The sequence below is a fragment of the Sus scrofa genome, chromosome 13 (assembly GCF_054392235.1).
Source record: "Sus scrofa isolate SSC_HxYL_T2T_F1_AM1 chromosome 13, Sscrofa_HxYL_maternal_Yorkshire_Landrace_v2.0, whole genome shotgun sequence".
Classification (NCBI taxonomy): Eukaryota; Metazoa; Chordata; class Mammalia; order Artiodactyla; family Suidae; genus Sus; species Sus scrofa.
The window spans coordinates 38,224,057-38,368,235 of NC_139395.1; the positions used below are offsets into that span (position 1 = coordinate 38,224,057).

The 144,179-nt window shown below is 43.0% G+C and overlaps 2 protein-coding genes across 13 annotated transcripts in view; both read right to left on the minus strand.

Moving 5' to 3' along the window:
* Positions 1 to 422: 422 nt before the first annotated feature.
* Positions 423 to 87,081, minus strand: SCN10A (sodium voltage-gated channel alpha subunit 10). Of its 2 annotated transcripts, XM_084987746.1 has the most exons (27): positions 86,729 to 87,081; positions 84,311 to 84,438; positions 80,088 to 80,168; positions 61,249 to 61,377; positions 60,660 to 60,751; positions 58,111 to 58,332; positions 57,647 to 57,710; positions 52,960 to 53,101; positions 52,619 to 52,816; positions 51,736 to 51,903; positions 47,962 to 48,255; positions 44,517 to 44,625; positions 42,132 to 42,370; positions 38,695 to 38,868; positions 29,049 to 29,408; positions 26,371 to 26,817; positions 24,912 to 25,046; positions 23,166 to 23,289; positions 22,029 to 22,183; positions 18,680 to 18,853; positions 14,682 to 14,804; positions 12,492 to 12,776; positions 11,708 to 11,761; positions 10,755 to 10,896; positions 10,411 to 10,511; positions 4,830 to 5,100; positions 423 to 2,139 (listed from the first exon to the last, which is right to left on the minus strand). In XM_084987746.1, exons 1-27 carry the CDS (start codon positions 86,996 to 86,998, stop codon positions 932 to 934), a joined length of 5,889 nt encoding a protein of 1,962 aa, XP_084843872.1. In that variant the 5' UTR covers positions 86,999 to 87,081; the 3' UTR covers positions 423 to 931. The 2 variants fall into 2 exon arrangements, with proteins under 2 accessions (XP_084843872.1, XP_084843873.1); XM_084987747.1 differs by lacking the exons at positions 80,088 to 80,168; positions 84,311 to 84,438 and having other exon boundaries at positions 86,729 to 86,941.
* A 32,545-nt stretch (positions 87,082 to 119,626) lies between these two features.
* SCN11A (sodium voltage-gated channel alpha subunit 11) overlaps positions 119,627 to 144,179 on the minus strand; it is an 89,721-nt gene continuing 65,168 nt past the window's right edge. For all 11 annotated transcript variants that reach the window (XM_084990702.1, XM_084990698.1, XM_084990694.1 and 8 more), the window contains 5 exons: positions 143,007 to 143,060; positions 140,341 to 140,482; positions 138,066 to 138,166; positions 124,103 to 124,373; positions 119,627 to 121,296 (listed from right to left, as the gene is read on the minus strand). In XM_084990702.1, coding sequence (XP_084846828.1) covers positions 120,266 to 121,296; positions 124,103 to 124,373; positions 138,066 to 138,166; positions 140,341 to 140,482; positions 143,007 to 143,060 — 1,599 coding nt within the window. In that variant the 3' untranslated portion in view covers positions 119,627 to 120,265. The remainder of the gene's footprint in view (positions 121,297 to 124,102; positions 124,374 to 138,065; positions 138,167 to 140,340; positions 140,483 to 143,006; positions 143,061 to 144,179) is intronic.

Consider the following 144,179-nt stretch of genomic DNA (forward strand, 5'->3'; position numbering starts at 1 on the left):
CCTGGCCCGAGGGGAATATGTAAACTTTCCTGTAAGATGTGAAACAGGCTCTGGATTATATTCAAAAACTGTCTTTTGTCTACACAGCTTAAAGGTCTGGCTGTTGCCACTTCAGAAGAGTGTTTTTGTCATCTAAATTGGGAATGGGCACCATTGTATTCTACAACAGGAAATGCAAGGGCTGCAGAGAGAATCCATTCTGCCCCTGGCCACTGTGGGGAAAGAGGATCAGAGGGGAAAGAGTTTGGCCCAGGTCAGCCAGGTGAGCATTGGAAGAGTTTGGATTAGAACAAGCTCCCAGGCCAGTGCTGCTTCTTGCCCACCCAGCCTTAAGCACAAACTGCAAAACATCAGGAACTGTGAAAGTGAAGAATTGATTTATGACACTTTTAAAAAATGATGCCTTAAGATATAACACTGGCTTTGACATATATTTAAAATATTAATTTTAATAGATATCTCAAAGGCTTTTCATGACATATACCACAGGTGCTACCCTGGGCCAGAGCAATTGTCATCTCTCAACATGCAGCCATGCAAAATCCTAAATAACACTTCCAATCTCTATGTGCTGTTTCATGAAGGACAACCTTGGATCTTCAGCAACATTCATACCATGTATCTTTGGAAGTTCTGGTCCTGAGATGTTTGTGTTGGTAAATACAAGCTCTGGTCACCATCAAAATAAAAGGACTAGGGATATTTCCTGGAAAGTAAGGGAACCCATCATCTGATATTGAAATTTAAAAGGGAAGTCACAGTGGAGATGCCCTTGGCCTCTTTGGCTTCTCCAAAGGTGCACACCAACTGCATTCCTTGCCTAGTCCTGACAGTGTGACCAGTGGCATGCATTGGTGAGGTGGTGGTGGTAAGTCGTCACGGAGCAGGAGGACATATCAGAACTGGACATGCCCATGCTGGAGTGTCCTCATTAGGGTCCAGGGGCTTCCTTATTGGCAGCCTCATTTTCATGTTGCATTGAACTTGATGTGCTTAAGTTGACTTGATCACTGAGGCCTCTAGTGACGCTGTCGTAGGATGGTGGGAAAGATGTGGCAGAGGCCGTTTCAGATTTGTCTGGGAGCATGTGGTTTTCATTTGCCATGAATGTAACAAAGCCCTCATCTGGCACTGGTACGGCCTCTTCCTCAGCCCTGGGCACACCTGAGGGACTGGAGATTGTCATGGAGCGTTGGAGCACATAGCTCCGATAGGCCTTTTGGATGACAGTGGCTGAAATGTCTTCTTGCTTCCACCGGAGGGTAGTTGCTATTGGTTCATAAGACGCTTTTGAAAGATTAGTTGCCATGAATTTCTCCTCCATATTTGCCTTCAGAGAATCCAACTCCCCAGATTCTCCCAAAACATTCTTGGTGAAGGCAAACAGGATGTCCAAACAGTGGATCTTATCTCCAGGGACCAAGGGCAGGTCCATCTGGATTAATATATTCCGATTCGGTTTGGGGATTCTCAGGGGGCCAGTGAGGGTGTCTGCAAAGTCTGAGAGGGCAGAGAAGGTAATGAACTGGGTGGCCTCGGGGTCAAACTTCTCCCAAGTCTCATAGAACATGTCAAAGTCGTCCTCACTCAGGGGCTCCGTGCTCTCCTCTGTGGCCACATTGAAGTTTTCCAGAATCACTGCGATGTACATGTTGACCACGATGAGGAAGGAGATGATGATGTAGGTGGTGAAGAAGAGGATGCCCACCAGTGGGTTTCCACAGTCCCCTCTGGTACTGCTGCTGTTGGGCAGGTGAGGGTCGCAGTAGGGCGGCCCCGTGTTGAGGATGGGGCTCAGGAGGCCGTCCCAGCCCGCCGACGTGGTGATCTGGAAGAGGCACAGCATGCTGTTGGCGAAGGTCTGGAAGTTGAACATGTCGTCGATGCCAGCCTCCCACTTGACGTAGGCGAAGTTGGCCATGCCGAAGATGGAGTAGATGAACATGACGAGGAAGAGCAGCAGCCCGATGTTGAAGAGGGCGGGCAGGGACATCATGAGGGCAAAGAGCAGTGTGCGGATGCCCTTGGCCCCGCGGATCAGCCTGAGGATGCGGCCGATTCGGGCCAGGCGGATGACTCGGAGGAGTGTTGGGGAGAAGAAAACTCCAAGTGATGTAAGAATTTCAGCAAACACCAGGCCTTTAAAAGTGAGGGGAAGTGATCTAATTAGTACTTCTAATCACAAGCCCTGACAGGCTGTCATTGCACCTCATCATCTCTGCCCCATATGGATCTCCATGTGAGCATCCGTATTCAAGGACTCTGTGCCTGGCATAGTGGTTGGCATAAAGTAGGGGCTCAGTAAGTGTCCATTGCATAAATCCTTTCTCCCTGAAGTAAGTCTCATTCTTCCTACTGTGTTCTTATCTTTCCCTCCATCTGTACATCTTCTTAGTCAACCTCCATGGTCAAAATCCTACCTTCTGCAGCCTAGTTCAGCTGGAAGTGATTGCACCCTACTTGGCACACACACACACACACACACACACAGTCCTATGTTTCTGTCTGTGACACAGATCTGGCTGTTTCCTGAGAATTCAGCCTTTGGGCCATGCCTTTTCTTCCACTCTGGTCCTATGTTCTGTGAGGGCCCAGACCCCCTGTGATACATCTCCATATCTCCCACTGCGAAGATTGACTCAGTTCCTGGCACATGGTCCCATGGATAATTGTACAGAGCCTAGTATTAATTATAAGGGGCCTGAGGAGTTGGGCAACAGGCTGACAGCTAAAGCAGAATGGCTTTAAGTGACCAGCTGTCTGCTTAATGGCGTTTATTTGTTTCTTTCATTTCCAGCTGTGTTTGAACTCTGTCTTGGGGCCTAGAGATGGGATTTTTTAGGGTCAATTATAGCTCCTCAACCCCAACCATGAATAAGACTGTATATGTCTCCCTATGTGATATCTAACTTGAAGATCTATGAAGCTTGGTCTTGGGGATCTGCAGAGGCCTGTTAAGACCACCAAAAATTAGGCGAAGCTTCCAGGTCCGACAGGATCCACAAATACTCGGGACAAACGACAGGGGGTATGGTCAGAAGCTCTCTCTCAGCCAGGGTGCCCTTGACCCTTTTCCCTTACTTGTCTTTTGTCATGTGAATATGGGTGGTTATAATACTGTGTTGGAAGGAAAAGGGAGAATTGATCAATAATTATAATTTTATATTATGAAATCTTTACTACAGCCCCTCTCTTAAAGTCCAGTTTAGCTGGGGCATTTTCCCATAGTGTGAGACACATTATATGTCTATATAATCAAGTGAAATTCTATCAGCCAACTGGTCTACCTCTTCACACTTGTACTGAGATAGTACACGTTTCACTGGTGGGAAGGAAGAAAGGCGGAGAGAGAAGGCGGGCAGAAGCATGGCTGGTGGGTTCTTGCAGTGTTTTCAAGCTTGCTCTATGAGTAATTTCTGACAGTGAAGGGTGTTGCTATATAGGTCATAGGAACTTGTAGTTAAGGAATCCCCATGATAGAATGGAGTACTTTGAGTATATTTTATTGCTACAGGACTGATATTGGAAGTCACATAAGCAAGCTTCCTTCCCTAACATAAAATCAAAAATGGCCTTTAGAGTTTCTCAGTTTGGAGGGCAAACAAACAAAACAAAACAGACTTCCCACCAAAAAAACCTTGGGAGCAATAGAAAAATAAAACAAAACAAAAATCAAAAATAAAATTAAAATCCCCAAACTCAACCCAAGGCTGTGTTTCAGCACCAGGATAGGGGGATTGATTAAATGATGCCAAGTTGTATTTAGATGCTATTAACTCTTGAGGATAAATCGATGGAAAATTAAATCTATGGCTATGCCCTGACATGAAAAGTAAGCAGGTCAGGATATATTTATAATGCAAAGTAAAGCTGGTGTGCTGGGATTTGGCCTTTATAGGGCCAAACTTTGGCTAAACCACACAAAGGCCAGGGACAATCTCTTGGTTGTTTGTGGGAGGTTGTTTATGAAAAAGGACATTAGCCTGGTCTAAAATCAGTTCCACCATTTACAAACTCTATGACTTTGCATAACTTTCTTAATCTCTGAGGTGCAATCAATATTAAATGTATAAAATGAGTATAATCACACTCTTACAGGGCTGCTGTGAAGCTCCATGGAGGCCAGCCCAGTGCTCAGAACTCAGCAAGCACTCAATTACAGTGGGTGCTCCATTCCCCTCTTTAGCCTCTGAAATCCATTCGTTTTTCTCTGAACACTGTTAGCCCCCACATACTGAGCTCGTCATTCAACAGCACCCAGACTAGGTCATAACAGCACTGATCTCTTGGAATTGGCCCCTTGACTTTTCTATCACTCATATTCCCTAAGTGGACAGTTACACAGAGATTTAATTCCAGACCCTTGACTTAAGAATCTCCTTTGAACAATCTCCTTCTAGTCTTTCCTCACTCTTCTGGCAACCACCTCCTTTTCCAGAAAGTATATTATGACTCACCTCACACCATACCACCCACTCTGTTTTGAAGGCCATAAAGATAAGACCCACCAGAAACGCCATCCTCTTAGGTTCTCTGGTGAGTGATTATTCCCTGTCAGCCCCCTGAATTTTGGCAATGTCTCTGCACACAGTAGGTGCCTGAATACATTTCATGGCAGCAGGGAAAAGGCCAGTGGAGCCTCTGCATTTCACTGAGAGGCCAGGGGCCTTTTAAAGCCACTGCTCTTACAAAGCAGCAAATACTGAGCTCCTACAACACATAATGTAGGTTTTTAAATGTTTGTCAGTTGTCCCCTAGGTTTTGAAAGAGCGGCCAAAACAACCCCAAGCAGAGCCTGGGTGTCCCCACCACACGTGATGTCCACTTACTCAAAACAGAGAGGACGACGACAATGAAGTCAAACACATTCCAGCCATTGATGAAGTAGTAATGCCTCAAAGCAAACATCTTTGTGACACACTCGCCCGTGAAGACAGCCACAAAGAACTGGTTGATTTTGTTCAGGATTTTTGTCTTTTCTTCGCTCTGCTCATCAGTCTCCACCATCATGGTGATCATGTTGAGGCAGATGAGGACCATGATGATAATGTCGAAAGTTTTCTTGGTCACGATATCAAAGACAAAGCCCTGGTACTTGTTCTGAGAAAACAAGAGAGGGTACGTCAGGCCTTCACGCCAGCGTAAACTAAGCATCTAGAGAGGCTATGTTCTTCACAGACAAGTTTTGAAAGTCTGTCTCTTTTGTCTCCCTCACACTCCACATCTAAACAGAAGCTGAGTCCTGTCGTTATTGCTTTTAAAATCTCGCTCTTAGTTGATTCTACCTCATTGCCTCAGTTGAAGTTCTCATTGCTTCTCCTGGCTCCATGAAGTCACCAGGCATTTTGTCCTTGTCCATGCTCTTCCCTCAACTTGCAATGCCCTTCCAGTCCCTTCTCTTGGCCATCTAAATCTCAATGGCCTTGCATGATCCATCCCTTCTAAGCCCCACTTCCTCCAAGGAGACTTCCTTTATCACATTATACCACATGGCTCCATCCCTTCTTTGGGCTCCCACAGCCATTAGGGTCAGTCCTGAATTCTAGTGTTTTGGGTACACTTTTTTTTTTTTTTGTACTAGTCAATGAGCTCTTTGAGGATGGGGCCAAGTCTTATTTAACTGTGTTCCTGTAGTACCCTGCATAGAGCAAGAGTTCAAGAACTGCTTGAAAAATTACTTACTTGAGGGTAAATTCAAGTGTAGCTGTACAACTTATTCCTATAAATGTTCTTTTTACTGCTAGGGCTGTGCAGATACCTAAGTAAGGCATGGTGTCAGGTCTAGGTCGTTTGCATTCTCAGAGGGAAGCAGAGCAGCCCCAACAACCAAGAGACCATTTTTTGGGGGAGCTATTTTTAGGGTGCTTATTAATTTTAAAAAATTTTTTCATTTTTTGTCTGTTTAGGGCCACATTCGCAGCATATGGAGGTTCCCAGGTTAGGGGTCAAATCGGAGCTGCAGCTGCCAACCTATGCCACAGCAACAGCAATAGGGCATCTGAGCCATGTCCACAGCCTACACCATAGCTCATGGCATTGCCAGATACTTAACCCACTGAGCAAGGCCAGGGATTGAACCCACATCCTCATGGATACTAGCCGGGTTTGTTACTGCTGAGGAACAACAAGAACTCCAGTTTTTACGGTGTTTAAAATTTTTTCCGTATGGCCCTCTAGTCTCTCCTGTGCTGTTAACATCTTACTGCCCTGTGAATTCTCGATTCCAGCCTCATCCTCCACCCCCACCTTCTCTTGGCCACTTCTGAGCTCTGTGGAACTTACCTGCCTTGATCTGCAAACCTCTCCTCCTGCTCAAAGGCTGATCGATCATTCTCCTCACCCCACAGACCCCATGGCTGGGGGTATGCCTGAGGTCTCTCTTGTTCCTCATTGTCACCCCCAGACCTTTGCTTGTGTCTTGTGAAACCCTTTTTCCTCTCACATCTGCGTCATTGAGTTAGCTCACTTTCATCTCCTCTTCATTGCTGCCACTCATCAACTTCCTGGTCCCTCTGCTTCATTACTGATGAGTGAGGCTCCTCACCACACTTGGCTACTCTTAGCTATTTTCTCTTGGTTCCTTTGCTAAATCTCTAATGATCTAGTTTTTCCTAACTTAAAGAAAAATCTTCCTAAACCTCCCATTTCCCTCCAGCTCCCACCCTACTTCTCTCCCCACTTTCACAGTTAAATTTCTTGAAAGAGTTTTGTAATCACTGTTTCCCATTCATTCCTAAACCTACTCCAACAGAGCTTTTGTCCTTGTCCTGACACTGATGTGGTTCTTGTTAAGATCACTCGTAACCCCCATGATGCAAAATCCCAGGACACTTGTTTGGCACTGCTCACCACCCCCTCCATCTGGAAACGCTCCTTTCTTGATTGCCATTAAGCCTAACTTCCCTGGCTCTTTTCTATCCTTTCTTGTTGCTCTTTTTTGAGTTTTCTTTACTCAACCTTTACATGTAAAGAGCTCCTCAAGACTCAGCCCTAGGATTCCTTTGCTCTTCACCCTGTTCTTTCTCCCTTGGCAATCTCTCCAGCCTGTGAATTAATATGTGTGTGATTTTTTTGAATTGTTTTCCTGTGTCATTGGACTATCATCTCTGTGAAGGCAGGAACTTTGTCCATCTTACTCATTACTGCATAGTACCTGGCATGCAATAGATACTCAATAGGCAGATGAATGAATGGATGACAGAATGGATAGCTCTGGATTACCCACACCTCAAATAAAATTATAAAGCCACTCCACTAGGTGGATTAAATATAATTCTGTACAAAAGGCTTCTTGAACATGTACTATGTGCAGTGCTCTGCATGAGGGGCTGTGAGGGAGAGAGGAACCTGTTATGAATCTCACCAGGATGCTCCCAGGAGCTGCAAAGCAGGCAGAGGGAGAAGGGCTGTGACAGAAGCTGGTTCCTACTTTCTGATTCATGGTGGGGATGGTTTGCTACCCTGCAGGGTTAGAGCAAAGAATCAGACCCAAGTGGGCCTGGCTCCAGGCATAACTGCTGGCTCATGTCTTTTCTGGAATGGGGGAGGGACTGCTGAGCCACTAATAGCTTTCATTCCCTCATTGAAAATGATGAAAAAAACAGAGTCGCATTCATGGCCATATGATTTCTAATTAAACAGAGCAAGCTCCTAATTTGCCCTGGATATTCAGCTACTGGGGAATGGAGCAGCTTGCTGGCCACTCTTGGCTTAGCCTGTGGGCAGGGATCACTTCTTTGCATCCCTCAGTGCTCTCAGAGATGATGAAGTGGGTGACTGATGATGTAATATTCTGGAGCCCATAATTTTCCTATAAAGTGGATTATGTGAAACCTGCTTTTAGTGATTTCTATAGTAGACAATGTTATAGCATAAAACTTACCAGTCTTGTGGAAGACTTAGTCTTTGCTGTGGATGAAGCATAAGATTTAGAATTTGGGCTTCACCTGCGGCAAGAAGTAATGTGTATACACATGTGTTGGTGGTCCCTATGCCATCCAAGGCTGCCCTTGCCATGAACTGGCACCTATGCACCTTTGGAGCAGAGTCCTGTGCCAGTGCTCAGCTTATCTAACCAGATAAACCTGTAGGACTCCCTCAGGGAAGATGGGCATTCCAGCACCAGTAATTTGTTGAAAAGGAGGCTGGATCTGGGAAGGTGAGTCTTAGGTGCGAGTGGGAATTTCTTTTTTCACTTGGGTGTCTTTCTTGGCTCTGGACTTTGTGGAGGGCAGATGATCAGCCTTGTCCTACTGGGTGGTGGGTGCCAAGATGCTGCCTGCCACATGGATGCTAGCCAGGAGCTAGGACGGGCCAAGGCTTGTGGGCCCTGGAGAGCAGCCAGATGTAGTTGCTGCTTGGACCCTGTCCTGCTAGTTTCCCTTTTGGCATCCCTAAGCCTCAAAGTCTTGTTTAAATGTTCCAGCCTTGCCTCAGCTATGCAGAGAGGAACAAAGGAAAGAATGTTTGCCATGCTTGGACCAGAATATTAAGGAGAGAGGCATGTTCTCCCACTAAAGCCAGTACAATGCTGATAGTTAATTAATAATAGACCCACTCCCATCCAAAAAGATGGCTAATCTCAGGAACACAGCCGGGCTATGAGGTCTCATTTCCCTTATCCATGTGAAAGACCTCCTCCAGTGCCAATCTTGAAGGACCTTGGTTAGGGCTTAATTAGGAATCATAATGATGTTGTTGTAGGTCTTCCTGCCCAACCACTGACTTCCATTCCTATTTCAGAGCCTGGAATTTCAACATTCAGTTCCTACCTTTGTATTAAGATAGTGTCCTTTCCGGAGTTCCCATGGTGGCACAGCGGAAACGAATCCGACTAGGAACCATGAGGTTGTGGGTTTGATCCCTGGCCTCACTCAGTGGGTTAAGGATCTGGCATTGCCGTGAGCTATTGTGTGTGGTCACAGACATGGCTCAGATACTGCTTTGCCACAGCAGTGGTGTAGGCCAGCAAATGTATCTTCGATTTGACCCCTAGCCTGGGAACCTCCATATGCCGCAGGTGTGGCCCTAAAAAGCAAACAAACAAAAAACAGATGGTATCCTTTCCTAGGGTCCCTTTTGGAAATGCAGCTCACCCTATCCAAGGAAATCAGCCTCCTGGAGAGGAGGAAGCTATGGTTGCCTATGGGATTGGCTGATGAGGGGGGAGAAGCTGAGATGTTATAGAGATTGAGCAAGTGTGAAGGGAAAGGTACAAAAACTGTCATGATTTTGCCAAGGGTTGTACCTAGCATAGCACTCCTTGGTGTCTGGTCCAAATGTGGATTCAATACTAGTCCAGCTACCAGTAAAAGCCAGCAGGGACTTAGCTGCTTGTTTCTTAGGTCTTAGGACCCTCCTTCCATAACCCCTCCTTGGCTCTGAGTGGCTGGGCCAACCTTTCACCTACATCTTCTGGTTCTGAATCTGCTCCTGTCCACTGCACACTGGAGGGATATCCCAGAGCCTCAGGGACTCTCCCTTCAGGCTAACTCAACCCAGTTACCTTGAGTTTGTGGGGGATTTGGAAGGAAACCTCTGCTTCTTCAGAGGTCTGCACATTCCATCAGTCCCCATTTGTAACACGTCTTATCAGAGCTGAGAATAGTAATAAATTTGTGACCACTGTTTCCAAGTAAAGTGTGTGAAAGGTCATAGCATTTTCCCCCTCCTGTGAATGTTTTCAAGATTTTGTGCTCATTAAGTTTTTAGTTTTAGTTTATGCAAACCCCATGCCTTGATTTAGAAATCCTAATGCTTTGGCCAATAGAATGTATGTCTCCCCCGTTCATTTAGGGAAAGGCCTGTATCTTTGTTGAAGGTCCTTAGGCTTTACGTAGGGAAGGACAAATGGGGTTGTGCTATGGTTCTTTGTGAATAAAGGAATCAAAGGGGAGCATGGCTTTAAGGGTCAGTCAGTCCTTAATCACTAGAGTGGGATAATTTTTGGTTCCTATTACATCACCTGACCACAACCATGACTGGGTCCACAATCCTAAGAGGGCTGGGTTTGGCCATTTCCTCTCTGCCTACCTGTCCACATGGGGTGGAATGTGGGGTGAAGCTGGCAATCCATTGCAACCTATATCATGATGTGTAACCACAAATTTTTTCATTGTGGGGTTCTAACCATCCTTACTATTATTTAGCCTAATCTTCTCCCAGTCCTGTGCTATACCACTCAGCCAGTTGTGCAACTCAGTACTTCCCTATACAGTAGGAGATATTTCACTCCAGAAGACCAGAGTTGCTGCTTGCAGACTTTTCTTCCTTGGGCCTGGGAACCCTCATTATATCATCCCCAAACTCTCCTCCACTAAGAGCACTAGCCAGACTCCTACTGGCACAGGTATGGGCTGTTGGGTTGGATTTTTAAGACACGCTCTGCCAGAGGAGAGCTCTGGAGCTCACCAGAGGCCGTGGGATAGGCTTCTGGGGTTTCTTGGAGCCCAGCTTCTTCATGGCATTGTAGTACTTCTTCTGCTCCTCTGTCATGAAGATGTCCTGGCCCCCTAAGTGCAGAGAGACAGGGAAACACGCACAACTGTCATTGCTCCCTGAGGGCAGCCATCACTCCTTCAGACCTCAAACAGGGGTGAAGGCTGCCATCAGGGGGCAAAGGTCAGTGTTGGTACCAAAGGCCAAGATTGGGCTCCTAGTCAGGCAAGAGGACTGTGCTTAGCGGTGGCTTCAGTCACGAGGCTGGGAGTGGGAAGTCTAAGATTTGCCCTACCACAGAAACACTTCAGCCCCACTTATCTTTTTTTTCTGCTGGTTGAAGTTGTCAATTATGACTCCAACGAAGAGATTGAGTGTGAAGAAGCCACCGAAAATGATGAAGATGACGAAGTACATGTACATGTACACATTGTCCTCCCACTTGGGCTGCATGTTCACCTGTGAGCAAACAAGGAGGGGCATGGTAGGATGGGGTGTCTGAGCTTGTGTTCACCTCCACAGAACCCTGAGACAAGGATCTGGGTGCAGGTGGCTTATGTAGTAGGTGATCCCAGGAAGCAGGAGTGAGGGAGGGGTGGGGAGACAAGAACAGGATAAAGGCAGTGCCATCACATGGGCAACTGGCACTCCATCCTCTAAGGACCATAGAACACACCTCAAAATTGTGCCTCCAAAGGAAGGAAGCGAGAACATTTATCTACAGACCCCTAAAGCTTATCTCTGAGGTTTGCCCCTGCAGACGTACAGTCCTCCACCCTTGGGGGGAGGGGTTACTGAGCAAGCTCTGAGGCCCCAAGGAAAGGTAAATCTCAGAATCAGAAAACTCACGTGGGCTGAGGGCATGTGGGGCAGGGCATCAGTAATGTCTGCCCCAGTGGGAAAGGGTCTCTCCCCAACAGTACCCATCTCCTCCACTTGGCTGCCATGATGGTGCCTGAAATTACATTGTTCCAGCCACTGCCCTCGCCCTTGCCTTTGCCCAGGGATTGCCCTCACACACAGTTCTTCAGAGGTTTCCTGATAATTTCCTTAATGGTAAGTGGAAAAAGAACTTGAGAAGTCTAGAAGACTAGGTCAGGTTAAACATCTATCGGAGAACCAGCTGCCACTGCTCCAGGGAAGGACAGTGGAAGGCTGCTGGGTGACTGCCTCTCCCAGCACCAAGGCCACCTTCACTCCATTTCAAATAGACTAATGTGGGAGGGATGCACAGAGTGGGAGGCGGTAGGCACCGCAGGCTAAGACTCACCTCCCGGGAATCGACAGCTGCATACATGATGTCCATCCAGCCTTTAAAGGTTGCCTAGAAACAAGGAGCAGTGGCCACTCAGTGTCTGCGCATCCATCTACACTGGCCTCTGTTTTGATTCACTTATTTATCCGTTTTTCTCATAGAGCATTGGGCCGCCTGGAGCCAGTTCTGACATGCCTCTGATTTCAGTGCCTGGCACACCGTAGCTACTCAGGCACTAGTTTTTGAACGAATGCACGAGCAAATGATGGAATGGAGGAAGTTGTGGGTAACTGCATGACAAAATGTATATAAGCAATTGCATCAACATGGAATGAACACGTGGATGAAGGCAAGGGGTGCATGAATGATTGTATGCCTGGAAGTATGAATGTTATTGACTGTCATCATCACAAGCATTATTGATCATTATATTACACCTGGAACATAGTTTACTACCCTCTAGGAGGTGATTTGCAGTAGAAGACTGAATATATGGCTATACCATGTCTATTTTCTACAAGCAGTGAATTCTAAGTCATCACCTGATATAGTCCCATGACAGGTGGGACCCCTTAATTCTATTCTTTTAGCACACATTGGTCTAATTGCACCACTGTGAGACCACACTCATCAGTAGGACCTTCCAGCCTCACCGTGTAGTCTGTAGGAATGGGGAATAAGCTCAGTTTACAGAGTGCTACCCCTTGCAAAATCTCCATGTAGCATCTTCTGGGAGACTGCAGACCCCCCATGTTATCGAGCAGCCAAAGGAAGAAACGTGGTTGATTTCAGGACTCACCACCTGCAGAAGTGCAAGGTAACCCATTGCAACATTATCAAAGTTGACCTTCACATTGACCCAAAATAAGCTTCCAGTGTAGTTTTGACGTTCACAGTCAGATATGTTATTCACGGTAGTCCAAGGCACAAGAAGAAAGCCTTCAGTTGTGTTGTTGATGCATTTCTGAAATTTTCCTGCAAAGAAGTTCACGCCCATGATGCTGAAGATGAGCCAGAAGATGAGGCAGACAAGGAGGACGTTCATGATGGACGGGATGGCGCCCACCAGGGCATCCACCACCACCTGGAGGGAAAGGCAGAAAGACCTGGAGCCCCACAAATTCCTCACCCTCTTTGCCAAATCCCACTTCTTTCTACATTCACTCAGGCTGCTTCATGAGCCAGTGGCCTTTGAAGTAAGAGTTGTGGGTTAACTAGAGCCATATTTCAGACTCATAAGACAGAGACATGGGCAGCTGGAGATAGGTTTATACCTTCTTTCTAAATTTCACTCAGGGTAGGTTTCAGTATCTCTCCTCCAGATTGAGAAGATAGACAAATTCACACGTACACAGATGCTCATTTAGGGGTGTAAGCATGTGTGTTGTGCTTAAGCCTTGCTTTATTTTCCCTAAATACAACACACAACATAAGAGTTTATAGTGTGCTTTGGTCAAGAATCAGTGAACACCCGAATTCATATTCACAAACTTGCTTATTTGTAAATCAGCAACCTGGATATAAAGTAAAATAAAGATCAAAGTATCTCAGTGATAAACTCCTAGTGTTTGTAAAGGTACAAGTTAATTTTTTTCCCGTACCTGTGGCATGTGGAAGTTCCCAGGCCAGGGACTGAATCCAAGAGGCAGCTGTGACCTGAGCCACTGCAGAGAACATTCTGGATCCTTAACCCTCTGTGCCACAGTGGGAACTCCAACGAGTTAATTTTAAAATCTTACTTTTGTGGAGTTCCCGTCGTGGCTCAGTGGTTAACGAGTCCGACTAGGAACCATGAGGTTGCGGGTTCAATTCCTTGCCTTGCTCAGTGGATTAAGGATCTGGCGTTGCTGTGAGCTGTGGTGTAGGCTGCAGACGCGGATCGGATCCCGTGTTGCTGTGGCTCTGGAGTAGGCTGGTGGCTACAGCTCCAATTAGACCCCTAACCTGGGAACCTCCATATGCCACGGGTGCAGCCCTAGAAAAGGCAAAAAGATAAAAATAAATAAATAAAATCTTACTTTTGTTTTGAAGATATGATATTTTCTTTGAGGCAATGATAGAGGAAGAAAGCAAACCTTGCTTTCTGTACCAGGAAATTTTGTAATTAGGAGGAAGGGGAGGAGGGGAAATTAGCAGCCCTTGCGGTCCCAGAATATTAGGGCCAGGCTTGTGAGCATTCCATCCTGAGGAAGACAGTGAAGCTGATCTCAAAGGATGAGGAGAGGGATGGATGAAAGGGGAGAATCCATAGGACCTGAGGACTTCGCTGGATTGGGGAGAAGATACATTACAGTGGGAGAGGATTGAGCTGATGATGTCATTACACACAAATGGAGTGTCAGAAGAAAGCCTTTTTTTTTTTTTTTTTTGCTTTTTAGGGCTACACCCGCAGCATATGGAATTTCCCAGGCTAGGGGTCAAATCAGAGCTACAGCTGCCAGCCTATGCCACAACCACAGTAATGCCAGATCCAAGCCATGTCTGTGACCTACACCATAGCTCATGGCAACGCTGGATCCTTAACCCACTGAGCAAGGCCAGGGATTGAACCCGCAGCCTATTGGTTCCTAGTCAGATTTGTTTCTGCTTTGCCACAACGTGAACTCCAGAAGCAAGCCTCCTTTGTCATGGAAACATGAAGCTCAGGATGTTCTGGAGGTGTTGGCAGTAAGGACAAAAGGCAGGGTGGGGAGACTGAGGTGAGAGATGCTTAGGAAACCATGAAACAGGATCACCTCTCTAAGAGCAGGAGAGAGTGAGGTCTGAGTCCTGGTGGGTGTGATTGTTAAGGTGAGAAGGGAAGAGGGCTCACAGAGGGACTTGATGGACCAGGCGAGTTGGGACATTGCCAACGTCAGAACAGGAAGTGGGGACCCAGAGCCCATCTGCAGGGGTGCGGCCTGGAGCTCAGGGTCAGCAGTATGGAGGGTGTAAAGGGGAGAAGGGTACCAAATATCAAAGACCAGAGCAGCTTGGAGATAGGTCTTACCCGCATGCCTTCAAATCGAGACAGAGCCCGCAGTGGCCTCAGGGCACGGAGGGTTCGAAGGGCTTTGATGGATGCCATATCAGAATACTGTAGCAACTTTGCTATAAGGCTTGTCAGTGAGATCTGAGTGCAGGCAGAGAGAAAGAGCATCACCCTAGGTAGGGTTCCAGAAAGTTGGTCCTGGTAGAAAGAGATGGGAACTCCCTCCCACCTCTTACTTTGTCGACGTGGCTCCCACCTTATTCTGAACTTCAGTGAGAGGTGTAGCAAGAGTTCAATTTCTTCTCTTTCATTAAACATTTCATTAATCATTTATCTGAAGCTTTGGGCAAGAATATTTCAGTCTCCCACATCACCACCCCCTGGTATGCAGATGGTCAAGCTCCCAGTGGAGTTCCCCTTCCCCTTCTCCTCTAGGACACCAGCCAGGCCCCAACAGCCATGAAAATTTGATCGACTTTCGGAGACTTGGAGAGATGCTGATCCTTCATGGGGGTTATGCTGAAAGTCTATTTTGAGGAATATAAAGTGAGTCTTAATTGTTTTTGCTCAGAAAAGTGGAAAGGAAAGAGTCCTGGGCAGGGTGGAATCTTGTTCCCTCTCAACCATAATTTTTTGGGACTTTGGATCAGTGCCTTGCTACTTCAGGTGGCATTCCCACCTTTGTAAAATGAGAACCCCAGGACCCTCACAGCTCTGCAGCTCCTCAGGAAGAGTGACTGGCATGGGGCCATGAGATCCCACTTTGACAGGCAGTTGAAATGTAATTACCGAGTTGGGAGTCCATGTTATAGGTCGGTCAATTTTGTCTTTTTTTTAGTGTTGGACCAAGGACCTCAAAGGACACAAATTGACATGGAAAAATGGTCACATCTTCCAGGAACTTCAAAGGTGCCAGGGAGATTCCATGTATGTTGGCTTGAGCTTGCCAGAGGCTGTGACCTGATCCTGGGAGATTCCAACTGTGCCCTGATTGGTGGGCTGAACTCAGGCTCCGCTTACCTTGACAGCTAGGTGGGGATGTACATCAGAACTTCTGAAAGGGCAGGGTTTACACTTGGGTGCTAGAGCCTCAAATAAAGCCCTTTCTCTGAATGGTGACTTCCTTCACCAGGACAAAAAGGTGGAATGGAAAGGAGCTCCTTCCTTCATCCAGGCAAGGCTCCAAACACCAGTAGGTGGCACCCAGCTGCCTGGCTGACTGGGAGCAGGAGGTCTGGGGACAGTTCCATGCTAGACCCTGTTCAGTCTTTTGTTCAGCCTCTGGGAAGTCTGCCTCCTATACAAACTCTGCAGTTGGGGCAGTCAGGAGCTGGGGCCTGTCCATCAAAGCCCTCCCACCCAAGCCCAGCTCTACTTCCACTGCTCAGGCACTAGCCTCCCCAGTATTGCATCCATCCCATCATTTCTCCACTGCAAATTTGATTATGATCATGTTTCTCTCTTACTCCCAACCTTCGCTAATGCTAGCATTCTCAGGATAAGCTCCAGACTCCCTACTCTGTATTATATAGCTACAGCCTGTATTTCCAGTCATATTTCGCCCATATATCCTATCCAAATAAAATCGTTGCATAAATGTACCTGTCTGTACCTTTGCCCAAGATCATCCTTTAATTGAGATTGGACACCACCAGTCCTTCTTTCACCTTGTTGCCCCTGCCCATCTTAAACCCCACATCTAACGCCACCTCTTATATGAAACCTTCACAACTATCCAATCCCCAGAATGGAAGAAGGCTCATGTCTCTGTGTTCCTAGGACACTAATTATTTCCAGCAGTGCTCACCACATTCTCTTCCTCATCATATGTTTATTTCTTGCTGTGTGTCTTATCTGCTGGAAGATTAAAGTATAAACTCCTGGAGATAGGGAATTTTTATTTCTTGGCTTCTGTCTCTCCAGAGCACTTCATAAAACAATCCAATATTCAGTTGTTATAAATAAACACTGGATAAATTGAATCATGTTGGGATGGATTGATGGAAGGAAGGAAGGGAATAAAGGAGAAATCTTGATGAAAGTTGAAGGATGTTTGGATAAAATAACGGATTAAATGATCTAAGCATGGATACGATAGTTGAAGGAAAGGATGGAAAAAAAGAAACCAAAGGAGAAATGACAAAATACAGAGGCATGGATAGTGGATGAATGGGATGGATTGGGGAAGATGGATGGCTGGGTAAAATGACTGATGGATGAATGAAAATATAGAGAGACGGATAGAATAAAGGAATGGAAGAGATCACAGAATGGACAAAAGGTTGACTGGATGGATGAATGGATGAATGGAAGAAAAAGGACAGATGAGTGGAAGAAAGGAAGGATAGATAGATAAGTGAAAGGAAGAATAAAAAGATGGAAAAATGAGTGAATAGAAGACTGCTTGAATGAGTGAACAGAAGGTCAGATGACTGGATAGTTCAATAGAAAGACAAATAGGAAGATAGAAGGGTTAAAGACCAATGATGGGTGGAAGGAAGGTTAAGATAAATAGATGAGTAGAAGGGAAGGGGGAAAGAAGAATGAGCATGGATGGATGGAAGGAGATGATATGAATAGATGTTAGGAAGGAAGGAAAACGTCAGGGTGAATGGTTGGAGAGACGGGAGAGGGATGTATAGAAGGAAGGGTGGAGGGTCAGAAGGAAGAATTAGTAGGAGGAGGGATACATGGATGAGTGGGTGACCATTTCAGGTGATCAGGGCTGAAACTAGCGAGACCTACTTAGGTGGGAATTACTATGCCCCGAACAGGGGTGGGCAGCTAGAATAAAACATTTTCCCTTCATTTATGAGTAATTACTTGATATTCACAAAATTATCACCTGTGATTCAGATTTCAGGCCTCACAGCTAATCCTTGTGTTGCAGTGGCCTGATGCTGCTAGTTCACTGGTGTCAGGAAAGAAGAGAATTGGGTGCACAGACCTGCTGTGGAGGACCTGCCAACACAGGAGGCTGGACAGAATGTTCTGAACTGGACCCCATCCAGCTTCAGGAGGCAAGCACCAAATACAGACACATTTCCTAACACCTCTGATGTGCAGACCTTGGCACTGGTGGCTGTGGGAATGTGGGAGGCAGAGACAAACATAGCACGTGCCTCCCCTTGCCTGCAGGGACCCTCAGCCACGCAGCAGGGAAGAAATAGCTCAGGCAGCCATCCTGCCAAGCCAAGACTGTCAGGGCCTGGACAGATAGAGGACTGTGTGGTTAAGAGGAGGGGGAGGTCACTCCTGGCTTTGGGGCTAGGAGGACTCTTAAGAGAAATTTATTGGGGATGGTATCCCCAGAGTTTTGAGGAATCTCAAGTTTAAGGTGTGGGAGGTACACGGTAAATCCCCTAATGCAGGGCTAGTGGCCACAGGTTAGTCTGAATATAGAGTTCCAGCTCATCACCCCTCCAAAGGCAACCTCTGCCCCTTTTAATGCCACTGGGGAAATACCAGTGGTATAAGCTCAGTGGTTCTCAAGCCTGTTTGCACACTGGTCATGCCCAGGAGCTTTCGCAAAATACTGAAGCCTGTACTCCATCTAGGACCAATAAGACCCGAATCTCTGGAAAGAGCAGTGTTTGTTCATTGTGTTCTTGAGAGCTCCTCAGGTGATTCTAAAGTGCAGCCAGGGCTGGGGACCATTGAGTTGGGGGAGGGTCGATTCTCTAAGCTGGACAATTCTCAGCATCCATAGGTCCAGAAGCTGTGTCAGTGGATGCAAGGTCATGTGCCATCTTGCTTTGGATGTAAAATACAGAGGTCAGTAAGCAGTCTTTCTGGATGGAGACCTAGGAACTGAGGGTCACTGTTGTGTTGGAATCATGTACTGCCCAGATCTTACCTGGACCATGGATATGCAGGGCTATTCTCAGACCCCTTGCTAAGAATTCTCTTTGGAGTAGCCCCTGAAGGTCAGACCTCTGAGCTTCCTTTGCACTGGATACAGTCATCAGCCAGAGGAGAGGACCCCAAAGCCCATACGTGCCCACTGGGCCACTCACGTTCACGATGAGGAAGTCCAGCCAGCACCAGGCATTGGTGAAATAACTGTTCAAGCCATAGGCCACCCACTTGAGCAGCATCTCAAACACAAAGATAAACGTGAACACCCTGTCAGTGTACTCCAGCAAGGCCTTCACTGTGGGCTTCTGGTCAAGGTAAAAATCTTCAAAGGCCTGTAAGGAAGGGAACAAAGTGGTAGGTGGACAGCCTGGACCCAGAGCCCTAGGGCCTAGGGACAGGGAGGGGCCCAGTCTTCCCTGCCTGCAGTCGCTAGAAGAGCTTTGCTAACCAGCTTGCCCACATCATTTTGTTTTGTTCTCTGCTCTGGGGAGGAATGGTGGGGGTAGTGGAGGAGGCTCTGGAAGATATAAACCAGGACTTCCTCGGAGCCAGTGGGGACACACAGCCCTGCTTACTTTGCAGGGGAGCTGAACACAAGTGAGAAAGGAAACCTTCTCAAATTGGATTTTGGAAGTAAACCAAAGGAATTGCTAACAGTGACTTGGTTTAAAAATAAAAGCATCAAAGGATGTTCATGAAAATAAAAGTAAGACTCCTACATCTCACTGGTAATCAAGGAAATGCAAATGAAGAAAAGATGCCGTTTCTCTTTTATCAGATTGATGAAGATGAAAAGGCACTGGTGTGGGGGGAACCCCCAGTGTCAGTGTGGTTGTAAAGAAGCAGCTGGGGGAAGTGGCTGGGGGAAGTGAGAACTAGTTCAGTCTTTTGGGAAGCCAATTTGGTAATATGATTCAAAGGTTTTAGAAACCCAGCAATTCTGCCTTCAAGAGTGTGTCCTTAAGGACCCTAGATATTACTGGTGCCCCACCCAGATCCTGTTTAAGGGGCCAATGAGACCATCACTGCTGTGAACATTGGCTGCTAACAGCTGGCCAATGCTTCCATTGCCCGAGGACACTTCCTTGGGCTGAAGGGAACTGCCTCCACCTTAGGAGGTTATATGGCCCCTCTGGAGGCAGCCGCAGCCAGTGCCTGACTGTCCCCTTGCCTCAAGATGGGACAGTTCTGTGATGCCCTTTATGCTTTAGATCTTCTGTGGGACCAGGCTGAGGCTGGGATTCATGTGAACCCAAGTCTTTTCTCAGCTTCTTTCCCTGTCCTACTTCTTTCACATGCTCCAAACTTAGAGGGAATGGCCTCCACAAACTGCATCAGAATTCCTGCCTCCAGTTCTGCTTCTAAGGCTGGACCTAAAACTGGAAATAAGCCAACATCTCTGAAGGAGTGTATATAAGAATATTCAGTGCTTATTAGAAGTGAGCATGGGGATTAGTTACACTGAAGCCATTTAATGAGTTGGGAGGAGCACAGTACAAAGAAAATTTACTGAGAAATTACAGAATGCACCAATGTGGTTTCCATTTGTAATATTTATGTATTACATGCATAAGAAAGATGGGAAGGAAGTGCACCAAAATGTTTTCAAAGTGAGATTCTCTTTGAGTGATAGGAAAATTGGTGATATTTTTTCTTTGCATTTCCCCATAATTTCCAAGGTGTTTTTTTTTTTTTTTCACTTTGTCAGATAAAAACTCATGTTATTTTTTTCAAACATACTCGAAGTAAAAGCATAAGGCAGACTAAATTTGGTGCCAGCCTGTTTCGTCCCTTGGGGAAGGAGATGGGGAGGGAGGGAGAGCAATGGGGTGGGGCCAGCAGCTGGTGCCCCGTGTGAGCTCCCAGGCAGGAGGGGAGGGTGGGAGAGCAGCTGGGCATGTGGAGAAGGGGAGGAGGGAGAGAAGGGAAGGGGTAAGGGGCAGTGGAGAGGAGAAAAGAGGAAAGAAAGCCCGTGGGAGCCAATGAGGTAATGAAAAAAGCATCTGTCCACAGCCAATGTGGTTACATTCTCATCAAATGATGGAGGTTAAAATTTTCAGCATAGAGGGAAGAGTAGGTGTGGTGAAAGCACTTCCCAGCCTCCTCTTGTTCTGCAGTGTGGCCTCTGCACTCAGGACTCTGCTGAGAGTGCTATTTTAGGGGGACAATTGCCACCCTGTGCCAGGGCAGTGGGCAGCGTCAGACACTGCCACCCCCTCTCCACTCAGCCAAGGTGGCAGGCCAGCCTGCTCCGTGAAACTCTTGGAGCTTTGTGCCTAGTTTTCCTCTCACCTCTCAGATCATACCTTCTCATCTGCCTTTGCTCCTCCCTAAGGCTGGGATGACACCCTGAGCAGTTCTGGCTCCCTTCCTGGGAAATCTGGCACTTAAGTGGGTGCCCACATAGTCTATAGACTCTTTTCAGGGAGTAAACCCAGGGAGCAAGAAAAGTGGTAAGAGTCGGGGTCATGAATCAAGAGGTAGGGCTCTGGTCCTCCCTTTAACTAATTAGCCGGGATCTGGGCAGCTCCCCACATGTCTTTGGGCTGAGGCTTCCTCATCCATAAAATGTGGACAGCTGGGGATGATGAGCCCCTTCCTGGGTCCATGTGTACCTTAGTTCATTGGGAAGACTGGCTGAGATTGTGTAGTGAGCCTAAGCACTACAGAAACATCTGCAGAGAGAAACATTCTTTCTTGTTCTACAAAGCTGGGCATTCAGCAAGGGGCTTAAGTGTCTTAGCTCAGAATCTCTATGCCTGTAAGGCCTTGTTATTCAAAGTGTGGTCTATGGACCAGCAACATCAACATCAGGTGGGGGCTGTTGGAAATGCAAATCCTCAGGGCCCACCCCAGACTTTCTGAATCAGAGTCTGCCTTTTTTGGGGAGGTGGGGGTCGAACCCACAGCATGTGGAAGTTCCTGGACGAAGGATTGAGTCCATGCCATAACAGTGACCCAAGCCTCTGCAGTGACAAGGCCAGATCCTTAATCTGCTGCACTACAAGGGAACTCCCAGAATCTGCATTAACACACTCCCCAGGTGATTAAATTTTGAGAAGTGCTGTTGTAATGGTTTGTGGTAAGCTCCAAACCAGTAATAGAGGTATTTGCAAGCAGCTTGATACGGCAAGGGAGATCAGAAGGTGGAAAGTCAAGGACTTTGGGATCGAATGAGGGCAAAGTTAGGTTTTGCTACTGACAAACTGGGTAACCTTGGACAAGTCCTATAAACCCTTTGAATGTCAGTTTCCCCACCTGCAAAGTGGAATGTACACATTCAGTGCTTAAAATTCGTGCAGGCAGGTGTAGCAGGCCAGATATGGGCACCTCCAAGCCCTCCTGCTGAGGGAGCCCACGTGTGGGGCTGTGGTTCGCCTTTCAGCTGCAGATGAGGAGACTTTTGGCCCAGGGATCAGGGGAGTCCACTACTGCAGCCTCAGGGTCTTTGGATGGTGTGAGACCCCATCTGGAGGGCGTTGGGGTGGGGACCCCACCTCTCCTCACCAGTGCTCCGCTGCTGAGCAGGATCATGAAGATGATGAAGCTCTCAAACCAGCTGTGCTCCACGATGCGGTGGCAGGTCTTGCGCACTTGCCAGCTCACGGCCCATGGCAACTTGGAGCTGTTCACTCTGCAGCAGGGACAGTGGCGAATGCAGCCTATGGGGAGAGAGGACTGATGGTGAGTGATGTTCCTCCGATAAAGGAGGAGCATTTGGGCCCCAGCCCTGCAGGGAAACCGCTTTGCTGGGAAACCCACTTGCCACTCCTTTGGAGGAGAATTCTTTCCTGGACTAGGAGAGAGTTGGGGTCCCTTTCAGGCAGCCTCTCCCACCTGCCCTTTAGGTGCCCCTCTCCACTCCGGCTCTTGCACAATCTCACGTCCTCCCAACCATCTTCCTCCCCATAGAGGATACCATAGTCTCCGTCCAGGAGACTTATCAAGCCTTGGACCTGGGCCTGGGCCTGGGGGTATCTGAGGGGCAAGGCCATGAGCCTGTGCTGAACTGGGAGGTCACCACATGGCGGGAATGGGGCCTGGGCAGCCTAGCCCAGGGTCATGTGAAACTGGAAAGTATTTTTTCAAATATTTTCAAGCATTTTTTCAAAGCTTTTCCATAATTATTTACATATTCATTGTTATTCATTTATTGTACAAATGTCTACTGAGAACACAATGGGCCTCGCTGTTCTAAACATTAAGAGCAATGATGAGAAAGATGCAGGTTCTACCTTTTAAGAGTCTCATAGACTGGAAGGACACAGATGTGTCAGGGCCCTTCTCTGGGCCCTTTGGGGCCCAAGTCAAGAGTTTATGGTGGTGGCCACCTTTTCCCTTTCAACTTCCAGAGGGATAGTTTACATAACTCGGTGAGTGTTTTTGAGGGTCAGAAGGGAGGCAGAGCATCTGTTATCCGGGTCTGATGCAATGTAAGTTGCATATCCCACCGCTAGGCTGCTCCCCATTGACATCTGTGTTTGACGCCGGGCCCTCAAGCCTGGGAGTGAGGAGCAAGGGGTCCTGCTTCTCAGTCTCCCATGGACCCCAGGCCAGGACCCCAGGCACAGAGAGGCCCAGATCCGTGTTTGTTGAGCTAGATTCTGGCCCTAATGAACATCAATCTAGATTCTGCCACTCTACCTTCTGTGAAGCAGTCATCTGGTTCGTCGAGGTCATCTGCCAGCTCGGGGATCTTCCTCAGGATCTCCTCAGGATCCAGGCAGTCCACAGTGCTGCCTTCCGAGGAGCTTGTGTCATCCATGCCCTGGAGGGCAGAAAACCCAGCAGTAAACTCAGCTCTCTGAGGGGCCCAGTGAATCTGCACACGGTCACCACAGGTCCGACTGGCCCAGGGCTCTGAAATGTTCTAAGATGTGGCGAGAGCACCCTTGGGGCTGGACCACCATGGCGTCCCTTGTGTTTCAATGCCTCACCAGCTGAGCCCCAGAACAGCGTTGCTCTCTGTGGAGGCCCGGAGGTTCAGCTGTGTGAGGCTTTAAACCTCTAGGCCCCTGATGGAGTGCTGGCGGTGGCCCGAGACACCGTAATTACACCCACAAAGACTCTCAGCCTTCACGGGGCTTGAATATTTAATCACGGAGCAATGCTTCAGGGGCCCTGCTGCCCTCCTGGCAGCTTCAGCCCTATAATGTCTCCAGATGAATTCAATTAGGAGCTGAAGCTGCTCTCGTATTAGTAAACCTGATCGCTTGGCTAATGGACCCAAATGGTGGGGTGGGTCCCCATCTGTCACTGTCAGGCTCCTCCCTGCTTGGCCAGGGTCATGGACAAAACAAAAATAATCCCAGCAGTGGTGTACTGAAAACAATGAGTAGAGAGAACTAGCCGGGGAGTCCTCAGAATGCCCAGCAGGAACCTATTGTCCACGTGTAGAAGATGGCAGCCAGCACCCAGCTGGACCCAAGAGGCTGGTGTTCACCCAGGGCCCTCAGATCCCCTCTCAAGCCCACCGTCTGTCTCACCCCGCTGGGTTAGCCTTGCCTTGCCTGGGTTAGCCAGGCACTGGCTCTCCTCAAACTGATGGGCTTGGTAACTTTGGGATGAATTATGTCTTCCTTATTTTTGCTTTCCCAGTGCCTGGCACCATCAGCACTCAGTGGCTAGGTGTCAAGTTAAATTCTTGAATTTAATACAGTACTATTACAGATGCTGAGTCTTTAGAGATACCTCTTTCAGTGTAGCTTGTTTTCTTTAAAAATTTGTAATGAAATCATCAAGTATATTTTTACCTCTTATACGCCATTCCTAAATCTTCCTGCTCAGTCTATGTGAGGCTGTCAGTAGAGCACTCTGTACAGACAGCCTCGCCCCAGCACCAGTCTGGTTTTGGCCAGAGAAGATGGTGTGGACAAAAGAAAGCGGGGGTGGGAGGGTGGGGGCTGGTCACAGGGAAGACTCCCTCACCCACAGGAACTCTGGCTTTTATCTGCTGGCTCTGAAAGATACTTAACTTGCTCTGTGGATTGTCTTTTGTTTCCTTTTTTCTTGGCTGTCATTTTCTGGGCACTTATTTCCATTTCAGGCAGAAGCTAAACACTTGACAAGCAGCATCTCATTTAAGCTTCCAAAGAATCCTACCAAGTAGGCATTATGGCTTAGTTTCACAGATGGAGACATGGAGGCTAAGAGGGGTTAAGGAAATGGCCCTTGGCCTTCCAGTTTATGGAACCTCACTCTTCCCACTGAAATCATGCTGATTCACCCAGAGGTTAGGAAGGACTTGAAAAATTCTCAGCATGAGACACGATGTTATGTGGTTGAGTGCAGTCTGAAATACCCACGCCTGGCCCCGTCAACCAGCCCCACCATACCACTGGTCAGGGTCCAGGAGGCTGTTCTGCATCTCTAGGAAGCTCACATACCTACCTCTGCAGGGCCCTGAGCAGCAGCCTTGGCTTTCCACTTCTCACCTAGGTATGGAGCCAGGTCCTCAGAGGATGTTCCAGGACCTGGGCTCCTGGATGAGGAGTCCTCAGACCTCCCAACTTGCTGCAGCTGCTCCTGTTGGTGAGAGAGGGTCCCAACTTGTATACATGGGCTCCCCCTCAGCTGACCATTTCTAAGTTTGAAGAGATCTTGTACAGCACAGTCTGCCAGAGCCAAGGACCTAATATATACAACTAACATAATACGGTCAGACAGATCTGTGTGTAACTCTTGATGTCATTACTTACAAAAAGTGTGACCTTAGGCAAAGTTATTTAACTTCTCTGATCTTCCTTTTTACCCCATCTACAAACTTAGAGAAGGCAAGATCTACTTCATTTGGTTATTTCAATGACTAAATATGTTCATCCTTGCAAAACACTTCACACACAGTACCTGGCTCCATAGAGGTTAGCCATGACCATTACTACTTGTCCAAGGGTTAGAGTGGTAGTGAACTTGGCCCTCCAGACACCCCAAAGACCCCCCAAAGTAACTGAAAATGACTCTGAGTGGAGACAACCATCACAGAGTTCATGTCCTTTACTCTGGGGCTGGTGATGCTCTGCCCTTGGCTGTCACCCAGACAAAGGCATGTAAAATATGGCAGCTGATAACAGCAGCTGCTGGAACACAAGCGAAGTGACAGCTGCAGGGGAAGGAGGCTAGGGAAGAGCTACAGTTCAAAGTACAGCTGTCTGAGGCCACTTAGTGGCCTGGCCAGCGGTGCTCCATGTCCCCAGGTCCCACACTGAACCATGCCTTCACAAATTGTGCAGATGTTCATGCCTTGAGTTGTTGAGAAGAAGTTAACAAGGGTTGATTTATCAGCATAAGGTAGAAAGGAACTGTGTGAAGCATTTAAAAATATATGTTACCAGAAAATGTGCTTTAAATTTTTTGGTGCCAAAAGGAACAAGTGTCATTTCCCTGTGACATCCCTTGTCAGAAAAAGCTGGATGAATGAGTCACATAATGATCATGACTCTTTAGGCTGCTGGTGAAGATGAGCCTTGCTCTTGGACAACATCCCGTTCTTAGCATCTCATGCACAGAGACTGGGTTGGGTGTAGCAAATGGGGCAGCTGTGTTAAAGACAGTTTCAAGCACCTCCAAGTGGCCTGGGTCTCAGGCACTGTCCCTGCTCCCTGCTTGCCTGGGGAATTCTGACTCTGTCTTCCAGGTTCTGCTTAAATGCCACTTTTTCCAAAAAGCTTGGCACAGCCTGTGCTTCCTTACATCAAGGGCTCCTATGCCTTGCTTGCCTGGGGCTCTTCAAGGCTGTGCCAACCCTGATGTTGGAAAACCTCTTTATCAAAATTTCCCTACTTCCCCTCAGCCATTCCAGCCCTAAGGCCCATCCCTGCTTCCCGTGGCTGTCCTGTGGGAGAACTCTCACCTGCCCTTGGGGGATCACTTCTTGCTGCGTGCTCCGAGCATCCTCCTCAGCGTCATCCTCCAAGTCATCGAGGTCAGATTCGCCCTCGGCAATGGGGACAGAGACCCATATGTTAGGATTGGTGATGAAGTCACTGTGATCATCCCTGGGGCCTCTGGGAGCCGGGAGCCCTCCAGGCTTCACCACAGCTGTGTCAGCAGCAATGTGGTTCTTGGCTTTGGGGGTGGAGAGTGGGAGTTTCACTACTAGCTGAGGCTCTGCCTTGGGCTGGGGGAGCAAGCAGGGCTGGTTGAGGAAGCTGCAAAGGGCCTCCTTGGTGCGCTGGCCAAACAACTGAATCCGTGCTAGGGCCAGCTGCAAGTTGTTCACCTCCCCATCATCCTCCTGGGTTGTGAGGTTGTCAGCACTGAAGGAATTCAGCAGCAGGGCGATGAATAGGTTAAGCACCTGAAAAAAGGAATGGAAGGAAAGATCACTCAGTCAACAAGCAGAGCCCCTCCATGGCCCACCAGGTTGGCAGCTGGATGGCAGGACAGCCACACCTGGGCCTCTCTCTGCCTACCCAAGAGGCTTTCCCTCTTGGAGCTACGGACATCCTGACAGCAACTGAGGGGAGCCATGGGGGCGTCCCAAGTGACCTGCTTCAAGTGCACAAGACTTGTAAGTACATTCTCTACCATAAAGGAGGATCACCCCTGCTGAACAAAGGGACATTTAGAGACAACAGAGAGGAACAGGCCCAGGCCTGCCCCTGGACCACCCTTATCAGCCATACCCTGGGTTCTGTTGCTCACTCTGGGATCCTGGGCCTATCTCCTCGCTGCTTCCAACTCCAGGTCCTTCACCTGTAAGGAGGAAGTGGAAACTCCCTACCTTTCAGAGAGGTTGTTAAGAGGAAATGACATGAGGGACATAAAAGTGCTTAGAGAGGCAAACTTCCTGTCTTGGGTCAGGGGCACCAGTGCCTCTGCAGGGATGGGGAGCTTAGCTTGGGAGAAAGGAGCTTTGCCCCTACTCAGGAATGCAGGCAGAAGGCACCTGTGGCTCAGGAGCCCTAGCAGGAAAAACTCTGAAGAGTCTATATTTGTTGTTTCATACCCTCTCTTGATTTAGGTTTCTCTTATCTGTAAAACTCTTATGGGAAAAGAATCTAGGTTTGTTGACTTCCAGGGCAAAAAGAAATGGGCTCCTGGGAGTTCCTTTGTGGTGTATTGGGTTAAGAATCTGTCATTGTCACTGCAGCTACTAGTGTTGCTGCAGTGGTGCAGGTTCATTCCCTGGCCTGGGAACTTTCATATGCAGCCAAAGAAAGGGGAAGGGGCTCTTGCAAGACATGGAAGCAAACCAAGCATCCATCAACAGACAATTGACTTAACACACACACACACACACACACACACACACACACACACACACACACACACAAAATGGAACACTAATCAGCCATAAAAAAGAAGGAAATATTGCCATTTTGCAGCAATATGGATAGACCTAGATATTATAATGCTTAGTGAAGTGAGTCAGACAGAAAGAAAATTACTATTGGATATCACTTATATGTGGAATCTAAAAAATAATACAAATGAATTTACACACAAAACAGATACAGACTCACAGACTTAGAAAATAAACTTATGTTACCCCTTTACCAAAGGGGAAAGAGGGGGAGGGATAAATTAGGAGTTTGGGATTAACATATTTACACTACTATATATAAAATAGATAAACAACAAGGACTTACTGTTTAGTACAGGGAAGTAAGTATACTCAATATCTTGAAATAACCTATAATGGAATATAATCTGCAAAAAACCCCCAAATCACTATGCTGTATATCAGAAACTAACACAATATTATAAATCAACTATACTTCAATTTAAAAAAATAAGAAAGAGACTCCTAGAAATCACACCCTCCACTAGCCCTACCTCACTTCTCCAGGCCAGAGCTGGGAGGGCAAGGGTGCCCAGAACTTGAGGGAGTGGAGACAAGCCAAGGGTGAGGAGCCAGGCTGGGACAGAGAAGGGGTGCTGGGACCAATTGGAAGAAAGGCCTCCAGAGGGGCTCCTCCCATGGGAGTGGATTTTGTTATTGTCATGATGGCGTTGGATGTTGTCCATGACCCAGCTCCTCTCCCTCCTCTTGTCCCACTGTGCCTCCTTCTTGCTCCTAGTTAGAACCCGTGTAGCTTGAAGACATCAACTAACTCTTACTCACCTGGAAAAAAAACAAAAAACAAAGAAACAAAAAAACACCTTCTGAGACCCCGTAGAGTGGAGAAGGGAAATTTTCCTTCAACAGCTAACAGCTACTATTTATTGACTTCCTGCCATGGCCCAGACATTGCACTAGGCAATTTGCATATGTCATTCACGTAATTTAATTCTCCCAGTAAGCCTATGAGTAAACACTATTTTCTTGATTATAAGGAAATTAAAGCTCAGGAGATTGTCTCTTGCACTGGGTCACCCAGCTTTATCAGAGGTGGAGCTGGGATTCTAAACCAGATCTTTCCTGTTCTGTCATATGTGCTTATTCCAGCTGCTTCTCAATGGACAGTTCTTATGATGATGTGTCCCACATGACCCTGAAAAGTTTGAAGACTTTTCAGTCAGGGAGGTATGGTGTCAAAGCTTTCCAGTATAACCTGAAGTCTCCTGCATTTCCCGTGCACTCACCACCAGGTTTCCCAGCACCATCACTGTCAAGAAAAGGATGAGGCATATGGACTTCTGGCCGACTTCCATGCAGGCCCACATGTTCTCAATCCACTCTCCGCAGAGAATCCGGAAGACGATGAGGAAGGAGTGGAAGAAGTCATGCATGTGCCAGCGTGGCCAGTCCTCTTTGGGTGCTGAGATTTTGTGACGGTTGGTATTATAGCTTTCCCCCAGGAGCTGCTTGCCAACCAGAGCGAAGACAAAGACAATGATAGCCAGAATGATGGTGAGGTTCCCCAGAGCCCCCACTGAGTTGCCAATGATCTTGATGAGCATGTTTAAGGTCGGCCAGGACTTGGCCAGCTTGAAGACCCGCAGCTGCAGAGAAACAGAGATTGTATTAGGTCCTGGGGGCTGCTTCCATCACCTTTCAGCTCAAGGCTTGACCAGAGACCAAAGGTCTGGAAGAAACACAAGACAGCTCATTCCATTAGCAGGGATTGATATCCCAGGAAGCTACCATCAGAGACATTTCTTCCTATGTCACCAGTTACTCAAAAGTATGACCAGCCCTCTATGGTCCCTACATATGAATGTGCTCCACAAACTGTGGATCAGTTCTAGGGGGGTGGAGTGGGTATGATGGAGATCACAAATGTGTGAGAAGAGCCCACTTTTGACCTGAAGAGAGGCCAGCCTTCTGCAGGCAGAGCAATTTGAGGTACTAGTTAACCATCACCTTAGGGCATTTCTCACCTTGAGGCAATGGACAACATCTGTTGCCCACACCAGCTCTGAAATGGCAGTATGCATGATTTTATGAACCTAGGATTCATATGTTTATTTAATTGACTAACCAATCTACCTACTTTGTTGAAAGCTAGCCACACATGCACATGGCACTGTGCCAGCCTGTGAGGTATATGGAGAAAAGTATGCAGGCTCCTGCCTGCATAGAACTAAGGGTTTAATTACAGAGGCAAGGCAAAGACCAATGAAGTCCTCATTGTAGATCCATTTGTGCTAAGTTCCACAGGAGAGCAAAAGCACCATGCATATAGATGTTCAAATGTTTAAAAAATAAAAAAATTTTGTGTGGTTCTTTAATTTGTTAGAAAGAAATGGGTGAATGCAGCTGTCACAGGGTATTTACGAAGCTCTTACTAAGAGCCAAGCTCTGGCCGAGGTGCTAGGATGCTATGCTGGACAGAGAAGCATCAGTGTCATCACCCAATACAGCAGTAAGTCCCAAGGGGCAGGGGTTAACCCTCTTATTCAGGAAGTTCCATATTCATTTTTCTTTGCCATAGGGGGGAGTGTCTAAGTTCATTCTATATCTAATCTGTAACTTACTTTAATAAGGATGATTTAGTTTTAGAGCAGAATGCAACATAAGTCTATCTGTCCTCGACTGGAAAGGTCACCACTTGGTGATGAAATAGACCTTGAACTTGTGAAGAATATCAGAAGACAGAGTAAAATGGTAAACTATATTGGGTACCCCTGGGTTCCTTTTTCCAACAAAAAGTTAATAAAATGCTAGATAATAAAATCTTAAGCACACTGATGATCTTTCAATAAAGTAAGTAATTATTTTTGGTGAGGGGGCTGCACCTATGGCATATGAAAGTTCCCAGGCCAGGGACTGAATCTGAGCTGCAGCTATAACCTATGTACAGCTACAGCAACATCAGATCCTTAACCCACTGTGCTGGACCAGGAATTGAGCCTGCATCTCAGCAGTGACCTGAGTTGCTGCAAAGACAACACCAGATACTTGACCCACTGTGCCACAGTGGGAACTCCAAAGTAAGTAATTCTTTAGCCAAAAATTAAATAACGGTGGGAATTTGGGGATAAAAACAGATTGCTGAAGCCAGCTGTTTCTCTGAAGACATCTGCAAAACTCAGTGAGTCTGGGCATAAGTTGTAATGGTCTCATGGGGCATAGCAAGCAGGAAACACATCCCAGGGCTCCCTAAGGTAGAGAGTATAACAGGAATTTCTCCCCTTATGAAGGCTAGATCCCATAAGCAATATCTCTCAGGACAAGGCAAACTTAATGGCAAATTTTAGATGAAACTGAGAGAAGTGTAACTGTCAGAAGGCACTCACTAAAAGAGATTCTAAATGCTGTACTTCAAGCGGAAAGAAAGTGACCCCAAGAGGAAAGTATTATATGCAAGAATAGATGAAGAGAAAGGAAGTGATAAGTATGAGAGTGAATCTAAGTAAATACTGAGTGGACACAGCAATAAAAATCTCATGGGGTAGGGCAAAGACTGGCTATATGGTCACCCTTCACATATCCTCCTCTCAGACACAAAGGAAGACTGTTTTCCAGCTTTACTTACATACAGTCGAGGTAATATGACTGGGTTCCAGCTGACACAATGGAGATGGAGACAGAAGTAAGGTACACCACCTTCAGGCAGAGCCATAAAACACTATGCACTTTCTCTTCCCCTCCCATGGCCACTTTAGAGGCCACCCATTGAAGATGACATCATACCATCCCGGATCCTTGGGTCACTGCTTGGAGCAGACACACCAGGAGAGCTTCTCAACCAGCCCTGAATACTCTGTGAACATAAACCTCTATTATGTTAACTTGCAGATTTAGAGACTGTTGCTGCCACCAGCTGTACTTCTCCTGAGAAATGCAGAAATGGGTGCACTGAATATAGCCATTGCCATTTCAACAACACAGAATGTGTGGCACTGGCTTAGTGACCATGTGATGGACAACAAGGAAACTGATAGAAGAAAGCTTGGAAAGTGGCAATCTGTGTTGTGGGGGTGAAATGATTGCCTGTAATAATTCTGGGGCAGATCATGAGCCAGAAGCCCTAGGGAAAGGGTCTATAAAACTGAACGTTAGTTTTGTGTGTCAGTTGTAATTGGTCAAGATGTTACAAGAAAGAGATGAGCTCAGGGAATATTTGGCTTATTGATAAGAAATAAAAGGAAATAGAATCCAGAAGTTTAGAGTCTTCAAGTTTTAGGGGAATTATACTGCTTTAGATCTCGAAGAGTAAGCAATGGGATTAAGCCTTTATGTGTAGAAGAACAGTTGAATTTTTCAATGAAATGAGGCACATCTTAGCAAAGATCATATTAATGGCATAGCTAACATTTGAAAGAGAGAAAAGAGAGAGAGAGAGGGAGACAGGTATGGGGACCAGAAAGCAAAGAAACAAAGCAGAATTGAGAACTCTGTCAAAGAAAGCACTTAGTGTATAGTGCACAGAGATGTCTGAATCCATCTAAGTTTTAAAGGAATTGTATTGCAAAAGAAACCATGAGCCCTGACTGAAAAGCCTTTGACTGTTTAAATCTGGCCATCTTTCTACAAGCAGGAGGCGAGCTTTGAAGGCTGTATATGCCTTCTTCAGATATGGCACAGTCACTTCTAGGAGCAGTCCCTCAGAGAGCTGACTGACTTGCATCAGACTATGAGATGAGCGAGGAATAAACTTTTACTGGGTTAAGCTACTGAATTTTCTGTATTGTTTGTACAAACCAGGAATTATTTATAAATAATTAAGCCATATAGCTTTTAAAAAACAAGATAAAATTAAGATATTTAACACAATAATAAGTTGGAGAAGAGAACTGGAATAAAAATGGTCCTGGGAAGTAAAGATTTTAGCTAATTTTTTATCCAGCACAAATGAACATCTCCTCAGAAAAGAAACTCATAGACTTGGAGAAAAGACTTGTGGCTGCCTGATGGGAGGGGGAGGGAGTGGGAGGGATCGGGAGCTTGGGCTTATCAGACACAACTTAGAATAGACTTACAAGGAGATCCTGCTGAGTAGCATTGAGAAATTTGTCTAGATACTCATGTTGCAACAGAAGAAAGGGTGGGGGAAAAAATGTAATTGTAATGTATACATGTAAGGATAACTTGATCCTCTTGCTGTACAGTGGGAAAATAAAAAAATAAATAAATTTTAAAAAAGAAGATTTTAGCTAATTTTTTACTTTGATTAAGTTAACAATACATGCTGTCTTTTTTAAGGTAATCATTCAAAGAATAAAAAGAGTATTTTGTTTCCAGACCAATAAAAAAGGAAATGGAACAAGGAAAAACAAACAGTCCAAAAAAAAATCAAGAAAAAGAGAACAAAAATACTAGATCAGAGGAAACAAATAGGAAAACTAGAATATGATGACAGACACATATCCAAATATATTGGTATTCACAATAAAATAAGTGGACTAAATTCTTTGGTTAATAGACAAAGAATGGATTGTCAGAACTGAATAAGAATCCAAAGTCTGACTGTGTACTACTTAAAGAGACATGTAAAAATCCTAAAGAAACACAAAGACTGGAAGTAAAAGGATGGATAGAGGTATACCAGGCAAATTCCATACTAAAAGAAAACAGAGTTGTTTAATTACTATCAGTCAAAAGAGATTTTTAAGGCCAAAAGCATTTCTAGGGATAAAGAAAGTCAATTCTCACTGATAAAAGTTTCATTCCACTGGGAAGATATACTAACTTAAAATACGTGTGCATTTAATAACATAGGCTCAAGATAGAACCATAAGGAGAAACAGACCATGCTTTAATCATAGTGGGAGATATTTTTATACACTACCATCTCAGTAATGGCTAAAACAAGAAGATAAAAATAAGCAGGGATATAGGATATTTGAACCACACAATGAACTTTCTCTACCCAGTGGTTATACATGCAGAGTATTGTACCCTACAGTTGCAGAAGACATGTTCTTTGCAAGAGCATAAAGAAATTTTTCAGTATACTGAGCCAAAAGGAGATTATCAATAAACTTCAAAGCATTAAAATCATACAGCGTATGTTCTCTCAATATAGTACAATAAAGCTGGAACTCAATGGCATAAAGATAACTAGAAATACATACATTTCAAAATTAAGAACCGTGTATCCAATTAACTTTTGAGTCAAAGAATAAATCAAACTTGAAATTAGGAAATATTTAGAACTAAACAATAAAGAAAATTCTACATATTAAAGCAGTTCTTAGAAGGAAATTAAAGTCTTCAACAAATATATTAGAAAGGAAAATAGGTTGGAAACTCCATCTTAAGAAGTTAGAAAAGAATAAAATATGTAGAACAGAGGATGCAATTAAGATAAAATGCAAGATTAATTGAAGTAAAAACATCAATGAAGTAGAGAGGATCAACAAGCTAAAAGTTGGTTCTTTAAAAAGCTTAATTAAATTGATGATCTTTGGCAAGATAAGTAAAAATAGATAAGAGAAAGCATAAGTCACTATTTTTAAAGGAAAAAAAGGGTAACTTAAGTACTGGTGATATAGAGCATTAAAAGATAGAGGCATTGAATGCACAATGCTATGCCAATATACTTGAAAATTTAACTGAAGAAAAATTTTTAGAAAAATATAACTTAGCAAAACTAACTTGAGAAATAGAAAATCTGACTAATTTCACTACCCATAAGAAAATTAAATCAGTAATGAAAAATCTTGACCTCCAGATGGCTTAACTAGCGAATTCTACCAACTTAACAAGAAACAAATAATACAAATCTTACCCAGAGATTGAATGTAGAGGAAGAAGAGTATCCCTCACCTCTTGTATGGAGATTAGCATAACCTTGATGCCTAGATACTAAAACCTAGCAAGGACAATGCAAGTAAGGAAAATTACAGGCCAAATATTACTCATCAATAGGAATACAAAATTAAAAAAAAATTTAGCAAACCGAATCTTCCAATGTATAAAAAAATATATCACGATCAAGTTGGGTTTATCCCAGGAATGCAAAATTGATTTAACATCAGAAAATCAATTAGTATAATTCACCACTTTAACAGATTAGGAAAAAAATCATGTGATTATCTTAATCACATGGAACAACTGTCTGATAAAATTAAACATCCATTCATGATTAATATTCTTAACAAAAGAGAACTTCCTCTGCCGATAAAGGTTTTTTAAAAAATCTTTTTAAAAAAGCTGCCACAAATATCAGACTTGCTGAAATACTGAAAGCATTTTCTTTGAGATAGGAAAACAGCAAAACTGCTATTAACACTTCTCAACAGTGTACTGGATGTCCTAACCAGCACAGTAATGTAATAAAAAGAACCAAATGGTATAAGGATTAAAAAAGAAGAAACAAAACTCATCACTTACATATGATATGATTGTGTTAACAAATTTAAAAGATTACAGAGATAAGTCATGAGAATAAGAGAGCTATCTGGATACAAAAATGTTAAATAGCAAAATGCTAGCGAAAACAACAACAAACAAAACAACACCCAGAAAAGAATATTTAAAAATAAATTTCATTTGGAGTTCCCATCATGGCTCAGTGGTTAACAAATCTGACTAGGAACCATGAGGTTTCGGGTTCGATCTCTGGCCTCGCTCAGTGGGTTAAGGTTCTGGGGTTGTCGTGAGCTGTGGTGTAGGTCACAGATGCGGCTCGGATCCTGCATTGCTGTGACAATGGTGTAGGCCGGTGGCTACAGCTCCGATTGGACCCCTAGCCTGGGAACCTCCATATGCCATGGGTACGGCCCTAGAAAAGACAAAAAACAAACAAACAAACAAAAATAAATAAAATAAAATAAAAATAAATTTCACTTAGAGTTCTTTTGGAGTGCAGTGGATTAGGATTTGGCACTGTCCCTACAGTGGCTGTTGTGACTCAGGTTCGATTCCCAGGGCGGGAACTTACACATGCTGTGGGTGTGGCCAAAAAAAATTTCATTTGGGATAGCATAATGAACTAGGGAATAACAAAAGATATGGAGAAAATTATAGAACTCTATGGAAAAATTATAAAATTACTGAAAGGCTGAAATACATGGAGAGTATGCCCTTTTCATGGATCAGAAGACTATATAATATAAAGGTTACATTTCTTCTCAAACTCATCTATAGATTATTGCAGTCCTTTAAGGAAAAAGAAATTTGTATGTATACAGGGTATGTAACTTGGCACATTGGTTCTAAAATGAATACGAAGTGCAGGGGCCACAATATTCCTGAAGAAATAAAACAAAGTGGGCAACTTGCCTCACAGACAGATGTATTGGAGGCAATTGCAGTGATAAAGACAGTGCAGTACTTGTACGAGAAGAGATCAACGGATTAATGGAGCAAGGCTTAAAATGGTAGGAAGAGAAGTGATGCGACTTTGAGAGGAAGGAAAAAGCACGAATGACGACACAGAATTTTTCTATCTTCCTTCTTTCCTTTTTTTCTTTCATCTTTCCTTCCTTCCTTCACTCAACAGGTGTTTATTCAATTCCTAGTGTGTACTAGCCCTTGGAATAGAATGGTAAACAAGAAAACTCTGCTTTGTGCCTCACAGAATACCAGGGTAATTGTAAAGTGTGAAAAATAGGTTAATTTGATGAGGGAATCCAACTTTAGATAAAGTGGTTGGGGAGACCTTTCTGAGGAGGTGATGTGTGAGTTAAGCCAAGAAAGATGAGAATGAATGAACAGGAAGTAAAGACTAGGGGAAAAGTATTCCAGGCAGAGGGGATAATTATGCAAAGGCCCCATGTCAGAAACAGTTCTGTTATGTGTGATGAAGAGAAAGGAGGCCTCTCTGGCTGGAGCAAAGCGGGCAAGAAGAGAATGTCTGGAGAGGTAAGCAGGGCCTGATCATGCAGAACTTTGTAGACCATCTCAAGGATTTGGGATTTCATTCCCAGAGCAATGGGAAGCCACAGATGAGTTACCTGTAAGAAATGTACCTTACTAATGTAAAGCGATAATAATGGGGGAAACAGTGTGACTATGTGCACGTATGTGTGTGTGGGGGGGTGTATGGGAACTCTGTACTATCTGCTCAATTTTTCTGAAAAAATATAAAACTGTTTTAAAAAATAAAACCTACTTAAAAATATGAAACTGATGACCTGTGTGAATTTTCCATAGTAATGTCCACAGTTCAGGTGCATGCATGGCAGAGGGAAATATTTGGCTTCAACTCCAGGGAAGGGTTTTACGAAACACAAACATATGAAGGAGCAGAGAGGAAAAATAGTTGAGTTTGTTTTCAAGGGCATAATAATACTGATGGGCCATCATCAATGGATGGTGGGAGGGGTGGGAGAGGAGGACTAAAAGCCCCTAAGAAAGTGTGAGGTTGGTGCAATGGTTCGGGAATTGCGAGTTTATCAGCATGTTAGGATTGCATCAAGGGGCAGGCAGCTAGAGAATTCTGCAGACCCACGCTAAGGAGTAAACCTGGTTATTTTTGCTTGTTTGAGACTGTAGGCTTAATGGAATCAGAACAAAAGGAGCATGAAGATCTTAAAACACCAAGTTTGTATTTCCCCAAATATACCAAATATGTTCCTATGCTATTAGGAAACCAACTTCAGATCCTCCTTCTCTTATTAATTCTTATTAATTCATAGGGAGTATGGAATCTCACTCTCTTGATAACTGTGCTTGGACGTCTTATGTTCACCATTAGCATAAGTGCCTGCCTCTTGCCATTTTCTAGATACTTAGAGACATCTATCCTTCTAAAAATGTGACTCAATGCTAATCTTCTCCAGTTTCCAGGTTATGAATAAAGAGCCCTGTAGGCTCTGCCCTTCTCCATAGGATAGTGAAAGAACCGTCATCAGGCAGAGGTCATCAACCAGGACATGCTTCAATTGGCCTTTAGAGTGTTTTTTTTTTTTAAAACTGGATTAGTAGTATTTTAAGTATCACACACAAAAAAATCTGGATTCCTGGCTTCTCATGAAAAAGTAGAAACTGTGACAATAAAGGACAGGGTCACCTCTTTGGCATAAGTCACATGGATTTCTGTGTAAATGCCTCTCCCTGGAGCTGTCCTCTAGATGGTCTGGGAAACTGGAAGACCTCAGTAGCCCCAGACCCACCTCCTGGACATCTGGCAAATCTGGCAGATGTGGCTCTACTCTTATGAGCAGGTGGCTTGTGGTCAAAGGGGCACCAGCAACAGGAATAGGTGAACCCCTCCTGTAGAAAGCACCCCAGAACTGGATGGGGAGAATAGCCTGGACATGTGAATAGTAGGAGGCAGTTTCTGAGGTGCATGAAACTTTGGGACTGTGATTTGGAGACCCGGGAATCAGAGGATGAGCTCTTGGGGATGGGAGGAGTTGGGACTTTGGACTTAGGCAGCCTGGCTTTGAGATGCAGGTCCGAGGCTCTGTGAGGCAGGTCTCTCCCCTCAGCAGTGGGGAGACTCTGGGCTACCATTTAAGCACCCTGTCTCAGTTTTCCCCATCTGTCTGTGGGGATAGTAAAAGCAGCTCTCTTAGGGTGTTGTAAGTGTGAAATGAGGTATTATGTCAAGGGTTCAGCTCTGTACCTCATACATGGTCAGACCTCAAGAAACAGCAGCTTCTCTGATTATTGCTGTTACTGTTATCTGATAAGAGAACAGGGGGGTTCTGGGAAGCCCCGTCTTTGTGCAGATGAGGGGACTCAGGCTCGGAGAGAAGAAGGTACATCCCTACTTTGGAAAACACCAAGTCTCCAGCTCCCAGGAACCAGGCCCTCCCTCCTCCCCCAGGAACCAGAGAGGAAGAAGGAGCTGGTTGGTGGGGTCCCCAAAGGATGAAGTCTGTTCCCAGTGGGGTGATTCCCTGGATGTCTTAGAGGAGGGGTCCCCAAATCGCCAAGAGAGCTCATTACCAGGCGGAAGGTCCGCAGTACCGTCAGGCTGCCCTTCCTGGCCATGCCCAGCTCTATCAGGCTCACGGTGACAATGATGCAGTCAAAGATGTTCCACCTGTTCTGAAAGTAATAGTAGGGGTCGAAGGCTATGATCTTGAAGACCATCTCAGCAGTGAAAAACACAGTAAAGACCTGTGGACAGAAACAGGATTCATCTCAGAGAGTCTGTCGGTCAGGCGAGGGGGCAAAGACAAATAGAGCAGGGAGAAATGTCTTGTTTATAAAGTGGCAAATCCCTTTACCTTGTTTTTACTCAGTTCCTATATTATCTGTGGGCTCCTGAAGGACTGGGGACAGGAACACTCAATGTGGCAGCACAGAGAAATCTCTGGACCAGTGCTCAGGGAATATGCATTAGTGTTTCCATGCTTCGGTGAACGGTGTTGGACATGGAGTAAGTGGATAATCATTAGGATATAATCATGATACAATTATGTAAAGGAAAAGTCAATCTGGTTCAGTAGTTTAAAAGCAAGGATCGATTGTGGAGCGACCCAGACACAGATAGATAAACATTGCACTCAGCCATTTCCTAACTTGTATAAGGTTGAAGAAGGAGGAGTTCCCGTCATGGAGCAGTGGTTAACGAATCCGACTAGGAACCATGAGCTTGCAGGGTTTGATCCCTGGCCTTACTCAGTGGGTTAAGGATCTGGCATTGCTGTGAGCTGTGGTGTAGGTCACAGACGCAGCTTGGATCCCACGTTGCTGTGGCTCTGGTATGGGCCAGTGGCTACAACCCAGATTAGACCCCTAGCCTGGGAATTCCATGTGCCCCAGGAGCGGCCCTAGAAAAGGCAAAAAAGACCAAAGGAAAAAAAAAAAAAGGTTGAGGAAGGAGTTCATCCTCTATCTCAATTCCTTCCTCTGTATAATGGGCCTAAGATGAAATAATCTGCAATTCTTTGTAAAGGTCCTGGCAGAGAATACTTCATTAATCAAAAATAGCTGTTAGCAGGAACAATAATAATACACCATCTCTAAGATTCTTTCAGCCCTGAGTCTCTTTAATGGTTTTAAATAGGAAAGAATTCTGACATTGAGAGAGGTCAGGGCCGGGCTCAGGTCACACAATATCCAGCAAAGAAGGGAGACAGGCATGGAAGAAGCCCAGCAGAGTCAGGTGCTTTTCTCTCATTTGCTCTCATCGGAGCCTCTCACCAGCCTGGGAAGCAGACGTGATTGCATCCCTTTACAAAGGAGGAAATGTCCAAGAGTTTGACTTGCCTGATGCCACAAGACTGCAACTGTGTGATGCAAAGAACATCTACTGACTACCCTTTGTAAGCAGGTCTGTTTGGTGGGGTAGAGGGTAGGGATGAGGTCCTGTGCCCTAGAGAGACCTGGGTCACCTCTGACCCTTCATCAGCTGTGCCACCTTGGGCAAGATACTTAATCTCTCTGAGTCTTAATGAGCTCTTATGTGAGAGTGTTATCACCTGGTAGCGCCGTGATGCTGAGGTAAGATTCATAAACACCTGACTCATTGTAAATATCACAATGAAAGAAAGTGCCTGATTGTCCTTTTTTAGAAATGGCACTGGGCTCAGTCACAGCCATAAAACCCTTTGGTTTTTCTTGCCTCAAGGTCTCCAACTGTAAAATGAGTTGTGGGCTCAGAGGTCTGTCCATAAGACCCTATGGGGTCTACGAAGACTTCTTGGCAACAGGCTCTCCCTCCTCTTTCCATTTCACCTCTTGCCACATAGAATGTGACCTCTTAGCCCAGGTGCTGCTAAAATGTAAGGCATGCTGGCTCCACAGTGTCCCAGAACTTGTTGGCATCCTTTTCACATCCCTGGATTCTGGGAAAGGGGGAGATTTCTGGACAAGAGTAGTCACATTTCTTCTGGGACCCCTCCTTTTACCTAGTCTGCAGCCTACCAGGAGTTAGAAGAGCTGGATGGCTCTGGTGGACCTACTTAGCCCTCCTGCAGTGGGACAGACACCAGTAAGGACATGGAGGCAGGACCTCGACCTTCCTAGCCTCTGCTTTTCTTGTGTGCATATTCACATGTGCCTGCGCACAAGTGTGCAAGCACACACACACACTCCCTCTCTTGTCTACCTTGGGCAGTTCTCATGCACTCACAAACATACATACACATGTACACTAACATACACAATCTCTCCCTCACACACTAGCAGGTCCTGTGAGGGAGTTTAGCATCCAGGAGTTGAGAAGTGTGAGCTTTGGATCCAGTTGACCTGGGTTCAAATCTCAATGCTGCTACTTACTCACCTCTATGACTTCAGGCAAATTACTTAACATCCTCTGTTTTTCCATTTGTGAAAGGCCATAATAATAGTACCTACCATATAGGGTTTTGTGAAAATTACATAAGATAACCCATGAGAAGCATGTGAGGCCATGTCCGATGGTGGTCAAAGTTGGCTATTGTTACTGTTTCTGCGGGGGCACAGGCTGAGGATCGTTCCCCTCTTAGTCTGACAATTTACTCCATGTGTATTGAAATCTGGTATGGACTTTATCTTGTTGAAAGACAATAATACTAAAGAATGTTGGAAGAGGAGTTCCTGTTGTAGCTTAGTGGGTTAAGGACCCGACACTGTCTCTGTGAGGATGTGGGTGTGAACCCTGGCCTCATTCAGTGATTTAAGGATTGGCATTGCTGTGAGCTGTAGTGTAGGTCACAGACATGGCTCAGACTCCGTGTTGCTGTGGCCGTGGTGTAGGCCGGAAGCTGTAGCTTCCCTAGCTGGGGAACTTCCATATGCCACAGATGTGGCCATACAAAGAAAAAAAGAAAAAAAGAAAGAAACAATAACCTTCTCTAATATTTATTTTTAAAATGATGGAGGAAAATTTAAGGGAGAGTCCTATCTAAACCAGATGGAAAAAAAGTTCTCACTCCCTGATGCTTTTGTGACAACAGTAATCCTGTTCCTCTTCCTTCCCTCTTGTTACTATCCCCTCTCCCCCACACTTTCTGCCCTTAAATGACAGCACTGATAAAACTCAGCCATTGTGTTTTCCAGGCTTAAAAGCAATAAACCTGTAAGGAAACTTGAAAATCCATAGATTGTCTTTAGATGGGAAAGTGGCATTTATCATTTTTTTCAAGGTAGAGACTGCTGCAATCCAGAGAATTCAGGTGGCTGTCCTAAGTTCTGTAAAGGGGGAGCTGGCAGCCCCTAGGTCAGGGCTCTCTCGGTGCACTTCCACCCATGTTCATTCATCACAAAGCAATTTCCATCAGCTCAGCCTGGTCCTCCAGACTTGACTTTCTGTACTCAGTGTCCACACATCTTCCATGTGGCTCCTCTGCCCTCAGCCTGCTAGATCAATAGTCCAGTGAATGACAGCATGCCGTCACCCCACCCTAATCCCCCCAGCCAGGACAGCATGGGTGGTGGCTCGCCAGGGCACTCACAATGTTGCCGATCTGGAGCATGGCTTCAAAAGTGGGGCTCATGCCGTGGTGCTCCATGGCCATGAAGATGGTGTTTACCACGATACACAGAGTGATGGTGAGCTCGGCAAAGGGGTCCGTCACAATACTCCAGAGGAGCTTCTTGAGCTTCACCCATGTGGGGCAGCACTTCCAGATCAGATACTTCTGAGCCCAGTTGGTCAAGCAGCGTGGGCATCTCGGCTTAGACTCCTCGAGCTCTGTATCACCGGTGGAGCCAATGATAGTTGTTAGCCAGGCATGGACTTAGCCCACCTCCCCATGGCCATCCCCTAGACCTTGTCATTACTAATAACATTACTAGTAACTCTCACCTCCATCTCAGCACTCCCTCTCCCTCTCTCTGATTATCACTTTCTCCTTTTTGAGCTCCTGTAGCCTAGCAAGTGCAACCCAGTCTCTGTCCCCACTCAGTCCTCCAAACCATGGCCCCTACACTTTTTAACTGCCCATTGTATATCATATCTTTAATTCCTAATTACCCAGCTTAGATTTCATGTTCACCCCTCTTTACACTCCTTGCAGACACCCTCAGTTCCCTGGCCCTCTCCCCTGTCCATTGTACTTGTCTGGCAAAACCCCAACTCTGAATAAACCCAACACACAGTTGACCCTGTACCTGCACCCAGCCAGCTGAACCCAGTTAGAAAAAACACATAACTATGCTGACTGGTCCCATCTTGTCACTGCCCAGGAATCCTGCTGTTTCTCCATTTCAGTCCTTCAAACTTCCAGACCAGCATGTCTTACTACCTCCCTCCAACCTCTTCCTCCTCCTCTCTAATCCTCACTCTCTGCTGATGAGTAATTTATTAAATAGTGATCCATGAGGAAAAATAATACAAGAGTATGTACACACTGTTGTTACTGGAATAGGTACACATTTCTCAAAACACAAACTCAAGTATGCAAGAAATATAACTTAAGGATTTTCCCCCTGTAACTGAATTTAATTTATATTTCAAGTCTCCAGCCAGGGGACTTTGTTTTGGTCAATTCACTGTCTGCTACTATTTCTCATCTGAAGTTGTGTCTGAGTTTCAGGAAGCTCAAGGCTGGTGGAGGACTGAGCTGGTCCTGAGTCACTGTCAAGTGTGCTTTACTTGAGTCATCAACGTTCCTATCTGGTCACTGGTGGGAGAGTCATGGAGATGGCTGTTCCTTCTTTGGTTCTCACTCATCCTTCTGCAGCCTTCAACGAGAGCAAGGTCATCATACAGATACTCTCCTGTGGTTCTGGGGCCACAGTGCACCCTCTGGGGCCACCTCAGACCTTCTCTATCCAGGTACATTACCAGCCCATTATACCCTACAGTTTCTCTCTCACGCTGGGTCTCTCTAAGACTTGCCACCTCCAGCTTCACCTAGAAAGTACAGCACAGATTGGCCCTGTTTCAAATCCTTAAAACAATTTTTTTGGTGTCTATTGTCCACCATGCCCTCTGCTGCAATTTGAATTCAGCCCAGGGCTGGGAGGAAAGAACCAAGGGCCCCTTTTCAGGGACACACCAACATCCAAGCTCCCTTCTCCAGCGTAGGACATTTTAAATTTGCCTGGAGGATATAAATAACTGGATATGACTAAGGCCATATTTTCCATACCCTGAGGCAAAACCAAGGCTGATAAGAAGGGAGGTCCTAGAGTCAGGGTGAGAAGGATGGGGCCATGCTCTTTAGGAAATGGGGTGCCAGGGGGTCATTCCCTCCCTCCACCCTTGGCTTGGTATAAGCAAATGGAACTTAGATCCATCCCTGGGATCCCCAGCTGACTGATGGAATCCTGAATTGACAAGGATTTAAACTGACTGATTAATTTATTTAAATTGCCCTCTAATGCTCAGCGCAATAGGGGCACCTAGAGACAGAAATTACATTATAACTGTGAGAGTTACAGCCTTGAAATATATCAAAATACTTTTTCCATGTCTGAAAATTAAAGACTGTTAATGGAGTTCTTTTGTGGTGCAGTAGGTTAAGGATCTGGTGCTGTCACTGCAGCAGCTTGGGTTGCTGTGTGACGTACGTTTGATCCCTGGCCCAGGAACTTCCATATGCTATGGACTTGCCACCACCCTGACCTCTCCTCTACCCAAAAAAGACTTAAATTTCTTGCATATCTGAGGGCATTTCATTCATTGGATTCTATTGTTTTTGAAAATTTATCCACATTTTAGGAGCCACATTGATAAAGGGTAATGGGGAAAAGGGTATTAAAAAATAGAAGTATTTATGATCCCAGGATACAGAGATGGTACCCTTTGACACAGATTTTGGGCAGCCCATCTTTTGCTCATAGGGGGACTCACCATGGCGCAGTGAATGGAAGTTCAAATGAGCAATACTTACCCTCAAGGACAGAGGTCATGATACTGACAACGCTCATTGCCCTTTGGACCCGGAAAGTTTCATTCAAGTATTCTGCTGTTAAGAAAGTCTTCTGTCCTGCATCAAGTGCCTGCTGGGACACAAAAAGAGTCAGGATGCTCCCACAAAGCAAAGACAGTGGCAAAGACAGATCACTCAGCCTCTTATTGGCCTGTCTCGGGTGGCTGCAAGCTGCCCAGTGAAGCTATGATCCTCTGTAGTCATGTTTGGAGTAAAGGGGCTGCTGCATGAACTTGGGGTTAGAGCTCAGGAAATGGGGAGCAGGACACAGGAGCAACTAGAGCCTGAATTTGTGGCTAACAGATGACCTGGGCTCACCTAAGGTTTTGTAAACTCCTGTCCTAGGACAGGTACCTGGGCACCAAGGTGGGGATAGGGCTGCCTCAAGGGTGTCTGAGGTTTCAACCCAAGGGAAGTGGGAGCTGCAGGGGCAAGGTTTCAGGAAGTCATTATGAGACTTCTGAGCTGTGCATATGACATTTATCCAGAATTCCTACTCCATGATAGGTTTCCTTGAACTCCCTCCTAAGAGGCCCATTTTTCTCCCTAACATACAACCCAACAACCCAGTTCTTTTTTTTTTTTAGGGCTGCACCTGTGGCATATGGAGGCTCCCAGGCTAGGGGTTGAATCAGAGCTGTAGCTGCTGGCCTACACCACAGCCACAGCAGCACTGGATTCTTAACCCACTGAGTGAGGCCAGGGATCAAACCTGCGTCCTCATGGATGTTAGACAGATTTGTTTCCGCTGAGCCACTACAGGAACTCCACAACCCAGTTCTAATTCCACATGGTCTCTTTTTTCCCTGAGAATATTTCTGTCTTGATGGTCCACTTCTTTTCTTCTTCTCCTTTTTTTTTTTTTTTTTTTTTTTGCTTTTCAAGGCCATGCCCTCAGCATATGGAAATTCCCAGGCTAGGGGTTGAATTAGAGCTACAGCTGCCAGCCCATACCACAGCCACAGCAACACTGGATCCTTAATGCTCTGAGCAAGGCCAGGGTTTGAACCCGCATCCTCATGGATACTAGTCAGGTTCCTAACCCACTGAGCCTTGATGGGAACTCCTCTAGAAACCTTTTAATGAGGAGGTTTTTTGTTTTTGCTTTTGCCACACCTGTGGCATGTGGAAGTTCCTGAGCCAGGGATTGAACCCATGCCACAGCAATGACAATACCAAATCCTAACTGCTAAGTCACCAGAGAACTCCCTTGGTAAGGTTTTTATAAGGGGAGACATGGAGACCTGAAGAAGTTAAGGGACTTGCTTAAGGTGATTCAGTTGGTAAGTGGCATAGCTGTGACTGAAATTTATGTCCAGGTGACATGGAAGGGCTTAAAGTGTTGATCTTGCGCTAGCCAGATAATTTCACTAACATGAATCAAGCCTGGAATATCCAGGAAAGTGGTCATCTAGGGAGCAATGACAAGGTTTCTTGAATGAGGCATTTTCAAGAGTGTTAAAGTACTTCTAAGAGGGTCCGACAGCCTTGACCTGCAGATTCTGGGTTGATGATTCTCCAGAATCATCTGTGAAGACTAGTGGAGACCTATACTCCACCGTCTCTGCCCTGCTCTATCCCTGAGGAGGGCGACCTGGACAAACTGCATCACCCTCACTTCCTGGTTCTGGTCAGTGGGAGGCACAGACAGGAAATCAGAGGCTGGGAGGAGAGCAGAGCTGGCTGTGTGTTAGCTGGCTTCTTCCTTGCTGGGCTGTGGCTGAGTAGAGGCTATGATCCTCCACCTCTATCAGGCCACCTCTCACATACAGGGGCAGTTCTTGCTAGGCTGTGGTCCTTCCCCTCACCCTTTCAGCCTAGGCTTGGAACAGCCTCCCACCAAGGTTAGTCTCTCGCTGCCTCACTGTCCCTTCTTAGTTCCAGAGCCTAATGAATACCTCCATAAATACTTCCATAAACTCTCCCCACTTGCCCACTGCATCAGCTCACCTGCTTCTTGCTGGGACCCTGAATCCCATGCATTTAGTCAGAGGTGCTATGGTAACTCTGTAAGACTTACCCAAGTCACTAGAGACATATAATTGTCAGCTCACAAGTCTGTTTGCAAACCACTGTGTGTCTGGGGCCAGCCAGAAGGCAACAACAACAACAACAACAACAAAAACAAAACAAAACAAAACAAAAAAAACCACTAGAAGCATCATTATTGAAGCTGGAGGGAGAGCTTGAATTAAATCACAGCTCCAATCCAATGAAGAGTCCCTGGTTTGCCATTACATTCTGTGATTATTCTATTAAGAGTACTGGCCAATTAGTCACTGTTGCCTAATTTGTGCATTTTGGCAAGTTACTGCTTCTTTGAGTAAAGCCAGGGATACTTTGCTTCTGCTAATACCTGTCCAGGGCACCCAGGATTACTCTGAGTTTTAATTGTCAAGCCCACAGTAGCTTGCACAGAGTTACACGCAAGAAGAGAAGAACTTTAATTTTTTTCATACTCATCCAGGGAGAAAACAAGCCTATCTCTAAAGCAGTGATAGTGAATAGGGACAGAGAAACTCTGGGGAAAAAAATGAGGTCAACCAGCAAATATTCTATACCACTGTACTGATAGGGATGGAGTAGGCACAGGTAGTTGTAGAAGTCGCAATAAGGGACCATAAATAGAGGGGGAACCTAAGGGGCTTTGGGAGATCACTGTAAGTTAGTAACTGCTCAAGAGGACCATCAGAACAAGGCAGGCTTGCCTGACTAGTGGAGGTGAGAGATATGCCCTAGGTCATTGGGTGGGGGATGGGGTGAGGCCTGCATTCAGATTCAGACCAAGGACAGGAGTTTGAAGACTGCCCTTCTGCTGATTTGAATACACACCTTACGGGATGCTAAAGAGGAGCTACTGCTTGAAGAAAGAGGAAGAGGGGGTCTTTTCTGACTCCCACTCCCCTTGGATGATAAATCTATAGCCCTACAGATCTGGATTGGGGGGTGGAGGCAGAGCTTCTGTGCTTGCCTGTCTGCTTGACTATCTTAATAAATCTATTTCTTGTCTATCACTTTGTCTCTGGCTGAATTACTTCTGTGTGGAGGCATGAAGAACCTGAATCTCAATGAGTCTAGATACTGGGTGAGTGATTCTAATTTAAAATTGTGGGTTGAAGTCCCAATCTGGGTTTTGGCTGGGTTTGAGCCCCAATATGTGTTCTGGCTAGATTCAGGCCATTAGTGCTCTCAGTTTTAGTACTGCAGAGTAAACCACAAAAACTGATCTCAGGTAAACCCAATCTCTCTCTTGGTCTCGCCTGCCCTTTCAGTAAAGTAGAAGTAGCTGGGAGGTGTTGGGCAGAGTGATGTCTAAAGGATCCTTCCATGGGTGACACTCAGGGCTTCTTGGCCTGAAGCTCTTGTTGGAGAGCAGCCCCAGAATTTGGAACAGTCACAAACTCACCGAGACCTCGTTGGCTCCAGGGGCAAGCTCGCCAGTGGGTAACGTAGGGTGTCCATCTTCTCCACGCCCTGAGCCAGGGTTGAGGGTTTGAGGCAGTGGACTCCTAGCAAGGGGGCTTTGCTGGCCTGCACCCCTACCCAGAAGCAGAGAGCCCCGACGGCTTTCATGGTCTCCAGGAAAGATTCCATCATCTGTGACACCATCAGGGAATGAGATGTCTCGGCCAGGGGCCTGGAAATGGAACACGCTGCCATGGCTAGCCCGGCGTCTCCCAGAGGTGAGGCCTAGGAAAGACTGGACATTGCCCCAAGAGAGCTGAGAAGGAAGTTAGGCTGGAAGATCATCATGTAGGCAGATCTGGAATTCAACACTTCTCTTCACCCACTCTCATTGCCCTGCCCTTAACCTTGTGACCTTGAAGTGGAAAATTAAAGAAAAAGACCTATGGGACATTCTAGGTATATGTAGGGAGATAACAGGGGAAGAGAATACTCTTGACACAGACTGGGAAAAGGCCAAAAGCAGTAAGAAACTGCAAGGGGTTCATGATCATTAAGTAGGTCGTCCTGGCCAAGAATGTGTCAGAGAACAATCTTGTGACCCAGATGGGTCAGTAGTTTGCCAGTCTTTGGCCATGGGGCTGGATGAAGCTGTCTTAAGTTCCTTTCTTCAATGCAAAGTTGTGGCTCAGGAGACTATTATATGTATCAGCACAGGAACAAGATTGGTAAAGGGTTGATGGATGAATGAGTGCTCTTTATTGTCTGAAAATTTGGTTTGACAATTCATTAGATAAACCTATATGGGTATGAGCATTTGTGTTGCAAAGGAGGAGACAAGAGCTTTGTAATATAATGAGCTTCCAGGATCCCTTGAGGCAAACTTTGAACAGCCAACAATGGGGAGATTGGAGGGAGAGCCGCAGCCTAATTTCCTGGAAGAATAGTGCCATTCCTCCAAATCAATAAACATTTCCCATCAAAATCTTCCTCCAAGGGAACCGTGTGGCTTACAGTTGCCAGAAGAAAGGAGCTAATTCATAGGCCCAGAGCCCCTGGATGCTGGGTTGGCTGGTTCCCATGACTGCCTTGGGAACCTGACCAAACAAGTTGTCAATTCTGAACTCAGGTCAGAGAAGTGTTTTCAAAATCTAAACATTAACTTCCTATCAAACTCTGATCATATTGCTGAATTTGTCCCTCTTCTCCTTTTATTACAGCTCCAATTTGACCCCTAGCCTGGTAGCCTCCATATGCTGTGGGTGCGGCCCTAAAAAGATAATAAATAAATAAATAAATAAATAAATTTCTTGCCTATCACTTTGTCTTTTGCTGAATTCCGTCTGCACTGAAGCACAAAGAACCTGAACCTCAAACCGGGTGAGTGATTCTAATATAAAAACCATGGGTTCAAGTCCCAATCTGGGTTTAGGCTGAGTTCAAGTCATAAGTGTCAGTTTCAATCTGAATCTAAGTACTGGACTTGTCTTAAAATGCATCCTCCAAGCAGACTGACTGGTCTCCTGTCTGCTCCCCGAAATTCCTGCTGTCTCTCTCTTAAGTGCTACCATTAATGTCTCTTTCATTACTATTGGTCAGAAAGTGGTTTTTTTATTAAAATTGTCTATGGTCTATTTATTACAGTAACACACCTGGGAAAGCAGGAAGGAGACTGCCTTATTGAATGGGCTTCAATCAATCAGTTGGCATTAAAGAAGTACCCAAACTGAAATAAAGTTTTAACTAAAGAGCAACCCCCCCTTGGCTAAGAAGGCAGCTGGAAGCCTTTCCAGCTATGCTCATCACTATACCACCCTTCTTGTAATAATGTAACAACTGTGTGCCCTATGTCCAAGCCAGCAGCCCTGCTAATCATGTACCCAACCTTGCTTATCAGTTCCACTTCTGTAACCTTGCTTGCTCAGTTTCTTAGGGAGGAATACGTCTGCTTGGGGATGGGGGGAGGTCCGGGATGCTTACATGGGAAAATCAAGACCTTGTAGTGTACAAAAGTTACTGAGACCAAAGACCTGGTGCTCAGACTCTGGAGGTGACTCCTCTGAGCCCGCACCGGTGCTGAATAAATCTTACTTTTCCATATCTCCGAGTGCTGTTTGTCTCCTTCCACTGCCACGGTTTTTGCAGATTCTGCAACAAAACTATTCCTTCCTATCTTTTCACATACATGTTCTTTCTGCCTGGAAATGTTCCTTCCCAAATCCTCACAGTCCTGAATTATTGGAGGACCTTCTACTCACTATTTACTACTCACTTCAATTATTCCCTCCACCGGAAGCCTTTCCTGATACACCCCCACCCAAATAAGAGTACATGTTTCCTCTTCTAGACCCAAACACCGTATGTGTGTCCCTAATATAATGCTCAACACATAATTCTTTTTATACCTGCCTCTTCCACCCAAATGGAAGTCCTTGGGAAGTGGACAGTGTTTTAGTCAACTCTTTATACCAAGCACCTAGTGTTGTTGAATTAATAAGACATGGTTCTGCTTTTTCCCTGCCTGGGAACCTGCCTGGGGAGACAAGCACATACATACATCAGAAAATTATTGGACATCTAAGTGCTACTCTTTGTGGGGCTAACTGAATGGGAGAAATTAAAGCCCAATTCATTGTCACTGACATTTCTATGGAAGCTGTGATTCATCTGGTTCAATGATTACCAAAGCCCTGGTCAAATCCCCTGTGAAACAGCTTCTAAACTGTTTCCTGTTCATGCCAGGTCTGCTCAAAAGAGGCAGAGCAAGGAAGGGAAGGGCACAGACTCTGATAAATGCTGAGGTATGGGCGTCACTGAGGCCAGTGTGCATGGGAGTGTCTGTGAACACACACACACACATCAGTCTGGGGAGAGACTGTATTCCAAAAAGGAGAACAGTCTTCAGAGGAGCACAAGGAAAAGAAATTGAGAGGGAAGTGAGGGTCAGTAGGCCTGAAAAACAGCCATGATGTTCCCCTTCCCCAAATGATTAGTGCGGGACCTACTTTACCCCCTCGGGCCTGTGGAAAGGGTATAAATGGGGTACACAGGACTTTGATGGGAGAGGGAGCTGGTGGAAGGAAACTTGGTGAGTCCAGGGAATCTTGGAGTGCGAGGTAGAGGGCTATGGTTGGGAGAACTGCTACAGGGTCTGAAGTGAAGTACTGCAGTTCTTTCCAGGTTGGCTCGTGTCTCAAGATGGGTGCTGGGATTTCCTGCACCAGTAGTAGGTGCGAATTAGAACTGCAGGCACTGAGGTGTGAGGTCAGAAAGAAGCTTGTAAATGATTTCAGCACCACAAACAAGGACCCCTCTTCAGCTCCAGAACTGCAGATTAGAGTGTCAGAAGGAAGCTGACCCTGACGTCCAGATACCTCAGGGTCAGCATGTTCAAGGTTACTGCATGCCCTACAAATCGAGGTTCTTCCTACAGTGCTCCTGTCTTAGAATCACCACCCATCTAACTGCCCAATCCAGAAAGCTGGGAGGCATTTTGGACTTTTCCCTTCTTTTTCAACATTCCATAGTCTCAGTCTTATTGTTTTCCCCTGGACTTCATGAAAGTTTTTATAATCCACCCTTTTCCCCATTCGTAAATTGTCCCTGTCTTAGTTTAGGCCATTTGCAGGGGGCAGGGGTCTGGATTACCAAGACATCCTCCTAGTCTCTGTGCCTCCAGCTACTTTTCTGCTAAAAACCTCTCCCCACTTCAACATACTGTCCACCGCAGATGCAAAGGTGGGTCATCTTTAAGGCATAAACCTGAGCCCCTTACCATTCTGTGCTGGTTATAAGGCTCAGATTGGGGTGACTTGTCATCTGTGGAGCCCTCTGACACCCTTGGCTTCATTCTGTACCTTCTCTCACTGGCAGTTTTGGAGGCCAAAGATGATCCATTGTGGGAGCAGAGAGAGGCTGTGTCAACCCCCAGTGCTTCTAGGACCTGAAGGGAGAGAAGAGCAGCTGTAGCCAAGAGTATTTGGTTGAGCTTAGCATAAATGTGTGTCCCCTAGACATGGAGTGTCACAGAGGGGAGGATATTTAAAACAGAGGAGGTCAGGATTAGGACGTGGGTGGTGGTGGGATTGAGACATGGCAGGAAGAGCCACATCTGGGTCACCTCCCTCATTCATACCCTGTAGTAGGCCCTGACCAGATCTCTTCTACAAGGTCAGTACACTCATCTCCAGCTGCTTGAGTGTTAGCTACTAATAGGCTATGGCTGTGGAATCCTACAGAAAATTTCCTTTGACTGTACATTTGGCCTGGGCAAGTATGGGGGTATAAAGGGCCAGCCCTCTTGCCTCTTAGGTAGGTAGTTATCCCTGCCTAACTCTGTGGTACAATTCATGCCCTGGAGCTCCCCATGGGATCAGGCTGAAGACAGTCCTTGGCTGAAGTCACATTCTTATTGAATTCTTCCCCTGTCCCATCCTGCTTCCTTCACTCTCCTGAGAGCACCCCTCAATAAATCACTCACGTAGGCTCTTCATTCAGGTCCTTTTTTGAGAAAATCTAATCTAAGATGGTCCCTGAGATAAAATGAATCTTCCCATGGTTCCCTAAAATGATGGCCCTAATCTAAGAGGCTGGTCCAGACATCTGCCCAAAAACATATAGCCTGCAACAGACTTCACAAAGAACCACCCTTCAAGGACCTTCTGCTCCTTCTGGCACATCTCAAATGTCTCCTGGTACATTTTCTCCTTGGCTTCAATTTCAGCAATGGTGGCCTTGTTCTGCTCCTCATATGCCATGGTGACCACAGCCAAGATCAAGTTGACCAGGTAGAAGGACCCCAGGAAGATAACAAGCACGAAAAAAACCATATAGAATTTCCCAGAAGCCCTCAGGGTCTGCAGATTTAAGAGAAAGAAGAAAGACATGTAACCAGAGAACACGGGCACCTGATGTGGTCAGGGTCCTCCAGGAAAAACGTCGTCACGCAGCCAACCCCAGGCCTCCAACTGAGCCCATATGGGGACATGCAAATCAATACCTGCTGGTAGAGGCGTTCCCAGGAATCCTGTGTCATGAGACGGAACAGTGAGAGGAAGGCCCAAGCAAAGGAATCAAAGCTGGTGTAGTTAAAATCTGGGTTGTCAGATGTTTTAAGGCAGAAATAACCTTCAGGGCAGTGGCTGCAGCAAAAACAGAGAATGTTGTCAACTGTACAGCCTCCTGCTTATTGGAGGCAAGGCAGTTCAAGGCTGTGGGAAAACCACAGGGTCTGAAGTCAAAGATTGGAGTTCAAGGCCTCACCTTCCTCTTATTAGCAGTGTGACCTTGAACATTCAGTCTCTTTAGGTCTCAATTTCTCTTGCCCATTAAATGGGGATGTTAATATTAGGAAACTGTTGATGGAAACCACCTGCTCTGGCCAGGCGTGATAATAACTGCTTATGTGAGTTGTCCTGATAAGGAACACGGAGGAGGTGGGCTGCTGCCAAAACCAACTGGAAAAATTTGGGAGGGGCCAAAAGGAGGGAGGAGAAGCCAGCACACAATAGTCCTGCTAACCTCCCAGAAATTCTCAGGCTTACTGAGGGATGTGTGCACACAGCCAGGAAGAGTCCTGGGTAGGACCAGATATGGGCACGAGCAAAATGATTGGCTAGAGAAAACCTGGAAACTAACTCCACCTCCACAAACCTGGAGACTGTGAGCCATGAGAAAGAGCACTTCTCCTGGATTCCTCTACCCTGCTGCTCTGAGCTCAAGCCCCCTTTTCTATAAAGTCTTTTGCTTTGCTAGTACCTGTGTCTCTTCAGACAGTTCATTTCCAAGTGTTAGACAAGAGCCCATTCTTGGGCCCTGGATGTGGTTCCCTGCCTCCCAACAATAGTACCTTTACTTCAGAGCTTCATGCAGAGGGAAATGGCCTGGAGAAGGCTAGCTGGCTGCCCAGACATGACCCCATAAGGTGGTAAGCTCTTTGCAAATTCACATGGGGCAGGGACAGGGGAGAGTCAATAAAACCTGAGCTGGCTGGCATCACCCGCAGAGTTGTCTTTCAAAGGAGGACTCATATCAGCCAAGTTCACCGACCAATTATGTGTAACAATGAAAACACCACTTTCCACTAACTGAGCACTTACTGTGTGCCTCTTTCTCCCCTAAGTGCTTTACAAATGCTATAATTTAATCATTTCCACAATGCTTTTTTTTTTTTAACAGATGTGGAGGTTGGGGTTCAGAGAGAAGTCGGGTGTCTAAAACTACACTGATGCCAGTGGATTTATTTAAAGAAGAGAAGTGCCAAGTAGCCTGGGAAGACTGACCTATGAAGGAAGGCCAAATTGAAGATGATTGCTTGGTGAGTACTGGGGGGGAGGGGGGGAAAGGCTGCACTGCTTCCTCTCTCTCTCTCTCATAATAAAGGTAAGTGGATGTTGGGAAGTATCCCCAAGTATCCCACGCATGTGAGAGCTCTCCTCCACCACCCCAGTGGGATGGCTGGGTTGAGGGGACAGTAATGCCTATTTTGTAGTTTGGGACTCTAATTTTTGATTCCTTCACCAATGCCAGGCATTGGAGGTGGAGGGAAGGTCCTCTTTATTTCAGAAAACACACACCCCAGAACCCATACAATTGATTAGGACCTGACAACTTGATTATAACCAAATCTCAATTCTATCTCTAGAACTGATTGGAGATCTGCCTGTTTCCAGATGCTATAGACCTACATATAAAGATAGTCTCTTGGGGAGCTCTCTTGCGGCACAGTGGGTTAAGGATCCATTGCTGTCGCTGCAGCAGCTTGGGTTGCTTCTGTGGCTTGGGTTCGAGCCCTGGCTTGGGAACTTCCACATGCCACAGGTGTGGCCAGGAAAAAAAAAAAAAAAAGAAAAAGAAAAAGACAGTCTCTTAGTTTCACTCTCCCAAGGAACTAGTCAACCCATTACCTGTAGGGTAGTTAATGCTAAGGGCAACCTATCTTTATGTCTTCAGTAGAATCCCACTATACCTACACATTAACAGCTTACTGCACTGAGAATTAGATGAGACCACAGTGCAAAGGCTCATGTAAGTTGCCTTCCGCATAGTAAATATTACATGTAAAATGCTAAATAAGGAGTTTCCACTGTGGTGCAGCAGGTTAGGGATCCAGCATTGTCTGTGTTTTCCTGGGTTCTATTCCTGGCCTGGTGCAGTGGGTTAAGGATCTGGCATAGGTGGCAGCTGTGGCTCAGATTCAATCACTGGTCAGGGAACTTCTATATGCCACAGGTGCAGCCATAAAAAATTAATTAAAATATAAATAACATGCAAAACTAAAATTCTTTTTTTTTTTCTTTTTAGGGCCACATCCAAGGCATATGGAGGTTCCCAGGCAAGGGGTTGAATCTGAGCTGTAACTGCCAGCCTACACCACAGCCACGGTGACAGGGATCCGAGCCACGTCTGTGACCTATACCACAGCTCATGGCAAGGCCAGATCCCTGACTCACTGAGCAAGGCCAGGGATTGAACCTGCATCCTCCTGGACACTAGTCAGATTCGTTTCTGCTGAACCATGAAGGAAACTCCTAAAATTCCTGATTTTAACCCAAAGCTACCAAAAGGATGGACTGGAATAACATATGTGAAAAAACGCTGAAAATTATCAAGTATTTCTCCACCTCGAGAACCAGACCTCCTCCCCACAGTGCCACCGAGTGGTATGGGCTTCCACTCAGGGCTCTGGCTTCTCTGTGGCTCAGCACAGAACGCAGGTTTGGTGTCCACAGCATGCCTGCCTGTCAGGCTTATTCTGCCCATCGTCTAAGCTGACCTCTGCTTGACGTCTGAGCCCTAGCCACTTCCCCACCTGACCACGACCTACCTAGAGGATATCTGGTCTCTCTCAGAGCTGGGAGGAGGACCCCACGGATGGACCCGACAACATGACCACAGTCAGTGTGTGGGCTACTGTGGAACCATCCTCATGAGAAATGCCATTATTCAGACAGGAAAAGGACACTGACAGGCCCTTAATTTCTATTTAAGTCAAAGAAAATTGACATCAGAACACCTCTCTCCCTGAGCTCAAGAGCCAAATGCCAAGTGCATTTGTGAAGAAAGAGGCCAAAGGGCCTGTGTTTCTCAAATTCTTCTGTTAGTCCCATCCCTCAGCTCTATCCCAGACTGTTTTCCCAGTGAGCTGATTAAGGCAGAATTCTGTAAATGTCCCACCCAGCTCTACTTGCCCAATATAGAGCTGTCAGCCACTCAGGGAGCGGGACTGTGTGGATTCCAGATGCTCTACGGTGGAGATGGAGAGGTGAGCCTTTCTGACCTGTTGTCTGATCTCTTTCTGCACCCATGGGCAAAGCAGCAGGCAGACTTGAGGGGTTCCCTACCCCTTTGCTTTGACTCACATTCTGTCCTTCCACCTGGAATAGTTCCACCCAAACATCTTATTTATCCAGCCTGGAGACATCTTGCTTGCCTTTCAATCTCACCTCAATCACCACCTCTCGGAAACCTTCCTTGATATCCTTCCTGTCTCACACTATCACCTTGCTGTGTTCCCCCAGCCCAGGGAGCCTGGAGCACAGCACTGGTTCTCCATGGGGTAGCATCTTCATGTGTATGCATCAGAGCTCACAAACTGGCAGATTGCAGGCTAATTTGCATTACTGAAATATTTTGTTTGGCCTACAATATGTAGACATTTTTTTGGAATTGGTAGCCAATGTTTATAGTTAAGAAAGTTCACATAAAAATCTAAATTTCCTGTCTCTTTTTTAAAACTTGGGCAATCTAGAAGCAGTAGACCCACATTTCCACACGACAATCAAAGCTGGACTGCACAATGGCTACCCCTTTATATGGGGCATGAACTCACATGGTCATGGTTCCCACCCGGCCTACTGCTCACATTTGTTGTTATATTTCTGGCCTCTGTAAGAATTTGAGATCGCCAACTCTGTTGTGTGAGGGTAATAAGACCCAGGTGATGGAGTTGTGATAATTAAATGGAGAGCATCTAACAAAACGTATTTGATATTAGTTCCTTCCTGGAGTAGACCGTTTGCAAAAGTGACCATAATTATTCCCCTCCCTGTATCCACAGCCCTTTGCAATATGATGTTGCAGATTCTCCCATCAAGAGTTAGAGTCCATTCCCCCATTCCTTGGATCTAGACTGCTCACTAGACTTGCCCATGCTTTAGTCAACAGAATGCAGTAGAAGTAACACTGTACCAGTTCTGAGCCTAGGCCTCAAGAGACCTTGCACTCTTCTACTCTTTCTCTTGGAATCCTGCCTCTACCCTGAGAATAAGCCTGGGCTAGTCTGCTGGGGTTGGAGGGGTGGTAAGAGACCATGTGCAGCAGAGACAAGACACCTCAGTTAAGGCCATATTAGATCATTTGGAACCCCACAAATCTGTCCAGTTTGCAGTTGCATGAATGAGCCCAGCCAGTGTCAGAAGAACACCAGGCTGATCTCAGCCCAACATGCACAGAATCCTGAGCTAAATAAATGGCTGGTGTTTGAAGCCACAAAATCTTGGGGTTCTTTGTTACATAGCAAGAACTAACTCATACAGTCCCTCCCCATGAGCCTAGGATGGCAGAGGACATGACATATTTATTTCTATATCTTTCTCAGGACTTGCAATCCAGGCAAGAAAGAGCTGACAACAAGAAGGAGAAAGGGCTGCTGGGCATTAATGCTTTTTCATGGGTGGAGCACTCACCCTGAATCAGATCCATTGCCACACAGTAAACGATCAGAAGTGCCTGGTTTGTTGGTGTAGTAATCTGTAAAATAAAGGAAGAAGTGAAAGATTTACATGATGCTGAACCTTCAACTCAAGCCTTGAGTGGTGAAAGCCACACCTGCTAGGTCTTCTGCCTGAGCCATGCAAGTTCCCTTGGCCATGTGCCCTCAGTGGGCTTGCTGGGACACTTGGAAGGGAAAACATCTCATCTGGGAAGAGAAAAGCTGAGCAGTGGCTTCAGCTCTGAGCTTCCTCCAGCAGAGGCAGAATGACCTGCCTCTTGATTGCGAGCTCATTTTCTTATAAAGGGGACACTGGGCACAGAGAATGGGAAACCTGAAAGTAAAACATAACTCACAAGAAGCATTTCAGCAGAAAGAGGAATCAAAACATGTGACTATACAGGTATGCAGGGGCTTCACACCTCCCGCCAACCAGACCTTGGTCCCTACGGCAGAAATTCCACTCCTGTTTTTCATGAGAAGAATAATTGGCTGTCTCGTTGACAAGTGTGCAATTCTTGACACATTTGTTCTTGAGATTGCCCTTGAAGAGCTGCAGGCCCACCAGGGCAAAGACACTCAGGCAGAAGATGGTGAGGATGGTCACATCAGCCAGCTTCCTCACTGAGTGGATCAGGGCCCCCACGATGACCTTCAGCCCTGTGGAGAGATGACAGTGATACTCCACATGGATGAGGTGCCACATGGACGTGCCTGGCACGTTTGCATCTTAACTGTCTTACCCTGCAGGTGTGAGGTAGTTTATAAACTCTCGGGCAGTTCCAAGCCCATTTCTTCATCTGAACCTTGCAATAAGCCTGAGTGACAGGCAGTTAGAGATTACTGTCCCACTGTAAAGATGAGGTAACTGAGACCCAGGCAATGCATTTTTAAAATCATCTTTTTTCCCCTCCTTTTTTGGCCACAGTGGTAGCATATGGAGTTCCCAGGCCAGGGGCTTGAATCTGAGTGACATCTGTGACCCATGCCATAGCAGCAGCAACATTGGATAATTAACCCATTGCACCAGGCCAGGGATCAAACCAGCAATGCCACAGAGAAAAGCCAGATCATTAACACACTGTGCCACAGTGGGAAACTACTAGAATCATCTTAAAGCTAATAAATTCCTGACAGGAGAAACTCTATTTAAAAATTAATTGCTGGGTAACTGCTATGTTCCAGGCACTGTGCTAGGCATGAGGATACCGACCTCACTCGTCATTTGACATCTGTTTTTCTGTCCTCACTCCAGTCCTGGGAGGTAGCTTGAGGTGGGAGAAACATGAACCTCAGTGTTTACGTGTGTGTGTGTGTGTGTGTGTGTGTGTGTGTGTGTGTAAGAGAGAGACAGGGAGAGGGAAGAAGTCAGGAGAGAAGGAGGAGGGAGATATGCACGAGAGAAAGAACAGGTCTGACACACAAAGACACAGAGAGATGCACATAGCAATAGAGTGAGGCGATGAAAGACACTGAGAGTCACTGAGGCAGAAAGAGAAGGAGCACAGCTGGCAGCAAGGATGGGAACCCTGCTTGTTTAAGGAAGGATGATTTGTTGCTCTGGCAAAGGAAATCATCTCTTTGGGAAAGCAGTTTCCCAAATTGCAGAAAGTGTTCTGACCAGGGAAGCAGACTGCAATCTAGCCTGGCCTTCTCATTTTGGTTAAGAAATAACCCAGTGAGCATCCCCTGCCTCATGTGGTCCCTGTTGGGAGCCAAGCAATGATTAAGGCACTGGCCTATGGTTGGGCTGTCTGACAAGTGAGGGAAAACTCCATAGCTTTATTGAGCAGGTGGGCACACAGAGGAAGCCTGGGGGTGGGGGATGTGGGGAAACTGAGAAAGACAAGGGAGAATCCTTGAGAGTGTTGACTGTGGCAGAGCCCTGAGGATGCATATGGGTTGAGGGAAGAGAGAAAGAGGGGCTCTCCTGATGGACAAGCAGCAAGGCTAAGGGCAATGAGCAAAAAATCTTTGAGTGTCTGTGGATTCTGGAATATTATGTGAAGTGGGTAGAGGAGAGAGATGAGGCAGGAAGGGTTCTGGACAGACTAGGTCTTATATACAAAACTAAGGGTTTTCCTGGCTGAGAGTAAGTGACAGAGCTACCAAGAGGCAGAACTGACTACTTATTGCTGCAACTTTTTTCATGAAGAACATTGTCCAGTGGCAGGTGGCAAAGACTTTCCAATTGCTCCCTGCAGAGCCAGATACAGAACTGTGGAAAGACACTTCTGCTCTAATGTATTTCTGTTTCCCAAATGAGGGCATAGGTTCTCTGGGGTGAAGGAGTGGGGACAACTCATCAGGCCACAAGGGGGAAGCATTGAGTGCTGTCTCACGGCTTTTAACCTGGTCTCTGGCCTCCCCATACCCTCCATCAACCCAGCTGGGGAGGAGGAATATCACTGGGTTACTACTGGTGGCGACAGAGATCTTGGAGGCCCAACGAGGTGAGCCCTGACGGAGTACTTTTGTTTCTGAATCATCTGCAAACAAGAATCGCCTAATTATTTTCTCTTCTGTGAGTCCAAAGCCAGCGCTAAGGCTCAAACTTTCAGATCCACGGACATGGCAGAGACATTCACCAGAGCCTAGGGCTGCCTTTCTCCCTCTTCCCTGTTTTCAAGTTTACACCTTTAGTCTAAAGTATAAATGAGAATCCACTGGAGGTTTGCCTGAACCCCTCAACAGGAACATAAAATGAGGACATGACCTTCTCATCATTTGTCAGTGGCGAAGCCATGAGGACAGAATATTGGCTCAGAATCAACACGTGAGGGTTCCAGATCACACTTTGCCTCTAGTGATGAAGACCTGGGATTGCGTTTTCTACTCTTTGGGCCTCAGTCTCTTTGGCTCTTAAATGAGGACAATAGCCCATGCTCTGGAACTTTACAGGGCTCTTGTAAAAATCAAAGCGGGACATCAGGCTGTGGAAACCAACATGTGCTCTATGAATAAATGTGCTGGTTAAAGCAGCTCACCTGGGATCACAGACACTGTTTTTAGAGCTCTGAGAACTCTGAACGTCCGCAGACCTGAGATCCCTCGGAGATCTATCGCTTCACCAACATATCTGGAGGACCAGAAATCAATCAGCATCTCTGCAAGAAGTGGGTCTTGAGAATTCATGCAGCATAAATAAGGACACTTGGGTAACACAATCCTAGGAAGGACCCAGAACAGACACTGAGAATGTACACCTACAGACTGACAGGAACACTGATTTCTATGTTTTCCAGAATGGCCCCTTTGGGAAGACGTGATCTATGGGGCTCTGTCTGCTTCATGTGTGGATGGATATTCAAGCACGTGGATGCTGAGCCTTGTCTGATTCCCTCTGACAGGCTAGTTATCAGCTCAGTTTTGAGGTCTCCAACTTCTCTTTGAGGGTGTGGGACCAACCTGGAAAATGACTCCTAGAGTAAAAATCTATAGCAAGAGAATCCCAGGCCACGCAGTCACAAGTGAGGAGGCTGGATAGAGGGAAGGAAACACACCCAGAGTGGGAGCCTGGCTACACCTACAACCCCACACAGATGCACAGACAAAGCAGTGTGGAGAAACACTCACGCCAGGGTGATGACACTAAAATCCAGCCAGTTCCAAGGATCTCGCAGGTAAGTGAACTCATTTAGACAAAATCCTCTTGCCAGTATCTTTATCAAGGCTTCAAAGGTATAAATGACAGTGAAGACATACCTGGGAGGGAAGGCAGTGAAGGAATATTAACTGTGCCTTGGAGAGAGCTCAGGAAGGGAGGGGCTGTGATTGTTCCAAAGGAAAATATACAAAGATCATCACCAAGGTGGGAAGGGGGAGAAGGTAAGGTAAGGAGATGGGACACAGACTGAAGAACTCAGAGGAATCACACAGCTGGGTGGGGCGGGGAGGGAAGTTTGTGGATGATCAGCAGCCACTGCTCCTCTGAAGGTAGGCAAAGGGAGATGGCAGGACCCCTGCAATGATGTTCTGAACAAAGTTTCTCCTGCTCCATGAGGTTCCCTGAGGCTTCCTGCCCCGAGAGAAGCTTCAGCTCCTCTCTGAATTCGTTGATGGTGGAAGCTACCAAAGAAGGAGGAGGCTGGCTACATCCCTCCTCTCCAGACAGCTCTGCTTCCAATTGTCTTTTCTTCTCACATCATGCCTGGTCTGCTGGCATTTCTGGCTGCAGGGATTCCAGTCTAAGAGCCATATAAAGCAGTGAACAACTAGGTGTCATGGAAGAAAAAAAGCATCTAAATTCACAGACATTTTCCCAGGAGGATGGATCCAGTTAGACAATGTCATCTCAAAACAGCTCTTTTTGTTTTCTGCTGGGTGCTTTGTGGGTTTGGATTTGAAGATGGATCTGAAGCCGAGGTTGAGAATAGGGTAGTGCTTCTGAAGTGTTCAGAAGCCCTCAATCACCTAGAGTGGTTCTCAAACTCTAGCACACATTTGACCCCCTGGAGGGCTTGTTGAAGCATAGGTTTCTGGGCTCTATGCCCAGAGTTTCTGTTTCAGTAAGTCTGGGGTAGGGCCCAAGAATTTGCATTTCTAACAGGTTCCCAGAAGAGGTTAATGCTGCTGGCTTGGGGAGTTCCATGGTTCTACCTTTTTAGAACCATTGACCAAAGCGATTCAGATGCATGCATACACCACACCTACTACTGGATATATTACCTTTTTCAAATTGTAAAATTATAAATGTAAACTCTAATATGAAAAATGAAAAGACTTTTAGTTTAATATGGCATATTGAACATATGTGTTTACCTCCATCCTCTCCGAAATCCTTCTTAAATGATAGTAAAAGGAATTTTTTAAATAGCGTAAATTCACTAGGACAATGATGATGGAGAACAAAACAGCATTTTGGAAATTAGCATGGAAACAGATGAGTGATAACTGACAGCAGACCTAGAAAGCTGAAGCCTTAAGCTGGAAGTGGGGGAAGTCCCAGAAGCAAGTCAACCTACATGGCAGAGCAGCTTAGGACTTGAGGATGAAAATACCTCTGAAAGTGGGGTTTGGCAAGATGATGGCAAGTGTGGCTGAAAGGGCAGTTTCAAAGTCTTTATAAGAAGCAGTTGGGCTTTCCTTTTTTTTTTTTTTTTTTTTTTTTTTTGTCTTTTTGCTATTTCTTGGGCTGCTCCAGCGGCATATGGAGATTCCCAAGCTAGGGGTCTAATTGGAGCTGTAGCTGCCGGCCTACGCCAGAGCCACCGCAATGCAGGATCGTTAACCCACTGAGCAAGGGCAGGGATCGAATCCACAACCTCATGGTTCCTAGTCGGATTCATTAACCACTGCGCCACGACGGGAACTCTGAAGCAGTTGGGCTTTCTAAACCTCATGCCATACTACCATTCAGGGAGGAAGTAACTCCTCTCATCTGGAAATAGACTGAACAAGAGAGAGACAGAATTGCATCCTGAAAAAGGAAAAATCTCTGGAAAAGAGCTATGCATCACGCCTAGAGAACATCTAGACCAGACTGATGCAGATGAGGGACTCTAAGAGGGATTTCCCCAAGAAAAATGGAAACTGATGGATAACCTGCTACAGTCAAGTAAACTGAATGAAACCTCTGGGAAAGAGTTTCAATGCAAATTAGTGGTAAATAAATAGAAAACTGAGCAAATGAAGAAATGAAATCCTTATTAACTTCAGAGAAAGCAAAAAAATTGCACAAAAAGGAAATGTAACCAAAGTATACTGCATGATACAGCCGTGAACAGTATTTGCTTAGTAACACTATTATATAATCATATATGCAGTCAAACAATGTACATATTATCTGATTATCTAACCAAAAATTATAATAAAACTATAATGGGAAGATGAGTGTGAGAGGAAATCAACATGTGTATGTGGAACTAATCCATTTTTTTCCATAACAAGGCTAATAGGTAATACCTAACATAGAAAAGTTTTTCTAAATAGTAGTCTGAATATATTTTTAGAGATAAGGAGGTATCAGAAGAAAGCAGTAAAAACCGCTGAGAGTGGTGGCCTCTGGAATTATGGGATTAGGGGTGAGAAGATGAGAAATATGAAATTGTGGTTTTTGTTAGAATCTTTATGGACTTATGCGACCTTTTAAGCCATAGATCTGTACATCTTAAATAAAAGTAAAAATCAAAACAAAATGTGAATAGCAGTAACTTTTTTTTTTTTTCCCTATCTGCGAGAGGAGCAATCTCATTTGAAATCATTCATGACGAATCTGTATCTGTCTGGGTAGCTGATAGAGCTGTCAGCTGCCATAGCTTGTTGGGTTCCCCCCACTCTTTATGTTTTCTGAATTAGAAAATCTTAACTCAGAATTATAGGTTGTTGTGACGTTTTGACAGATATTTCTGGCCTTTCAGATCAAACGCAGATCCAAAAATTATGGGAGAGTTGTCTCTAAAGACTATGTTCAGTGTTTCACCAGAGGACCAGGGCCCCAGCTTAGTGCTGCTGAAAGCTAGAAGGTTAAAGGTCTCAGCTTGGGAGGCAGCGGCTGATGGAATCACAGCCTCTCTGGTGGCATTTGGCTCACCAGGTATTTCTGCATGTTCAGTTGCAAATTTGGATGTGATTTCTAATATGCGAAGGCATATTTTTAATATTTTTCCTGATGAAGAAAATCATCGGTTTTGGGGAAAAGTCGAACTCCTAGCCACTGAGCTATGTGCACCACTGTTCAGTTCTAAGAAGTCATGATGTCCAATCATTTAAAAATCCTGGGAGTTCCCATCGTGGCGCAGTGGTTAATGAATCCGACTAGGAACCATGAGGTTGCGGGTTCGATCCCTGCCCTTGCTCAGTGGGTTGACGATCCAGCGTTGCCGTGAGCTGTGGTGTAGGTTGCAGACGCGGCTCGGATCCTGCGTTGCTGTGGCTCTGGCGTAGGCCAGTGGCTACAGCTCCAGTTCGACCCCTAGCCTGGGAACCTCCATATGCCGCGGGAGCGGCCCAAAGAAATAGCAAAAAGACAAAAAAAAAAAAATAAAAATAAAAATAATAAAAATAAAAAATTCTGATACTTAGATTCTGAAGTCAAAGATCCATGCTATTCAAAATCCTAAATGTATGACTGAGAAATGCCTCATGTATTCCTAGAAATGGTAATTTAAAAAATTTTACTCCTTATTTGAAAACACTGCAAACCATTTTTGTTTGCCAGCCAGAGCAGTTCAATGTGGAAAAGCATCTTGTACTCATTTTTCATTTCAGCCCTGTAGGCTGAGCAGACATATATTAAATGGCCACAATCAGCTTGTAGTCACAACTTCTATGACATTCCTCAACAGCAAATCTGGGTCTGGAGGCAATGAACCCCCACTGTTTTCATCAATGAGATATAGACTACATTCAGAAGCAACATCTTCCATTGCTATAGCAATGCCTTTCCTTGCTGACGATGTAGTGGGAGTTTCTTCAATATTAATTCAACCATTTTTTTGTTTGTTTATTTTTGTCTTTTTAGGACCGCACCCACGGCATATGGATTCCTAGGCTACGGGTCTAATCGGAGCTGTAGCCGCTGGCCTACACCACAGCCACAGCAACACCAGATCTGAGCCGTGTCTGCGACCTACACCACAGCTCATGGCAATGCCAGATCCTTAACCCACTGCTTGAGGCCAGGGATTGAACCGCAACCTCATGGTTCCTAGTCAGATTCGTTTCTATTGTGCCACAACGGGAACTCCTAATTCAACTATTTTTCAATTGTGGTAAAATACACATTACGTAAAATTTACTACTTTAACCATTTTAAAGTATGCAATTCAGTGGCATTAAGCACACACATTCACAAAATTATGCAACCATCACCACGATCCATCTCCAGAACTTTTTCATCATTACAAACAGAAAATCTGTACCCACTAAATAACTCCCCATTTCTCCCTCTCCAGCTTCCTGACAACCTCTATTCTACTTTCTGTATCCAAAAATTTGCCTATTCTAGGTACCTCATGTAAGTAGAATTAGATAATACTTGTCCTTTCATGTCTGGCTAATTTTACTTAGCACATTTTAAAGGTTCATCCATGTTGTGGCATATAGCAGAATCTCATTCCTTTTTAAGGCTGAATAATATTCTACTGTGTGTACATACCACATTTTGTTCATCCATTTATCTTTTGATAGGACATTTGGAAAGCTTTTGGCCATTGTGAATAATGCTGCTATGAACACTAGTATACAAGCTAATATACCTTTTTAAGTCCATTTTGAAATTTACAAAATAATCTTTAATGAAACCAGAAATATCTTCTTTTAAAAATCTTTTTAGGAGTTCCCGTCGTGGCACAGTAGTTAACGAATCCAACTAGGAACCATGAGGTTGCAGCTCAATCTCTGGCCTTGCTCAGTGGGTTAAGGATCCAGCATTGCCATGAGCTGTAGTGTAGGTCACAGATGCAGCTCACATCTGGCGTTGCTGTGCCCTGGTGTAGGCTGGAGGCTACAGCTCAGGTTAGACCCCTAGCCTGGGAACCCCCATATGCCATGGGAGTAGCCCTAGAAAAAGCAAAAAGACAAAAAAAAATCTTTTTAAATAGGACAAAAAGTCACTGAGTGCTTCACTCTCACATATATGGTGAATATGTACTGACAATTTATCATTTTACTCAACTCTAAAGTAAAACATCTGCTTGTTTACATACATAACAGTCATGGATTTTATTTATTTATTTATTTAAATCAAAGTATAGTTGATTTACAATGTTGTGACAATTTCTGCTATACAGCAAAGTGACTCAGTCATACATGTATGTATTCTTTTTTATATTCTTTTCCATCATGGTCTATCCCAGGTGATTGGATTTAGTTCCCTATGCTATATAGTAGGATCTTATTGTTTATCAATTCTAAATGTATTAGTTTGCATCTACTAACTTCAAATTCCTGATCTATCCCACTCCCTCCCCCTAACAGTCATTAATTTTAAATGCCACCCACATGAAAAGAAATCCAATAGTTCTGATAAAGGAATTCTGATTATTTCTTGCTTGCTTTCCAACTACAATATTTGTCATTGATTTTGAAGCTGGTTCCATGTCTAACTAGCAAGAGTATAACTGTGTTTGGTTTTGCTATAAAGACAAATGATGACTATATAGTTTTCATGTTTTTCAAACTTTAACATAAAATTTTGACAATTTTGTACTGGAAATCCTTGTTTTGTGTTTGTACTAGAGACAGTTAATTGGTTCAAAACTGAGGTTGGTAAACTTTATCAGAAAATTATATGGAGGGAGTTCCCTCATGGCTCAGCAGTAACAAACCTGACTAGTATCCACGAAGATGCAGGTTCAATCCCAGGCTTTGCTCAGTGGGTTAGGGATCCCGTGTTGCCGTGAGCTGAAGTGTAGACTGCAGATGTGGATCGGATCTGACATTGCTGTGGCTGTGGCATCGGCCGGCGGTTATAGCTCTGATTTAGCTCCTAGCCTGGGAATTTCTATATACTGTTGGTGCAGCCCTAAAAAGACAAAATAATAATAATAATAATAACAATAAGAATAATATGGAAGTTTTGGTAGCTTTCTATTATTATTTGATAAAAATGTTAACAGATAATAAACTTGGTACTAGGACAAAAGGATCATTGATCCAAAAAAATTTAATTATCATTTTTCACTGTCATACTCCGTTTTCTTATTTATTTTTATCTGCTTTTGTGAGATTATCCACATCCATTGTCCACTTGTCTCTTGACATACAGATTCAGGCTTTATGTTTGTGAAAGAGATCATTCATTACTTTTATTTGTAAGCTAATTTCATATTGTAGAATTTATTTTTCTATTTTCATCCCTATTGTTATATTTCTCCAAACCACTTCTGAAATGATGGTTTATTTTTTGAATAGTGATATTATGCAATGGTAACAATGATAAATGCAAGTTTAACAAATGTAAATGTAGTGTCAGAAGACAATACCTTTGTTAAGATAAAGTATTCAAGATTAAGTCAGTCCTTGAATCACATAAACTGCTTGCTTTTTTTGGTGGGGGGGCATACCCACGGCATATGGAAATTCCCAGGCTAGGGGTCAAATTGGATCTGTAACCACTGGCCTACCCCACAGCTATAGCAATGCCAGATCCCAGCCTCGTCTGTGACCTACACCACAGCTCATGGCAACGCCAGATCCTTAACCCACTGAGTGAGGCCAGGGATTGAACCTGCATTCTCATGGATGCTAGTCAGATTTGTTTCCACTGAGCCACAATGGGAACTCCCCTACACTGCTTTTGAGAACATAAAAAGTCAGAAAATCTACAAAAATTATGATTAATCGTAAATTTCAGATTCTTAAATCATCTGTTCATAAAATGATGGCATTGCTTTTTCTTCTGAATCTTTCCAGTGATTTAGAGGCTACTGAGAGAATTCTAGTGACTAGTAGAGATCCTTTCATTATTACTGAGAAATACTGTGGGATTTGTGGATCATAAGGTAGTTCTATATTCAGTTTTCTGAGGAACTTCCATACTGCTTTCCATAACGGTTGTACCAATTTACATTCCCACCAACAGTGTAGAAGGGCTCCCTTTTCTCCATACCCTCTCCAGCATATTTTTTGTAGACTTATTAATGATAGCCATTCTGACCGGTGTGAGGTGGTAACTCATTGTAGTTTTGATTTGCATTTCTCTAATAATTAGTGATGTTGAATATCTTTTCATGTGCCTACTGGCCATATGTATGTCTTCTTTAGAGAAATGTCTATTTAGGTCTTCTGCCATTTTTCTATTGGGTTGTTTTTCATTGTTGTTGTTGTTGTTGCTGAGTTGTATGAGCAGTTTGTTTATTTTGGAGATTAGCCCCTTGTACCATATGATTCAGCAATCCCACTTCTGAGTATATATCCAGACAAAACTATAATTTGAAATGATACACACACCCCTATGTTCACTGAAGCACTATTCACAATAGCCAAGACATGGAAGCAACCTAAATGCCATTGACAGATGAATAGGTTAAGAAAATGTGGTACATATATACAATGGAATACTATTCAGCCATAAAAAAGGAATGAAATAATGACATTTGCAGCAACATGGATGCAACTAGAGATTCTCATACTAAGTGAAGTGAGTCAGAGAGAAAGAAAAGCACCATATGATATCACTTATATGCAGAATTGAAAATATGGCACAAATGAACCTATCTACAAAAGAGAAACAGACTCATGGACATAGAGAATGGACTTGTGGTTGCCAAGGGGGAGGGGATAGGAAGTGGGAGGGATGGGGAGTTTGGGGTTAGTAGATGCAAATGACTGCAGTTAGAATGGAGAAGCAATGAGGTCTTACTATATAGCACAGGGAACTATATCCAGTCTCTTGGGAAAAACCATGATGGAAAATAATATAAGAAAAATAATACATATATATATGTATATATATATTTTTTTCTGGGTCACTATGCTGCACAGCATAAATTAACACAACACTGTAAATCAACTATACTCTAATTTAAAAGAAAACAAGCAACCCTCCTGCACTGTTGGTGGGAATGTAAACTGGTACAGCCACTATGGAGAACAGTTTGGAGATACCTTAGAAATCTATACATAGAACTTCCATATGACCCCGCAATCCCACTCTTGGGCATCTATCCGGACAAAGCTCTACTTAAAAGATACACATGCACCCGCATGTTCATTGCAGCACTATTCACAATAGCCAGGACATGGAAACAACCTAAATGTCCATCGACAGATGATTGGATTCGGAAGATGTGGAACATCTTCCATACACAATGGAATCCTACTCAGCCATAAAAAAGAATGACATAATGCCATTTGCAGCAACATGGATGGAGCTAGAGAATCTCATACTGAGTGAAATGAGCCAGAAAGACAAAGACAAATACCATATGATATCACTTATAACTGGAATCTAATATCCAGCACAAATGAACATCTCCTCAGAAAAGAAAATCAAGGACTTGGAGAAGAGACTTGTGGCTGCCTGATGGGAGGGGGAGGGAGTGGGAGGGATCGGGAGCTTGGGCTTATCAGACACAACCTAGAATAGATTTACAAGGAGATCCTGCTGAATAGCATTGAGAACTTTGTCTAGATACTTACTCATGTTGCAACAGAAGAAAGGGTGGGGGAAAAAATGTAATTGTAATGTATACATGTAAGGATAACCTGACCCCCTTGCTGTACAGTGGGAAAATTAAAAAAAAATATTAAAAAAAAGAAAATAAAATAAAAGAAAACAAGCAAAAAAGAAAAAAAAGAAAAAAAAAGAAAGAAATACTATGGGGGATGGAAAGAGCTAAACTGTTCCACAGAACAGAGTGAGAATTTGGAATTCTCAGAGATAATACAGAAGGAAGACAGTGAGGCAGAGAGATGGAAAAACAACCCAAAGGGACAGTTTATGTGAGAAGATTGTAAGTCAAACTCAGGTACCAAGATAGATCAAATGAATAAGCATCATTTTTTTTTTCTTTTTTGGCTGCCCCACACCATATGGAGTTCCTGGACCAGGGATCAGATTCAAGCCACAGCTGCAACTTATGCCACAGCTGCAGCAATGTCAGATCTTTAATCCATTGTGCCGGGCCAAGGATTGAACCTGTGTCCCAGCCCTGCAGAGACTCTGCTAATCTCATTGCACTTACAGTGGGAACTTCCGAGCTAGATCAAATGAAATGCTAGCAAACTGAATCCAGCAGTGCTCAAGCTGGAACCATTAAAATAGATTAGCAGAGTTCCCTTCGTGGTGCAGTGGTTAACGAATCTGACTAGGAACCATGAGTTTTGGTCCCTGCCCTTGCTCAGTAGGTTAATGATCTGGCGTTGCCGTGAGCTGTGGTGTAGGTTGTAGACATGGCTCGGATCCTGTGTTGCTGTGGCTCTGGCATAGGCCGGTGGCTACAGCTCCAATTGGACCCCTAGCCTGGGAACCTCCATATGCCGTGGGAGCGGCCCAAGAAATAGCAAAAAAAGACAAAAAAAAAATAGATTAGCAAATTTATTAATGTAATCTACTATATTAACAGATAAAAGACTATGATAATCTTAAACACAGAAATATTGATTAAAAACCAACACTCATTCAAAATGAAACTCAAACCAAAAATGGAAAGAAATTTCCATAACTTGACAAGGGGTAATTATGAGAACCCCATAGTCATCATGCTGATAGTGAAATATTAGAAGCATAATCTTTAGACGCAAGAGCAAAAGGAATATTCTGCTACTATAGCTTCAATTTAGCATTGTGCTGAAAGTCCTGGCCAGTTTAATAAGATAGGAAAAATAAACAAGTGGTATAAGGATCATACAGGAAGAAATAAGTTCATCATTATTTGCAAATGATATAATTGTTTAAATAGGAATTGTTAAAGGAGTTCAGCAAGGTTACTGAATGAAAAACCAACATATAGAAAATTAATAACAATAATTTATTTTAGAAATAAAAATAAATATTCAAAAGGGCAAACAAAATGATAATGTATCTAGAGATAAGATATGTAAGAACTTTACAGAAGACATCAAATGTTATAGAAGAATATAAAAGGAGGTTTATATGAATTGGGAGATACAACTATATATGTTGTAAATATGGCAATTCTTCCTGTGATGATAAATTCAATGCATTTACAATCAAGGTTTCAGCATATTTGTAAGAAAAGAGCTGAAAAATCTGATCCTTAAATTGATACGGAAAAGTAAAGAAACAGGAAGAACCAACATAATTTTTAAGAAGACAAGTTAACTGGGATGCTATGATCAACCAGGTCAAACATTATTATAAATCATTTAGGTTCTGTGGTGTTGATTCAAGGAGTGATGTAATAGATTATTAGGAGAAATAGACTTGGATACACATGGGAATCTGGTGCATGAATTAGTAGAAGGAATCATTCAGGAAATAATCTATTAAAAATGGTGTTGTGAATAATCCATATGGAAAAATATTAGAAGCTTATCACACACCATGCACACACACACAAAAGTCTAGGAGGATGAAATATCTAAATGTAGAAAGAAATATTATGACTTTTAGAAGAAAATACAGGAAAATATCTTATGGAACATTTCGCAGTGATAAAAAATTACCAAATGGATACATGTATCCATTTAGATAAATCTCAAAAACACAATATTGATTTTTAAAGCATCAGCTAAAGCATGCATGTAATATATCATTCATATGAATTTGAAAAGACAGAAAATAATACTTTATGTCTGTGCTTCCAGCTACCCATCTTCCTGTTTGCCCTAAGTTCAACTTCATTTCACCATTCTTTTCCAAGTAAGATAACATTTATCTTTCCACTGTGCTTTTTCCTACAGCCAAATTGCTGTATTTTGTCAATTTTTTTTCCAGATTTTCAGTATGTTTAGTGACGGGTGCCCCATGGCCATCAAAGGGCCCTTTCAATGACACTCTGTGAGTTCAGGGGGTCGGGAGGGTGGAAAAGTTTTGCTCTGGATGTTGTTTACACTTTTTCCATTCCTTAGCTTTCCATCTTTTTATCTCATTCTGGGGACCAATCTGACATTTTGGCATTTCTCCACTTTGGCTCAATGGATCTCTAGTTTCTTTCCAGCACAAGGGGGTACAAAAAAAGGAACACACACATATGGAATGGAATATATATATACAGATATAGATATAAAATCTTCTCTCAAGCAGACAGGTGGGCAGGCAGTCAGGGAGGCAGGTAACAGGGAAGCAGGTAACAGGTAACAAGAAGCAGGTAACAGAGCAAAGCTAATGTTTGGGGGTTGGTAATGGCAGGGAGGGGAGATAGGGATGGGAACCCCTTGTGTTTAAAAGACTGTATCAAGAACATGGCTATAAAATTGGCTCCTGGTGTTACACTGACTATAATTTAATTTTTACTGAAAAATACACAGCATGATACATGCAGTCTCAGTCTATCCCAAGGATGTTTACTATGTCCCTCTGGGCTCCCAGCAACAGTGGGTGCTACCAGTTTCATTTCAAAAATAAAATCTGGAGTCTGAATATTTTCTTGAGGCCAATGATGCTGAACATCACCCAATACCTGTCACACACAGTTCTAGAACTAGGACCAGCCAGGTTTATTTTTATCTTTTCTATTTTTTAAAGTGTGTTTATAAAGGAAATTTTATCAATAATTTAATTAATATAAAATCTGACAGAATAGATTTAATAATTAGTGGGAATGGAGATTGGTACAACTTTGGAAGATGATTTGGCAATATCTCAAAAATTAAAATTGTACATTACTTTTTAAAAAAAAAATTGTACATCCCTTTGACCCAGCAAATCCACTCATAGGAATTCATCTCTCACATTTAACCACATTGTGTGGGTGAAGATCCATGTATATGGATATTCACCAAAGAATACTGATGGCAAAACATGAGGATTTGTTGATTATGATAAACACAAATACCTATCACTAGAATAAGAATTAAATGAATTTTGCTTCATCCATGCAAAATCTTTTCAATCAATTTCTACAAAACATGCTGGGATTTTTATAAGGATTTCATTGAACATATAGATTAATTTCTGACATTATAATAATGGTGAGTCTTCTAATCCATTAAATTTATTTTGATACTTCAAAATTTTTCTCAATAATGTTTTGTCTGGGAGTTCCCATTGTGTTGCAGCAGAAATGAATCCAACTAGTATCCATGAGGATGCAGGTTCGATCCCTGGCTCAGTGGGTCGGGGATCCGGTGTTGCCGTGAGCTGTAGTGTAAGTTGCAGATGTGGCTGGGATCCCACATTGCTGTGGCTGTGGAGTCGGCCAGCAGCTGTAGCTCCGATTTGACCCCTAGCTTGGGAACTTCATATGTGGAGGATGCAAGCCTAAAAAGCAAAAAAAAAAAAAGCAAAAAAAAAAGTTTTGTCATTGTCAAAATACTTTATACTGTTGTTTTTTTTTTTTTTTTCAGTAAACAGGTCCTGTGCATGTTTTCTTACAATAGCTTTTGAGTTTATTCTACTGTTTATTTTCTAATGAATTAATTTTTTCTGTTTAAATTATTCACTTTTTTTGTTTCTTGACCTTTTACAGTTTTATGTCAGGTACTTAAATAATTTTTTCTTTTTTTTTTTTTTTTTTTTTGGCTGATATAAATATTCTCTGCTTCAATGTTATGGACTATCCCCTAAGCACATCTTTAACTGCACTCTTTTGTTCTGATTAAAGTTTTTTTAATTTTTTTCTTCCCTGGAAATTCTATAATTTTGGTTTGTATCATTTCTTCAATCTAAGAATTCTTTTTTTTTTTTTTCCCCCCAGTGGCAATGCCAGATCCATAACATGCTGCACCACAAGGGAATTTCCCATCTAAGAAATCTTTGGTTTTAAAAATTACCAAATGGTAAGTCCTTTCTCTCTCTCTTTTTTTCTTTTTTGCTTTTTGGGGGCTCACTCGGGGCATATGGAAGTTCCCAGGCTAGGAGTCGAATTGGAACTGTAGCTGTCAGCCTACACCACGCAACAGCAACTCGAGATCCCAGCTGTGTCTGCGACATACACCACAGCTCACAGTAACGCCGGATCCTTTAACCCACTGAGTGAAGCCAGGGATCCAACCTATGTCTTCATGGATCCTAGTCAGGTTCATCAACTGCTGAGCCATGAAGGGAACTCTTTTTTTTTGGTAATTATTTTCTCATTTTATTGCAATGTAATCAGGGAATATTTTCTTTATTATTTCTACTTTTTGGAATTTATTAAAGTTCTACTGTTTAATATTTGGCCAATTTGTATGGTTATTTTTCAGGGAATATAGTTTGAAATGTATTAATTAGATCTTATTAGTTGTGTTATTACTCTGATCACTATATTTTATATACTTTTTGTACAATTGATCTGATTAGAGTTGAAAGAAATTGGCTACATTTTTCTGTCCCTATAATGTTTCTGCCTATATACCCCAATATTCTTTTAATTTTTGATTTATGAACATTGTTGCCACTTTATTTGTTGCAAAGATATACATTACTGTTATGGATTATTTAGCATTACAGGATGTTATTTTTGTCCTGTTTAATAAGCTTTGGCCTAAATTTCACCTTCTCTGATATGAAAATCATGCCTCCTGCTCTTTCTGTTTGCCTTTGCTTACCTATATCTTTGACTGTTTTAAAATTTTGATCTTTATCATTTTGAGTGGTATATTTTTTAGTCAACATAGAGTTCAATATTGCTTTGTTATATAACATGATTTTTTTAAACAGATGAGTAAAACCATTTATATTTATTGACATGATAAATTTACTTGGTCATAGTTTGCTTATAATACTTTTTGTTATGTTTTTAATAATTTTAAAAATATTTCATTGTCTGGTATATTTTATTTGCTTTATTTTTTTCTTTATGATTCTAACTTTAGAGGAGTTTTTATTCTAGTTTTTGTGGTTGCCTTAAAAGTATACATTTATAATTACAATTAAAACCATGTAATACATTGCCTTTGGTATGCTATCTCTTTAACTAATATATCTTATTTCCATTAATTCTCTTTCCTTTCCCCTCTGTTTTATCCATCATCTGATTGTACTTAATAAGATCTTTTTCCTGCTTACCTTTATACTGTTAAATGGAATTATTTTTCATTCCTTGATATATGAACTTTAAAGAATGCTCTTTAACTTCTTGCTATCATAGAAGCAACAATAAGTGAACATATACTGCTCTCATGTTCTTCCTTTTTTCTAGTCCCAGTTTTTGCTATTTGTACCATGTCAACATTTTCAGGGCCTCTGGGTCTTTAGGGGGTTAAATACCTTGATCCTCATTTTTATCCCTCTCTGCAGGCACTATCATTTAACAAGCCCTGGTCTGCTGAGTCATTTACCAATCCTCCGCCCACTTTTGGTCTTCTGAGATTGTTTTGACATCTTTTGTCCTCTGTGCTTTCCTTTCTACTTCTCTTTGTTCTTGTATATTTATACTGTTCTTATTCCCATGCTGTCATTTTACTGGCATTTTGAGAGGGTTGGGGTAAAACATATTCAAGCTATCTTCCATATTTAACCAGAATCCCCAAATAACTTTTGAGAGAAAATGCTTTGCATTAAAAGTTTAAAAAGGATAGAAATTTTACATGCTATATCATCTGTGCATATATATATATATATATATATATATGCATATATATATAGAGAGAGGTACAGAAATACAGAAATAAAGAGAGAAAGAGAGAAAGATACAGAGACAGGGAAAGAGAGACAGAGACAGAAAGAAAGAGAACTAAAATACTGACAGTGACTTATCTATCTAGTGACTATCTTCTGACATATTTTCCAGTATTCTGCACTTTACACAATGGTCATTTATTTTTAAATTATTTTTTTAAAGCTTTTCATTACGATGTGTAACATGCATAATGAAAGTCCACATGAAACAAACTAGTTGTAAAATGAATGCTTGTGTATTAGTCAGCTCAGGCTGCCATATCAAAATACCATAGGTTGAGCAGTTAAACAGCAAATATGTATTTTCTTATAGTTCTATAGGCTGGTGCCAGTGTGATCAGTCCTCTTACTGGCTTGGTAAGGGCAATTTCTAGCTGTGTCTTCACACTGTGGGAGAGCGAGCTCTGGTGTCCATTCCCCTCTTATATAAAGGTACCAGGTCTGTTGGATCACAGCCCTGCCCTACGACCTTATTTAACTTTAATTGCCTCTTTAAAGGCCCTTTCTCTGGTACAGTTACACAGTGCAGGGGTGGTGGCAGTTAGGCCTTCAACACATGAATCTGGAGAGTGGGGGAGCCAGGTACACTGCTCAGTCCACAGCAGCTATGTGACAGTTAGTCATGTCACGAAATGGAACATTTTGAGCACTCACAAGCCCCTTCCTTCCTCTGCCCTAAAGGTTAGTACTTTCTTAATTTGGGGTATTTTTTCTTGCCTTTTTAATTTATATTTTACTTCCAAAATATGCATCCTGAAATGAAATAGTTAAGTTTTGCTTGTTTTTGAATTTTGTGTAAATGTAATCATACTTCGGCAATCTTTTGTGTATGGCTTTTTTTGTTGTTGACTATTATGTTCTTAAGACTCATTCCCATTGTGGAACTATAGTTTATTTATATTTATCACTGTACATTATCCACTTTTAAGAGATCCTACTGTATACCACAGGGAATTATATACAATCTCTTGGGATAGAACATGATGGAATATGAGAAACAGAATGTATATATATATACATTACTGAGTCACTTTTCTGTTCAGCAGAAGCTGGCACAACATTGCAAATCAACTATAATTTCAAAAAAGAATATAGTAGAAATAGTTAAGGTACTCAAAAATGTATGGACATTTTGGTGGTTTCCAATTTGGGGCTTTCATGGGGAATGTTCATGAACTTTCTTGCAGCTGTATCCTGGTACCCGTAAGTACATTTTTCTGTTGAATGTATGTACCTAACAGTATAACTAGAGGATTACAGTGTGTGTATGTGTTTTCACCTTAACTCGATATTATCCACTGGTTTCCAAAGAGGTTGTACACATTTATATTCCCACCAGCAATATATGACTTTCTGCTGTTCTGTATTTTTCTCAATATTTGGTATTGCCACAATTTAGAATTTTCCTCATCTAATGAATGTATAATTATCTTTCAGTGTGATTTTATTCATATTTCCTTTATTAAGAAAAGGGTTAAAAATATTTTCATATATTTACTGACCATTTGGATTTCTACTTTTGTGAAATATCTATTTAATTTTTTTGTTCATTTTCCAGTTAGTTTCTCTGACATATTTCTCTTTTTTTTTGTTTTTTTTTTGCTATTTCTTGGGCCGCTCCTGCGGCATAGGGAGGTTCCCAGGCTAGAAGTTGAATTGGAGCCGTAGCCACCGGCCTATGCCAGAGCCACAGCAACGCGGGATCCGAGCCATGTCTGCAACCTACACCACAGCTCACGGCAACGCCGGATCGTTAACCCACTGAGCAAGGCCAGGGATCGAACCCGCAGCTTTATGGTTCCTAGTTGGATTCGTTAACCACTGAGCCACGACGGGAACTCCTCTCTGACATATTTCTAACTGATTTGTAAGGTCTCATTATTTTGGACAGAAATACTTTTTAGGTACATGTGTTGCAAATATCTTCTACTCAGTATTAATCTTGTTTTTTCACTCTCATGGTCTTCTGTTGAACAGAAATTCATAATTTTGGCATAAAAATGTATCAGTTTTCACATGTAATAAGCCTTTTCCTAATCTGAAGTCATGAAGACATTTTCCTTTGTTTTTAGACCTTCTAAAAACTTTATGTCTTTGTTTTTCACAAATAAATTTAGATCTTAATCCACCTAAAATTGATTCTTTTTTTTTTTTTTTTTTTTTTTGTCTTTTTTTTGCCATTTCTAGGGCCGCTCCCACGGCGTATGGAGGTTCCCAGGCTAGGGGTCCAATCGGAGCTGTAGCCTCCGGCCTACGCCAGAGCCATAGCAACACAGGATCCAAGCCGTGTCTGCAGCCTACACCACAGCTCACGGTAACACCGGATCCTTAACCCACTGAGCAAGGCCAGGGATCGAATCTGCAACCTCATGGTTCCTAGTCGGATTTGTTAACCACTAAGCCACGATGGGAACTCCTAAAATTGATTCTTATTGATAGCATAAGTTAGATACTCAATGTGATTTTTATGTTGGGATTCCTAATTCGTCAGCATCATTTGCTGAAGTCTGCCCTTTCCCTGCTGTTCTTCAGTACCACTTTTCTTACCAATTCAAGGTCTGTATGTGCACTGGCCTGTTTATGGGCCAACTACTCTGTTCTACTGGTCTGACTAATCTTATGCCAATGGCACACTGTTTCAATTATTGGAGCTTTATAGTAAATCTTGATATCCAGTAGAGCACATTATTTTCTCCCACCTTGTTTTTCTGTCTCAAAAGTGTCTTGGCTATAATTTGCTCTTTCCATTTTCAAATAAATCTTAGAGTCAGTTTGTCAAGTTATTAAAAAAAAACCCGTTGGGATTTTGATTGAAATCACATTAAATTTATTAGTCATTTTGGGGAGTTTTAAAATATTGTGACTTTGAATCTAAGAATATAATACATCTCTCCATTTGATAGGTTTTCTGTAATATCACTTAATGTTTCTATAATTTCTTTGTAGAGAACTTACTCATACTTTGATAATCTCATTTCTAGAAACTTGATATTTTTAACTGCCAGTGCAAATGGTATTCTGTTTGTTGCTAGCATATAGATATACAAATGATTTATGTATATTAATTTGTACTTTTATTAATTCCAATAGTTTATCTCTAGATTATATTGATTATTTTATGCACACAACCACATTATCTGTCAATCAAAGCATCTTTGGTACTTCTTTCCTTATTCTTATACCTTTTATTTCTCTTCCTTGTCTTACTACACTGGCTAGGATCTCCTTTACAAAGCTGAACAGAATTGATGAAACAGACATCTTTGGTTTTTTTTTTTTTTTAATCTTTTGACCTCAAAGAGAAAGTTTGCTGTGTTTCACAATTAAGTATGATATTTGCTCCTTTTTTCTTATAGTTTTAAATCATAAACAGATACCAAATATTATTAAATGATTTTCAGCATCAATTATGATGACCACTTGATTTTCTTCTTTAATTTATTAATAGAAATAAGCACATTTCCTATTGTATCATGTATTAGTGTTACAGTCAGGAAAAGATAAAAATTTAAAAGTTGGAAAAAGAGAAAGCTCTATAGACCTCCTACTATTATACCAAAAATATGACAGGTTTGAGCTGGGCTGGGGCATCCCTCCCAGATGTGTTGATGCACTATGTTTTTGGAAAGTCCCCATAGTCCGAAACTACAGAGATTCCACCATTAACCCAGGGTGATAGCATAATCTCAGGAATATTAAGGTCACTTTGAAGTATATGAACCAAGATAGTTTCAGCAGCTGCATTCATGGGTGATTTTCTGAATATGTTTCAGGATAATTTGTTTTTAGTTCCACCTCAATTCTGTTCCTGCCTCTCTTTCTGAGTAGGACTTCCCTCAACTTCATTTAGATGTGCACATGGCAAGTGAGGTTGTGGGGTGGGGGCATCAGGGGAGGGAAATGGGGGCTCATCTGCCCAGGTCACCACAGACCAGTGAAATCAGACCCTCTGGAGCTGGGACCCAGGCAGCAATATTTTACAAATATCCCCAGGGGATTCCAATGGGTAGCCAAGGTTGAGAACCACACATCTATAGCTCTTTGAAGCTGAAAACCATATGTGTATGTAAGAAACAAAGTCCACAGAGAGGAAGATATCTAGCCATTGCAAAGTCAGATAGACAACAGGACTCTACATTACCCAAATAAGACCCAGCAGGATGAATAAGAGAAAGTGGCTGCCAGTGAAGGAAGAGAAATAGGGGGCAAAAAGGAAAGCCTTAAGAATGGCAGCAAATCTACTCACTCGATTCTCTCTGGCAGTTCCGATTGGGTCATGCCAACACAGTTGACCAAAATAGTGATGGTTATAAATAAACTGAACCACCTGAGAGGTCTGTGTTAAGGAAAAGCTGAGAGTCACCATGTTTTCCTGATGTCATCTATGATCACCTTGACAGTGAATTGATCAAATTCATAACTCTTAGCTAGGATTAGCTTTATCATCTTGTCACAACACAAAACAACGGTTAACACTTACTAAGTGCCTGCCCTGGGCTGAATACTTTGTCCACATTATTTCTAATACAGCTAACCTACAGATGGATATTATTATCTATACATTGGAGCTAAGAAAACAGGATGACAAAGCTAAAATATTTTTCCAAGTTCATTTAGCTAGTCAACCACGGTGCCGAGATGCGGACTCAGATTGTCTGATAACAGAACCCTGAGCAAGATGAAAGGAAACAGAATACCTTCCTAGAAATGTCCTTCTGTCCCGACACCTGCATTTCACTATACAATAAGGCCTGAAATTTCATCCAGCAAATGTCTCTTTTTTCCTAAAAGGCAAAAAGAATGTAGTAATGCCCCCAAACTGTAGTTTCGTTTTCTGCTGTTTCAGTTACCTGTGGTCAATGGTGGTCTGAAAATATTAAGTGGAAAATTACAGAAATAATCATATGTTTCAAATTACCCTCCATTCTGAGTATCAGGATGACATCTAGGCCTTCCCACTCCCTCCCACCAGGCATCCCCAACCATCAACAACATCATGGCTCCAACCCTAAGCAGTAGACCCTGCCTCTAACTTATCATCAAGATGTCAATAGTAACCTGATGCTATTTCACAATGCCTACATCATTCACCTCATCTCATCTCCTCACATGGTGTTTTATTATTGCACATCATCAAAACACAAGAAGGGTGAGTATAGTACAATAAGATATTTTTAGAAAGAGATCACATTCACCTAACTTTTATTACAGTGTTTTGTTATTGTTCTGGGGTTTTTTTGCTGTTGTTGTCTTTTTGCCTTTTCTAGGGCCACTCCTGAGGCATATGGAGGTTCCCAGGCTAGGGGTCTAACCCAAGCTGTAGCCTCCGGCCTACGCCAGGGCACAGCAATGCCAGATCTGAGCTGCGTCTGTGACCTACACTACAGCTCATGGCAATGCTGGATCCTTAACCCACCGGAGCAAGGCCAGGGATTGAACCCCCAATCTCATGGTTCTTAGTCGGATTTGTTAACCACTGAGCCACATCAGGAACTCCGTTATTGTTCTCTTTTGTTGGTTGTTATTGCTATTAATCTCTTAGTGTGCCTAATTTATAAATCAACCTTTATCATAGGTATGTATAGAGAAAAACATATAGGGTTCAGTACTGTCTGTGGTTTGGAACGTATTTCCCATGGATAAGGGGAGACTACTACATTCCTAGAAGTTAGAAATAAGGGGAGGGCTACACACATTCCTGGGAATTAGCCTGGTCAGATTGGTTTTTTTTTTTTTTTTTTGTCTTTTGTCTTTTTGTTGTTGCTGTTGTTGCCATTTCTTGGGCCGCTCCCGCGGCATATGGAGGTTCCCAGGCTAGGGGTCCAATCGGAGCTGTAGCCACCGGCCTACGCCAGAGCCACAGCAACATGGGATCCGAGCCGCGTCTGCAACCTACATCACAGCTCATGGCAACGCCGGATCGTTAACCCACTGAGCAAGGGCAGGGACCGAACCCGCAACCTCATGGTTCCTAGTCGGATTCGTTAACCACTGCGCCACGACGGGAACTCCCAGATTGTTTTTCTAACCTAGATGGAGTCACACAGAGGAAATGGACATCTGGTTAGAAATAGTGGAAGCAGGCACAGGGAAGTGAATTGCTGGCTCAAAGAGAAAATTCTGAACATGGTTATGCTGTTGTGAAGAGCTCTGAATAATAAGAGAGAAGGATCTTAGAGGAGAGTTGGGGGAAAAGGGATTACCAGAAGGGGATGGAGACACTGAAAAGGAAAATGAGTGGAAGGAAATAAACATATGGGGAAGAAATGTTGGTGGGAAAGTCTAAAGATAAATTTCTCCCATTGGACATTTTGCTGAGGACTAGCTGAGTTCCTAACAATTTCTTCCTAAAAAAACAATGCCTGAAGATAAGCTTGACCTACAGAGAGAGTGAACCACTCATCTTTCATAATTTCAATTTGATCAGAAGTATTTAAATCTATTTTAGTTTTCTGTAAATGCCTTTAATGTGCCCTGTTTTATAGTTATTTAGGAACACATCTATTTTGAAAAGGGAAATTCTACTAATTAAACCACATTTTCCTGTTGACTTATAATTAAATCAAGAAATGTATGCACATGGGGGGAAACGTTAACCCAAGGATTAAATTAAAATCGTATCTCCAACCCCATAAACCTTTAAAAGAATTATGATATACTCTGATAATGTTACTTGTGAAAACATGTGTGTACAGCAAATTTGATTAGAATTATGATTTTGGTGAACTATTAAGAGATTGAGAATTCCATACCTTGAGGAATATCTGGAGTGATGAAGTTACCAAATTCATGAGATTTAAATATATAAATGCAGACTTTTGTGAGGAGACCTTTAACAACTTTTCCATCCAGCTTGGACTTCACCCATCAATTATGTACTCATCAAATCTCAAGATAAGAATATTTACAGGATACTTGGCTTTTTAAAGAGGTTTTATTTCTAATTAGTTGTTTCTTACTCAACTAGACATAATTCAAACAGGATAGATAAACAAGAGCTTGTATATTTCTGCTTTTCTTTTTTTGTAATTTTTGTGATTGCATATATTTTAAGTAGATGACATACAGAGAGAATGAATTACCCTAATTCATTTCCATCAACTACCTTCTTACTTCCTTACTGCTGATACCGCTTTAAGCAGGGTGCAGACTGGACCTTTTAACTAGCTGTGAGACCTTGAACAATTAACTGAGTTCAAGTTCAATCAAAAACTCTGAGTATCAGTTTCATCATCTGTAATATAGGGCTGCTAATCCTTTCTTCAAGGGTTTCTGTACCTATGATGATATTGATGCTTAGGAGGTTTTTTAGCAAATAGGAACCTATTATCATCATTAAATACTCTTCCAGAGCATTATTAGGAAAGCCAAGATTGAATTAAGAAAATATGATTCCCACTGGTTGGCTATAAAGGTAAAACATATAAAGGGAAAATGTAATGCAACTCCATCAAGTAGTCAGTTTCATTCTGAGATGATTCTGTGCCAGGGCTACCAGCTACCTGAGTCCTGTCCAGCAATTTAGCGAGCTCCCCCAGAGTGTGAGGCAAGAGCTCCTTTTTATTGGACCCCCCTAAGAAGAGACTGGCTACCATCTGCCAGGCAGCCGAGGCAAGGCTGTTCTTACAAATCAATCTCCTAGAAGCCAGGGCTGAATTTGTTATTAGGAACTTCCAATTTGGACAGTCACCAGGGAAGATCCTTGGAAACCAAGCCAAAGTCTCTTATTTGTCGTAGTTTGGCTTGCCTTGGCAGGAGGTGGGGTGGGGGGAGAGAAAGAAACAAAAGCTGGAGGCAGCTTCTGAAGGTTCCTAAAGCTATTAATTTAGTATAGACATTTGACTAACATGTCTCTAATTACTACATTCCCCAATGACATGAATCTCAGACTATTGACATTTTTGACCTGCTAGTAGTTTGGGGGTAACTTGTGCTATAGGCAAGTGACCCGTGACCAATGGGGCCCCACTGAGACAATTTTTGCTCTACCCTTTGCGGTCTGCTCTCTTTGCCCCCTAGGAAGAGCTCCTCTTTTGCCCAATAAGAAACCACTCTCCATCATGGCTAGGGCACAGAGTAAAAATCCATGCCTATTTCATCTGCCCCATGAATACCTGGGGCCTTCTTACTGGTTATTATGTTATGGGAAGAGCAGGCCACATATGGTGAAAATGTGTCTGGGTGCATCAGCAATCTCTCCTCATAAAGAGCATATTTTTCAAGTTGTGCATCCACAGGTAGGTCCAGACTAGTCTAGGTGAACCCAAGCTCATCTCTGGGTTGCATGAACACCTCTTCTGTCTTGGGACTGCTCTTAGGTGTTGATGCATTAAAACCACATTTTAAAAAAATTAATAATCTTATTGTTTCAGGATTCAATTGGAGGAAGGCTTTGTTGTTAACCCCTGAAGAAGGTATTGGAAAGAGTAGGCAAGGCCTGATTCTATCGTGTGGAAGAGGCAACTGTGCAAAGGATATGAGTGGACAGACACTTTGATGGCTGTTCTTCTGATCAGGTTGAAAGGACTGAATAACCACAGGGCCCGAGTGGCACTAAATCTGGAAATGGTCCTCCCTTTGTTCAGCACCATAAATGTCTAAAATAAAACACAACAGGAGGGGAACCTCCAGTGAGAAACATGCATCCTCACCCAACCAAGTGTTGAGTGTGAGATCATCCTAGTCTCGTGAGCAAGTAGGGCTCTGGAAACTGTGGGTCAATGAGAGGTAATTGGAAAGACAGAGAGTTAGGGAGGATCAGGAACTAAGAGTTGTATCCTCACGCTCCTAGTAAGACCTGAAGCCCCATGGCTGACTGCATCAGGATGGGACTCTGAGAGTGTCCAGTGAACAGATAGCTGACCCCAGGGCGGGTGAATGCATCATGCCCGTGGTAAGGTTTATGGCAGCAGAAGGATGGAGTTCTGGTTGCATGTAATTCCTCTTCTGCTTAGTGGATCATCCCTGGTCTGTGATGGTCCTTCTGTTTTCCACCTCCTAGGTCTCCTCTTCTAAATTCTTTACCATTCCCTCCTTTGAGCATCTAGAGGAATGAGGGCTCTTGGCAGGTGAGAGGAGAGAGAAACATTCCAGTGTCTTTTTAATTTTTTAATTTTTTTGTTTTTTAGGGCTGCACCTGTAGCATATGGAAGTTCCCAGGAAGTTCCCAGGCTAGGGGTCAAATCAGAGCTACAGCTGCCAACCTATGCCACAGCCCCAGCAACACTGTATCAGAGCCTCATCTGTGACCTACACCATGGCTCAAGGCAACGCTGGATCCTTAACTCACTGAGCGAGCCAGGGATTGAACCCACAACCTCATGGTTACTAGTCATATCTGTTTCCACTGTGCTACAATGGGAACTCCTCAAGTACCTTTTTTATTTTCTCTATAAACCATAATTGAAGGGATGATTCCTGCCCCTCCCATATCCCAAACATACACAGAGCACTTTTTCAGCTGTGTAGAATGTCCAAGATACAATACAAACACAATAATTGTCATGAAATAGCTCTCATTTAAACCAGTGGTTCTCAAACTTTGATTTAGGACTCTTTTATTTTTTGATTTTTTTTTTCTTTTTATGGCTGAACCTTGTGGCAAATATAAGTTTCTAGGGCAGTGGTCGAATCTGAGCTGCAGCTGGGGCCTATGCCACAGCCTCGGCAACACCACATCCAAGTGACATTTGCGGGCTACACTGCAGCTTGTAGCAACGCTGGATCCTTAACTCACTGAGTGAAGCCAGGGATCAAACCCACATCCTCACAGAGACAATGTCGGGTCCTTAACCTGCTGAGCCACAATGGGAACTCCTAGGACTCTTTTATACTCTCAAAAATTATTGAGGACCTCGATGATCTTTTGTTAATGTTTATAATTTTTGCTTATACCATGTGTGTGTATGTGTATATATATATGTGTGTGTGCATATATATCTATAATATATATAATATTAGAAATGAAAAAGATAGGACATTTTAAAACACAGGAGTATACCAACATACAGTAACAGCATCTGCTAAACAGATATGATCCTCCATCAATAGTCTCTATGTTCACTATTGTATGTTCATAAAAAGGTGTCAGTGAAAAAGACAAATGTCATTCTAAATATCATTAAGAAATAGTTTTGTTTTTTTTTTTTTTGTCTTTTTTGTTGTTGTTGTTGTTGTTGCTATTTCTTGGGCCGCTCCCGCGGCATATGGAGGTTCCCAGGCCAGGGGTTGAATCGGAGCTGTAGCCACCGGCCTACACCAGAGCCACAGCAACGTGGGATCCGAGCCGCGTCTGCAACCTACACCACAGCTCACGGCAACGCCGGATCGTTAACCCACTGAGCAAGGGGCAGGGGCCGAACCCGCAACCTCATGGTTCCTAGTCGGATTCGTTAACCACTGCGCCACAACGGGAACTCCAAGAAATAGTTTTGAACTCCTGAACCCACTAAAGGGGTTTTGGGAACCCCTGGGGTTTTGAGATCATACTTTGAGGACCACTGGTTTAAATCATCCTGATTTCGGTTCCCTTTCCCTGTTCTAACCTACCCCCCATCCTCAAGATCTTTGCTCCCCACTTGCATAGAGAGCAATACCTCTGGATATCTGAGGCCAGAATTCATCCAAGAGATCAGCCAACTTCCTCTAAAAACTCCACAGCAGTTGTCAGTATTTTTGAGGATTTGGGTTTAATTAACCACTACCATAAATATCATAGTGATTCACAGAGGGCTTTGAGGAGGTGGGTTAGTTATTTATTTATTTTTTTCATTAACTGAGTCCAGCTGACAGCCACATCACCCACGGTATAGGAGGATTCCTGGGCTGGGTGGGACAGAGAATTCCTCTCCCAGAGCTGATAACGGCCATTCCAGCCAGAGCCCTTACCCGATGTGTGCTGTAGAAGGGGTCCAGATCCTCCAGCGGCTCCCCAACCAGCTCTGCTGGGAGCTCACCATAGAACTTGGGCAGCTGGTTGCAGGCTTTCAAGTCTAGCTGGGGCCGAGCCTTCTCTTTCTGGCCCTTCTGCACCCTGGGCTTCTCTTTGGTTTTCTTTACTGCTTGCTTGGCAGCAATTCGCTTTTCAATCTCCACCAGGGACTCCGGAGTGAATCGACGAAAGTTGGTAGTTTCCAGGATCCCAAAGGGGAATTCCATCTTCTCATTCTTCTTCAGGAAGAATTTATACTCTTATGAGAGTGGACATAACCACAGAGAGGTAACAGCCTGCCTCCTGGCCCTCTCCCTCCCACTTTGCTTGCTGGAACACCACCCTCCACATTTCCAGTTCCTTCCTTAACTCACATTCAGTTCCCCCAGGACCCCACTGCCCCTTCAGCATTCTCAGGGGAGGCTGTTTATTCTACCCTACTCCAGATAACTCAGGGATGTACCTATGCTCTCCATGAGCTTCTAATCATTGCTCCTCCATCATTTTTGTAACCCACCATCACATCACCAGATCCAGCCATACTGCCCTCTCTCCTCCTTTCTATGACCACTGAGTAGCAGGCACTCTTCTGCATTCATCAAACACTTTGGTTCAAGCTGAGTCTCATCCTACTTTCTCACCACAATCTTTTATTATTGACATTTTCAACACTTCTTCCCTTCTCTGAACTATGTGTGGACCCCCAGGCGGCTTGATCTTTGTCTGTGGTGGAACACTTCTCTCCTTTTCTGGATCAGATCCCAGAGTCCACCATTTCGACCATTCCCTTGTCCTTATCCTAAATACACAGCCCAGGTCAATCTAGATGAGTTTGTTTCAGGTTTCTATGAATCTGGACCCTTCAAGGGTGATGGGAAACATCAATGCACCTTGGGAACCTTATGCTTTCCCTAGGCAGCAGTTTCTTGTGGTCTAATATTTCAAATATTCTTCATCTGTACTAACCACTATTCCCCACTTCCCTTTGCAGTAAGACACTGACCACCTTCTCTCTCTCATGAAGAAAACCTAACTCCCTCAACTTCATGCCCCCAAACCTCCAGCTTACTTGGATCTACACTTTTCTTTCTTCCCTCCTTCCAGTCTGGGGGAATATTACCCCTCATTCTGGCTGAGGGCAATATTTTCCTTCTGCACTGGATCTTTCTCTCTCCCTACTTGTCTGCTTGTTCCTTCCTATCAGCATTTAGATATGCTCAAGTCTACCTCAACTTTAAAAACTTTCACCTGGCACATATCTCACCCAGTTCTTCCCCCTCCTCTCCTCCTATCTTCTTCTGAATTTTATAATGGACTCATTTCCACTCACGTCTCCAGTCATTCTTCAGTTTTATCAGCTTGATGTCTGTGTCCACTACTTCACTAAAATGCTTCCTTGCAAGGACAGCAGAAACCTTCTTGTGGCTAAATTCAGGGGAAACTTTTCAATTGTTATCTTGATGGGGTCATTGGATATTTTGACTACCTCCTTTTCCTTGAAACACAATCTCTCCTCAAGTGCTATGGCATACTCCATCTCCATCTCCTCACTTTCTCCCATATGTGACTGTGACTCTTGGGGATCTACATAACACTTTTAAAATTTTTTGCATGTTAATAATAATAACATCAATAGTACTGATAATAGCTAGCATTTACAGAGATCCACTATATTCCAGATTCTGGATTAATAAATTTGCATGCATTGGAGTTCCCGTTGTAGCTCAGTGGTTAACGAATCTAACTAGGAACCATGAGGTTGCAGGTCCGATCCCTGGCCTTGCTCAGTGGGTTAAGGATCTGGCATTGCCACGAGCTGTGGTGTAGGTCGAAGACGCGGCTCAGATCCCACATTGCTGTGGCTCTGGTGTAGGCCGGCAGCTACAGCTCTGATTGGACCCCTAGCCTGGGAACCTCCATATGCCATGGGAGTGGCCCAAGAAATAGCAAAAAGACAAAAGAGATTTGCATGCATTATCTCTAATATATAAATAAGAAACCAGATTGGCAAAGTTAACTTTCCCAAAATCACATTCCTAATAAGTGGCAGGGCAGGTGCTCTTTCCTGGGTCTGACACCACCTCCTGAGAGCATCTCATCCATACTCATGGCTTTAGTTCTCCTCTATACACAGATTACTGTGTCTTCATCCTCAGCCCCTATTAAAACCCTGGAACTCAGGCCCTAATTTGACATTTCTACTTGAATGTCTACTGGGCACCTCAAACTCAACATGCCCCAAACTGAACTTATTATCTTGTCTCCACTCCTATCTAATACCTACTTCTCCTCTAAGGCTCTCTTCTTCTTTGAACGGCCCCCAATTGCCTATTTCTGTCCCTGTCCACAATCTAGGTATCATCATGATGCCTTTTCTATTCACTCCCACATCCAATCAGACATCCAATGTTTTTGGTTCCATCTCATTAGGATCTTCTCTCCATGTTTCTTTAGCCTCTCCATCATACTGGTGGTTCAATCACTGTCATGCAATGATCCCCCCCCCAGGTATCCTTTTGTTTCCATTTTAGTTCTTTCTTATCTATTCTCTAACCGTAACCAAAAGGTCTCTCTAAAATGCATATCTGATTATATTATATTTTATTCAAAATTCTTCTAAATCTCCCCACAGGACTCAAGATAACCCAAACTGTGTGCTTACCTCTGCAGCACTGTGGTTGTCATACAATTATTATTGGTTTATCCTTGAATCTGACCCATTATTTTTCATTTTTAGACCTTTCCATGTTCTATTTCCTTTGCCTGAAATTAGTCCCTCACCTTGCTTTGCCTTATTAATCCCCTTTCATTCTTGGTTTTGAGATAACTCCTCCATTTCTGACCCTTATATGAAATCTGTGTTAAGTTTCCCATTTCTGCTCCCATAAGTCACTGCATTTTCTCTGTAAATCTCTGATTTGTGATTGCTGTTTTCTTTTCTATTTTTCTCATTCAAATGTAAGCTCATTGAGGGAACAAATTTATCCTGTTAGTTGCTGATTTTCCAGGCCATAGCATTTAGTGTCTAGCATTTAATAAATACTCAGTAGATATTTGTTAAACGAATAGTATTTTTGAGTTTTAGGGAAACGGGGAAGAGAAATCACCAGTGCCTGGACTGTGACACCAGGGTGGATAGAAACTAACCATATCCCATGTTACTAGTGTGTGTGGGGGTGGGTGGGGGGGTTCTGTTCACTAACAACTTAAGGCAGGCATTCCTAAAATCCACCCTGATCTGGATAAAATTTGTTCTCCAAGGAGAACAGTGAAGGCTGGAATTTGGAGGGCTGCAGGGGTGAAGAGGTGCTGAACATTACAGAGATGCTGTAGCCAGAAAGGAAGAAGAATAAGGATATGGCAGTGTCATAGAAAATTAGGAAGAGAAGTTTTATCCTAGCGGTGGGAATAATTTAATTCATGGAGACTCAGAAGGAGCATAAATAAGTACCATGGAGTGGAAAGAATGTGACTAGAGTTTGAGTTACTGAAAGAGAGTGGTTGGAACATGGATGTAGCTACAAATACAATTAAACTAATTATGAGGGGTACCCAAAGTGCAGAACCATGATAATGAGCTGCTTCAGGTTCTGCTTCCATGACTTGGTTGCCCGTTGTTATTAGGATGTCACTAGGACTGAGAATGTAGTTGGACATTTCATGGATGAATCGTGAATGTGACCAAGCTGGTACTGAGTAATTTTAACCAAGCCATTGACACATCTGACTGAAACTGTTTTGTGTGGTGCTGAGAGTGTGGTTAGGCTCTTTAGTTAGTGGAATGAGCAATCTAGTTAGGTTTAACACTGGAGATATTGCTTGGGTCTCTGTGCTAATGGGAACATGGAATTAAATGTCCCTATTTTGAGGGATGTGGCTAGACTAGTCAAGACTTAGAGCAACCCCTAAAGTGTCAGCATTTTAGATAGTTGATGATACTGACATATGTCTAGCTGAGCTGTCCATTGCCCTGAAAATTTTAATTGTTAGGCATATGATTGGAACAACAAGGAAATTGGACAGGTGAGTAAGCTGTCTATAGTGGTGGAAGTGTGACCACATTATCCATGCTCCTGCCCAGTAGTCAGAGATTGAACGTCAAGTATCTGGGACATCAGAAAAATATCACTGAGCCATCTTTGAGGTTGAATAGTTCTGAGTTGCCCCTGGTACTAAAGGAGTGGGGCTATGGGAATCCTTGCTGAGCATAATTGACCTCCAAGTGATTCAGAGTTAAGAGCTAGCTAATCTGTTGTCCAAGGATGGAGTATAATAAAAAGTATTTACAGTGTGGAGAAAATGGCATGTGCTGTCCGTAGTGCTGAAAGAGCAAGGTGGTGCTAGAATGGAGTTGAGCTGTCCATGGTGCTGAACAAGAATTGTGGGGATGGTTGAGAGCTGAGTGGGAATGGTTTTCTATGGGGCTTGGTGAGTAACTGACCTGTTTGTAGTGCTCAACGAGTGTACAAGGCTAAAGTGCTGAGAATAATCAAATTTACGTGGGTAATAAAATGGAAGAAAAGAGTAATTCAAGGAAGAAAGAAATGTGGGGGTTTGGGGGGGGGGAAAATGCCTAACAAGCATTTAATCAAAACATCTCTGCCCACCAGAATGGCGATCCAAATGAAGCAGAAAAAGAGAAAAATATTCTTTGTCAAGGGTCTTTGTCTCCCAACCCAAACCCGCTGAAACTAGAATCAGAATGAGGGGAAATATTTTGGTGAATAAGGAAGAAAACAAGTTCATCATCACATGAACTGGGAATTCAGCTCCAGAAATTCAGGATGGTGGATTGAGTCAGTTATAGAGACTTAGAGTCATAATTATTAAAAAAAATTAAGAACCAAGGGAGAGAGTGTGGTTTTGTTAAAATAGCCCTGGAATTGGAGAGAAGCTTGAGTTCTGACACTAACTAGGTTTTTTGAATTGTCTTACCCTCACTTCTTTGATTTGTGAACTGGAGATAACATCTGCCTTGCTAATCTAACACTGCTGTTGAGAGAATCAAATAATGTATGTGAAAGCATTTTGTAAGCTAAGTGCTGTGCAAATGCACAATGTAACTTTAATAGTTCCCATTACACATGAGATTTAATAGCCGATAGCTACTTAGCCTATTTCAATTCCACACCACTAGCACACAAACTAAATAAACATTTCTTAGCATACAAACTAAATAAACATTTGAGATCATTTACAATTAAACACAGTGTTAAATACTCATAATGTTTCTACTTTATTTTTCTCTTCCCATCTTTAGTGTATGAATACTTTTGAATATAGTTCAGCTGGCCAAAGTAAATGTTTACTTAATGAGATGATACGAATTACAATATACTCAAGAATCTCAAAGGAATTCATGCTATAGATAAGAGTTTTTATTTAAAACATATAGACTCTTTTTACTTTCTCCTATTCCTAATACCCTCCCTATCAGAATTCCTATCCTATTCAACAGGTCCCTATCAGAGTAAATCACTAACAGACCTTCAGAATTCTTAGATGAGGGAGCCTGGCAAGCACCATGAGTCCTTATAATTTTTAAAACTGGCTTAACATGCCCAGTTATATTTAAGTAAGCTAAAGATTTTGTAAGGATAAAGTGCAAGCTTGATTCAACAAGAATATTGAAATCACCACATAGACAATTATTTGTCATCTATCTGTAAGTCCTGGTAGGCAGCAGAATTGTAGCAGTCAATATCATAACTGATTAAGGGTTTTTTTTTTTTTAGAAATGATGGGGTCCCCTAGCATCAGGTTTAACTAGAAAGCATAATATCACAAGTGACATCGTAACAAATGCTCCCTTTAGTATATGTCCTAACTCTTTAACACACTCTAATATGCCTTTTGCAGCTCCTTTCACTAAAGTTTTTTCTAAATTGTAAATGACTTCCAGGGTGCCAAATTCAGATGAACTGTCAGATCTTGACTTAGTTTCTTCTCAGCAGGATTTGACACCATTGACTACTCTCTTTTTCTTGAAATCCTCTTTCTTTGTTCTGAGACTTCATATTGAAGACTTCTTTTCTATCTGGCTTTTAAATATTGGAGCTTCTTGGGGTTCTGTCCTAGCCTTCTTCTTCATCCCCTCTAAGGGAAACCTGATCTCTTCCTGTGGATTTAACATCCACTCAAACTTCTCTTTGTGCCAAACCTGGTATCTGTCTGTTCTTTATGGATCTTCATCTAAACTGACTTCTTCCTTATTTTGGTAAAATGCACCATCAAGCACCTGCTTGATGCCCACATCATAAACCTGTAGGCTCTTTCTCTCTCTCTCACTCTCCACATGTACTCTAATCACCTAGCCCAGCCATCTTTTATCTGGTCCCTATGTTTGATCACTACCTGGTCTCTCTGCATATTCTGTTTTGCCTACATACATAGCAACCAACACAATCATTTTAAAATGGATGATAACTCCTCTGATTATACCTTTCAAAAGCTCCCCAAGCCCTTAAGACAGTGTCTAAATTCATTCGCACAGCATATAAGGCCTGGCATGACCTGGTCCCTTCCCATCACCTCCTTCGATATCACTCTCTCCTCCCATATCTATCCTGGACTTCTTCCAATTACTCAGATTCACCAAGTTCCTTTCTGCTTTGGTAGCTTCACAGGTACATTTTTTTTCCTCTTCAATAATACATTTTCTATCCCTTTTTCATGACCGGTTTCTATTTTTCTTTCCATTTAGTTCAAATATCACTTCCCCAGCAGCTTTTCCTGACCCTCTGAACTAGTTTTCTTTGTTACTCATTTGCACAGCCGCCTATACTTTCAGAGTAGCCATTTACTTCAGTAATTATCTGTTCGGTGTCTGCTCCTATGCTAGGAAGTAAGCTCCTTGATGCCAAAGACCATGCCTATCATTTCCCCTGCTGTACCGCTAGCACCTAGGATGATGTGACACATGTAAGTGATCGAAAAATATTTCTTGAGTAAAGGAATAAATGAATGAATGATGCTTTCTTAGAGACAGGCTATTTTAGAGGAGGGTTATGAATGTGACCATGATTGTTCAGTCCAAAGTTCCTGTTGTCAGTGTACCTGCCTTGACCTTAGAGTGAAAAAGATTGTTCCTACCCTCCAAAGAAGGTGACTATGACTGGGCTTCTCTGGTATGGAAGGAGTAGCCTGGATCTGTACACAGAGGCAAGATGCCTAAAGTGAGGGGAAGATAACTAAAGGAGAATTCAATTACATTTACCAAGAAAGAGTCATTGCAATGCAGTGGAAAGAACAATGATTTTGGAGACAGGAGACCTGGGCTCCACCCTGGACTTTCTGCTGACTTGCTTTCTGATATTGAGTTGTTGTTGTTTGTCTCTGAGTAGGAGTTATCACACAGGAAGATGAGAAAATGCCCTATGGTGGGCCTTGTGAGTGCCAGTGTCTTATGAATTTGGAAGTATGGCTTTGAATCATTATGGCTTTGACTCATTCTGAGGGTGATCTTGCAAGGAAAGCAAGGTTTTGTCTCGTTAAGGACTAGGTAGTTTCCGTGAAGACAGGCTAACTTTGCAATAGCAAACATCAAGATTGGGTTTGATTGTGCACCTGGCAGAAGTATTTCTCCAACATGATTGATATGTTTAGTTGCCTTCTGGATGTAACTCCTGGAGGAATAAGAGGATTGCCCTTCATATTTATTTTAGTTTTTGACTCTAGGGAATGAAAAGCAACAGATCTTTGTTCTCTTGGCTACAGTCAAATGTGAACATGGCCTTGTTCCTTTAAGATTTAGGGGTTCTCTCTTGAAAATACCATAGCTTAGAAGTGCTTAGCTGAGCTCCAGGAGGTTTCAGGGTAAGTCAGGAAGACTTAGCTCTTCCTTATTCTGTCAAATATTCAGAAAGTCTTCCATTCTCAGTAATTGCTAAAGGCTTACTATCATTTAACACTATTGAATGTGATGGAGGGTGGGGTGGTGCAGAGGCAAAAACATTGGACCAGAAGTCACAAGACTGGAGTCCCAGCCACAGGTCTGTAAAAAACTATGTTCAGACAAAAACAAAAAACAAAAAATAAAAAAAGCCATGTTTCTTGTTTTGGGAGCCTTTGAGTCTTCTCAGAGAGAAAAGAAACCCTAACAAGAGGAAATAATTGGAAAAAATAAGGGCTAAATTATGCAGTTCTGACCATGGAGTTTTAGGCCATGACAAGTGCCTGAAGAAGGGCATGACCAACTAGATGAGAAAAACTGGAGAAGGCTCATTGTTTTAGAGTGTTTTTATGACTGTATGTATCACAATATGAATTTCACATGCTCTAGCTAGGAAAGGCATGAGTGAACTCTGGGCTAAGGGGCCTTAAAGAATATGCAAATTCACATTCAGGCTGATGGCTCCCACTGGAGCATTTTCTCTCTGTGTCTGGCCTCAGCTGAACACCTCTTAAAAGCAAGTGGCACCTATATGAGGTCCCTTTCCATGAGGCAATTATATAGCTGTTAATCTTCTTAAACATTAATTATTTTAGAGTCAAATACATTTCTCATGAACAGTAATCCCCCTTTTTCCTTGCTAAGTTTCTAAAGAAAATATGTGCAAATTCCGACAGGTAGAAATGGGTTTTGGACAAGTTTCTAAGGCAAGAACACTCTGAATATTATGTAAATGCCAACCAACATAATGCAGCCCACTGGTTTATTCCAGGGAAGAAAAAAGGTACTCGGAAAATCTGGTGCTGCTGCATGGCTCTTGACATTGAAGGAATCTGTCTTTTGTCCACAAATCACATTGTGATCCTCAAATTCTACTTTTAAATGGCAAATTCTGACAAAAATAGTGTATCTCCTTTTAGGCCACTGCTTAAATGTCACTTCATCAGAGATGTCTTCCTTGATCTTACCTTTCTAAACTAAGTGCCTTCATGATGATCTCCCAAAGAATCCTGTTTTTTCCTGACACTTATCACAGTTTATAATTATATTTATTTGTGTGTTTGTTTAATATTTGTCTGCCTCAGTAGTGTAAGTCCTGTGAGGGCAGAAACAAATTTATTCTGCCCACAGCTCTGTGCACCCCCCCCCCAGTGCCTGGCACAGTGTACAGCATGAAATATTATCATTAAATAAAAAGGAGGTTTCAGTGAAATAGTCATATTTTTTGGGGGGGGGGCTGCATCCACAGCATGCCAAAGTTCCTGTACCAGAGATCAAACCCATGCCACAGCAGCAACTTAAGACGCAGCAGTGACAATGCTGGATCCTTAAGCTGCTGAGCCACCAGGGAATTCCCCAAATAGTCACATTTTAAAACCTGCATTTCGCATGCTTAGTGGTTCAGATCTTTTAAAATGTAATGTGTGATTTCAACCAATATTTGAGTCCTCTGAAATTTTTTAATGCTTTTGTACCTCTCCCTCAAGATAACAAAATATTTTCCATTGGTTAAGAAACCAGTATACAGAGAGGCAACATAGTATGATGGTTAAGTTTTTGGATTTTGGTCTTTTAGGGCCGCACCTGCTGCATATGGAAGTTCCCAGGTTAGGGGTCAAATCGGAGCTATAGCCTCCAGCCTTTGCCACAGCCACAGCAATGCCAGATCTGAACCATGTCCATGACCACGTTACACCACTAAGTGAGGCCACAGATTGAACCCATGTCCTCATGGATGTTAGTTGGGTTCATTACCTCTGAGCCACAATGGGAACTCCAGGTTCTTGGATTTTGGAACCAGACCATCTGACTTAAGTCTCTATTCTCCAAATTACTAGCTGTGGGACATTGGGAAGTTAACTTCTCTAGTTTTCTCATTAGGCATCATAAGAGCACTATGTGGTAATCATGAAAATTAAGTGCTTAGAACAATGCTTAACTACAGTGCTTAGAACAATGAGTAGAATATAAGAAGTATATATTAATTTTGCTGTTAATATTATTACTACCCAAGGGAATATAATTATTAAGTAATTGACCAGGAAGTGCTACATAATCCATCTGATTTCACATCAAACCATAGTTTCCCTGAAGTACAACTGCCTCTAATTGACAGGTAAAGATTCTGAGACCCAGATGGATAATGGATCTTATCCAAGTTCTCCAGATAGAAGGAGGCAGAGCTGGGACAACAATGCAGATATCCCAGTACTTTGTATACTCCAGCACCCATGCTGTCAGTTTCCCCAAGATCCCCTTTCTCCCATCCCCATTCTCATGTTCCACAGAGCCAGGACTGGAATATACAGGAGCAGGAGATGCAGTGCTTGGATGAGCATCAAACCAGTGCACCAGCCAGGACATTTTGAGCTGACCCTATTATTAACCCATTTCTACAAATAAGGCTCTCAAGCCTTGAGGCTGACACAGCCAAGGTCAGAGAATACTGGGGACCTAAGTCATTATACTTATCTGTTCTGCTCAGAAGATAGAGAATAAAAATATTAACACTGACTCTTTGGAGGGATTATTCTTGGTGATTTCTTTTAAATTAGAGGGATAATATACATACACCAAGTAAATAAGAGGCACTAATTTTTTTTTGGCCATGCCCATGGCATGTAGAAGTTCCCAGGCCAGGAATCTAATCTGTGCCACAGCTGTAACCAGAACCACAGCAGTAACAACACTGGATCCTTAACCCATTGAGTCACGAGAGAACTCCAAGAGGCACTAATCTTAACATTACAGTGTGGTGTGTGGTGCTTTTTTTTAAACATGCAAGCACCTGTGTAACTACTACCAAGACCAAGATAGAGAATATTTCCTACACCCCAGAAGACTCCTTTGTATAACCACTACTCTGACCTCTGTCATCGGAGTTGGCTCTTTTTGGGTATTTCTGATCCTTTGCCTAAGTCTCTTCACCCCATGCGCAGTAAACCACCTCCCTCTACCTATCTAAAGTCCACCAACTATTTAAAGCCTCTCTCTTCCTGTAGCATCCTTGATTTGTCCTGCCTGTCAGCTCTGTGAGCAGCTCAAATAATAATAATAATAATAATACCATGACTCACTCCATCTCCTTTTGCCTAGGATTATGTCTAATGTAAGGTCAAGTTCACACTTGCTGATGAATCCATGCCAAGCTTTGAGGGTGTTGGCCCCTACCTACAGAGTATGAACAAAGCACCTCCAGCAGAGTTTCCCTCCTGTCACCTGGGAGCCAGTCAGTGCCAAGTGGCAGAAGGAATGCCCCACATGCAGCAGGGAAGCTGAGTTCCTGCTCCTTGTGCCGGTAACCCCCTATGTGACCTTGAATAATGGATGGGCTTTAAAAATAAGTCACTAAAACTGAAACTCCAGGTCTGAGTTTATCTATACAACTGGGGCATTGGACTAAATAATAATAGGAATAGTAGCTAACAGGCTGGGCTAAGTCCTTTATACATCCTCCTGTTTAAACTTTGAAGTCATCTTGTAAAATAGGTATTACTATGGTCATTTTGCAGTTGAGGAAACAGAAGGAAGTGGGGAGAGTTGCCTAATGTGTTAATAAATAGTAAAGCTGGGACACCATCCAAGGTCTGCTCATCTCATAGGACTGTGTTCTTAGTGCCTGGACTCTCTACCTGCCTGTGGTCATTGTGACCTCTTCCTGCTCTTCTGATCCAGTTCATGAAACATGACTCTAGTTCTCTTTGAAGAGCCAGGGGAAAGCACAGAAATGTATAGCAAGGAAAGAAGAGTGACCCTGGGGTCTATTGAGCACAATAGACCACAGTGACATCTTCCCCAAGGACAAAGAATTCTAAGCCTCCCAGAATTGATGCCAGCAGGCAAGGGAGAGAATACACTTGATTGAAGCAGGAGAGTGAGAGAAGGTGCTGTTGTATTTGAGTCTTTTTTCCATATGATCCAGAACCCCAAGCCATGATTTTAATTCAGGAAGCATTTACTGAGCCACTAGAGTGTGCAAAGTTGTAATGGGGGGGTATAAAAATCAAGGAGGTTCAGAACCTGCCATTCAGAAACTCACTAGAGGACATGTACCATACAAATAAATATAAACAAAGTGGTGAGGCAGAAGCAGAGAAGGGTAGAGAGGGCATCATGTCTTTTGGGAGAATGAGGTCTATCCAGAACTCTGAAGGACAGGTAAGATCTGGGCAGAAAGTGATCATACAGAAAGGGTGAGGCTGGTGATGAAGACTGTATGAGGTTGGGCCGGCAATCACAGAGGGGGAAGGGGCAGAGTTTCTTTCTTGGGCTCAGGAGGCATGCACTCTAAGTTTATGGTACTGGCTTATATGTGGGACCAAGAACAGGTCTATTCTGAGATTGGGGGAACTAATGGGAACTGTGAAGCTGCTGCTTATAAAAAAGCCAAGGTCTCAGGAGTCTTGTTTTTTTTTTTTTGGGGGGGGTGACATGCCTGAGCATGTGGAAGTTCTGGGTCAGAGAATGAACCCAAGCCACTGCAGTAATCCACTGTGCCACAAGGAATTCTTCACGAGTCTTGTTGAAGTGATTGGGCTCTGACACAAGCAACGATGGGCAGAGTTGTGATCACAGTTTTGCCTCCTCCTAAAATAGCATTTCTTGGCAATGTGAAAGACTCTTTATCTACCATTTACCATTACAAACCCTTCTCTTTTTCCATTTCTTCTTTTAATTTTTTTACTTTTTTTGCTTTTTGCTTTTTAGGGCTGACCCCTTGACATATGAAAGATCCCAGGCTAGGGGTCGAATCAGAGCTGCAGCTGCCGGCCTACGCCACAGCCACAGCAACACAGGAACTGAGCCATGTCTGCGACCTACACCACAGCTCACGGCAATGCCAGATCCTTAACCCACTGAGCGAGACCAGGGATCAAACCTGAGTCCTCATGGATACTAGTCAGGTTCATTACCAGCCACGATGGAACTCCTCTTTTTCCATTTCTTCTTAGACGATGATTTTCTTAAAACCATCCTTGCAGATAACTCTTACATATGCAAAAAATGCTGATGTTTCACTTAAAGTGCTTTTTCATTATTATTATTGTCACCAATACTTGATTGCTAAGTGGGTGGATAGGGAACCCATAAATTATTTTTTAAGACCAATCTAAAATCCTCCTAACATTTGAAACCAACTTGCTGCCATTTCAAAACAAATTTTTCCATCAAACTAAAAGCAATTCATTTTGCAATGTCATTTTCTCTTTCCTCCCACACCATGCGGGTAGAAAGCTCAACCTTTAGGCTGCCACTACTCAAAATACATACGTGTGGTTGCTTCTACCTGCTTCATTTTGCAAGCCCTTGAAAGTCTATCAGACTACACTTTAAAATCACAGCTACTTTTCTCTTTTTCTGGCACTGACCCAAGCAGGTTATCTCAAAGAGAAAATCATGATCAAGAATCAAATGTACACTAAGTGCCCTTGAACTGTGAGGGGGGAAAATGCCAGACAGAACCACATAAACTTCTGAATGAGTCATTCTTCTGGACTGCAGATTTGGGGCTAAAAAGAAAGCAGAGGAGGCTCTGGTTCAACCTATTGTCAGCTTTCTGAACATGTATAAATGCCCCCCTGAAGTTTGGAAGACACCCGTGGTCACTTGGGTTTGTCTTTAAAAAACAAAGAAACAAACAAACAACACACTACCTTAAAAACAAGAATTTCTTGACCTCATTGACCATTAGAATGATTCTCCAGAATGTTCTGGAGAGCATTGAAAAAAATATAGATTCCTAGCAGTCACTCCTAGACTAGATTCAGTAGGCCTCAAGTGGGGTCCAGAAGTCTCTTCCTAAAAAGTTCTTCAGGTTTTTCTGATTTGTGAACAAGAGCAGAAACCACTGCTTTCAATCTTACCTGTATTTCTCTTATAAGAGGACTTGTTGCCTTGAGTTTGCAGCAAAACTTATCTCTGAAAGCGTGTATCACCTCCTACCCAAAGACCATGGATTCTCTACTTTCTATGTCCATTCTTATTTTAATTTTTCTCAACATCCCTAGGTTATTTGGTCTGTTACCACAGCTTTGGTAAAAATTTCTAAAATCACACGTACCAATAAAACACCTCTTTATATCAATGTGATTCTTTGAAGAGCATAAACTTGATAATAATGTGGCATGTAGATTTGATTGGTTTTGGATTTAGTCTTATTTTCCCCTCAATCCTTCAAAGGAAGGGAAAACTCCTTCAGAGGAGTTTTCTATACAAACAGATTAATGGTAAGTATGTTCTAAGAACTATGGGTGTTCCATTGGGAAGGTCATGTATTCAGATAGCCTACAAAACATGCTTCATTTTGGGATCATGGACAAAACCTATAATTCTTCCCATATCACCCCAAACATAAATCTTTACACCATTAGCCACGGACAGGTGCCACAAGCCCCACAGTCAAACCTTTGCCGCTCAATCTTGCTTGTCTTCTAGGTGAGGGATGGTCTCTTCTACCCCAGATCGCCTCCACTGGAAACCATAAGTCCTAGAACATACATTCAGCTTAACATTCAAGCATGGCAAAAAGAAATTCCAACTGATGTCTGTTCTGCCTGGAGGCTAGTGAGCAACTCTGTGAGGGGAGGTGAAGTCCAGGACCCCTGGTTTTGCAAAGACTTACGCTTCTTTGTCCTCAGGGAGGCGGTTCAGCCTGTCTGATGGGAACCTCGCTGTTGTTTACGGAACTGCAAAGAATCCTGCTTTCTTGGGTGTCATTCCCATTTCCCGTCACGAGATCCACTCTAGCTGCTGGTGCTCCAGAAAGTACTCTCCTTGGATGGAGGCAGGGCGTGGGGAGGGGGTGGAGAAGCTTATGTGTGATTAGATGGTAAAGCAACAAATGTGATTTTAAATGATCTCATGGGAAACACTGAAACCTGAGGAAGCAAAGAAGCTGCACTTTAGATAACAATGCCTCCAGCATCCACGATAAACTCCCAGCCTGAAGCAAGGCTGCCTCGATAGCTGGACAGGCAGTCCCCCTCCACTGATCCCAGATAGCAGAGTTGCATCCATTCACAGGGTATCTTCCTTGTCTCTATGTACTGCTTCCATAACAAACACTCACATTTATTAAAATGCTTTTATTTTCCTTCTCACAAATAAAACTTAAAACTTTTATTTGTATTCTTAAAAAAAATTAAATGAAAAACATAGTTGAGTAACTTTTCTATTCATGCATTCTCAGTAATAGGCTAGGTTTTATGAAAGAAGAGTTTGAAATTAAATTATAAAAAAGGTCTAAAATCTTAGATTTGGTAAAAGAAAAGAGCAGGAAAAAAAATAACCTGTTCCCATGGCCATGGGACCAAGAGGGAGGGAAGAGTGAAGCCAAGGGGAGTGAAGCAGCCCATCCTGACAGCTCTGAGACTGCTTGCTTCACCCTGGGCTGGCGTGGGAGTTGTCCCTCAAGGCCAGTTTACATTGCAGGAAATGCTGGATGTTTCAATGCATTATAACATCATTTATTCAAAACTTCCCAAATCAAACAAAGAGTGTCTTCTTCAGGTCATGATTCTATTCTCTCCCTGCAGGAACCAAAACTTTCAAAGGGACAGGCCAAGGAGGGCTGACCCCCTTGCCCCAAGGCTTAGGGTCAGGAGGAAGGTTGGAGGCTTGAGGGTTTAAGTATCACAACAGCTCTGTGGTGATATCATATGATATTTGTATTTCTCTGTCTAACTTACTTCATTTAGTAAGGCCCCTCTTGCTGCAAATGGCATTGTTTCATTCTTTTTTTATGGATGAGTATTTGTTATTGTGCATATGTACCACATCTTTATCTACTCCTCTGTTGATGGACATTTAGATAGCTTCCATGTCTTGGCTATTGTAAATAGTGCTGCTATGAACATTGGGTGCATTATGTGATGTGATTTATAAAAGAAATATGTATTTGACCTTCATTCCCCCTGTTTTGGGCACAGAGCTCTTGAAACCCTTGAAATTTCCTGAGTGGTGAGAGCCATAAATGTGTCTCTTGTTATGTTAATGAAGTGACTTTTGTAGTGCACCTGAGAATAAGGCTGGTTTCAGGGAGAAGCATCTATGTATTAGAGGATTAGAGATTTTTGTCTTGTCCCTTAACCTCTGGGGATGGTACAGGGTTGGAGGTTGACTCAGTCACCAATGGCCAGTGACTTAATCAACTGTGCCTCTGTAATGAAGCCTCCATAAAACTTTAGGACTGAGGAGCTTCTGAGTTGGTGAACACATGGAGATTTGGGGAGAATGGGGCTGAGAAAGGGCATGGAGGCGCTGTGCCCCTTCCCCATACCCTGCCCTTTGTATCTCTTCCATCTGGCTGTTCCTGAGTTTCCTTTTATAATAAGGTGGTGGTCTAGTGAGCAAATGGGTACCCTGAGTTCTATGAGCCATTTTAGCAAATTATCCAACCCAAGGAACAGGGAGTAGGAACCTCTGCTTTATTGCTAGTTGGTGAGAAGGGCAAGTGACAACCTCGGCTTGCAATTGGCATCTGAAGGGGAGGTTAGTCTTGCAGGTCTGAGCCCTTAGCTTGTGGAATCTGATGCTCGCTCTGGGTAGACAGTATCAGAATTGAGTTGAATTGTGAGATACCCAGTTTACTGGTTGTTAAACACAGATTTGCTTGTTTGAGTGAGGAAAACCTCCTCCAACACATACATTGGACCTGGGCACTCAGGACACTTTTAAGTATTAAAGGAGAAGAATTATCTTCCAGAAAGTAACATCTTTTGCAAAGATTTATTTTGCTCTAGACAACAAGAGAATTATTTTCACCCTCTCTAACTCAACCTCTTCCTGCTTCATCCCAGAAATCTTCCTATACTGAGTAGACACTCATGAAAGTCTTCTTCCCCACTAAGTTACTAAGTTCCCCTGCTGTTACTAAGTAACTTCCTGCTGCGGTTTGTAGTTCATCTCCCTAGGAAGTTTTATTTATGCTGTTAAAGTGTGACCATCTATTCTGGCATGCTTCACAGAGCTGGACACACGGTATATCTACAAAAACCCTTTCTGTGAAGCTGGGAGTCCCTCCATGGCAGGGTCCAGGACTTATCCTGGGTCTCCAGCCCCTGGCACCATGCCTGTCTGAATACAGAGATACTGAGCTCAGACTAATCGAAGGAATAAAGGAATTGCTCCTTTTAATCCATCAGTGAGTTGTCTTGCTTGCATTTATCTAATTGTTTTGAATTGAGATGATGCTTTTAGCCTGTTATTGCACCAATACGTACAAGGGCTTTGTAGCTTACACTTTACTTTGAATACTGATACTAGATGGATATCTGAATATCAAAATAGTCCTTGTTTTATATGTGGAGAAACTGGGGTTGGAAAAGTTGAGAGGCTTCACCCATGCCCCCAGCTCTTCAGTGTGAGGACAAGGAATGAGAACACAAAGTCTCCTACTCTAAGAATCCTGACAACACAAGTTCCTCAGATGTAACTCTTGCATTCATTCAGTTACTGCTGCTTGGGCAAGCCAACTCCTTTAAGACAGTAACCATCCCTGGGAATCATGGCAGTGATGAGATGCAATGGAAGGAAAAGAATCATCACGTTTCTTGGTCCCTCTGCTCTCCTTTATCCTCTGAGGCTCAGGCCATTTGTCTCTGTGCCCGTGGTGTGCCCTGGACACAGGCTGAGAGGGCGAGGAGGAGCCCAGGGGCACGGGCACTCTGTGGAGTCTGGTCTCCCTGTCAGAACTCCAAGCGCCAGGGAAAGGCGAGCAGCTTGGTTTCCATGGCGACCTGCCCACCCAGTCCCTGCAGCTGCAGGCCCTCTCTGGCCCCCTGAGGCGGGGGCTGCGGGTGACCCAAACCAGTCCTGTGCCCACGCCGGCCCCCGCCAGGTTCAGGCCCGAGGCAGGCTGTTCATTCTGAGCTGGAGCTTTGCCTGACACGGTTCCCATGGGGACGGCTGTAGGCACATGCTGCCTGTGGTCAGATCCCCAGATCAGAACTGCCCTGCAATTCAGGCAGCTCTTCTCGGGCTTAGAGGCTTTGGAAGAAAGACTGAATTTCAGGTGCCCTAGTCCCTCAACCTTCTACATAGCCAAAGGCAGCTTTAAGAACTCGGCATTATGGAGCCTTCTGTGTTGTGTACAGGGCCTTCTCTCTGTGCCTGGGGCCTGGGGATACCAAGATGACTGAGGCACAGTCCCCGCCCTTAAGGGGGGGGGTGAGGAAGACAGCCCATCAAGCTGGTAATTACAGCCCAGAGGGGCCCAGTAACAGTGGGGCTAAGAACAAGAAACAGGAGAGGCTGCTCAATCTTGGGAAAGTTTCAGAAGGGGAGCAGGAGGCATTCCAAATGGAGGAAGGGGCTCCGGCAAAAATGTAAGAGTAAAGAATATGCTGTGTGAAATACCAAAGTTCCAGGTGTTAGGCAAAGAAGGGGGGGGGGGCACAGCCAGGGATGGGCAGGTGCCCTGCACTGAGCTGAGCTGGCCTGTGTCCTATAGGAAGAGAGGAGTCATTTTACATAGGAAAGTAGTGAGGGTGGATTTAGAAAGGTCACCAAGGATGCTGTGAAGGAACCAACTGAAGAAGGAGATTAGAGGTGGGGAGGACAGCGAGGTGGCTGTGGAAATCCTGGTCTGGCCGCAGAGGCTGGTGACCAATATCTCCGAGTCAGGGGCCTCCACCCCCAGGTGTGGCTGAGGGTGTACCTTCATGTGGAAATGGCAGGAACCTGGAGCCAGGAGATCTGATTGTCCGCTGACAGATGCCTCACCCACTTCCTGTCATAGGTCAGGAAGACCCTCAGGGAGAGAGGTCAGCCTCCTGAGGTCATGTTAATTAGGGAGACCCCCTGGGTCGGCTGCTGTGAGGGAAGGGCGGTTGCAGGATTGGGCAGGCAGGGAGATCAGATGGGACCAACCCTATGGGCAGCTCTGGACCTCAGGCACCATCAGAGTTGTCTGTGTCAGGTGAGTGGCTGGGCCTTCACACTCTCGCTTCAGAGGGTCATTGGAGATGGGCCATCCCCAGAAGGGGAGGATCTGGAGGCAGCTGCCTGCTGCTGAGGCTGTCCCTGAGAGCTGGCAGCTGCATCTACCTCCAGCACAGCCAGAGAGGGTGGTGGGTACTCAATGAAGGGGATTTGTGCCGGATTCATACCTTGTCCACATCTACAACTTCTCCCAGCAGCAAAATGGATGGGTCTGGACTAGGAGGTCTAGAGAGTCCTCTCAGGTTTGGTTCTAAACTTTTGTGCCTCCAAAGCCAGGAAGCTGCAACAAACAACAAAAATAACTATCATGTACTGAGTGCTTATAACCCACGTGCAGAGTCCAAGCTTTTGTGCTCCATTTATATCATCTTTTTAATCCTATGAAATAGGCACACCTATTATCCCACTTTGTAGAGGAGAAGGCAGGGGCCAGAGAAGTGAAGTAACTGCCCAGGTCGCCAGCACCTAAGTGGCAGAGACTGGCTCTTGTGCTGAGTGCACCCTCTGGGTGAACTGGCCTCCTTCCTCATTGCAGCTCACACAGCTGCACAAGAAGATTAAGGGTTGGTGATGTGACTGTCACACAAGTGTAGGCAGACAACAAGTTCCTGCTACCTGCCAGGAACCCCAGGTACCAGGGTGAGGCTTGAAGCAGCCCTCCCCCACCCACCCACTGCCTACTCAAGCATCCTGGGCTAGGGCCTGGGACTGTCCTTAGGGTCTCGGGAATGGAGCAGTGACACATATAAGAAAAGATACTGACTTCATTGAGAAATACACTTACCTGGTTTATAAACAGAAATCTGTTCAGTAAAAGTGGAAGAGGGTTGGGGAGCTGAGTTCTGAGGACTTGAGATGTAATGCATTTGGTCACCTTCCACCAGTGCTTGCATTACCTTCTCTTTCTCTCCAAGTACCTTCCATGAGGTGGACTCTATTCCTCCCTCCCTACCTCTTGACAGATAATTCCTTAGCAAGACGGTCACTTCCATTCACTGAGTGGCCAGGCCAGGACAGCTTTGTGCCCAAACCTCATCTCACTCTCACAACAGCCCTGGGAGACGGGATGTCATCCCCATTTCACAGAGGGGTAAATCAAGCCCTAAATGCATTACGTCATTCACCTGGGTCATGCAACCATTGTGGGGCAGGATTTGAATCTAACTAGTCTGTTTGCCCAACCATAGTGTTGAAGGGATTGAGAGCAGGTTCAGGTAAAGGGGTCAGGATTAGAGAAGGAGGTAGCTTTGTGGGCCACAGTTGGAAGGAGAGTAAAGTCATGCAGAGCCACTGGGATGTTGGGGTTGTTTTGGAAGCCACAGCAAGGGGAGCTTCAGAAGCAGAACCTTGAGAGAAGGATTTGGATTCTTTGGGAACAAAATTTTGAAAGGGCAGTTTAATTGAGCTGGCTTGGTGACCATTATGGGGGTTGTGGCAATGAGTAAAAAGGCAATACTGACACCCCACAGCAGACTTGGAAGACCTGGTCTCTTGTGTCTAAGTCTCAGTTCCTTGGTGTAAAATGGCCAGGGAGGTGGGGGTTTGGGAAAGATGGGATGGGCTGGTTTAGAACATGGTCTAAGAACCATAGTTCAGTGTGTATTAGAATCACCTGGAGAGCACATTTGACCACATTTTTGGGCTCCAGCCCAGCAGTGTGATGGGTGATGTTTTCCATTGCTAACAAGTGAAGGCCATGCTGCAGGTCCCGGCCCTGCTGTGAAGAGCACTGGTTTGGTGGCTTCCATGGCCCCTCCTGCCCTGGCATCCCAGGTTTCTGAGACTGAGATTGGCTTCCCAAGCAGGGCCCCTCTCCCTAGCGATGGCCACTGCTGACGCAGGTACAGAGTAAGTGACCCTCTAGTTCCAAAAGCCATGACCGGGAGTGGCTGACACTCTCAATATGCTTTTTCTGCCACCTTTACAGATAATAAGCCTGGAGGTCAGAGAGGTGGTCTCAGAGGTTACACAGCTAATAAATGCTAAAGCCAAGATTAAATACTGGAGCTTGGCTGAGATCCAAGGCACTAAGGAGACCCTTCAGTACTTGGAATGTCTGTTGCTCTGTGCAAAGGTATAATAGGTTATTTACTTGGGAGACCCGGGGCTCCACAGGCCTGAGATTCACTGAACCAACTCCCACCAAAACTTCTGAGACAGGAAGGTCACTGGGATGAAAGAGGTACATTTTGCGTAGGGTCTAGGAGTTACCGGTGGAAAATGGCTTAACAGCACGACTTTCCCCCCACCTTCCCGGGACATGGATGTACAAAGCACAATGAACACCATTGTGATTCCTGAACTTGGTATGGGCAGGCAGAACTAGGTGAGAAAGACCCCCTCACAGGGAACAGAACAGAGCTTTGAGTTATATGAATTTGAATACTAAAGGAGGTGTGATTTTATTTTGTACCCCAGGCTCCTTGCTACAATAGGATGGGATGGGGGTGGTGCTGGCAGGAAAGGTATGCTATTACTCACATTATCTCTGAAATAGATGCACATTCATTAAAATGACAATTGTTTTAGAGTCATAATTGATACCTGTTTTCATAATTTCAGTCAGAGGGAAAATAGGTAGAAGAAAAGATGCCTAAATCAGCAATGACAGTGAAATCAGAAGGCACCAGCCTGAGACAATGGCATTTCGTTTTACAGAGCACTGTTCAGAGGAAAATGCATTGCCTGATGTGGACTCAGTAGAAATTGGCTGAAGAGATTTTTATAAGAGAAAACATTTGGGATCTCGAGCCTCTTAGCCCTTGGCTGGAGAAAAAACTCAGAGCTGGGCTGGAAGAAGCAGGGTGTGCTCTAAGAGCTATGCCATGCCCTGGAGAATCAGGAACTCGGAATACAACTTAATCTAAATGGACAAAGGAAATTCAGAAAGGATGTTAATGGATATTTCAATCCAAGATGAAATATGAGTCCAAAGAGCATTCCTTATAATATATATTTAATTGAAATAAACTACATATCTTAAATCAAAAATGATGTTAGCAATTCCATTCAGAATGAGAATTGCTCTGTGACCTTCATTTTCTCCCTCTCTAATGCTTATTGGGAAAAGAACAGTTACCTCAAGTATTTGCTGAATGAATGATTGAATGAATGATGTTACATTGGCAGAGGAAGGTTCTGAAAGTGTGCTTTTAATAATGTAGTTAATTTCCCATGCTTTCCAGGTTTTCTACAGTGAAAAGAAATTACTTTGATAGAATAAATTAGAATTGAGTGGGGGACTGGTTAGGAATCTGTTCTCTTGAGGGTGAGTTTCTTGAAAGGAGCAGATGCCCCTTCCGACCTGTGACTCAACCACAGGGAGAAACATGCTGGCAGATGCCAGTTAGCAAGGCTGGGGCAGTGAACCAGCTGGGACCCAGTTTCTCTGTACCAGGAGTTTTGCGGGGAGCTGGCATTCCAAGGGAGGTACTCAAATGGCCTCTCCCTTAACAAACACACAGTTTGGCTATGATGGTTCATGCACTTGACATGCATAATTCTAGAACAACCTAAGTCTGTGGCCAATAAGATAGTAGAGCTGGACTGCAGCTGAAGAAGGATGGCTGGCAGATGGGTGGGAATTCTGTCTTGTTGAGAAACAGCTGTTAACACAAAGGAGAAGGGTGTGTCCTGGCCACGATCCCTCTCGCTGGTCAGAAATGACTGGAAAATGACAAACCATCTTGGATCTCCCTAGGGTGCACTTCCTGGCACTGAGAATAGAAAATTCATTCAAGGACTTCACTGGAGTACAGATCAGGGTGGGCTGGAGCGTTCTTGGAAGGGGCAGGGCCAAATTTCACACTCTTTCTGTCTTTCTGCTCTGCCATCCTGACAGTATGGCTTCTAGTCTTTGGTGTGCCTCATGGTCACAGTATGGTTATTGGATCCCTATCATCACATTTGTATTCTAGGCAGGAAGAAGGAAAAGGTGGCAAAGGATAAAAAGACATATATCAACTGATTTAGCCTCCTCTTTGTTTTTGGCCACTCCTGCAGCATATAGAAATTCCTGGGCCAGGTATCAAACCTATGCCACAGCAGCAAACCAAGCCACAGCAGTAACAATGCTGTATCCTTAATCCACTGAGCCACCAGGGATCTCCAAGCTCCCTCTTTTAAGGAGTTTTCTAGAAGGCTCATGCAGCACTGTCCACTATAACTCATTGGCCATAACTTAGAGCAAGTCTACACCTAGCTTCAAGGGAGAATTAAAGCTGTCTTTTTACTTTTAAGGTGGGCACTTTGACACCTCTAATAAAAACATGTTTCTTTTACTAACGAAAGATGAGAGTGGATATTTGTTGAGCACTGTACCACCTCTGCCACAACTTTCCTTTGCCTTGGCTACTATGGTCCCAGTAGTTAAGGACAGCCGTGGGAGGCACTTTCATAGAAACTAAGCTGCAAGTGTCTTGACCATCAGAAACCTGAAGTAATCCTGACCCTGCTCTAAACGCTTTTCAGCAGCAGCCTCAATAGCACAGTTCATCTCTGGGCTGGCCTCAGGTAGGAAAGCACCTACATCTGGGGAGAATAAGTACCTTTGGCTTAAGTACCACAGTAGCTGTGAGCCTCAGAGGAGCTAATGCACATAACAGCACCTCATAAACTATGAGGACCAGGACCTTACTACTAAAAACCAACAGTACTGGCATACCTGGGAGGTTACTAGAAATGAAAATTCTCAGTCTCACTGCTGCCCTGCTGAACTAGATTCTGTATTTTAACCAGGTCGCAAGTGATTCAGGTGAATTGAAGTTTTGGGTTTTCTTTCTTTTTTCTTTTTACAGCCACACCTGCAGTATATGGAAGTCCCCAGGCTAGGGGTCGAATTGGAGGCCTATGCCAGAGCTACGGCAACACAGGATCTGAGCCGCATCTATGACCTACACCACAACTTGAGGCAATGCTGGACCCTTAACACACTGATCAAGGGCAGGGGTTGAACCCATATCCTCACAGAGACAATGACGGGTCCCTAACCTGCTGAGCCACAATGGGAACTTAAAGTTTAAGAAACACTTCCCTCTAGCGCCATGGGCTTCCATCATAAGAGAGGCCAGGTGGCAGGGGACAGGTGAGCTCCCCTGAAACACCTGGGTAAAGTATCTTGGGAAAGTCACTCTCCCCCTCTGGGCTCAGTCTTCCTACCTGTTAGAGGAGAGGTTTGCACCAGACCCTTGTTCTACAAAGAGTGGTCTTAGATCAATAGTATCAGCATTGTTCTGGTAGAAATGTCGAATCTCAGTGGACTTCCCACACAGGGTGAGTGAAGAAGGGTCTGAATTTTGACAACCTCCCCAGGTGATAACTGTAAAGTTTAAGAAACCATGCACTACATGCTCTGCGTGCTCTGAAGTGAGAAGTCAAAGTCATTTAGGCAACTGGTCTCAGGGTTCTAGTCTGTGATGTGGATGATGGAAGACCACTGATTCCTGGAGCTTCTTAGATTGGGCTGAGTGGAGATAAACTCCCTTTGAGAGCTCAGTGACTGGCAGAGCACAGGCAGTGAGCCACACGGTTAGTACTCTGGGTGCCTAAGCCAGGTCTGAAGCAGGGATCAGGCTTGGGGCTTTCTCATTAGGCACTTCTCCTCTGGAGCTGGATTGGTACTTGGAGCCAGAAGCAACAGCTGCAGGCAGAGCTCTGGGGATAGCTCCGGCCCATGTCTCCCTCTCCCCTTCTCTCTACCCAGAATAGAATTGGGCACACCTGAGGTGCATAGGTGAGCAGTGAGTGCACCACAGAGTCAGTGCTGCTGGCTTTCAGAAGGAGAAAAAGGAGGAACCTACCTAACCAATCTTTTTGCCTCAAGCACTTTGTTATCAAAAAGAATCCATGAAGACTGATGTTTTGGACTAAATAAAGCTGTGCTCCCACTCCGATTGAGCTTATAATGGAGTCTAATTTTATAAAGAAGCCAATTAATGGCTTTGTAAATATAAAAGAAAGGATCCCTGCTTTTTTTCTTGACCAAAAAAGGCCCCAGAAGTTAGTCCTGTAAAAATGTCAAATCTTGCTTTAAAGAATGGCAAGACTTCTCCAGGGAGAATAACAGGAAATGACTCACAGAGGGCGCCCCAAGGCCGCTCAGCTGTACAAAGGGGCCCCCTGTGCAGTAATGCGAGGCTGCTGGAGGACTGCCGGAGGAAAGTGCCCCGCCCACGGGGGCAGGCTGTCTTCTCTAGGCTGAGGCTCTCTGAGGGGCCCAGGGGTGCTGGCGTGATGGCTGGAAGAGACCAAACATCACAGTGAGGCTGAGAGCCTGACACAGCCAGGATTTGGTGCCTGGAGGAAAACTCATGTAGAAATAACGCTAAAGTAACCACACAAAACTACCAGTGCAGGAACTCATACCTGTACTGGACTCTATCTGGCTCTCACTTTTATCCCATTTGATAAGCAAGTGGACACCAGGAAAAGGACTTCTTGGTTTCTTGTGGACTAACTCTGACCTGAGTCTTCTATTCTGTCATCTATCTCCCTATCTGCCTCCCTTTCTTTCACTTCCTTCCTCCCTCTTCCCCACCTTCCCCTGCTTCTATTCCCTCTTTGATCCATAGGCTTGCCCCGCCCAGTCATGGCCTGCACAGGAAGACCAGGCATATTCATTCTTTCTCTCCCTGGGGCCTGCTTGAGTCACTTAGCCCATGCCCAGCTGTGGCACATCTGGGGCCATCTGATGAAAGGTCAGGAGTGACAGGTGGAGTTGGATGTCATACAGAAAATGTGGCCAGGGCACTGTAACCTAAAGGTCACTTGGCAAAATCAATTTTAGTGTGTTCACCCTCTAAACCAATGGAAACCCATGCAGAATTTCTCCTTTTCCAACATATCAGGGTTTTTTTGGCACTTCTGCCTCTGACCATTCCCCTACAGGCCTCCAATCTTGACGTGACCCCATTCTTGCTCTGCTCACCCAGAGATGAGGGGCTGGAAGGTGAACAAGTTGAGCACATGTATCAGAGTATCCGAGGCACCACTTCCTTCTTGTTAATGTCAAGAGTTAGGCCCATAGAGGGTATGGGTCTTGTTCAAGGTCACACAGCAAGTTGGTAGCAAAGCAGAGCTCAGACCCCCACTGCACTGTGAGCAAGGGCAGGAAGGTTTTTCTCAGCATCCTGCAGAGGGATTGGGAAAGCAGCTGTAGGCCCCAGTGGCTCTGAGAAAAGGCTGCTGTGGGGCTCAGCAGAGCATTCTTAAGTGTAATTGACTTTTAGGCATTAAACTTTTACCAGAATGAGCTCACAAGGTCTGTAGGGAGAAAGAAAGTGCCTGGCATTTCCTGCCTCTTGGGGCAGTGTCTGGGGTGCAGAGAACCCATCTCCAGGCTGTAGGATAGAGATCTCCCCTGGGAGGGAGAAGCAGGGTGAGGCCCCAGGAGAGCCTGCAGGCCAGCTGGTTCTCACTATTCTCCCAGGTGGTGGAGGGACAAGGACTAAGATGACCCACTCGGTAGCCCTCAAGCAGTCATGCCTGAGAAATGAGTGACTACTGCGGGGATGGGGGAAAGGGACAGAGGACTCAGACCCTGCTCTTGGGGAGCAACCCCTACCTCTTGACCATGTTAACTCATTTTTTGTACCTAAACTTGTCCTACCACCAGTCATCTACCTGGTTTAAATCACTACCAATCGCTGGGCAGCAGTTTTCTTATCAATATAATGAAGAGCTGAACAAGATGATGTCTTGAAATGTTTTGAGCTTTGTCTTTCCCTAATGAGGGAGTTATTCCAATTCTTATCCCAAGGCTTCTTTTCAAATATTGAGGCAGCCATTCCTTACCCCCAGGCAGGGTATCACCTTTGATATGTCTCCCCAGGTGAGTGGGTGGGTGTCAAAGCTTAGCAGCAATCCCTAGAATAACAGCAGCCTCTTGCTTCAGACTTTAGTGCTAAAATAAGAGATCCGGAGGCTAACTGAGACTTCCATTTAGATTTAAAAAACTCAAGGGCTTTTTTAAAAATAGGCTTATTGAAGCATAATTGACATACCATGAACTGCACATATTTGAATAGTACAATTTGATAGTTTTTGACACAAGTTATTCACTTGTAAAACTATCATCATGAACAAGATAGTAAACAAATCCATCATCCCCCAAAGTTTCTTCATGCCCCTTTATCCTCCCTTTTACCAACCCTTCCCCCATCCCCAGGTTACCACTGATTTACTTTCTGTCACTATAATTCAGCTTACATTTTCTTCTTTCAAAAGGAAAAGGCAACCTACAGAATGAGAGAAAATATTTGCAAACCATTTATCGGATAAGATGCTAATATCCAAAAGAGATAAGGGACTCGTACAACTCAATAGCAAAAATACCAAACAACACAATTTAAAAGTGGACAAAGGACCTGAGTAGACCTTTTTCCAAAGAAGACAATACATATGGCCAACAGATACATGAAAAGGTGCTCAACATCACTAATCATCTGGAAAATGCAAATCAAAACCACAATGAGATATCAACTTACATCTATTAGAACAACTATTATAAAAAAGACAAGACAAAACAAGTGTTGGTTGGGGGTATGGGGCAAAGGGAACCTTGTACCCTGTTAGTAGGAATGTAAATTGGTACAGCTAATATGGAAAACTATATGGAGATTTCTCAAAAAATTAAAAATAGACAACTACGTGATCCAGTAAACCCTCTACTGAATATATATCCAGAGGAAATAAAATCACAATCTCAAAGAGATATCTGCACTCCAGTATTCAGTGCAGCATTATTCATAATAGCCAAAGCACAGAAATAACCCAAATGTCCATATATGGATGGATAAAGAAAAATGGCAGGTATGTATGTACAATGGAATATCATTTAGCCATGAAAAAGAAGGAAATCCTGCCATGTGCAATAACATGAATGAACTTGAAGGACATTATGCTAATAAAATAAGACAGATACAGAAAGACAAGTACTGCATGATCTCATTTATATGAGGAATCTTAAAAAAGTCAAACCATAGAACCAGAAGGTAGACCAGTAGTTACCAGGAGCTGGGGGTTGGGGCTGGGGTGGGAAAATTAAGGAGATATTATTCAAAGGGTATAAACTTTCAGTTACAAGTTCTGGGGAGTCTAACATACAGTATAGTGACTTTAGTTAATAATACTATATGCTAGAAATACACTAAAAGAGTACATCATAAGGTTTCTCACCACACTGAAAGAAAAAAAAAAGGGTGATAATGTGAAGCGATCGACGTGTGAATTAACTTGACTGTGCGAATCATTTCCCAATGTATACATATGTCAAACCACCATGTTGTACATCTTAAATACATACAATCTTCGTTTGTCAATTATATCTCAATAAAGCTGTAAAGAAAGAATATGATCTGTCATTGTGATTTGGCTCCAAAAGTGAATTTAAAATATAGAATGAGCTTAGTCTATGGGAAGGAGTTAAGGGGACTGAGGAGTTAAGCTGCAGAGGCATGGAAGACACAATTTTTTTTTAATTTTTATTTTTATTTTATTTTTTTTTCTGCTTTTTAGGGCCACACCCATAGCATATGGAGGTTCCCAGGCTAGGGGTTGAATTGGAGCTGTAGTTACTGGCCTATGCCACAGCCACAGCAACACAGGATCCAAGCCATGTCTGTGGCCTACACCACAGCTCACAGCAATGCTGGATCCTTCACCCACTGAGCAAGGCCAGGGATAGAACCTGAGGCCTCATGGATGCTAGCCAGATTCGTTAACCACTGAGCCACAAAGGAACTCCCACAATGTTTTTCGTTAGACTGTATGCTTGTTCAAGGTGGCTTGGGTTGGGGGATTGATGGAGATTAATAAAAACAAAATCAACATCTCCGCAATACCTTTCGGTACCGCCACTCTCTGACTTGCACACTTGAAGTTGACATGAATAGAAGTGTATTGTACAGAAGAAGGGGACCATACCCCCTGCCCCCTGGGCACCAGGTTCTAGAAGAGATAGATTAACCAGAGTTTGCTTGGAGAAGGAGGGAGAAAATGATAGAAGGGTGGAAACTACATTAAAATAGAAGAAAAACAGAGTACATCAAGAGAACTGAGGATGTTAGATTTGGAGAGGGAGCATAGCATCTCCTATGCAAAGGAGGTTTCCACAATGTAAGAATTTTGAAGACATGCATTGTTCTCCAGTAGAGAAGAAACGGATGGTAAAAGATTTGCTGACACAACCAGGAAAACTCTATGCCCTCTCTTCTACTTCAACCACATCATCTTTTGCTGATGTCGTGGTGTAGTGGTAATAGCTCGAGCTCTGCAGCCAGACTGCTGAAGTTTGAATACTATCAGGGCCACTTCTTGGTTATGCGGCCTGAGCAAGCCTTTTATTTCCTCTACATGCCTCAGTTTTCTCAGAATAATGAAGATTAAAAATAGTTCATCTCTAATAGAGCTGCTGTGAAGATTAACCAAGGTAATACTGGGAAAGCGGCTACTGAGTCCAGAATAAGTGCTCAATAAATGTTAGCACTTGTTTTCTCACTGCCTCTTTGATTACTCCTGGGCAGTGAGGGACAGGATTGCCCACTGAATGACCCTGGAGGTTCTGCCTGGGTTGCCAGGCAACAACCATCTGGGACTAGCGGCTCCCTCTCCTTGAGCAGGAGGAGCTGTGCAGGATTTCAGCTTCCCCGAGGGCACTGGGTGCTTGTAGCTGACATTCCAAGACAGCTCCGCAGAACATTTGGCTCTTGAGTCTGGATTATTTATAAGGCAGGCTCTCATACTTGCTCTATGAAAGAGGAGGGAACCCTATTGCACTGTGCCCTGGCTTCTGGCATGCTTCTGGGTGGAAAGGATGAAAAGGTGGGACCAGGTATCTCATCTTGTTGGCTGTGACTTCCTCACAAAGCCTGCTTTGTGCCCATACTGCATGTCATGGTGTTACCTTCACCTACCTTTCCAAACCCTTCCCTGAACTGTCTCACTCCTCACCTTTATTCTCTGAAAAGCATGGCTCCCAGGGCGAGTCCTCTGCCTCCTTCTAAATCTAGGTATGCTCACTCCTCCATGATTTCATCTGCTCCTGGAGTTTTAAATGTCACCCTTGTGTTGAGAACTCTTGTTCAGGCCACGTCCTCAAATTCCATGCCTGGGTGAACATTGTCACTTGGATCTGGTATCGTAAACCTTCGAAATGTTCAAAACTGAAAATTGATTTTTATATTTTCTTCTTCCTTCTTGAAAACAAACAAAAATAAATGAAAAAAAAAAAAAGCCATCTTGTCACGCCTAGGCTCACGAATTTGATAACTTGTGCTGTTACCCTGGGCTCAAATCCCAAGGTTCCCCCAGACACTTGCCCCATGGCCAGGCATTTGGCACAAGCATCCTAGTCACACTGCATTGTCCTCTGCCTCTGTCCTCACTCAGTGCCTCTTTCACACCAGGATCACTATTCCAGACTCTTTCTCCTCCATTCCACCTGAATACTCTGTCCAGATTAATTTTTCTCCCTGGCTCAAACACAGGCAATGCCTCTTATTACCTAAATATGTTAGAACTCTGCACTCTGGCATTCGAAGCTCTCGTGAAACAGTCCCTTTCTAGATTCAGGTGCTGTTACTCTACTATCTACACTCTGGAGTCAAGTCAATTGGGGAGCTCGTGCTCCCTTCCACTTTCTACACTCTTTACATTCCATGGTGCTGTCTACACTGCCTCCTCCCTTTCAAACATGCTGCTGAACAACTTCTACCTGTCACAATCCTACACATGACCCAGCTCATCTCAGATGACTCCCCTCTCTTGTGAAGCCTTCCTGTGAGCCTATCTCCACTCTCACTTTGAAAGCAAAGCTGTATCCTGGTTCAGGCGCTTGGTACTTTTCATTGTATTATCATCACCTGAACACTTGTCTAGTTCTCCTCCCAATTAGCATATATGCTCTTGAGGTGAAGAGCTATTTGGTTAGAAGCAGTTTGCTGAAGGTGCTATAACATTGGCCCATAGGACTTGCCTGTTGATTGAACTGAGCAGAGGATGATTAGCCCCAAGAAAATAAGTTTGAGAAGACAGGGGACTGGCTTCATGTGCCTATAGGGTTGTCTGCTGGGGAAATTCAGCATGGCCCCAGGAGGACGTAGCTTAGACCAACATCTTTGACTCTTAGGGGACCCTGGGTTCTTGCACAGTTCTTGCATACTCTGGGGAGTATGAAATTTCTAGCACCCATCCAGGGTAATTCATCACTTCCTGCCTTGGCTCTCTTCTCCCCCCCTTAGCTCTCTAGCTCTGAGCACCAGGCTCATACAGATAGATGCTGTGCTGTTTTCATAAAAAGAACACATTGGGCATTTGCTGCCACCTAGTGAATGAAGCATGGCTTAGCCTCTTGCAAAAGCCAGAGGGATCTCATGCTCTCTCCAGGAGCTGGTTCTAGGAATCTAGCACTGGTGAAATGGGACCTTGTTGGGGTGGTTATGTACACGCAACAAGGGCCAAAGCAACTGCACAGAACAGATTTTAATCAAACTTTTAATTTTTAAAAATGGTCTCATCTGTGGCATGTCGAAGTTCTTAGGCCAGGGACTGAATCTGAGCCAATGCTAGATCCTTTAACCCACTGCACTGGGCCCAGGATTGAACCCAAACCCCAGAAGCAACCCAAGCCACTGCAGTTGGATTCTTAACCCACTGTGCCACAGTCCCTCAAGCCCATTAACGGTATGTAACCTGGAATGGGCAAGACCATATCCTTTCAGAACCTCCCTTACTGCCAGCCAGGAAGTATCCCCATTTGAAGCATGGCCAGTCTTCTTTTCCAGAAAAGTTGGTAGGGATATGAACCCAAAGTTCATAATTGGAGGCATCTTTTAGGGAAGCCGTGGGTAATCCCCAGTGCCTCAAGCAAAACTGGCAGTGGCTTTAGAACTAGCGATCTCCACAAAGCTCTTGCAGCCCCGCATGAGCTGTCTCAAAAGCGCCCTGGTTCTGGGAACACCCACTCCCCCACCCCAGCATGGCCCAGAGTCTACCTGGAGAGTGAGCGCAAATCACCAGGGTATTATGAGGCACAGATGAGATTATGCAAATGCTTAGCCAGTGCCCAATGTCCAGCAAATGCTAAGTAAAAATTAGATATTGATAATGATTAGATAATGATATTACTACTTTTTGCCAATGCTCCAGAGCACAAGGCTGCCTACAAAACTCACGAAACTCAGGCCTTGGACACAAATACACTGGGTCATGGTTAGATCTTCTATGCATTGAAAACAACCACCCTCTCCGTACACCACAGCATCCAGCACTGGCCTTACCTCCACTGGACAGTGAGGGGCAGGTCAGAGGCTCAGACCTCAGACTCCAGGCAGCTGACAGACACATTAGCTCCTCCAGCCTGTCTGAGATACAAGATTCCAGGGCTATTTCTGCAGGGTTTTCCCCCAAGCCTAGATTATCACACTGTAGTTCTTTGCCCCCAGTCCAGCTAATGTCTTGTTTAGCTTCTGGGCATCTCCAGTTTTTATGGAGGTCCTGGACTACTCTTGGGGCCAGGTCCTCCTGATAGAGCTGGGTTGTTCTCTGGGCTGCACTGCATGCAGTCTTTCAGCCAGAACTGAATGCAGGGCTCATCAATGGCTGAGGTCACTGGCTAAGCAGTATGTCATATGGCTCCCCCTGCCCTGGGGGTCAGGTGTTGCTAAGGAGGTGCTCTCTCCATCCAAGGTGCCCAGTGCAGATATTTCAACCAGAGGCAAGTGAAACTGTCTTACTGGTTCCAGCCAGTGGCGTGCTGAGCCGGCTTGGGCCAGCTCATGAAAACTGATTGTGGATGTCTCTTCCCAACTCTACATTCAGAAATATCATGTTGATAGCTTAGAATGGGTCACGATGGCAGTATTCATGACAGAGATCAGTAAACACTACAAATCGTGGCTTTTTTTCCTGATGAGCAATTGTTATACACTTATCAGCACATCACTGGCTCCCACCTTTAATTCCAAGCACATTTAAACCACTACTCACACAACCACCAGACAAGAGGATTTTTAGTGTACTATCTGAATGAAATGCAAACTAAAAGTCTCATTTATTTTTTTCCCAAATATACATAACAGAGATTTCAGCTGGTGAAATATAGGGTGGTAACTGACAAGTCATGATCATGCTTTTAGGTTTGAAATAAACCCCAAATAGTTGATGTTGGCAAAAAAAAAAAAAAATCTGCAGGTAAGCTATTTATTGACAGGTTTGGAATTTTCATTTAGCATGCAAAAGAGCTATATGTGACAAGCCACATACTTTTACTCGGGAAAACATCAAACAAAGGTATTAGATACTGTACTTAAGAGCATGTAGGGAAACACAGTTTAAAACTTTTTTTGGCTTCTTGTTCTTTTCTTTTGATGTAATTTGAACTGTCCTTCAATCCCCACATTAGTGTGTCCTCTATACCCCTTTCTAATGCCTTTTTCCATATTAAAACAGTACCAGTGGTTATAGTCAGGCAGCCTTGTCTTAAATCTCTATTAAGAACCATTTGAAGTAAATTCTGAAACATCATTTCTTTTAGCCAGAAAAAAAAAATGGGATAGCTAGTTCAGTGAGTCCACTGCTTGTTCACAGACTGAGTTGTGGACCCCTTGGAGCTCAGAGGCTGGAGGCAAGGCTCTGGGGCTGTGAGGTAGGGGTGGAGGTGAAGGGCTCAATCATAGTGGACTTTGCCCTCGGCCATCCCAGAGTTGGACAAGTCCCCATTGCAGAGTGTCTGGAGGGGAGAATGAGGTCTGTCTTCCAAGGTACACTTGGTCATCTTCGTCATGTATTTTCGAAAGGCCTTTTGAATAACAGCAGCACATCTTTCCTCTTCCTTCCTCTTGGTAGTGGTGACTATGGGTTCATATAACTTCTTGAAAGGGTTGGCTTCCATGAACTTCTCCTCCATCATTGCTTTTATGCTATCAAGGCCACTGGACTCACCAAGCACCCTAGCGGTGAAAGCAAAGAGAATATCCAAGCAATGGAGGCGGTCGCCACTCACCATGGGCAAGTCCATAACTAAAAATTGGTATTTATTTGGCTTTGCCACACGCAGAGGCTCAGGAAGGGCATCAGCAAAGTCAGAAAGGGCAGAATATTTGATAAACTGTGTTGCTTCTGGGTCAAACTTTTCCCAGACTTCATAGAACATTTCAAAGTCATCTTCACCCAAAGGGTCCTCACTTTCTTCAGTGGCGGTATTGAAGTTTTCTAAAATCACAGCAATATACATGTTGACCACAATAAGAAAGGAGATGATGATATAACTAACAAAGTAGGTTGTGGCTATGGCAGAGAGGTGACAGTTCTCTGACGTGCGGTTACAGGAGTCTTTTGATTGCAACATGGGGTTGAGGAGGGCATCCCAGCCTGCTGACGTGGTTATCTGGAAGAGACACAGCATGCTGCCTACAAAAGTCTCAAAGTTGAAAATGTCATCAATTCCAGACCCTTGCTTCACTTTGCAAAAAGAGTTCATACCAAAAATGGCATAAATAAACATAATTAGAAAGAGTAGAAGGCCAATGTTGAATAGAGAGGGAAGGGACATCATCAGAGCAAAAAGGAGAGTTCTGATTCCTCGCGCTGCCCGAACAAGCCTCAGGATTCGGCCAATCCGAGCCAAGCGGACAACTCTAAAGAGTGTTGGTGGGAAAGGAATGTGCTCCTGGTCTTCCAAGACAGAAACCATTGTACCTTAAAAGAATGAGAAGGGAAAATCAATTTCTAACAGGCCAACTGATTTCAGACTCAGCCTATCTCTCCTGTCTTGGAATCTGCATAGGACCAACATTTTATCATTACTTCTTTTTTTTTTTTTTTTTTTTTGTCTTTTTGCCATTTTCTTGGGCCGCTCCCATGGCATATGGAGGTTCCCAGGCTAGGGGTCTAATCAGAGCTGTAGCCACCGGCCTTTGCCAGAGCCACAGCAACATGGGATCTGAGCTGCGTCTGCAACCTACACCACAGCTCACGGCAACGCCAGATCCTTAACCCACTGAGCAAGGGCAGGGATTGAATCCGCAACCTCAAGGTTTCTAGTCAGATTCGTTAACCACTGAGCCACAAGAGGACTCCTTTTATCACTTTTTAATTTATGTATAAAATTAAGAATTTTTTTATCCACATCAGGTAAAATATATATCTGTGCCTTAAGTTGGAAAATAATTTCCAAAGGTCATACAGTTTCAGATGGGACTTTAGATGGGATAGGACATCTAAAATATTGGAGAACACCCCCCACAAGAAAAAGAAACAAAATGCAGTTTATGAAAGGCTATTCTAGGCTGTTTGGTTAGTTACCTTATGCAACTGTATGTTATCTATGTTGGGCATTTAAGTCTCTTGTGGGATGACAAATGTAATAGTTTTCCATATTTACTGTGTATACAGAATGGAAAACAGATAAACTACAGATGGAGTCATTTAGATTAGAATACAAGGAGAAATTTCTTCTTCTGAAGGTTGGCTAGAGCTGAGCTGTGAGTGGAAATTGTACAACCCCTGGCCCCAAAGTTTCCTAAACAAACAGGTTATAATTATAGAGAAATTTGAACATAGCCTGCCACAGGTGAGGATAGGCCTAGAGAAAGAGGGTGCTGTTGGCATGTTCACCTTTGGGCTAAAGCTACCACAAACCTCTCATATTTGTCAATATGCTGGCAGTCAAAACCATCTGCCATCACCTAATGACTAAAGAGAAGTAGTTGATGATATACCTTATTGATTACCCAATTGTTCCAAGGAAATTTAATTCTTATGAAACTGGGCAGCCAACTCTGGTGTCTTTTCTCTGAGCTCAATTCTTCCGCATACCATGTCATTTGAGGTTCAATTAATTTCTCTTTTTCTGACTCTTTAAGGTGGTAGATCTTAACACCTCAACTGGATTGTAAACCCATAGAGAGAGGTCACTTTGACTCATACTCATTTTATATTTCTCTAAAAGCTTGGGAGAAAGCATGAGAAAATGTAGAGGCTAAGTGTTGAGTGACAGACCAACTGGAAAAGCAAAGAAAATGCTGCCCACATTGGTGAGTAGGAATTGGCTCAATGTATGGATTTTCTCATCCCTTGGGACAAAATGCTATACAGTGCCATGCAGTGTAGCTGCAATTGTTTAGCAGTTGTTCAAAGGAGAGAAGTCAGGTGATTTCCATGAACTCTACAATGTCTGGCACTGCTTGGAAGGAGTTCAATGAATAATGGAATGAATGACCTAGTCTCTGCATATTGGAGGAAGAGCTCTTTATGTTCTCAGGGGCCTGTCCAGATTCATCCTATCATCGCTTTCTTCCTTTTTTTTTCCTCTTTAGGGCTGCACCTGTAGCATACGATATGGAAGTTCCCAGGCTAGGGGTCTTATCGGAGCTACAGCTGCTGGCCTATGCCACAGCCAACGTAACGACAGATCTGAGCCACGTCTGCAAACTATACCACAGTTCACAGCAATGCAGGATCCTTTAACCCACTGAGCAGGGCCAGGGATTGAACCCGTTTCCTCAGGGATACTAGTCTGGTTCATTACCTCTGAGCCACAATGGGAACTCCACGTCCTTTCTGAAATAGCATAAGAGCTTCCACTTGTGAAATCAGTTTTCATCGTCTTCATTGCTTTTTGAACTATAAGAAGAGTCCCTGGGCAGTTTTACACAATTATAAAAAGTAAAATTATTGGTTTAGGTAAAAGCAGATTTCAAAAGCCCAGAGCAAAATCTTATAGTTTAGCCATGAAGAATCTGAGTTCCAAGATGATGTTTATGTGTGTTTTATAAAAAGGTATACGGCAATAACCCCCCTTTTTTCCTGACTTTTCTTCCAAAGACCTTCCTTATAATTCTTGCCTGTGGTTAAGAAAAACATACTGATTATAGAGTGAGGCTGGTTGGTTAATGGGATCCAAGCAGTTGACACAAATGCAGTTCATACTGTGGTTTAAGTTTACACACAGAATAGTGATAAAGCACTACCTGTCCTCATTAGACGCTCTTGGAAGCTTCATCTAGGTTGGGCCATGGAGGCCTTGTATAAGGAGAAAGTAAGGGAAGGCCCTGCAATGTCACAGGGGCACAATAATTGTGACCTGATATCCACATGGATTTTGAATTAGGGAAAAATATGGAAATCACATGACAAATCATTAAAAACAAGAAATGCTCATGAGGGTCTATAACTACATAAGAAAGGTAGAACTTTGACTCAATTCTCTGGAGAAAGCAGATACTCCAACAAAAATTTTTAAGTCATCTTAATTTTGTCTATCCCCACTGACAAATGATATGCATAATTATTTAATTCTATTTAAATGTGCAGACAGTCAAGGGAATGGAAATAATTCTGTATCACCTAGCAACTTCACAGAAGAGAATGCATTAGTTCATCTATTTTTTCAGGAATCATATTTCTGCTTTGTGGATACTTTGGACATACTTGCAAATGATAAGATATACAAGTTCACTCTGGCTCTCAGATTAAAGCCCCTCTGGCTGCCCATTTTACTTACTAACAATAGAAAGGATCACAATCACACAATCAAATAAATTCCAGCCATTGGTGAAGTAGTACTGCCTCAAAGCAAAGATCTTGATGAGACATTCCATTGTAAAGATGACCACAAAGGCCAGGTTGAGACGTTCAAGGATGAGTTTCATTCTGTCAGACTGGTCATGTGATTCAGCCATCATGCTAACCATGTTGAGGAAAATAAGGATGATGATGATGATGTCAAAGACCTGGTGTGTGACTAGGTCAAACACAAGACCCTGGCATTTGTTCTGAGGGGAAAAAAGAAATCATAGATCATTTTAAGTTATAGGAATGAAATCACATACATTGAAAGGCACATATAACAGGATTTGTCCTCTCTAGCAATTAAAGCAGTTTCTTGGAAAATACACAGATCCTTTTTAAAGGGCAAGAAATTTTACTATATTTTTCCTTTAATTTCATTAAGTTTAATTAGATAGCTGGTTTCAAGCTGTAGGTGTATGCCTTTAATTCCATTTTGAAACAAAAAATATAAACTAAAAAAATTTTAGTAACAACATGAATTTGATGTGGTAGATAATGTTTTCCTGAAATAAAATAGCTCATGTTGGATTTAATAATAAAAAATGAACTTCAGTCTCTATATTTTATCTCCTTCTGTATTCACTTCAATATTAATACAGAAAAATACTTGCTCACATAATTATGCTGCACCAAACAGAATTAGCATCTTCAAGGCTCCATCTGTCAGTTGAGAATAATCAGACCTTATACTTAACCAAAACTCTGTATTCAAACAATTCTTAAATGCCAATTTTCTAATTCTTATTCACTTGAAAATAAGGGTAGTAAAATGGGATTCTGATCCAATGGAAACAGAAAAACTAATTATTTCACAGTATTATTGCTGATGAACCTGCATATTGGTTTGTACATGGATGGCCTGCTCCAAAGTAAGGATGTACAGATAGCTCTGGTACAGGTTCTAACTCAAGTCTGCACACCTAACCTACCATTTACAGTGAAGTGACTCAAGCATTCCACTTTAATCTAACTTCTATAACTTCTAACACTACTTTGTTCTTCACTTGGGTGGAAAATGGTTCTTAAACACAAACTCAGATACTGATACTATATGGCATTCTTGGCTATATGTTGGTTGTTTTACATTATATGTATATGTTAGATTATTTTATATGAATATACAATCTAATCAAAGTATATATATAGCATGCTACTTAGAAAAATCATAGACCCCTAAGAATTCATCCTTATAACCCCAGGCATCTGTTAAAGTAATTCAGGCAAAAGATGATGTTGGTTTGTGGTGTTTAACAGTGAAGAAAGACTTGAGCATTTATTTATTTATTTATTTATTTATTTATTTTTGTCTTTTGTCTTTTTTGTTGTTGTTGTTGTTGTTGTTATTGTTGCTATTTCTTGGGCCGCTCCCGCGGCATATGGAGGTTCCCAGGCTAGGGGTGGAATCGGAGCTGTAGCCACCGGCCTACGCCAGAGCCACAGCAACGCGGGATCCGAGCCGCGTCTGCAACCTACACCACAGCTCACGGCAACGCCGGATCGTTAACCCACTGAGCAAAGGCAGGGACTGAACCCGCAACCTCATGGTTCCTAGTCGGAGTCGTTAACCACTGCGCCATGACGGGAACTCCCAGAAAGACTTGAGCATTTAGATTTAAGAACTAATATGGAAGTAGAAGCAGGAGTCAGAGAGTGTTTGAAAGGAGTAGATTATGGGAAAGTTAAGGCTGAGGCTATAATTTCTGGTTGGTGGAGCATTCAAACAACCAGAGAAGAGATGATGAGGAGTTTGGAGGGGAGATGATGGATGTGTCCTGAGCATGTGGAGTTTGAGGTGCTAGTGGGGAATCCAAGGAACATGAACAGGTAAAAGTACAGGTCTGGAGCTCAGGCAGAGAGCTGGAATGCAAATGCAGAGTTTAAGAGCATTATTACTGATATGAACTAAAACTATGAGAATGAATGATATCACTCAGGGAGAGCAAGGGCAATGAGAAGGAGGGTCAGATCAATAGTGGAAGGATACTATATTTAAACTGGTATCTTTCAAATTTGCTCCAGGAGCACTAAAGCTTTTACCAAGGAGTCTGGAGAAGAAACCTGAAAGTCAGGTGCATTCCTATGTGAGAATGTATATGTAAAGTCAAAAAGGACCTGGAGAAAAGATACTTTTAAGGGTGCTCTCCAGGAAGCAGAATGAGAGCTCAGAATAAATGTGAGGAATTGTAAGCTTTGGCCTTACAGCTCAACTCTAATATTTAGATAAGTGGAAGAGAGTAAGAGTATAAGTTACCTGAAGGAGTAGATGATCAAAAACCACTCTATGTCATTTTAGGATGTACAGTGACTCCTATACCTTAGGATGATTTTTAAACCCAGTAATGAGGCTACCTTGTGAAGATGCTTCAGGTAGCATCAGAAATAATTGCAGGGAGTTCCCATCGTGGTGCAGTGGAAACGAATCCGACTAGGAAACAGGAGGTTGCAGGTTCAATCCCAGGCCTCGCTCAGTGGGTTAAGGATCCGGCGTTGCTGTGGCTGTGGTGTAGGCCGGCAGCTGTAGCTCTGATTCGACCCCTAGCCTGGGAACCTCCATATGCCACAGGTGTGGCCCCAAAAGGACAAAAGACAAAAAAAAAAAAAAAAAAAAAAAAAGACAAAAAAAAAAAAAAAGAAAAGAAATAATTCCAGATCTCTTGCTCTACTGCTGGAAAAAATATCTATCACTACTCAGGTTAAAACAGCTGTATTTTCCCTTCTATATAACTGCTATTCCCTAAAAGGCTGTATTTTTCCCTCTATACAGTTGCTTTTCCTGTTTCAAAGATCAAAAGATAACATGCAGATTTTAGAGATTAAAAAAAATCTGTAGGGAGGTAAAGTTGTGAGTTAAGGGATAATAACTAATTTGAAATCTTAGCTCAAAACTCAGGGACATCTGGGGATATGATTTGGGATTTATCTAATACAACAATATAGAGGTTAAAATAAATGTTTAACATTAACTGGTGAGTTATACTTGGTTGTCAGAATCACTCATTGTAAAGCCTTGATTGGTGAGCTACACAGGAAGGGCTGTGGGGTGGCACCTACTCCCTGATGAGCCTTCAACAAACAAGCTATAAAAGATAGTTAAAGAATGGAGGTGGTAAATTCCCTGTGGTAAAGCAGTCCATTCCCACTTCAAGCTTATCTCTTGCATCCTAGCATGTCCAATGCAGCAGAGAGGCCAAGAAGGTGCATCTATGTCACTGCAACTTCTGTTTGGCTATGTGCTGCACTGCTCACTTCATGAAATGAAAACTGGTAAATATGTGGGAATATATTGTATCTCATGAGTCTTTTAGTTAATTCAAAATCTGGGACCAACTGGTACCAAGTCAGTGATTGCAGAGCATGCACATATAAATAAAAATTCTCTTTGTCTAAAAAAGACAAAAAGTTGGCTGAAGTTAAAATAAGAACTTCAAAGTGAAATTAGTACTGGAAAGTGAGATTGGTACTTAAAAGCTAGATTTGACTTAGGTAAACTGAAGCTCCCCATACTGTTGTCAGATAAAAACTCCTCAAATATAGTTTTATCATTAACCCTTTGCTAAAAATTCTTGATTGTATAAATTCTAAATGCATGGCCCTGACATTTGCAGACATTTTTAGTGCAACACAAATGTTTAATCCTAGTGAAATGGACTTTGTATGTGCCCTAAAACGTATTCCTCTATTCAACGATTACTGAGAACACCCTTTATACCAGGCTCTATTTTGATTGGCGGAAATTAAACATACCTTTGATAACTTGGGGTCCCACATTTGAATGAAAATCTCTAAACCCTCTACATGTATCAGACAGCAAGGCCCTCTTCCATGCTGCTTTCCCAGACTTTTCAGCCTTACTGCCTTGAAAGTCTCCAAACTCACTTGTCAGAGTTATCAACTGTGCCTATTACATTACTTTACAATCTAATGTTCTCAAATTCCAGCTCCTCAATCAGACTGTAAGCACAGAGCTGCTCTGTCAGTGCCTTGTAAGGCAGGATTCATAGACAGCTGGAATTCAGTAAACTATGGCCCATAGGCCAAATCAGGCCCATCATCTACTTTAGTATAACCTGTGAGTTCAAATGGGTTTTACTCAGAATGAGTTTCACAGGAAAAAGTAAAAAAAAAAAAAACTTTGTCATATGAAAATTTATATGAAATTCAAATTTTGGTGATTATAAATCAAGTTATATTGGAACACAGCCAAGCACATTTGTTCTACATCAAGAATGGTTGCTTTTCGCTACAACATGAAAGTGGAATTGCAACAGAGACCACATGGCCTGCAACGCCTAAAATATTTACTGTCTGACCTTTTATAGGAAGAGTTTGTCTGCTCTTGATATAGAAAGTTTATCATAAGTTCTTGCCAAGTGGAAGTGAGTGTGGATGACCTCAACTTCATACCAAAAAAAGTTGGTAAAAGATATCATAAATGCATTTGAAATTGGCCAAAGTTAAATGAAAAAAAACAGCTAAATTCAAATCATTGCAATGAATATACACTAAACTCCTATTGTGTCCTCACTAAAAAGCAAAATAAAGTTATTGCCTAGGCTCTTACTATATAATTGGAATGTCTAAATTTCCTAAGGACTTCAGCCATACACCATTGTACCTGGGTTCTTATTGAGTTCTTAGATAAAGTCAATAAATTTAAAATTTAAAGGAGAATAGCACTGCAGCTATATGAGTTCCTCACAACCACTTAACAAATCTATATATTTAGAATCAACTGACAAAGAATGAAATAGGGAAGGGGATTAAGATGGCGGAATAGAAGGACTGGAGCTCAACTTATCTCCTAAAAACAACAAAATTTACAACCAAATGCTGAGCAATCTTCAACCAAATGACCGGAAACTTTCAAAAAGATATCCTACCCTAGAAGACAAAGAGGAGGACACATCAAGAGAGGAGGGGCAATTCTGTGATATAAACAACCCCATACCTCCTGGGTGGGAAGCTCCACAGACTGGAAACTAACTGGTTCACAGAGACTCACCTAAAGGAGTGAGAGTTCTGAGCCTGACATCAAACTCCCACGTGTGGGGATCTGGCACTGGGAGAAAGAGCCCCTGAAGCATCTGGCATTGAAGGCCAGTGGGGCTTGTGTGCAGGAGCTCCATGAGACTGGGGAAAATGGAGACCCCTTCTTAAAAGGCACACACAGGCTTTCACATGCACTGGGTCTCACAGCAAAGCAAAGTCTCCATGGGAATCTGGGTCAAACCTGACTGCAGTTCTTGGAGGACCTCCTGGGAAAACAGGGGTGAATGTGGCTTGTGGAGGAAGGACATTGGAAGCAAAGCTCTCGGGAATATTCAGCAGCATGCCTTTCTCTGAAGGTGGGCTTTTTGGGAAAAATCGGTCCCCACCCATCAGCACTGAGAAGCCCCAGGGCAAACAACAATCCAGATGGGATCACAGCCCAGCCCATCAGTAAACAGGCTGCCTAACGACCCCCCAGGCACACAGCCGCCTCTAATCTCACTCAGAAACAAAGCCCGACCTACCAGAGGGATGGGAATCAGCTCCACCTACCAGTGGGCAGGCATCAGTCCCTCCCATCAGGAAGACTAGCAAGCCCCTGTTCCAACCTCAGCCACATGGGGGGCAGACACCAGAAGTAAGAGAGGCTGCAACTCTATTATCTGTCAAAAGGTCACCACACCAAAAACCTATGAAAATGAAAAGACAGAGAACTATAACTCAGATGAGGGAGAAAGGAAAAACCCCAGAAAATCAGCTAAGTGATCAGGAGATTCTCAGCCTCCAGGAAAAAGACTTTAGACTGTTGATGCTGAAGATGATGCAAGACATTGGAAATAAACTGGAGGCAAAGATGGATAATTTATAGGAAACATTGAGCAAAGAGATACAAGATATAAAACTTAAACAAGAAGAGATGCAAAATACAATAATGGAAATACAAAATTAGAAGCAGCCAACAGCTGAATACAGGAGGCAAAGAACGAATAAGCAAGGTGGAGGACAGATTAGCGGAATTTACAAATGCGGAACAGAAAAGAGAAAAAAGATTGAAAACAAATGAAGAGAGTCTCAGAGAACTCTGGGACAATGTTAAACGCACCAACATCCATATTATTGGGGTGCCAGAAGGAGAAGAGAGAGAGAAGGGGACAGAAAAAATATTCCAAGAGATAATAGCTGAAAAATTCCCTAACATGAGGAAGGAATCACTCCCTCAAATCCAGGAAGCACAACGAGTACCATATAAAATAAACCCAAGGAGGAACACCCTGAGACACATATTAATCAAACTGACCAAAATTAAAGACAAAGAGAAAATCTTGAAAGCAGCTAGGGAAAAGAAACAAATACCATACAAGGGAACCCTGATAAGGTTATCAGCAGATTTTTCAGCGGAAACTCTGCAGGCCAGAAGGGAGTGGCATGATATACTTAACGTGATGAAAGGAAAAAAACCTCCAACCAAGATCACTTTACCCAGCAAGGCTCTCATTCAGATTTGAAGGAGAAATCAAAAGCATCACAGATAAGCAAAAGCTAAGAGAATTCAGGAACACTAAACCAGCTTTACAACAAATACTAAAGGAACTTCTCTAGGCAGAAAAGAAAAGGCCACAACCAGAAACAAAAATACCACAAATGACAAGGCTCACCAGTAAAGGTATATATATATATATATATATATATATAGTAAAGATACGAAATCACCCATGCACAATTATGCCACCAAAATCAGAAATCGTGAGAAGAGGAGGGTACCAATGCAGGTACCACTGGAGATGCCCTTGCAGTTAAGAGAACAACAACTTAAAGCAATCTTGTGTGTGTGTGCGTATATATAGATATATACACAAACACACACATATATATATACTCTTATATCAAAACTTCAGGATAACTGCAAACCAAAAATCTACAATTGATACACAAACATATAAGGAAAATCAACTCAAACACAACACTGAAGGTAGTCATCAAACCACAAGAGGAGAGAACAAGAGAAGAAAGGAAGAAAAAAGAGCAACAAAAACAAATCCAAAGCAATTAATAAAATGGCAATAAGAACATACATATCAATAATTACCTTAAATGTTAATGGAATAAAAGCTCCAACCAAAAGACATAGACTGGCTGAATGGATACAAAAACAAGATCCATATATACACTGTCTTCAGGAGACCCACTTCACTTCTAGGGGCACATACAAATTGAAAGTGAGAGGATGGAAGAAAATATTTCATGCAAACAGGGATCAAAAGAAAGCTGGAGTAGCAATACTCATAACAGACAAAATACACTTTAAAATGAAGAATATTTTAAGGGACAAAGAGGAACATTACATAATGATCAAAGGATCAATCCAAGAAGAAGATATAACAATTTTAAATATCTACGCACCCAACATAGGTTCACCACAATATATAAGGCAACTACTAACAACCTTAAGAGGAGAAATTGACACAATCATAAGTAACACAATCATAGCGGGGGACTTTAACACCCCACTTACAGCAATGGACAGATCAACCAGACAGAAAATCAATAAGAAAACACAGGCCCTGAATGATGCATTAAACCAGATGGACTTAATAGATATTTATAGGACATTCCATGCAAAAGCAACAAAATACACTCTCTTCTCAAGTGCACATGGAACATTCTCTATGATTGATCACATCCTGGGCTACAAATAAAGCCTCGGTAACTTTAAGAAAATTGAAATCATATCAAGCATCTTTTCCAACCACAATACTATATATGACTGGAAAAAACAACACAAAAAAAACTGCAAAAAATCAGAAACTCTTGGAGACTAAACAACATGCTACTAAACAACCAATGGATCACTGAAGAAATCAAAGAGGAAATTAAAAAATACCTAGAAGCAAATGACAACAAAGATGTGACACTCCAAAATCTATGGGATGCAGCAAAAGCCATTCTAAGAGGAAAGTTTATAGCAATACAAGCCCACCTCAGGACACAAGAAAACCTCAGATAAACAAACTAACTTTACATCTAAAGCAGCTAGAGAGATAACAGACAAGACCTAAAGTTAGTAGAAGGAAAGAAATCATAAAGATCAGAGCAGAAATCAATGAAATAGAAATGAAGAAAACCACAGAAAGGGTCAATGAAACGAAAAGCTGGTTCTTTGAAAAGATCAACAAAACTGATAAACCCTTAGCCAGACTTATCAAGCAAAAAAGAGGACTCAAATCAATAAAATTAGAAATGAAAAAGAAGTTACTATGGACATCACAGAAATACAAAGGATCATAAGAGACTACTACATGCAACTATATGCCAATAAAACGGAAAACCCAGAAGAAATGGACAAATTCTTAGAAAGTTATAATCTTCCAGGACTAAACCAAGATGGAATAGAAAAGATGAATGGACCAATCACAAGAACTGAAATTGAAACTGTGATTTAAAAACTTCCAACAAGCAAAAGTTCAGGACCAGACGGTTTCACAGGCGAATTCTATCAAACATTTAGAGAAGAGCTAACACCTCTCCTTCTGAAACTATTTCAAAAAACTGCAGAGGAAGGGATACTCCCAAACTCCTTCTATGAGGCTACCATCACCCTGATACCAAAACCAGACAAAGATACCACAAAAAAAGAAAACTACAGGACAATTTCACTGATGGATATAGTTGCAAAAATCCTCAACAAAATACGAGCAAACCGCATTCAACAATACATTAAAAGGATTGTACAACATGATCAAGTGGGATTTAACCCAGGGATGCAAGAGTTCTTCAATATATGCAAATCAATCAGTGTGATACATCACATTAACAAACTGAAGAATACAAACCATATGATCCTCTCAATAGACACAGAAAATGCCTTTGACAAAATCCAACACCCACTTCTGATAAAAACCCTTCAGAAAGTGGGCATAGAGGGAACCTACCTCAACATAATAAAGGCCATGTATGACAAACCCACAGCTAACATCATTCTAAAGGTGAAAAGCTGAAAGAATTCCTGCTGAGATCAGAAACAAGACAAGGATGTCCGCTCTCACCACTACTATTCAACATAGTTTTGGAAGTCCTAGCCACAGCCATCGGAGAAGTAAAAGAAATAAAAGGAATCCAAATGGGAAAGGAAGAAGTAAAACTATCACTATTTGCAGATGACATGATACTATACCTAGAGAATCCTAAAGACTCTACCAGAAAACTGTTAGAGCTCATCCACGAATTTGGCAAAGTCGCAGGATACAAAATTAATACATGGAAATCGATGGCATTTCTATATACTTACAATGAAAGATAAGAAAGAGAAATTGGGGAAGCAATCCTATTTACCATCGCATCCAAAAGAATAAAATACCTAGGACTAAACCTACCTGAAGACAAAAGAGCTGTACTCTGAAAACTAGAAGACAGTGATGAAGGAAATCAAAGATGACACAAATAGATGGAAAGATATATCATGCTCTTGGATTTAAAGAGTCAATATTATCAAAACAACTATACTACCAAGGCAACCTACAGATTCAGTGCAATCCCTATCAAATTACCAAGGACCTTTTTCATAGAACTCAAACAAAATATTTTAAAGTTTGTTTGGCAGGCTGTAACAGACCAACTGAACAAACTCATCACTAGAAATGAAATTGAAGATGTCATAAAAACACTCCCTACAAATAAAAGTCCAGGACCAGATGGCTTCACAGGTGAATTCTATCAAACATATAAAGAGGAATTGGTGCCCACCCTCCTTAACTCTTTCAAAAGGTTGAAGAAGAAGGAATACTCCCAAAGACATTCTATGAGGCCACCATCACCCTCATTCCAAAACCAGACAGAGATACCACCAAAAAAGAAAACTATCGCCCAATATCACTGATGAATATAGATGCAAAAATTCTCAAAAAAATCTTAGCCAACCAAATCCAACAACATATCAAAAAAATTATACACCATGACCCGGTAGGGTTCATCCCAGGTTCACAAGGATGATTCAACATATGCAAATCAATCAACATCATACACCACATTAACAAAAGAAAAGTCAAAAATCATATGATCATCTCAATAGACGCAGAAAAAGCATTTGACAAAGTCCAACATCCATTCATGACCAAGACCCTTGCCAAAGTGGGTATAGAGGGAACATTCCTGAATACAATCAAAGCCATTTATGATAAACCCACAGCAAATATAATACTCAGTGGGGGAAAACTGAAAGCCTTCTCACTCAAATCTGGAACAAGACAGGGATGTCCACTTTCACCACTATTATTTAACATAGTTTTGGAAGTCCTAGCCACAGCAATTAGACAAACAAATGAAATAAAAGGCATCCATATAGGAAGAGAAAAAACTGTCACTGTATGCAGATGACATGATACTATACATAGAAAACCCTAAGGACTCAACCCCAAAACTACTTGAACTGATTAATAAATTCAGCAAAGTAGCAGGATATAAGATTAACATTCAGAAGTCAGTTGCATTTCTGTATACCAGCAATGAAATATTAGAAAAGGAATACAAAAATACGATACCTTTTAAAATTGCACCTCACAAAATCAAATACCTCGGAATACACCTGACCAAGGAGGTAAAGGACCTATATGCCGAGAACTATAAAACTTTAATCAAAGAAATCAAAGAAGATGTAAAGAAATGGAAAGATATTCCATGTTCCTGGATTGGGAAAATCAATATCGTGAAAATGGCCATCCTACCCAAAGCAATCTAAAGATTCAGTGCAATCCCTATCAAATTACCCATGACATTTTTCACAGAACTAGAACAAACAATCCAAAAATTTATACGGAACCACAAAAGACCCAGAATCGCCAAAGCAATCCTGAGAAACAAAAACCAAGCAGGAAGCATAACTCTCCCAGACTTCAAGAAATACTACAAAGCCACAGTCATCAAAACAGTGTGGTACTGGTATCAAAACAGACAGACAGACCAATGGAACAGAAGAGAGAATCTGGAAATAAACCCTGACACCTATGGTCAATTAATCTTTGACAAGGGAGGCAAGAACATAAAATGGGCAAAAGAAAGTCTGTTCAGCAGGCATTGCTGGGAAACCTGGACAGCTGCATGCAAAGCAATGAAACTAGAACACACCCTCACACCATGCACAAAAATAAACTCCAAATGGCTGAAAGACTTAAATATACGACAGGACACCATCAAACTCCTAGAAGAAAACATAGGCAAAACACTCTCTGACATCAACATCAGGAATATTTTCTCAGGTCAGTCTCCCAAAGCAATAGAAATTAGACCAAAAATAAACCCATAGGACCTAATCAAACTGAAAAGCTTTTGCACAGCAAAGGAAACCCAAAAGAAAACAAAAAGACAACTTACAGAGTGGGAGAAAATAGTTTCAAATGATGCAACGGACAAGGGCTTAATCTCTAGAATATATAAGCAACTTATACAACCCAACAGCAAAAAAGCCAATCAATCAACGGAAAAATGGGCAAAAGACCTGAATAGACTGTTCTCCAAAGAAGATATACAGATAGCCAACAAACACATGAAAAAATGCTCAACATCGCTGATTATAAGAGAAATGCAAATCAAAACTACCATGAGATACCACCTCACACCAGTCAGAATGGCCATCATTAATAAATCCACAAATAACAAGTGCTGGAGGGGCTGTGGAGAAAAGGGAACCCTCCTGCACTATTGGTGGGAATGTAAACTGGTACAGCCACTATGGAGAACAGTTTGGAGATACCTTAGAAATCTATACATAGAACTTCCATATGACCCCGCAATCCCACTCTTGGGCATATAGCCAGACAAAACTCTACTTAAAAGAGACACATGCACCCGCATGTTCATTGCAGCACTATTCACAATAGCCAGGACATGGAAACAACCCAAATGTCCATCGACAGATGATTGGATTCAGAAGAGGTGGTATATATACACAATGGAATCCTACTCAGCCATAAAAAAAGAATGACATAATGCCATTTGCAGCAACATGGATGGAACTAGAGAATCTCATCCTGAGTGAAATGAGCCAGAAAGACAAAGACAAATACCATATGATATCACTTATAACTGGAATCTAATATCCAGCACAAATGAACATCTCCTCAGAAAAGAAAATCATGGACTTGGAGAAGAGACTTGTGGCTGCCTGATGGGAGGGGGAGGGAGTGGGAGGGATCGGGAGCTTGGGTTTATCAGACACAACTTAGAATAGATTTACAAGGAGATCCTGCTGAATAGCATTGAGAACTATGTCTAGATACTCATGTTGCAACAGAACAAAGGGTAGGGAAAAATATGTAATTGTAATGTATACATGTAAGGATAACTTGATTGCCTTGCTGTACAGTGAGAAAATAAAAATATATATATATATATATATAATAAAATAAATAAATAAAGTTTGTTTGGAAGCACAAAAGACCCAGAATAGCCAAAGACATCCTGAAAAAGAAAAATGGAGCTAGATGAATCAGGCTCCTGGACTTCAGACTATACTACAGAGCAACAGTCATTAAAACCATATGGTACTGGCACAAGACGGAAATATAGATCAGTGGAACAGGATAGAAAGCCCAGAATTAAACCCACGCACCTACAGTCAACTAACCTATGACAAAGGAGGCAAGAATATACAATGGAGAAAAGACAGCCCCTTCAATAAGTGGTGCTGGGAAAATTAGACAGCCACATATAAAAGAATGACATTAGAACACTTCCTAATACCGTACACAAAAATAAACTCAAAATGGATTAAAGACCTAGATATAAGACCAGATACTATAAACTCTTAGAGGAAAACACAGGCCAAACACTCTTCGACATGAATGACAGCAACATCCTCTCAGATCTACCCCTTAGAGTAATGACAGTAAAAAAAATAAATAAACAAATGGGACCTAATCAAACTTAAAAGTTTTTGCACAGCAAAGGAAACCCTAATCAAAACTAAAAGACAACCCACTGAATGGGAGAAAAATCTTTGCAAATGAATTGACCTAAAAGGGATTAATCTCCAAAATTTATAAATACCTCCTATAGCTCAGTACCAAAAAAACCAAACAACCCCATCAAAAAACGGGCAGAAGATCTAAACAGACAATTCTCCAAAGAAGACATGCAGATGGCCAAAAAACACATGAAAAGATGTTCAACATCACTCATTATTAGAGAAATGCAAATCCAAACCACTATGAGGTACCACCTTACACAGGCCAGAATGGCCATCACCAAAAAGTCTACAAACTAAGTGCTGGAGAGGGTGTGGAGAAAAAGTACCCTATTACACTGTTGGTGGGATTGTAAATTGGTTAACCACTGTGGAAAACAGTTTGGAAATTCCCCAGAAAACTAAAAATAGAACTACCATTTGATCCAGCAATCCCACTCCTGGGCATCTATACAGAGACAACCATCACTCAAAAAGACACATGTACTCCAATGTTCATTGCAGCACTATCTGCAATAGCTAAGACATGGAACCAACCTAAATGTCCATCGACAGAGGAGTAGATCAAGAGATGTGGTACACATACACAATGGAGTATTACTCAGCCACTAAAAGGAACGAAATACCGGCATTTTTAGCAACATGGATAGACCTAGAAATTATCATGCTAAGTGAAGTCAGTCAGACAATGAGATACCAACATCAAATGCATTCACTGACATGTGGAATCTGAAAAAAGGACAGAATGTATTTCTTTGCAGAACAGATACTGACTCACAGACTTTGAAAAACTTATGGTTTCCAAAGGAGACAGTTCAGGGAGTGGGGAGATGCACTGGGGTTGTGGGATGGAAATCTTATAAAACTGGATTGTGATGATCATTGTACAACTATAAATGTAATAAATTCATTGAGTAATAAAAAAAAAATAGAATCAACTGAGTGCTCTCACCAGAGGCCTTGGAATGGGCCTTTGAGGTTTTTTGGATCCTAATTTTTTCATTGCATTATAGTATTTCTTCTGTTCTTCTGTCATAAAGATATCTTGGCCACCTAAGTATATGGAGAAGATGACAGCTAATTAACAGATTTTTGGAAACAAGTTCTGAATTTTCAGAAGTAGTTTTAAAGTCATATTACATTTCTAATATAACTTTTCAATGTATAACTTTTCAAATTTCAACAATTCCAATGGGAAGCAGAACGAGACTCTAGGGGATGGCTAAAGGAAATAGGGTTTAAATTAAGGAATAAGGGAGAAATGTTACTTTTATCAGTTACATTTCACTTTTTATAATATGAACAAAGATTACAAATTCTTTGCAAACATCCACAGAATCTTTTTTTTCTTTTTCAGGCCGTACCTGTGGCATATGGAAGTTCCTGGGCCAGGGGTCTAATCGGAGCTGGGCTGCTGGCCTACACCACAGCCACAGCAACACCAGATCTGAGCTGCATCCATTACCTACACCACAGCTTGCAGCAATGCCAGATCCTTAACTCACTGAGCAAGGCCATGGATTGAACCTGAATCCTCACAGACACTATGCCGAGTTCCAAACCCACTGAGCCACAACAGGAACACCATCTACAGAATTTTTACCAAAATGATATATTTCAAGTTGTAAATCAAAACACAATGCAACAAAAACAGAAATTAGTAACATAAATTTAAACAAAAAATCCTGCAAAGTGGCAATTAAAATTCTCCTAAATATGTGAATGTATATATCACTACCAATAAAATTGTGTGAAATCTGTCTGGAGCCATTCTCAGATAAAAAAAAAAAAGAGAGAGATTTAAATGTTTTCACTCCTGAGGAAGAAAGAATAGAAAATTGAACTAGGGTTTTCATTTGTGAATTGCAGAGGGGAAGGTAAAACATCTAAAAATGCTGGATAAAATAGAACAGAATTCCTTTAAAATATATAGCTGAACTCGCACAAAAATAAGGAAAACTCTCCATTGACTGAAAATTAAGAGATCAAAAAGAGTAATAAATTAGTACTTAAGTCATGGTTGGCATAAGAACATTTGCTAATCTATGTTAAAACTAGAATCTTGGGATTTAATAATCATAAGAGGGTCATGAGGAAAAGGCAGTGGTATTAGGCCAAGGAACCTGCCAGAATCAGACTCCCCAAGTACTGCCATTAAAGGGTGATGAAGAAAACCAAACCTGTCTGTTGGCAATGAACACAACCAGGACACTGCCTCAGTCTGTACTCTGGGTTAAAACCCAGTCTTCCCTGACAATTTGTGAATTCAAACCTGCCTTGATGAAGGCATTCTTAAGTCAATAAATGTTATGCTGGGTGATGGATATTTTTGGTTTACTTTACTATACTCTTACACATGTTTGAAATTTTCTGTAATAAAAAGTAAAACAAAACAGAACAAAAATACTACAGACTAATCAAAACAGTGATTTCAAATGTAAGCTTAAATCTAAAATCATAAAGCCTGACATTCAAATTGCAGGTATTGATTGCAATCAACCTGCATATTATAGAGGTGACTCTAGTAGCATGTGCCTGAGTAACAGAGCAATATAGTCACCTAGAACCATGAACTCTCCAGTAGACACTAAGAAAGCTCAGGACTATCAGGGTACATTTGGATGGATTAAAAGGGCTCAAAAGAAAAAATAAAAAAGAGCTACAAAACCAAAGATGAATATTTAGTTACCTGATTTTTAGGACTGGGAAATGCCTTCAGTATATAATTGTAAGAAAAGGCACAAAAATCATGAGAGAGTATCCTACCACCTACTCAGCCCAGGAAAAGATGACACTTCAAAATCTGAAGTTAGGTTTCTACTCAGTGCATATCACTTTTGCAATACCATAAAGTTGGAAAATCGTCAATAGAACCATCCTAAGTCGGGGATTTTCTACACTCCCTTTGTCCTGGATAACAATGTACACGTGAACGGTTACTAAAATATGACCATAGTTGTCTTGGTAGTTGTTTTTCTATTGGGTTCAATATCTTTTTGTTTTGTATATCGTTTGGAGTGAAGAGTAAAAACAATGATTTAGTAAAACCCAGCTGTTTTCAATCCCTTTTCAGCTTCATCTTCAAGAATCTTCTCCAGGAGCCTCCCTCTGTGTTCTCATGCAGATGATAAAGGCTGCTTTGCGCAACAATCTAGAGCAGATTTATGCTCCATTCCAGCTCTTTGCAGAAGAGAGGTGAAAATACCAAATCAGGACAGCCCTCATACTTATCTTTTTCTGCTGTTGGTTGAAGTTGTCAATAATAACACCAATAAAGAGATTCAGAGTGAAGAAAGAGCCAAAGATGATAAACACTACGAAGTAAAGGTATACGTATGGGTTCTCCTCAAACCGTGGCTGTTTGCCTTCCTGTTAGGGATTTTTTAAAATGAGAGAAGAAAACAATTATTGGAGAAAAATATAAGCCATCTTAAATGCCTGGTCCAGAAGACCCAAGTGCTTCTCAGCCTCAGCATTAACCTCTCAGCTTCCTCCAGTCAGCCATGGCCCTGAAGGGAGCCCCTCGCCCCTTTTTCAGTTTCCCCCAGTGCACTTGAGTGGTACCATGCAGCAGGAAGGAGGTGTGTGTGTACAGGATTAGACTTTCTTCTAAGCAATGGAAAATTGCTGAAGGATTGTGAGAGAGGGGAATGGCATGGTCACATGTGTCCTTTGAAAAGGTCTCTAAGATGTCCATATGGAAACATAATTGGAAGAAACCAGACTGGAGATGGCATATCACCTCAGGCAGAGTGACTACCAACCCTTGTTTAATGGCTACATCCTTCATATAGAGCCCACTACTATATTTAGTTTGTGCTTGTGTCCTGTCACTCTTAAATTCCTAGTACCTGGATAGCTTGAGACATGTAGATTCTTGCATGAGTGAATGAATGAATAAATAATCAAGCTCCAGAATGGACACAAATGGATTACAACCAAGCTTCCCTAACTCAAGGCAAAACCAAAAGCATCTGAGATCCCTTTTGTCCAAGTTCTTCACAGTGTCATTGGTTTTATCCTCCTTGAGGAGAGGTGGTGGGAGCATTTCTCTCTTTTTTTCCTGATCACAATCAAAGGCAGAGATGTGTTGATAGCTCTGTCATCTGTTGAATATACTTATATTTGTTATTCAACATGCACCATCATAGACTAGTGTAATGGAAGTAATTATCTGAAACAATTATTTTTCTCTTTGCCTTGAAGAATATTTGACCTTAGTCCCAGTTGGCTTGAGGCATCTACCTGTTTGAATTAAGAGTAGACATTACTCTAGAAACAATGGAATGGAAAGAAAGGATTAATACTCAGCATCTGACATTTAAAATAAGATTATGCAGTAGGCTAATAATCTTGCAAAGGGAGGTTTAGATAGAAAGAGGAATAAACACAAGCTCACCTCACTTGTACCAGGGAATTATCAGAAAGGTAAACAGAGACAGGGAACATCAGAACTGTAAGATTTGTATCGTGATTTTTCCCACTTTGGGTTTGGAGATGGGGCTTGGGTCCCAGTAAATTGAGGGCAACATGGAGGACAAAGAATGTATGTTCTGGTTCAACTTCAGCATTTTTCTAAAATAAAACCATTGCTGGGAAGGCCTGGGATATAGCGGGCAGGCAAGATGACTTAAGAGGCTGGAATAGCATAACTGGGCAGAAGGAGGTCTCTTGAAGCTTCTTCAGTTCTCATGTAGCTTGGACATGGAGTTGATAGCCATGGGCCTGCCATGGTGGGCTTCAGATCAAGGGATGAGAATGGGACTGCTAGGCTGGGGGACCATGTGAAGGATATGCCAGAGAGTCAGTGTTTGATGCCAGGAGGAGCTGAAGGAGGAACAAAGCCCATGGTTTCATAAGTTGCAGCTTCAATATTTCAGACCAGCAGGATGCTCTGTGACTACACAGACAAGGGTCATCATACTAGCAGAAACCAGTTGGAGTGTTCCAGGACCAGCATCAGGACAGGAGCACCTCCACCCACATACCATTCACTCAGGGAACGTATATAAGACACATACTTCTTCTATCATACAGAAGATTTCCTGCCCATCCCCACTGCCACCTAGAGGCAGATGGATGAGACAAAAAAAAAGAACATGAATATTTTAAAATATTTCCTTTGTTACATATTGCCTCTAGTACTGTTATAACACTACTTATACCACTTCTACTGCTACTACCAGTTCATATGTAATGAACACCTACTATGTGCCAGGCATCAACTCTGCATATTCTCAAACAATGGCACACACATGTGTGATGATAGGAAAAATAAACAATGCTAATTCCATTCTTGATTCAATCACTTGCTCAAGCTATGACTTTGGACAACACTCTTCCTTTCTATTCCCCAATTTTTCCAGCTAGGAAATAGAAATGGAGTAGACTGCTAACTTTGGGAATCCATGATCACTTTTATTTAACTACAACCTAATAGTTCACAATTACTAGAAACCTCCTTAGTCTCTGGGAAGCCTAGAGCCATGGAAGGGTCTTTCTTGCTCAGGTCTAGACCAAAATTAAGGTTCTCCAACAGTCAAGAGCAAGTAACCTTTGAAATTTGGCTTCTGCCTGTCCACCGATTTGAAGAAAGGACAAAAAGCCATCTTGGTGATTCTGTTGCTTCTGGCTCCACTTCCTACATGAGTAGTTTCTCCTTGGTCACTATGGAGAAAGAGGATTTGACTTTGGGGCATGCCAGGATGTAACAACACAAGAGGATGACTAAGAACTTTTTTTATTCCTGTTTCATAGTATTTGTCCTAATGGAAACAAGGCAAAGAACCCTGGCCCCTGGAATCATGATGCAGGAAGTTTTGGATTGTTCATGTAGTCTTGATATTGCTGATTTGATCCTAGCACTATAGAACACAGTACAACACAAGCTCACCTCTCTGGAATCAACAGCTGCATACATAATATCCATCCATCCCTTAAATGTTGCCTGCAACAAAGACAGAGAAAGATGAAAACAGTTATAGACTTGCAATCAACAGATAAGTGCAATGCAAAAGCCACCAAGCCCAGTGGACAGATATATCTAAGATTATGTCCTACCCTTCCAGGAAAAAAGGTCCACATAAAAGAAGAGCAGAAGGAAACTCAAGAATGTCTTCGATATTTTTTTCTTTTTCCGTTTTTCCTTTTCTTTAAGGGCCTCACCGTGGCATATGGAAGTTCCTGGGGTATGGATTGAATAGAAGTTGTAGCTGCAGGCCTACCTACACCACAGACACATTGGAACTGAGCTGCATTTGTGACCTACACCACAGCTTGCAGCAATTCTGGATCCTTAACCCACTGAGTGAGGCTAGGGATTGAATCTGCGTCCACATGGATACTATGTGGGGTTCTTTTCTTTCGCTTTTTAGGGCCACACCAATGGCATATGGAAGTTCCCAGGCTGGGGATCCAATTGGAACTGTAGCTGCCAGTCTGCACCACAGCCACAACAACATGGGCTGCATCCTCATGGATACTAGTTGGGTTCATTACCACTGAGCCACGACGGGAACTGTTCTTAACCTGCTGAGCCACAATGGGAACTCTTTCATTTTCATAAGACAAAAAGTTTTAAAGAGAAATTTCTGTCTTAAAAATTTCTAGAAGGAGTTCCTTGGTGGTCTAGTGGTTAGGATTAGGCACTTTCACCACTGCAGCCCAGGTTCAATTACTGGCCTAGGAACTGAGATTCCCACATCAAGCTGCTACATGTTGTGGCCAAAAAACAAAACAAAACAAAATAAAATAAAATAAATTGCAAATGCTAGAGAAGCTATGAATCAACTGCTACAAAGAGCCTGATTAAGGTTCTTTCCACATCTGTTTGCACTGTCTGTCCAAGACCTTGCAACAACAGTTTGACCTAGGATTGAGGTTACTAATGGTATGATTTAGCATTTGAGGCTGCAGGTCTCTCTGGCTGGAGCTTGGAGAGCAAGGCACCATACAGGACAGGGTGAAATATCCAGAACTTTGCGGGGCATTGCTTTGAGGTTTAAGGCTCAGTAGACAATAAAGTTGGAGATGCTCACTGGGAAACAATTCCAGAAGGCATTAGCTC

Excerpts from the sequence above, each read along its gene's own strand:
- SCN10A (XM_084987746.1), bottom strand. The coding sequence starts at position 86,998 with ATGGAATTCCCCTTTGGGATCCTGGAAACTACCAACTTTCGTCGATTC. Across the intron at positions 42,371-44,516 it reads CATGACCTCTGTCCTTGAGG|AGCTCGAGGAGTCTAAGCCG; the intron begins GTAAGTATTGCT and ends CCGGTGATACAG. Across the intron at positions 23,290-24,911 it reads CTGCTCAGGGCCCTGCAGAG|GGCATGGATGACACAAGCTC; the intron begins GTAGGTATGTGA and ends TCTGCCCTCCAG.